Source organism: Mesocricetus auratus, unplaced genomic scaffold, assembly GCF_017639785.1.
Source record: "Mesocricetus auratus isolate SY011 unplaced genomic scaffold, BCM_Maur_2.0 Super-Scaffold_100003, whole genome shotgun sequence".
Classification (NCBI taxonomy): domain Eukaryota; kingdom Metazoa; phylum Chordata; class Mammalia; order Rodentia; family Cricetidae; genus Mesocricetus; species Mesocricetus auratus.
Genome location: NW_024429188.1, coordinates 101,526,406 through 101,654,373, shown reverse-complemented (window position 1 = coordinate 101,654,373; position 127,968 = coordinate 101,526,406). Strand labels below are relative to the sequence as shown.

General features: G+C 40.8%; 2 protein-coding genes across 2 annotated transcripts; both read right to left on the bottom strand.

Annotated features, from left to right (window-relative positions):
* Positions 1–10,159: 10,159 nt before the first annotated feature.
* On the bottom strand, positions 10,160–43,415 carry Hprt1 (hypoxanthine phosphoribosyltransferase 1). Its single transcript, XM_005085546.4, has 9 exons — positions 43,252–43,415; positions 28,283–28,389; positions 25,325–25,508; positions 21,950–22,015; positions 20,203–20,220; positions 15,516–15,598; positions 11,974–12,020; positions 11,727–11,803; positions 10,160–10,780 (listed from the first exon to the last, which is right to left on the bottom strand). The coding sequence occupies exons 1-9, from the start codon at positions 43,276–43,278 to the stop codon at positions 10,733–10,735; spliced, it is 657 nt and encodes a 218-aa protein (XP_005085603.1). The 5' UTR covers positions 43,279–43,415; the 3' UTR covers positions 10,160–10,732.
* Positions 43,416–66,488: 23,073 nt separating this feature from the next.
* Positions 66,489–104,676, bottom strand: Phf6 (PHD finger protein 6). The gene is made up of 11 exons (XM_040744628.1): positions 104,486–104,676; positions 100,327–100,510; positions 99,997–100,098; positions 85,968–86,101; positions 85,663–85,706; positions 81,333–81,499; positions 81,046–81,189; positions 79,023–79,127; positions 75,306–75,439; positions 69,856–69,982; positions 66,489–69,534 (listed from the first exon to the last, which is right to left on the bottom strand). The coding sequence occupies exons 2-10, from the start codon at positions 100,462–100,464 to the stop codon at positions 69,856–69,858; spliced, it is 1,095 nt and encodes a 364-aa protein (XP_040600562.1). The 5' UTR covers positions 100,465–100,510; positions 104,486–104,676; the 3' UTR covers positions 66,489–69,534.
* Positions 104,677–127,968: the final 23,292 nt, after the last annotated feature.

The following is a 127,968-nucleotide window of genomic DNA, read 5'->3' as shown; positions in this document are numbered from 1 at the left end:
CTTTCCTGGACACACAATTGCCAATGACTACTTCAAAACAAGATATAAGGATTCAAAGTGGGGGGGGGTTGTTAGGAGCAAAAGGAGTCCTTTTCATTTCATTCATCCATCCATTCAGTGTTTGTAGTGTGTACGTGTCAGAGGACAACTTTTCAGAATCAATTATTTCCTTCCATCATGTCAGTCTCAGAGATCGGACTTAGGTCATTAGGGTTGGCAGCAAGTGCCTCTACCAGCTAAGCAACCTCAGCAGATCAACAGGAAGGCTTTCAGAAGGAAGGGGACACAAAAGTGTTAAACTCTTTGCATATGTGTATGGAAGCTGTCCAACAATGAAAAAATTAATTTTAAGACTGGGAATGGAGGCAGAGGAAGATGGATCCCTAGGTGTTTGAGGCTAGTTCCAAGCTACAAATTCCAGGCTAGCCAGGACAACATAGTGAGACTTTGTCTCAAAATAAACAAATACTAAGAATTATAATATATATATATTAAAATACAGGCATGAACATCTATTTTAGCCAGTGTGACCAGGGTGTTTACTCCTTTGAAGACAATGAACACAGAAGTCCCATTTTTACTTTTTTTAAAATTTAAATTAGAAACAAGCTTGCTTTACATGTCAATCCCAGCTCCCTCACCCTACCCTTCTCCCCCGCCCCCCACCAATTCCCTCAACTCCAGACCCCATCCCTCCTCCACTCCCCAGGGACAGTGAGGCCCTCCAAGGGGAGTCTTCAAATTCTGTCATATCATCCCGGGCAGGGCCTAGGTCATGTGTCCAGACTGAGAGAGCATCCCTCCATGTGGAATGGGCTCCCAAAGTCCATTTGTATGCCAGGGATAAATACTGATCTACTACCCAAGGCCACATAGATTGCCAAGGCCTCCTCACTGACACCCACATTCAGGGGGTCTGGATCAGTCCCATGCTGGATTCCCAGCCATCAGTCTGGAGTCCATGAGCTCCCCCTTGTTCAGGTCAGCTGTTTCTGTGGGTTTCACCAGCCAGGTCTTGACTCCTTTGCTCATCACTCCTTCCTCTCTGCAACTGGGTTCCAGGAGTTCATTTCAGTGTTTAGCTGTGGGTGTCTGCCCCTGCTTCCTTCAGCCACTGGATGAAGGCTCTAGGATGGCACATAGGGTAGTCATTAATCTCATTATCAGGGGAGGGCATTTAAGGTAGCCTCTCCACTATCGCTTAGATTGCCAGTTGGTGTCATCCTTGTAGATCTCTGGAAATCTCCCTAGTGCCAGATCTCAGAAGTCCCATTTTGAGGAAACTTGTACCCAGATTTCTACTAGCAGCCCTCGGGTGACCACAAGGACGGACAATGGTTGGTGTCCTTTTTGTCTTTTCCTTCTCCCCTCCTTCCCACTTACCTTCTTCTCCCTTCCTCTGCCTCTGTTCCTTGGCCTCTTAATTAGGATCTTGAATAACACAGGCTCTATCCTGAACTACACTCAGACCAGGAGTTTCCTTCTTTTTTTTTTTTTTTTTTTTGGTCTTTTGAGACAGGGTTTCTCTGTATTGTTTTGGAGGCTATCCTGGAACTCGCTCTGTAGACCAAGCTGGCCTTGAACTCACAGAGATCCACCTGCCTCTGCCTCCCGAGTGCTGGAATTAAAGGTGTGGGCCACCAATGCCCGGTCAGGAGTTTCCTTCTTAATGTGTCTTCTTCCTGAGAACTAAAATTCCCCCACAACACTAGCTGTGTCTTCCTTTGAATAGCATCTCTTTTCTTTGAGGCTGGGTCTTACTTTGTAGCTCTGGCTATGTCTGGAATTCATTATATAGACTAGACTAGTCTCAAAATCAGAGATACCTGCCTCTGCCTCTAGAGTACTGGGATTAAAGACACATGTCACTGTGGATATTTGACCTTAAGTCTTTCAAAGGACAGGAAGCATATACTCCTTACAAGCCCGAAGACAACTAGTGTCAAGTTCCAGATTCGGGAAGGCCTAGAATTATCTACTGAATTTGGTTGCTCTTTTGCTTACGTGGCATTAGACAAGTGCTTTCTGTGAAGGGTTAGTAACTCCAAGCTTAAGAAATGGATGCAGTGACCAACTGAAGAGACTATTCCCAAGTACTAACCAAAGACTTCCTGAGTAGTCTACATAAGTTTTCAACATGAGCTTTCAGCAGATGTCTGAATGCTTTCAGAAAGGTGATTTTGGAAATGCTGAGTTTTAGAAAGACCCAGAAAAAATGGGAAAACTATTAACTTGAAGTGTGGTCCAGTGATAAACTGAATTTAATATGCATAAGGGACTGGGCTCCAACACCAGCAAATGAAAGAAAGAGAGGGAAGAAGGAAGGGGGATGGACAGTCAGAAGGAAGGGAGGAAGGGAAAAGATAAGAAAGACAGGAAGAGAGGGAATGAGGGAAGGGGAAGGAAAGAGAAGAAGGAAAGGAGGGAGGAATAGAAGGAGGGAGGGAGGGAGGAAGGAAGGAAACCTTGTAGCATGGTGGCCCAAATATAATCCCAGCACCCACTCTGGAAGTGAGATGGGTTTCCAGAACAAACTAGGTAGCTAGACTACCCTAACCAGCAAGCTCCAGATTCAGTAAGAAACTCTAGCAAAGTGAAGAAGGATTGAAGAAAACATCCAATGACAACCTCTGGCCTCCACATGCACACACACACACACACACACACACACACACACACGCACTCACACGCACCCACGCATGTACCTGCATACACATGCCATGTATAGATACAAAGTAAACTTTCTAGGTAGAGGAAGCCATATGTGCTATAACTGAACCTTTTAATATGGGAAAAATGACGTCAGGAATGGAAGTTCTGCTGAAAAGCTACCAAGTTTGAAAGTCACATCAGCCAAGAATCAGAGTGAGGAAGACTGTTGGAAAGTGCACTCACATGGTATACAGCAAAAACTTGAAATTTAATTTGATGGTTTATCAGTAACACTTGAGGTTACAAATAATCATAAAAACCATTTAAAAAGCATTACTCTTTCAAGTGGCTGGGAGTGTCTATAAAATTCACATTTACAAATGGCAAAGAGCACCCATAATCCTTCATGCTGGAAAGTTATTTTGTCTGGAGCTGCCCACAAGATTGTAAAATAGGCCAGAAGCAAAATGTGAAGAGCACATTGGCGAGGTCTGCAAGCCTTTGAAAATGCTGCCCAGTGCCACGGGAAGTCAAGCGGCATGCTTAAAGTTCAGCAGGGACCTCCAAAAGTCATGTGAGATGTCGCAGTCATTTGTGATTATTACCTGCAATCAGCTTTAATGCGGTTTCTCTGCTGTTAGTGTATTCATTTCTGCAGAAAAGCTGCCTTAAGTGGCAGTGCATTACTCTGGAAGATTCTGGAATAAAAATTGCCTTTGCTTAAGTTCCTTATCTGATACTTACTGGCTGCGTGACCTGGGAAAATCTCACAACCCTCTCTGGACCCGCATTTCATTATCTGCAAAGTTGGGACGGGACAAAAAAACAAACCAACTTTCTTTCTTATCAGAAGATTTCAAAAGTGCTTAGAGCACTTCTATTGCCTAACAGACACATAATAATGCTAAAAATGTTAGCTATTCTTAAAAAACAACAATTAAGGTTTCTTACCCCTCAACCCTCCCAAATGTTTTCCCTCTGTACATGCGGGTTCTGCATATTTGAATTCTACAAGACTCAAATGATAAATTTTTGAAAAACAAAATCACACCCACATTGAAGTGCATTTTTGTGTCTCAATCTATCAACAACACAGTATAATAACTATTTATATAGCTTTCATATTGTGCTATATATTGCCCGTAATCTCAAGGTGATTTCAAGTATAACAGAAGATGGTGTCATGAACTTCACCACACACACAGACTTATTGACAATGTCATCTGTAGCCTGCTCTGTCTTGAAGGAATGTCCTCAAATATTTTCCTGGACAGTTTTGTGAGCTGTCCCAAGGCTGTTTGTCACCCATCTCCCTATCTTGTTGATGATGTTTACCAGGTTCTGGCAAGGCATGGGACTTTTGACTTTGCTGCCCCAATAAGGGTACAGCTGCAGGCCATAAAATCATTAGGCTGGCGCCTGGAACTGACCCGCATGACAGAGCAAGCCACAGTTTGAGTCATCCTGTGAGACCAGGGATGTGGGGAGCTGCCTCCATACTGCTTTCCACGGTCTTTCTAAGTAAAAAACTATCTATATGCACTTGAGCTCATTCCTTTGTCAGCCAAATCTATTCCGGGGTGATGAGTTCATCCTCTGTAGGTGTTACTGTATAAGGACTGCTTGGCTCTGACAATGCTGAGAACAATGAGGAAAATCACCGAAGTAATGAATGAAAAGTGATATTGAGGTAATTACAAAGTGAACTGTGAAGCAGCCATTTTTGCTGAGTGGCAGGGAAGGACGTAAGAGAGAAGGGCAAGAGAACAGGGATCCTGAGGCAAAGAGGACACAGCTATGAGGACTGGTAGAATGGTGGTGACATGGTGGAAGTGACGGGAATAATGGTAAGATGGGGACAAAGTAGAGAAGTGAGCAAGGCTAATTTATACATGGCTTTGTAGATCACACAGCAGTTGGTTTTCTGAGGTGCTGAGGAAGTGACATGATCAGATTTATATTTTGCAAAGATCTCTTCCTCAAAAAAGTAAACTAAATAAATAAAAATAAGACAATAGTAAAAATCAACAAAAAGGAGAGCTGGTAAGATGACTCAGTGGGCAAAGATACTTGCCACCAAGCCTAAAAACCTGGGCACCATTCCAGGACCCACCCACAGGGCCGAAGAGCAGCAACTTCCACAGACTGTCCTCTGACCCCTACATGAACACGTTATATTCTCTCATATTCTCTCTCTGTCTCTCAATGTGAAATATGGCAGAGAGATCTCTTCAAGTTCAGGGAGACTTAATGGGATGAGGAGGGGGAGGTCAGTTGGAACACAGTTATGGCAATCCCAGTGCTTGAACTAAGTTGGAGGCCAGCTGATAGATGTCAGCCTGCTTAGAAGTGGCCAGGTTGTCGTGAAGGGGAATAGATTCTCCACCACTGAAAGGAGGTGACTTTTTCTGTAAAACAGAATCCCACAAAGGATTCCAGCAGAGGAGAAACTCACTATGACTAACGCTTTTTTTTTTTTTTGGCCTTTTCATTTCTTTCTTCTCTTTGAGATGGGGTCTTGCTATATTGCTCAGGCTGGTTTCAAACTTTTGAGGTCAAGTGACCCTCCTAGCTGAAATTAACAGTATTCACCATCAGTCCTAGCTCCAACTAAAGGATTTTGTTTGTCTATTTCCTTGGTTTCTTGAGACAGCATCTCAAACAGGCCATCTTGTCTTGAACTCTCTATGTAGCTGGGGATAACTTTGAACTTCTGGTCCTCCTGTCTCCACCTTTCCAGTGCTGTGATTCATTACAAGAGTATGCTAGCCCCCCCCCCAGGCATCTTTATGAGAGTTTGCCTGCATAACTGGTACCCACAGAGACCAGAAGAGAGCACTGATCCCCTGAAACTGGAATTATGGGTGGTTGTGAACCATGTAGTTGATGGGAACTGAACGAAGGTACTCTACAAGGACAAGTGCCCTTAACTGCTGAGCAATCATTCTAGCCCCTTACATTTTTAAAAAGATTTATTTTAGAATGTACTAGTTCTTGTGCTGGCCTTTACAAAAAAAGAGAGAGGGGTATGAGGGCAGATGGGCCCAGGTGGAAGCACATCAGGACATAGGCTACTACACCAATCCAGACGGGGAATCATGCCCATACCTGAGATGGCCTTCCCTCTGTGAAATGTGCTGTGCACAAAGCACTTGGAATAGGAGCTGACACTGGAAAACAGTAGCTAGCTGCCATGGCCACTAGTACTTCTGAAGCCTGCCAGACTGCCTTTCAGAGGGCTCTTAAGAGGTTCTTGTGTCCTTAAAAATGCAAATGAAATCTTCTCATTTCTGGCATTAAAACCCTCAAGGGCCTTCCCATTGTGGAATGCAGAAACTTCATACTTCTTGCCACAACCTTCAAGGTCATTCATGGCCCAGCTCTGGCTCTTTTCTGATCTTAGTTCCTACCACTCTTCCCTCAAGCAACTCCGATGGCTTGTCACCATCTCATTTTCTTCTGCTTTTTTAGCCCTAGATTTTCCCTAATGTAGATTTATTCCATTTCAGCTCAACCATCACCTTTCCTAATCACCCTATCTAAGTAAGAGGGCCTGACTCTTATGTCCAGCATACCAATTTTACTTCCTTCATAGCACCGGGTGTCTTGGGGCTGGGTATAACTCAGTGGCAGAGAACTTGGATAGCATGTTGAGGCCCAGTCTAATATTTTTTGTTGTTTGTTTTGTTTTTTTGAGACAACGTTTTTTTTGTGTGTGTGTGTAACCCTGGCTATCCTGGAACTTATTCTGTAAGTCAGGCTGGCCTTGAACTCACAGAGATCCTCCCTGACTCTACCTCCTGAGTGCTGGGATTAAAGGCACAAACCTCCATTGCCCAGCTCTCCCAGTCTAACTTTTAAGCCTGGTGTGGTATTTTAGGTAAACACCTGTAATATCAGTCTAGCCTAAAACAGACTTGTTGCAAAAATAAAACAAAATAATACAAATGAAATAAAAAATGTCTTGTTTACTATTTCTCTCTCCAACAAGAACGAATCTAGCTTGTGTTCTCCAACACTTGGGACAGAGAATACTGTTTCTAGAATCTCAAATTTAGGGAAGGACATCAATTAATTAACCTTACAAGCCCAATGTAGAGAATTAAAATAGGAACATACCAATATATAGACATGATTGCATCTGCAATGGAAGACTACAAAAGCTTTTATATAACAAACCAACACTTTCTTGGGCACCAATATTCCTTTAGATGTTTATCCAAATACATTGACTCCTCACTCCTCACTTGGACCCAACCAAGATAACTAAAAGCAGTATAAAAGCTTGGCATCTCTGCCTTCATTTTCTGTCTCATATACTTCAGATGAAAAGACACAGGTAAGTCAGCCTTAACCTTTCCTCGAGTTACCTAGGAATCATGGGACAGCAGAATCTTGTAGGACAGGTGGGAGCAATTATCCATGAGGGCATACCCCTGCAGCAGAATGATACCTGTAGGAACCAAGATAACTCCGGCAAGAGAGGGAAGATGACAGGGATAAGGGCTTGGGCTCATCTTGCAAAACCAAAACTGAGACAACTATCAACTAGATAATGTCCTTATCAGAACTACTTAATTATGGCTCTTACATTCTTTCCCCAGCTCCTCTGTTGCAACCTAAACTTCATGCTGGTACTCTGGAAGGATTATCTTGGACTCACTGGACCCCTTTATCCTTTTCAACATTACAACATCAAATAAATCTCCTTTTCTGGTTTTCACAAAGACTTGTCTTTTTAGTGTATATTGGGGATGGGTGGCTGGGTCTACCTTACTTGGGTTGCTAGGGCCCAGGCTTCTGCAACGCCCCCCAAACTTGGTATAGTTCCTAAAATGGATATATGCTTCCCTGTCTCGCTAAACAACTTCAATGCAATTTTGTGTCCTTTAATCAGCATAATTTTACAGGACTGTAAAGAGAAGCCCCAGAGAATTGATAGGACAGTTATTACCATTTGTTCCTACACTAACTAGCCACAGGAAAGTTCAACGTCCTTTCCAATTTTACATTTCCTATATCTTTAACTGTTGCCCTGAAAATGACTGCTGCTCTTCTCAGTAACTCCCCTTACAAACTGACTATATTTGAAAGTTGCTTTTAAAAAACGACATAATTAGGGGTGGTGGTGATGTAGGTCAGGAAGCAGACTGTCTAACCCCTAAGCACTACATAAACAGGATGTAATTCCAGAACTCTGGAGGTAGAGACAAGAGGATCAAAAGTACAAGGTCATCCTCAGCTAGAGTGCAGTTCAAAACCAGCCTAGGCCACATGAGACCTCTGGCACAACAAAATTATTAGAAGTACATACCCTCAGAATTGGGTTAAATAAATGCAAAGAGGGATTTCTTTCCCGGCTGTTTAGGTTGGGTTAGGCAATGAGCTATAACGTACTAAAAACTGAAACTACTTCATGATGAACTGCATCAAGTTCAGGCAGGTCTGGGTTAAATCTGGCTGTCCTGCTTTAACAGTAACTTCTTGAACCATTCATTCGTTTTCCTGTAACAACTAATTCTGCAGGAGCATTTGCTATTTTTCAGGTTACTGTCCTGTCTCACCTTCACAGTAGCTAATTAATCCTTCAGATAAATCCATGAAGACAGCACCAGGCTGGCAAAATAGCTCAGCAGGTGGTACTTCACTGCCAAGCCTGATGGAATTCTGACACCCACAGTGGAAAGAAGATAACCTACTCCCAAAAGCTGTCCTCTGATCTCCACATGCCTTCTGTGGCATGAGTGGACCCCCTCCAAAAAATGTAAAAAGAGAGGAAAAAATACAGCACTACCCCACTACCAGGTTCTAAAGGTAAATAATTTGATACCAAGTCACTATTAAGGACTAGACAATCTGGCAGCTACCTACTCATTCAACAACCATGTGAGCCCCTCCTATTCTAGGCATTGATGCACACCAGTGAATAAGACAGATGGCAGCTCAGCTGTAACTCACATTCTTGGGAGGCAGAGGCAGAAGTTTAGTGAGTTTGAAGCCAGTCTGGGTTAAGAGAGCCCTGCCTCAGTACAGACAAAGACGATCAGTGTTTGCGCCTGCTGGGCATGGTGGCAAACAACTTTAATCCCAGCATTTTTTTTTTTGGTTTTTCGAGACAGGGTTTTCTGTATTGTTTTGGAGGCTGTCCTGGAACTCGCTGTGTAGACCAGGTTGGACTCGTACTCAGATCTGCCTGCCTCTGCCTCCCGAGTGCTTTGTCTAAAGGCGTGCGCCACCAACACCCGGCTTTAATCCCAGCATTCTTGAAGCAGAGACAAATCTCTGAGCTGGGACCAGCCTGGTCCATAGATCAAGTTCCAGGACAGTCAGATCTACATAATGCTGAGATCTTGTCTCAAACAAAGTGGTTTGTGTCCTATGGAACTTACATTCTAGCAGGGGGTTGGACAAACAGTAAAATATGAATGAACACAAATGTGGCATGCTATTCATTTACATTTCTTCAAACTAATAGCCAAGTAGGGATGTGTTGTTTTACCTATAAAAAGGGTCATCTCACACAGCACAACTCAACAGAGGTGATAGTGCAACTTAAAGTGAGTAAGAAGGCGCAGTGGGAGCTGGGTCAGTGTTAATTAGATAGAGTAGGCAGGAGGACCTCAATGGGCAACACCTTAGAGAAAAGGGCTCAGTTTTCTTTACACTGCATCACATATGGCAACATCAGGCTATGAAGAACGAGAAAACAGAAGTGAAATGTGAACTAGGAAGTTCTAGGTCTGTGGCTTCTGTTACTGAATTAATGTCAGCTTAGTACATGTGTGTATGCCCACACTTGCGAAGGTGGGAGAACAGCCTGCAGGAGTCCTCTCCTGGCACTACGCAGGTGGTCCTAGGCAGTTACCTGCTGATCCATCTCACCAGCATGACTGCGGCAAATTCTTACTTGGTATTACTTAAAGCTCCCTGCTTCATACCTCACTACAACAGAAAGGGAAACAGAACTTTTGGTTCAAAATATTTTTCTTGCTCCCAAAAAATAAAGCAATGTTTTATAGTCATTTTCTGTAGTTATTAAAGCTTTATCTACATAAAGGACATGTCTGAAAATTTGTAGGTCAAATTGCAGTCTGAACAACACCTCAGAAATCTAAGGGCCGTGTTTTTTTTAAATAGAAATGTAATAAATAGTACAGTCTCAAGTACACAGGAGCTTTCCTAGTTCTACCAAATCATTATACAAGATAACCATTACTTGCAATATTTGGTGAGGGTTACCAAGTTAATTTATAGGGAAATGATAGGCATGTAGAGTTCTATAAGAGACCATCGTTCGTTTAAGAAATTTTATGTTAAAGAACTTAAAAAGTAAGCCAGGCAATGGTGGTGAACACCTTTAATCCCAGCACTCAAGAAGCAGAGGCAGAGGCAGGTGGACCTCTGAGTTCAAGACCAGCCTGGCCTATACGAGCTAGTTCCAGGACAGTCAGGGCTAACAGAGAAACCCTGTCTCGAAAAAACCAAACAAAAAAGAACTCAAAAGTGGTAAATTTTTAGAATTTGTTTATTTGCATTTAAAAGGAACTGTTGACAATGACTCACTGAAATAATCCAAGTGGGAAGATATAGCTAACACTGCTGAAACATATGTTTATTCCACTGAGCAAAACTTCTTAGATGGTTACTGACATGAAACTGAGTGTTTCAGACTGTTCTAACACATGGTGGTAAAATTAACAATATTCAATCACATCTTTCTTTCCTGAATATATAAAAATTAAAATACCAATTAAAAAACTAATATATCTCCTCTTTAAATGCTTCTTACAGATACAATCTCGGCAATTTTAATAGTGATAATTCAAGAGATTTATTTTGCTCACAAGGTAAGCGACAATCTACCAAAGGGAACCAATAGTTGACCTATAGGCTCATAGTGCAAATAAAAAGTTCAAGAATGCAGCAACTGACATTTCTAAAAGTAAAAAACATAAAATTCTTAGAAGTTCATGCAAAAAGCTGTACTAAGCAGATGTCTGCAGAACTAGAATGCTTGCTAATTTTACTGCCAACATCAATGGGACTCCTCATGTTTGCAGATTCAACTTGAACTCTCGTCTTAGGCTTTGTATTTGGCTTTTCCAGTTTCACTAATGACACAGATATGCTATAAAAGAAAAGAAATTAACGTTAGAAAAGTATGTTCTGGAGAGGTAAGAACAACGTTAGAGAATTGTCTGGGTTCCTACCAAACAAGGTACTTTGGAACAGTAAATTGAAGAGAACACATTTTGAAAACAAAGCAGAAATATGTCCCATTAGTGCATTTTTTTCTTTCTCTTCTTATGTAACTTTGGAAAACATGTAAAGCCAGACATTGAAGGTACATCAAAATAAGGACCAGTGTGGTTAGGTGATGCCTTTGACCCCAGTAGAAACAGATGGATTCAAAGCCAGTCTGGTCTACAGAGTGGGTTTCAGGACAGCCACTACTACCCAGAGAAACCCTGTCTCAAAAAAATAATAGGGGTCGGGGTAAGTGATTTTAAAAAATGAAACAAAAACTATGCTTTACGCCTTTAATCCCAGCACTTGAGAGGCAGAGGCAGGCGGATCTCTGTGGTCTGGTGTACAAATTGAGTGCCAGGATAGCCAGGCGTTAAACAGAGAAACCCTGTCTTGAAAAACAAAACAAAACTGTGCTGTAGATAATGCTGTCCATGTAGTTTTCTTAATTATTCCTGGACCATGTTCATAAACTCACCTGAGGGATTCTTGCCTCCAGAGTGGGAGGCGGGTATCTGAAGTAGAGTCAGTTATAAGATTTAAATGGAATTGTTTATTTCTTACTCATGACTATATTTATCATGTGAAATAACAATGAGACAGTTATTGTAAATCAAAACTGTTCAACTATTTCAGCCAGCAAGAAGTGTCACCCTTGCCTGGCCAAATTCCAGTTCTAAGGACGTCTGTACTTGACTACAGCTTTATGTGACTAATGGGAAACATCAGTCTGGTCAAATGACGAGGTGCTGGAGAAAACAATTCTTTCTTTTCCTAAATTTTTATATAGGTTTTTTGAAAAATGAGAGAAAAAAAGCATTACTTACATTCAAATCCCTGAAGTACTCATTATAGTCAAGGGCATATCCAACAACAAACTTGTCTGGAATTTCAAATCCAACAACTGTAAAGAATCACAGTTTATTATTTAGATAGAGAAAATAGTACTTTCAAATCTAATATTTGCAAATATGTCTTCCTTACAAACGTTCTCTAAAGTAACTCTAAGCCATTTCAGTCACCTTTTTCAGCTATAAGATGGATAAAATGATCACCCAAAGGGCATCTACTTACAATCTGGCCTATATCCAACACTTCGAGAGGTCCTTTTCACCAGCAAGCTGTTAATTACAAAACATTACATGTGACATATGGAAAGACAACAGAGCATTATAAAAGAAAACATCAGTGTTCTTAAGTAGTATCATCTGCATTTAGAATGTGAGGTCAGTTTTGCATACCCATAGGAAGACAGAAATGGAGAACTACATCAGAATGCACATGAAGACAAGGCCCCTCACTGATCTCCACCTGGAACCTGGTAAGATGTTTCTGAGAGCGGAAACCTAACTACCTGTATAGCCTTTGAAGTGCAGCTACTGAGGATGATGAATGGGTCAAGGTGCCAACAAGGATGAAAAGGTAAGGGATCTAGATTCAGAATCCTTATGCGCTTTCATCAAGACTCTTAATAACGGGCTCACAAATGGGAACTTTAGCTTATAAAACAAGGGTGTTAAAAGAACCTTTAAAAAACATTGTTACTAGGTCATGTTAAAAATGTATTTTACCACTGAGCTACCTACTCCATTTTTTAGTTAATTATATTTTCAACTGTTTGACTCTTGCTTAAAACAATAGTTTTGAGAAGTTTTATTTTTTTAAATTGCACTGTTATTGAGTACTTATAGAAATCATGAATTTGTAAATGTAATTTGATTACAGAATTAATTATATACAACTACATAGTTAATTATCTGAATACTTGTGGAGTATGCATACAACCCTGAGTTGAATTCCTAATACCACCAAAATAGTTAATGGCTTTCAATTTTATTTTCACAGGAAGTTGCAAATGAAAAAAAATGTGCAAAAGGGAGGTCTCTAGTGTCCTTTCTCAGCAGATTATCAAACCAAGACATGGGCATTGATGAACTAAGTGACCGTGTACAGATTTCACCAATTTTATATAAACTCATCTCTTTCTGTGCAGTTCAGGCAATTTTAGTCACACGTGGAATTATCTAATCACTACCATAATCAAGATACTTTGAATCATGCAGAGCTCCCTCCTGCATTCCCTTAACCCCTGGCAACCCCTAATCTGTTCTCATCTGTATGACTTTGCCATTTCAAAGTAGTTAATTTAAGTACAATCATACAGTTTTATTGCTTTGCTTTGAGGGGGGCTTATTATATATAATAGCCTTGGGGGGAAAAACGGGGTAGGTAAGCAGTTAAAACGAGCAAAACACCTGCTTTATGTACTGCTAAAAGTATCATAATTGGTACAGTTACAGTAAGACTCAGCTGAATTGTTGTATATCAATCAATAGTTGCTCCTGTTTACTGCTGATTTGATGGTATAGTTAGCTGTACTACAGTTTTGTTCAAATTTTGTTGCTTTTAATTCTGGGCCATCACAAATGGTGTTGTGAACACTCTTGTACAGATTTGAGTAGGAAGGTATGAAAACTCAGGATGCTTGTCTTAAATTCAATGTAACAACCTGCCTCTACTTTGCAAATGCTGAGGTCATGGGTGAACCACCACAGCCGGTTTATTATAACAATGTGCACTTTCGCTTCTCAGGTAAGTACCCACTATAATTTGTAAGGCCTTCTGGTAGTTACATGTACAGTTTTCAAAGAAACTGTTTTCTAGAGTGTCCATAATATCATATATTCACATCAAATAGCTTTTTAATTTTTATTTTGGGGAAAAACACATGTGTATAGGACAATTACATTATCAAAAAATTACCCAAGTATTCTCTGAGCACATAGCACCTCCAGCAAGACAAAAACTCACTGAGGTACACTTACACCATCTATTAGAAGAGTCCATGAGGACGAACTGCTCAAATAGGGTTTATTAAAATTACAGATACATTGATCCTTTAAAAAGGGTTTATGAAAGTCAGTTAATTGGTCAGCAGAGATGGTTCAGTGGGTAAGACTTATTGCTGCCAAGTCTACCAAGCCGTATTCCACCCCCACCCAAGACCAACAAATTAGAGAGAACCAACTCCCCCAGGCTATCCTGTGACCTACACAAGTACATGTGGCACATGCCCACATCCCTGCCACAATAAATAAGTGTAATTAAAAAATTAAGAACCAGTTAATCATTCAGGGAAAAAGAAAAAAAGACCTGAACTTTCCTCTACACAAAAACCACAGATTAGTCAAAGATTTTAAAATAAAAATGAAATTGTAATGTAAAAACAAAGCAAAATTCAACAACAAAGAAACAAACAAACAAAAAAAACCCAATGTTACTTTTAACAATAAAAAATCCAACTTAGAATAACAGAAGCATCAACTGAGCCAGGTTCCCTGTATTCAAATCATCTCTCTACAGCTTATTAGCTTTGACTGTGGGCAATTCCCTATGCTTCAACACTCTCATCTCTAAGGTGGAGATAACAAATGCTGTAGGATCAAACTATATATAACTAAGGATAAAAACAGAAAGAACTATGAAAGCAAAGCCAAACATCCAGGTACAGCAAGGAAGATGTGGGATTGCTTCAGAAAAAGGAAGCAGGTATTGTAAAATTTCAATGATGACACAAAATAGGATGCCTTATCCACCACTCAACTTCAGGAGATCCAGATGTTCAGGGCCCGACCCTATGGGTATCACCTTTGGTATCACTGGTTTCCGTTTCACAAGGGGACTCTAGATCCATCCTTGCATGCTACTCAGGACAAGTCTGATATAAATAGCATGCTGCAAAACCAATTGTTACTTGACTCTACATATGTGTGAGAGTTCCATATCTAAAAACTTGTGTATCAAGTTGGTCTGAAAGCACAGGTACCTGAGTTTGCCTCTTCAGTATTCACATAAAAAGCTGGTCATGACATTATGTGTTTGTGACCACAGCACTGTGAAGTTAGTGATGGATTCAAAAGCTCACCCACCAAATGCCTGCAAGGCTAAAACCTTGAACTTATAGCTCAGTTAGAGACCCTGACTCAGGCAATAGAGGAAGATATCCAATCCTGCTCTGGCCTTTGCATATGTGCCTATGTGCATTCACTTGTATGTAACACACACACACAAAGAATAAGAAAATCACTTGTATGTAGCACACACACACACAAAATGAATAAGACAATATACTAAAACTATGCATATTTCCCTAAATGATTCAGCATAATTATTTATATGACATTGTAATAGGCATTAATGTATATGGGAGAATATGCATAGGTTCTGTGTAAACACTCTTGACATTAAAAAATTAAATTACATTTACTTTATTTGTATGTGGATTGGGGGACATGTGTCGTGGTACACTCATGTCAGAGGGAAATTTCCAGGATTCAGTTCTCTCCTTCTACCATGTGGGTCCCAGGGTTTGAACTCAGGTAGTCAGGCTTGGCAGCAGGTGATGTTACACACTGAGCCATCTTGCCAGCCCTTCTAACATTTTTTATGAAAGACTTGAATATCTAGGGAGCTTAGTGTCTGAGGTGGTTCTGAATCCAAGGCCCTGTATATACTCTATTAGACAAGTAGTTGACTATAATGAAGGGTTTTATTAACACACAATATAATTAACAAAGCAAATAAGAAAACATTCTGCTTTAAAATGTCATACATACCTTGCAACCTTAACCATTTTGGGGTTGTACCGCTTGACTAAGGAAAGCAAAGTCTGCATTGTTTTGCCAGTGTCAATTATATCCTTTTAAAAAGAAAAGAGGCATCTAATGGTAAGTGGTAAGTAAAACCAGCATGATTTTAAAAATCAGTCTATCCATACACAGAATATACAAAACCCCAGTGTTCTGGTATTCCATGGCACAAAGTCATTACTTTTCAGCGCACACACACACACACACACACACACACACACACACACACACACACACAAAATCTCACCACAATTCACACACAGAGATTCTAGAACCTGTAACCCATCTAGCTGTCAGTAAGTAGTGGGATTGTCAGTTCTCAGAACTAGACTGCACAGGTATGTGAGGTCATAAACAATGAACTGAAATGGGTACATGTAAGCACTGTACACACACGCAAATCTTTTTTTTTCCACACAGGGTCTAGCTAAATAGCTCAGGCTAGTGTCCTTAAACTCAAGGTCCTACTGCTTTATAATCCTGACAGGATGGCAGACATAAACTACCATGTTTAATTCTATAAAAGTATTTTAGATTTTTCTTCATAATTTCAAATTAGGGACTCTTTCATCCCAAACTCTAAGACTGTGAGAAATGGTGCTTAGGATTATTTTTAAGGCCTTCAAATGGCTAAGTATTACTATATAAAATGAATTTCTCAGGGGTAAAGGACCTGCGTAAGATCCACTGGGCCACAGATCTCCAGTACTATCAAAACCAATATCAGAAAACACATAAAAATCAGTAAGACAATGTGGACCATTAGAAATACCAGGACTAGAGACTTGTGAAAAAACAAGATTCTAGGGTGTGGCAGGCAGAATATTGATGACACCAAAATTATTGCCCCCTAGAGTACACATTTGAAGTAAGCAGGCAAGCTATGAGGGCTATGTAGGACATGAGGATGATTTCTGTAAATGAAAGCAATACCTGACCAGTCAGAGAGAAAACTATGCCTAGTTTGGATAATCACACAAGTAACTACACGGTGCTATCATCTGAGCACCGTGAATGTTTATTTATTTGTGGGGTGTGTATATACATGTGTATATACATGGTCTACATAGCTAATCTCATGACAGCCAGGGCTACATAGTGAGATCCTATCTTAAGATAATTGAAAAAAGCCAGACACAAAGTACAATTACTATGTAATTCCATTTATGGTATGTCCTCAATAGACAAATCTTAGAAAGTAGAGAAGGGGAAAGAAGAAATAAGAAATGAAAGCTGGCCGGGCATTGGTGATACTCATCTTTAATCCCAGCACTCGGGAGGCAGAGGCAGGAGGATCTCTGTGAGCTCGTGGCCAGCCTGGTCTACAGAGCTAGTTCCAGGATAGCTAAGGGGACTGATTTCTCTGTAAGGAAATGAAGATGTTTTCATAATGTTACTTAAAAAAAACATAAGGGGGCTGGAGAGATGGCTCAGTGGTTAAGAGCACTGGCTATTCTTCCTGAGATCCTGAGTTCATTCCCAGAAACCATAGGATTGCTCATAACCATCTATAATGAGATCTGGTGCCCTCTTCTGGACTACAGGCATACATGCAGGCAGAACACTGTATACATGATAAATAAATCTCTTAAAAATAAACAAACAAATAAGGGCCACCAAGATGGCTTCGTGGGTAAAGCCGTTCGTCATGTAAGCCTAGTGACCTAAATTCAATCCCCAGATTCCATGCAAAAGGTAGAAGAACCAATTTTACAAAGTTCTCTTCTGACCTCCATGTGCATACTGTGGCGTGTTTACATATGCAAACAAAGACAAGCTACTTTTTTTAGTTAGGATTTCTCCGTGTAGGTTTTTCTGTCCTGGAACTCTCTCTGTAGACCAGGCTGTCCTCAAACTCACAGATATCTGCCCGCCTCTGCCTCCCAAGTACTGAGATTAAAGGTATGTACCACCATCAACTGGCAACAAATGTTTTTAATTAAAGAAGGAGCCAAAAAGTGGTAGATAACTTCAAGGAAACTGTTTTTGGACACAGTACTGCAGTTGCAATTATGAACTGACATCAGTTGAGAAAGCATGTACGAAGCCTGTTCAGGGCCAGGCCAGACAAAACTCCAGCATGGAGGGGGAAGTGGGCATCATGTCCTGTCCCTAGTGAAGGATTTATTAGCAATTGGTAGGTGCTGCAAGAGGAGTCAGTTTTCTTTAATAATGTGGCTCCTGTTGGGGTGACTATTCTCTAGTGAAGGCCACACATCCAGGAGTAATGGACAGCACTAACTGTATTGTTGGATTTAAAGAAAAGAAGATACAATGTTGGGTAGACAGGGAAGTGAAAACAGATTTGGGAGGAGTGGAGAGAAGAAGTCAACATAACCAAAATGCAAAATACTAAATTCTCAAAGAACTAAAAAAAAATTAAAAAGGTACTAACTGAACAATGGTGGTGTACACCTGTAATTCCATCATGTGAGAAAAGCTGAGGCAGAAGAATTATGAGTTCAAAGTCAGCATAAGTTACACAGTGGGTTCAAAGCCAGCTTGGAGGCCAGGTATGGTATCACCCAACTATAATGGTAGCATTCTGAAGGTATCATTCTGGCCCACACTGTGAAACTCAGGCCAGATGGGGCTGCACTAAGACCTGGTCTCACAGAAGAGAAAAACAAGATCCTGCTGGGGGTTTGGAGAGATGCTTCAGAGGTTCAGAGCAGTGGCTGTTCTTCCAGAGGTCCTGAGTTCAATTCCCAGCTACATCATGATGGCTCACAACCATCTGTAATGGGATGTGATGCCCTCTTCTGACGTGCAGACAGAACACTGTATACATAATAAAAATAAAATAAATCTTTTAAAAAAAAGATACAGCGGGAGGGAGGGAGGGATTCCTAGCACCCCACTTGAAAAAAATAAAATTTCCTTTGTTAAAAAACAAAATAAGGACTGGAGAGGCTGCTCAATAGTTACGTATACTAACTGTGTAACCATGAGGACTGGAGTTTGGATCTCAGTACTCACATTGAAATTAGGCATCTTGATCCCACCTGCAGCCCATGTCTGAGAAGGCAAGATTTCTGGGGTTCCAGACTACATAAAAATATGAGTCCCTGGTTCAGAGAGAGACCCTGTCTCAAATGAATAGACAGTGCAATAGAGGAGGGTACACATACTCTTCTGGCCTCTAGTTATGCACAGGCATGCATACTTGCACACACATGCATATACACTCAGACATACAAAACACATGCACAAAAATAAATATCACAAAAAGCAGAAAGGAAACAAAGAGATTACAAAATTGAATAAGCAATTAGGGGCAGAAAAAATGATAGAAAAACAATGTTCTAGAAAACAGGGAAAGTATAGAGACAATGAAAAATAACGGAGAACGAGGTTTTTGAAGCCACATTTAAAATGTATTAAAATGTTTACTCAAGAATTGAATAGTGTCAAGGTAGGAGGATCACAGACAGGTGAGTAAGTTCAGTAAGGCAGACAGATATGAAATAGGGGGACCACAAAAAATTACACAGGTGTATGTATAGGCTGTTAGACAGTGGCAAGTGAAAAAAATAAAAGGGATAGGAAGTTGACATGGAATTATAAGTTTTTATGTAGCATGGTCAAAGAAGGCCTTAATGAGAAAGTTTCTGAGTAAATTAATGGTTCTTAAAACTTAGCTCAAGATTTGCTCAAGAAAAGCTCACTGGTTTTCATCATAAAGATTGTGAGTCACGCCGGGCATTGGTGGTGCACACCTTTAATCCCAGCCAAAAAAAAAGTGTGTACTATCATTGTTAGTCGTAGGTGCTTGGCTGATCCTTTTGGTTCTTAGGGATCACATTGAAAAAGCAACAGGCTACAGACAGTGATAATTTGAGTCTTTACTCCTCTCTGGTGACTTTGGGAATCTATTTACCCTTCTTGTTTCTATATCATTTACAGTAGTAGCTGGCCAAGTAAGCACTGGATAAACTTTACTGGTATCACATACAAAGCACTCAAGGACATAATAGCAAATGGAAAATAACACATGAAACTATAAAATAGTTTTTCTTGTATAAGAATACTTGATATTCATATTAAGATGAAATAATAAGAATCTTATGATGTCCATAAAATAAAATTTAGTACAGTAAGTCACATACTCATACATACCCCTCCATATAGTTATAGCTAGTTTCAAAAGAAAAATAAAAAATCAGCTGGGTGGTGGCAGCACATGCCTTTAGTCCCAGCACTCGGGAGGCAGAGGTAGGAGGATCTCTGAGTTTGAGACCAGTCTAGTCTACAAGAGCTAGTTCCAGGATAGTCTTCAAAGCCACAGAGAAACCATGCCTTGAACCCCCCCCCAAAAGTGAAAAAAATCAAAATAAGAGAAAGTGTAACTTTTTTCATGAGCATACATCACTTATCCTTTTTTGCTTGTGTTTTGTTTGTTTTATTTTAAAAAACAAGAACTGTCTGGTTTCAAACTCATTATGTAACCCAGGTTAACCTAAATGGAATTCAAGAGCTTCCTGAGTGTCTGGGATTTCAGGCACACCCTACTGTATGGCTTCTCTTAGTATTTAGAAAACACAAGCACGCCTCCCCCAATTAAAACAAAGATTTCCCCCCCGGCTTACCTTTAGTATAATACACACTAAGCTAGAAAATTTAACAGTATATTAAAAATAAATGCAGCACTTACTTCAACAATCAAGACATTCTAGAAGAAAAAAGAGAAATGAAAATTAGAATATGAATATATTTCCAATTATCAGTGAAATCATATAACTCTAAGAAATTACCCAAACTCTTGCTTGTATTTGATTATATTGAGTCCTGCTTGAAACAAGTATACTATTAGAAAGAATATTTGACCCATATGTTCATTTTTTAGAAAAAAGCTTTTAATCCTTAACACAAGATCATAAGCAACTTGTGAAATTTCTCTGGATCTGTGTCCCATATGTAAACTGAGAAACCTGAACCAGCTGGCCTTTTATGTATCTTGACTCTAATATTCTAAGAACTGTAACCTGTACAGATACCTCCAAAATCATGTATTTAACATAACAGAGATGCATTAAAATTCTATGTTCCCATCAAGCTAAAGCTAGTATACTGGTTGTGCACATATCTGGGGGACTACACTAAGGCAAAATACTAATCCTTCCTCTTAACCATAAACCCCTAAACCCATTCCAATCTACTCTTCTATTTTTATTCTGTAGCTCAGGCTGGCCTAGAACTCATTATGTAGCCAAAGCACTGCAAACTGATTATACATAGAAGTACAGGTTTTGAATGGTTTCTAAATATGGACAAAGCATGATGAAAGGGAACGAGTTCTGGCAGTTGTACACCAAATGGAAGGAGAGAATGAACAGACAGATTACAAGTTGTATGAAGTTTCCAAACACCACTGATAGCAACATTAGTTTGCCATGAGCCCAATACAGGACTATAGAATTTCACAGGTGTTTTATGTTAAAGTTCTCCTACAGATTTTCAGCGAAGTAAACAATGAGCACTAAAATGTAAAAGCAAGACAAAGAGTTTTGGTGTCATGATTCAAGCTCTTCTGCTTCCTAATTGTGTTCACAGTCTCATAATCCCATGTAACTATATCACTTAATTTCCTGATCGGCAGAATGAGAATATAACTTGCCTTCCCAGATTACTATGAAATTTACCAGAGTAATACACATTATCTGAGGTAAACAATAACTAGCAGCTTAGAAAACATATTCAGTCCAGTATAGTGGCTCATGCTTGCAATCCTACCACTTGGGAGACTGAGGCAGGAGGGCCACAATGAGTTCAAGGTCAGCCTAATTTACCTATGAAATGCCGGGATGATACGGGCTACAAAGTGATAGTCTCAAAAAACAAAACAATGCTGGTAAGCTAGGCAGTGGTGGCGGCGCACGCCTGTAATCCCAACACTAGGGAATCAGAGGCAGTAGGATCTCTGGGAGTTCGAGGCCAACCTGGTCTACAGAGTGAGTTCCAGGACAGGCTCTAAACTCACAGAGAAACCCTGTCTCAAAAAATCAAAAAAACAAAAAACAAAAAAATTTTTGGAAATGCAGTCAGTTTTTCTGTTTTGTAAAAAAAAAACTATGCTGGTGAGTTAACTGAGGGATTAAAGGCACTTGGTGCCACCGCCTCCCTGCATGAATCTTTTTATTAAAGACTCCCTTTATCCCCATTTGTATTTTCTGAAGGATCCCAAGTTAGATTTTCAAAGAGGTATTACTGGTAGATTCTGCTGTCATTTGGTTATACAGTTTAGGGGATAATATTTAAACTATATAAAGTACTTTGCAAGCGTTAAACAATACTTGCTTATTTATACTAATAAAGTACCTCTGAGTGAGTGACTGAAAGCACAATTACTAATTGATTCTTGGTATAAAAGTGATACTTTCCTTCCCCTTCAAGATACATACCTTTCCAGTTAAAGTTGAGAGATCGTCTCCACCAATAACTTTTATGTCCCCTGTTGACTGATCATTCTAGTTAAAAAAAATATCATTTACATGCATATTCTTGAATATCCAAACATCAAATTATTAGATGTAAGCTACAAGTTTTAAGAAGTTAGCTATCTAATGGCCACAACATTATGGTATTCTAAATTATGAATTATAAGAATTAGGTTTCTAGAAATTAATGACTATGGTAAATAGAGATTAGTAAAATTTAAAAATCATAATTAGACATTACTGGTTTTTAATGTTCTGAAGAGTCCCCAAAATAGAGTTCATCCATTTCTGAGTGGGCATATTATAGATACTCATCATCAATCAGGCACTTCTTAACCACAAAGGACAATTTATTAGCATGGCAGGTATCTGCTTCTGGCCCTGTAACATTCCTGAGTCACAAGTTGAAGGAGCTGGTATGTATCATTCAGCCCTGAGGATATGCCCCCTGAAAGTCTAGCCCATATCAAAGTCATCTTCAGAACTGAGAAACCAGGTCTGGTTACTCTTCTGTTACAACAGGCTTCTTTTGGTTCTCACTCTGCTCTCACAGAAATTAGCAGAAACCCTTATAGGAATTTCAAAGGAGAGCACTTAAAATTAACTGTAGTTGGTGGGAATAACTATAATTTGGATGTACTGGAATCAAGACAGAAAAAATTGAATTGAAAACAGATGAATAAAAGAGCCTGGACTTGCTCTACTGGGAAAATGACAAGGACTACAGGAATTACCTTGTGTCAATCAGCACAGTGATTGACAAAAAGTTAACGGAACAAAGTAAAATCCAGAAACAAACCCAAAAACATGACAATTTAGTATATGACAAAGATGGCATTTTGAGTCAGTAATTAAAAGATGAATTATTCAACAAATGGCATTTGGTCAATTACTTATCCATTTGAGAAAAAATAAAGCATGGTCCCTACCTCTCACCATGCACAAAAATAAATTCCAGATGGATTAAAATCTAAATGTAAAAAATAAAACTATAAGTGAATTGGAAGAAAATGTTGGAAGATATTGTTTTCTTTGTATTATTAGAAAGGGCAAAAAACTAATCATGAACCCCAATTGAAAAGATCTATAATTAATATTCTTTTTTTTTTTTTTTTTTTTTTTTTTGGTTTTTCGAGACAGGGTTTCTCTGTGGCTTTGGAGGCTGTTCTGGAACTCACTTGGTAGTCCAGGCTGGTCTCGAACTCACAGAGATCCGCCTGCCTCTGCCTCCCGAGTGCTGGGATTAAAGGCGTGCGCCACCAACGCCCGGCTATAATTAATATTCTTAATGCATGTTATACTTCAAAATAAGAACCCACCAGATGGGACTGGAGAGATAGCTCATCAGTTAAGAACACGTGCTGATCTTGCAATGGACCTGGGCTCAGTTCCCAGCACCCACATGGCAGCTTGCAACTGCTTGTAACTCCAGTTTCAAGGGATCTAATTCCCTCTTCTAGCCTCAAAAGCATCAATCATGCACACGGTACATATATATGCATACTGTCAGTCATACATATACATAAAGTATATACAAAAACAAACTACTAGAACCCAGTGGTAGTGGCTCAACCTTTAATTCCAGCACTCTAAGAGGCAGAGGCGGGTAGACTCTATGAGTTCAGGCCAGCCTGGTTTACAGGGAACAAGTTCTAGGACAGCCAGAGCAGTTTTATACAGAGAGATGCTGTCTTGAAAAACAAAAAAAGGAACTACTGGAAAAATGTGTTTCTAGTGTTCATTCATTCACAGTTCAAAACTTAATCCTAGTAATACATTGAAGGGAAACAAATACTCAAGTCATTGGCTGGAGTACAGAAACCAATATGACCTCTTTTGAAAAGAATGCAATAACATGTGTTAAAATTGTAAACATGCGCCGGGCGTTGGTGGCGCACGCCTTTAATCCCAGCACTCGGGAGGCGGAGGCAGAGGCAGGCGGATCTCTGTGAGTTCGAGACCAGCCTGGACTACCAAGCGAGTTCCAGGACAGCCTCCAAAGCCACAGAGAAACCCTGTCTCGAAAAACCAAAAAGAAAAAAAAAGGAATACCCACTGTATCTGTTTTTTCATGAAAAAGAATCAACATGTCTTTTAACAGGGAATTAACTAAATTAATCAATTTACTGTATACAACAATAATACTATGGAACTATTAAAAAGAAACATGAAAACTAATGTATACTTATATGGATTAACATTAACTAATAAAACCAAGTAGCAGACCAATATGGTACCTATAAAACTGTTTTTGTTCTGTATTTAAAAGTATGTTGGGCTGGACGCCTTTAATCCTAGCACTCAGTGAGTTCGTGGCCAGCCTGGTCTACAAAGTTTCAGGATGGCAAGGGCTGTCACACAGAGAGACCATGTCTCAGTGGCGGTGGTGGTGGTGCAGCACACCTTTAATCTCAGCACTCTTGGGAGGCAGAAGAAGGCAGATCTCTGTTAGTTCAAGGTTAGTCTGGCCTACAGAATGTGTTCCAGGATGGAGGCTATGGCAGGATTGAGAGTTTGAGATCACTCTGGGCTACCTAACAAGACCCTATCTCAAAATATCATTTAAAAAAAGGTAGCTGGGTGGTGGTGGCATATGCCTTATTAATCCCAGCACTGAGGAGTCAGAGGCAGGTAGATCTCTGAGTTCTAGGCCAGCCTGGTCTACAGCACCAGTTCCAGGACAGCCAAGATTACACAGAGAAACTCTACTTCAAAAAAAAGAAAAACAAATGATAATTCAATTAGTAAAATGTTTGCCTAGTATGTGTAAGGGGAAGTAGGAAGAAAGAAACAAAATAAATAAAAGCATACTACTAGTAATGCTGTAAACTTAGTGTCTGGCTTTTTAATGTAATTTTGCATACATTTCTCATATTACTCTAAAGCCCATAAGTTCAAACACACAGAACTTATTAAATGACAAAAAGAAAAATAACTGTAGAAAACCTGAAACTAGTTTAGAGGGAATTATGCTGAGTGCTACATAGTAAAAACAAACCTTGGTAAATACTGACATCTTGTGTAGAAACATGGTATTACAGCCCAACACCAATTAATTCCCTTTTCAAGGAAAGAACAAAAGGAATAAATACCTAAAAAACAAAACAAATGGGATGAGCCCCAGTTGATGGGGCTCACGTGCTGGTGCACCATTTAATCTCAGCACTCGGGAGGCAAAGGCAGGTAGATCTCTGTAGGTCAGCCTGGTCTACAAGAGAGTTCCAGGACAGGCTCCAAAGCTACACAGAGAAATCCTGTCTCAAAATAAAAACAAAAAAAAATACATACAAAACTGGGATTGCCATATATTTTTTAAAATTATGAATTAATTATACTTACACAGTAGCTCTTCAGTCTGATAAAATCTACAGTCATGGGAATGGATCTATCACTATTTCTATTCAGTGATTTAATGTAATCCAGCAGGTCAGCAAAGAATTTATAACCCCCCTTCAGCACACAGAGGGCCACAATGTGATGGCCTCCCATCTCTTTCATGACATCTCGAGCAAGTCTTTCAGTCCTGCAAAAATAAAATCAGAAATAGAAAAGAAGGTTCCAAATATTTGTATTATATAACAAACACTTTTTAAGCACTTCTTAAAACTTTCACAGGACACATCCTTTGTCCCCATCTTGCTTCATAAATCTAACTTAAATACATAGCCCAGGCTGGATTTTAACTCATATAGTTATATACCAACACACAACACAACCAAAATTAAAACTTGATACCTTTAAAAACCAGATACATGCTAGGCATGGTGGTACGTGCCTATATTTCCAGCACTCTAGAAGCTGAGGCAGGAGGATGGGTATGGGTTGAAGGACATACTGGACAGCAGAGTAAGTACTAAGTCACTTAGGGCTACATAATAAGATCCTGTCTCAAAGAAAAAGTAGGTACACTGTATCATCTATAATGAAATTTAAAAATACAAATAAAAAGATACAGTGTTCAAAGCTTACTAGATTGGCAAATTTTGGTTAAATTGCATTTCTCTAATACAAAATATTAGAAGACATTGTGAGGCAAAATGAACTCACATACCATTGGTAGTATAAAATGATATAACTTTTTAGAGATTAATTTGGCAGTATGAAAATATTCAATAAACATTCCTTGACCCAGAATTTCTACTTGCCTAAAGCTGAGCAAGTGCCAAAACATATATATATATATATATATATATATATATATATATATGATATTCCCTCTAATATACTCTTGCTAACTGCAAAATAATGGAGATCTTAATTAAATCTACCAACAGTACAAAGTTAAATCAGTTATGGTACGTCCATGAATAGAATAGCATATTACCTTTAAATTAAACCTGGGGGACATGGGAATGTAGTTTAACTGGTAGAGTCCATGCCTAGTATGCACAGGAACGAGGCCCTAGGTTCTGTCCTCAGAATTGGGCAAACTGGGCATGATGGCACACCAGGAGTAGAAGCAACAGTATCAGAACTTCAAGTCATCCTCAGCTACATGGTGAATTAGAAGCCAGTCTAAGCTATTTATGACCCTTTTGCAAAAACAATATAACAGTCCTCCAGATGGGGAGGACTACTGAGTTGAGTCCAGTCTGGGCTATACAGAAAGTTCCAAGCCAGACTGAACTAAAGAGCAAGACCCTATCCAAAAGCTGGGCGTTGGTGGCGCACGCCTTTAATCCCAGCACATGGGAGGCAGAGGCAGGCAGATCTCTGTGAGTTTGAGACCAGCCTGGTGTACAGAGTGAGTTCCAAGACAGCCTCCAAAGCCACAGAGAAACCCTGTCTCGAAAAACAAAAATAAATAAATAGATAGATAAATAGATAAAAGATAAAAAATGTGACAGCTATAGTATACTAATATTTAAAGTCCCAAAAATTTAGTACTGTATGATATGTAATTAGTGTGTGTATATATACTTTACATACAGAGATACAGTGTACGCGCATAGGTAGATATCTAGTTAATAAACATGGGCTGGAGAGATGGCTCAGTGGTAAAGAACACCCAAGTCAGCTCACAACTGTCTAATTCCAGTTCCAGAGGACCCGTGGCAAAACACCAATGCACATAAAATAAAAATAAATAAATTTAAACAAAAAAATATGTACAACAGGGGAAGAACTAGACCCTGTCCCAAAAGCTTTGACAGATTTTAATGATCCCTCATAGAAGGCCTCATCCTCCCTGGAGAGTGGATGGAGGGATGGGATGGGGGGGTGTTGATAGGGGTCATGGGAGAATGAGAAGGAGAGGGAACTGGGATTGATATGTAAAATAAGACTGTTTCTAATTTAAATAAAATTTATATAAAAATAAATGTGTATAGTAAATCGACAGAATTATAATCTCATTTACAGACAGATGAGGGTCTTCCAACCTCGTTTCAATGTTTGTTAGACTCATAACTATGGAGTCCTACTATTTATGTCTCATACTGGATAATTAATAAGACTTCCTGATGTTTTTCTTTTTGTGAAAAGAATTTTTAAAAAAGAAATACTGGGGCTGGAGATATAGTTCAGCAGTTAAGAGCACTTGCTGTTTTTGCAGAGGATCTAAGTTCAGTTCCCAGCATCCACACAGTGGCTCACTATGGTCTGTAACTCCAGTTCCAGATGATCCATCACACTTTTCTGGCCCCCTGGAATGCATATGCTGCACATACATGCATGTAGGTACTCACACATTTCAAATAAAATAACAAAGGTTGTTCACTAATAAATTGACCTAGATGCTGGGTGATAGTGGCACATGACTTTAATCCCAGCACTCAGGAGGCAGAGGCAGGCGGATGTCTTCTGAGTTCAAGGTCGGCAGTCAGGTCTACATAGTAAGTACCAGGACAGGCTCTAAAGCTATAGAAAAACCCCGTCTCAAAAAACCTCACCCCAAAACACAAGTTGGCCTAGCTTATATTCAAATATCAACTACTCAACAGTTGCTAAATTGGAATTAATACAAGGGAAAAACCCTTCAGCTTAGGCTGGGGAGGAGGTGCAAGCATCAGAACCTAAATTCAGATCCCCAGTACCTATATAACAACCAGGTGTGGCTGTATCTGCTTGAAACTTTAGCAACAGGGGACAGAGCCTAACCGAATCTGCATATACCAGGCTCAGTGAGAGATGGCAACTCAAGGGAATACATAAGACAGAGAACAATAACAGAGTAGGGACCCAATGTCCTTCTCTAGCTTTTATATAAATACATACACTATACATATACAATCACATACACGCATATAACACAGATCTAAAATACATCCATAAAACTTCAATTAAGATCTTACTTACCTGTCCATAATCACTCCATGAGGAATAAACACCTTTTCCAAATCCTCGACATAATGATTGGGTATACAAAATAAATCTAGGTCATAGCCTGGTTCATTATCACTAATCTGAAAAAGAAAGATAGCTGTTTCAAATCAGAGCACTATTTTGTTAGATATCCATATTTAACAAAATTTAGAAAATAAGCCTTAGTTCGCCCTGGAACTAGACCAGGATGGTCTGAACTCACAGAGATCTGCATGCCTTTAATCCCAGCACTGGGGTGGCAGAAAGGATGACAGACTGCTAAATTTTATAATATAAATATTCCTACCAGACTCATCAAAACGTTTGCACAATAATCTGACAAAAATGAAGTTGGATCGTACCTCAGAATCAAGATTATAATACCACAATGACTTCCTTGAGGCATAATCAGCCCCTCCACCCACTCACTCTGTTTCTGGCATAAGTTTAAACCACATCACATCCAAGATTTGTCAAACTACTGCCTGGTTACAGGTTCTACAGGTAACTTAACTAACTTCAAGGACTGTTTGTTTCAAAGACAAATTCAATGTGAATTCTGCCAAGTTCATCCCAGTCTTTTTATGTGTTTGAGACAGGGTCTTCTATGTAACTTCAGCTGTCCTGGAACTAGATATATAGATCAGGCTGCCTCAAACTTGTTATGATCCTCCTGTCTGCTTCCTGAGTGCTGAGACAACAGGTGTATACCAACGCACCCTGCTCCCAGTCGTGTTTTCAAAGAATCCAAACAGAACACCAGGAAGTACTCCAAATTAGGAATTCTATTTCTGTCAAAACACCAAACTGGTTTCTAATCCAAAAGTTTTGATTTCTAATTAAAACAGATTAATATGTGAGAGAATATTTATGTTCTTTTGATAATATTTATAGTTATTTTAAGAGTAAATATCTTGTTTCTGATGATTTCAGATGATCTCAGCTCTATAGCTCAGGATAATCTGAATCTTGCAACACAGCCCAAAGTATCTATATACCTAGGGAAATCTCCCTCAGCTTCCCAAATGATAGAGTTTACAGGTATGAGCCATCATATCTACTTTGTTAAGACCATATTGATACAATTCTTCCCCAAAAGGCAAAAATAAAGTCTTATGACTCCTATCATCGAGACACTTGTGTTTGTATTCATGTGGGTGTATGCATGTGTGAATCAGGTTGCACATTTGTGGAGGCCACACCTAACAATTTTGGTCCATTATAGAAGTTTGAACATGTTGATTATTAGTTATAAAATTAGATGATTTTTCTATTTATCTATTATTTTCACCTCCTCCTGTCTCATCACTATGTAGTTTAGGATGGCTTAGAACTCCTGGTAATCTTCATGCCTTTGCCTTCCAAGTACTGGGATTACAAATGTGTTCCACTACAACTGGATTATTATACAAGTCTTAACTCACAATCGTTTACTCTTTTGAGACAGTTGCATGAGCCCAGGCTGGCTTTGAACTCATTATGTAGCTGAGGATGACTGTCCCCATTCTATTGCCTTTGCCTCCCAAGTGCTGTGATTACTGGCCTTTACTACCATGGTTTTTTTTTTTTTTTGGTTTTTACAAGACAGGGTTTCTCTGTATTGTTTCGGAGGCTATTGGTCCAGCCCGGGCTCGAACTCACAGAGATCCGCCTGCCTCTGCCTCCCGAGTGCTGGGATTAAGGCGTGAGCCATCAATGCCCGGCCTTTACTACCATGTTTAGCACACATAGCTCATTTTAGGACTCATGAACAATGCTACTTTTTTTTTTAATAAAGAGACTTAAACAATCCTAGTTATGGATGATGAATTGATGTTCCAAAGGTCAAGTTAGCTTAAGTTCATTTCCTTTTTTGATATCATTTTTGATAATATATCTGTTTAACAAGAAATTTAATGTGTAAACCACAAGAATTTTCATGTGACTTCCATTATTATAAATGTGTACATAACAGAGATTTTGCTGAGCATGGTGGCACATACCTATAATCTCAGCATTCAGAGACTCAATCAGAAAAGTCCCAAGTTTGAGGCCAGCCTTAGCTACATAATGAGACACAGCTTAGTCGAAATATATTAAAATTCTCAAAAACATTAAAGTAAAAGATATGTTATCCTCTTGAGATAATGTATATTCTCTGGATGATTAAACCAATTATAATAATTTATTGACAGATACTGGGTTTATCTTCCAAATTTTTTTAAGTTTACAAATAGTATATTGGAGCGAGTCCAGCTTCAGGTGAGATTGGGTCTCCGGCAGGACCCCCTGCCCAACACCCATCCCCTTGATCTTCCCGGCCGCTCCTGGCATCCAGAAGACCCGCCCACACAGGAAAGACATCAGCCCTTCCAAGACCCCAACCCCAGCAAGTCCAGCTTCAGGTGAGATTGGGTCTCTGGCGGGGACCACCTGCCCAACACCCATCCCCTTGATCTTCCGGGGCCGCTCCTGGCATCCAGAAGACCCGCCCACACAGGAAAGACATCAGCCCTTCCAAGACCCCAACCCCAGCGAGTCCAGCTTCAGGTGAGATTGGGTCTCTGGCGGGGACCACCTGCCCAACACCCATCCCCTTGTTCTTCCGGGGCCGCTCCTGGCATCCAGAAGACCCGCCCACACAGGAAAGACATCAGCCCTTCCAGGCCCCAAACTCCGTGTCAGCATTCCCAGCTTCAGCTGCAGGAAGGAAGGAGACCAGTGGAGACGGAAAGACCCCACCAGCACCCACTGGAAGAAGAGATGGGAAGAAGACAGAATAAGAGCTCACTCAGCAATAGAAACACCAACATGACCCCACCAGAATCTAGGGATCCAACACCAGCAAGACCCGAAAAGCACTACATAGACGAAGAAGAGGAGACAGACCTTAAAAATTATTTCATGAAGATGATGGAGACCCTCAAAGAAGAAACGAGGAAATCCCTTAAATAGAAGAAAAAACAAAAAAATCCATGAAATGGGGGAAAAATTCAAGAAATAAACAAATCTCTCAAAGAATCTAAAGAGCACCAAGAAAAAACAACCAAAAAAATTAAGGAAACAACTCAAACAGTTGAAGGATTGAAAGCTGAAATAGAAACGATAAAGAAAACACAGAATGAAGGGATGCTGGAAATAGAAAAGCTGGGTAAACGATCAGGAGCTACAGATGCAAGTATCACCAATAGAATACAAGAGATAGAAGAGAGAATCTCAGGTGTTGAAGACTCATTAGAGGATATAGAGTCGTCAACCAAAGAAAATCTCAAAACCAACAAATCCTTAACACAAAATATCCAGGAAATATGGGACACCATGAAGAAGCCAAACCTGAGAATAATAGGTATAGAAGAAGGTGAAGAACTTCAACTTAAAGGTACAGAAAACATATTCAACAAAATCATAGAAGAAAACTTCCCTAACCTAAAGAAAGATATGCCTATGAAAATACAAGAATCTTACAGAACACCAAATAGGCTGGACCAGAAAAAGAAGTCACCTCACCATATAATAATCAAAACATCAAACCTACAGAGTAAAGAGAAAATATTAAGAGCAGCTAAAGAAAAAGGCCAAGTAACATACAAAGGCAGACCTATCCGAATTACACCTGACTTCTCAATGGAAACGATGAAAGCCAGAAGATCCTGGACAGATGTCCTACAAACGGTAAGGGAACAAGGATGCCAACCCAGACTACTATATCCAGCAAAGCTCTCAATTACCATAGATGGAGAAAACAAAATATTCCATGACAAAGCCAGATTTAAACAATACGTATCCATGAATCCAGCTCTACAGAAAATGCTAGAAGGAAAACCTAGATCCAAGGAAGATAACTACATTCACAAAGACACAGGCAATATATAATCCCACTTTACAAAACACCAAAAGAAAAAGGGAGGAGAAACTACACAAAATAACTTCACTAACAATAAATCAAGCACAAACAAGGATCATCAATCAATGGTCATTAATATCCCTCAATGTCAACGGCCTCAACTTGCCTATAAAAAGACACAGACTAGCAGAATGGATACGAAGACAGAACCCTTCCTTCTGCTGCATACAAGAAACACATCTCAACATCAAAGACAGACGTTATCTCAGAGTAAAGGGTTGGGAAAAGATCTTCCAATCAAACGGCCCCAAGAAACAAGCGGGTGTAGCAATCCTAATATCTAACAAATTAGACTTCAAATTAAAATCAAAAGAGATGAAGAAGGACACTTCATATTCAAAGGAAAAATACATCAAGACAAAGTCTCAATTTTAAACATCTACGCCCCAAATACGAAGGCACCTACATTCGTGAAACATTACTAAGCTCAAAATGCACATAAAATCTCACACACTAGTAGTAGGAGACTTCAACACTCCGCTCTCACCGCTAGACAGGACCTCCAGACAGAAACTTAACAAAGAAACAAAAGAACTAATAGAAGTTATGGCCCAATTGGGTTTAACAGACATCTATAGAACATTCCACCCAAATACAAAGGGATATACCTTCACGGCACCACATGGAACCTTCTCTAAAATCGACCACATACTTGGCAACATATCAAACCTCAGCAGCTACAAAAAAAAGTGGAATAACTCCATGCATCTTATCTGACCACCATGCTTTAAAATTAGAATTCAACAACAACACAAATTGCAGAAACCTACAAACTCATGGAAATTGAATAATGCTCAACTGCACCATCCCTGGGTCAAAGAAGAAATAAAAAAAGAAATTAAAGACTTCCTCGATGCCAACGAGAATGAAGACACAACATACCCAAACCTATGGGGACACTTTGAAAGCAGTGCTACGGGAGAAGTTCATAGCACTAAGTGCCCAAATGAAAAAAACTGGAGAACAGTCATACTAGAGATTTAATAGCACAGCTGAATGTTCTAGAACAAAAAGAAGCAAACTCCCCCAGGAGGAGCAGACGCCAGGAAATAATCAAATTGAGGGCTGAAATCAATCAAGTAGAAACCAGGAAAATACTGAGAAGAATCAATGAAACAAAGAGATGGTTCTTTGAGAAAATCAACAAAATAGATAAACCCGTGTCCAAACTAACCAAAAGACAGAGAGAGAGCATGCTAATTAACAAAATCAGGGATGAAAAAGGGGACATAACAACGGACTCTGAAGAAATCCAGAGAATCATCAGGGCATACTTTGAAAATCTGTACTCCACAAAATTTGAAAATTTAAAGGAAATGGACAATTTCCTGGATAGATATCACTTGACAAAACTAAATCAAGAACAGATAAACAATCTAAACAGACCTATAAACCCTAATGAAATAGAAGCAGTCATCAAAAGTCTCCCAAACAAAAAAAGCCCAGGCCCAGATGGCTTCAGTGCAGAATTCTACCAGAAATTCAAAGAGCTAATTCCAATACTCCTCAAAGTATTCCACACAATAGAAGCAGGAGGCTCACTGCCAAACTCTTTCTACGAGGCTACAAGTACCTTGGATACCCAAGCCACACAAAGACACAACTAAGAAAGAGAACTATAGACCAATTTCCCTCATGAACATCGATGCAAAAATACTCAATAAAATACTCGCAAACCGGATTCAAGAACACATCAGAAAAATCATCCACCATGATCAAGTAGGCTTCATCCCAGGAATGCAGGGATGGTTCAACATTAGAAAATCTATCAATGTAATCCATCATATTAACAAACTGCGAAAGAAAAACCACATGATCATCTCACTAGATGCTGAAAAAGCCTTTGACAAAATCCAGCACCCCTTCATGATAAAGGTCCTAAAGAGATCAGGGATAACAGGGACGTACCTGAATATAATAAAAGCAATATACAGTAAACCAACAGCTAACATCAAAATAAATGGAGAGAAACTCAAAGCAATTCCTCTAAAATCAGGAACAAGACAAGGCTGTCCACTCTCTCCATATCTCTCCAATATTGTACTTGAAGTTCTAGCTACAGCAATAAGACAACAAAAGGAGATAAAGGGGATACAGATAGGAAAAGAAGAAGTCAAACTTTCACTATTTGCAGATGATATGATAGTTTACATAAGTGACCCAAAAAACTCCGCAAGGTTACTCCTAGAGCTGATAAACACCTTCAGCAATGTGGCAGGATACAAGGTAAACTCAAAAAAAAATCAGTGGCCCTATTATATACAGATGAAGTGACTAAGAAATCAGAGAAACATCACCCTTTACAATAGCCAAAAACAGCATCAGATATCTGGGGATAATGTTAACCAAGGAAGTGAAAGACCTGTATATCAAGAACTTTGTGTCTTTGAAGAAAGAAATCAAAAAAGATACCAGAAAATGGAAAGATCTCCCATGCTCTTGGATTGGTAGGATCAACATAATAAAAATGGCAATCTTGCCAAAAGCAGTCTACAGATTCAATGCAATCCCTATCAAACTTCCATCACAATTCTTCAAGGACCTGGAAAGAACATTAATCAACTTTATATGGAAAAACAAAAGGCCCAGGATAGCCAAAACAACCCTATACAATAAAGGAACTTCAGGAGGCATCACCATACCTGACTTCAAGCTCTATTATAGAGCTATAGTCCTGAAAACAGCTTGGTATTGGCACAAAAATAGGCAGGTAGACCAATGGAACCGAATCGAAAGCCCTAATTTTAACCCAGACACCTATGAACACTTGATTTTTGACAAAGAAGCTAAAACTGTACAATGGAAAAAAGAAAGCATCTTCAACAAATGGTGCTGGCATAACTGGGTACTGGTTTGCAGAAGACTGCAGATAGATCCATGTTTATCGCCTTGTACAAAACTTAAGTCCAAATGGATCAAAGATCTCAAAATTAATCCAGCCACACTGAAACTTTTAGAAGAGAAAGTGGGAGATACTCTTCAACGAGTTGGTACAGGAGACCACTTCCTAAACATAACACCAGTGGCACAGGCACTGAGATCGACAATTAACAAATGGGACCTTCTGAAACTAAAAAGCTTCTGTAAGGCAAAGGACACAGTCAAAAAGACAGAAAGGCAGGCCACAGAATGGGAAAAGATATTCACTAACCCTACATCTGACAGAGGGCTAGTCTCCAAAATTTACAAAGAACTCAAGAGGCAAGTCTCCAAAACACCAAAGGATCCAATTAAAAGGTGGGGTACAGAACTAAATAGAGAATTCTCAATAGAGGAGGCTAAAATGGCCAAGAGACACTTAAGAGAGTGCTCAACATCCTTAGCCATCAGGGAAATGCAAATCAAAACAACTCTGAGATACCATCTTACTCCTGTCAGAATGGCTAAAATCAAAAACACGGAAGACAATTTATGCTGGAGAGGAGGTGGAGAGAGGGGAACACTCCTCCACTGCTGGTGGGAGTGCCGACTCATACAGCCTCTTTGGAAATCAGTATGGAGATTCCTCAGGAAAATGGGAATTAATCTACCACTAGACCCAGCAATTCCACTCTTAGGCATATATCCAAATGAGGCAAATTCATACAACAAGGGCATCTGCTCCACTATGTTCATAGCAGCATTATTTGTAATAGCCAGAACCTGGAAGCAACCTAGATGCCCCTCAACTCAAGAGTGGATAGAGAAAATGTGGTACATTTACATAATGGAGTATTACTCAGCAGAAAAAAGCAATGGAATCTTGAAATTCGCAGCTAAATGGATAGCGCTGGAAGAAACCATCCTGAGTGAGGTAACCCAGTCGCAAAAAGACAAACATGGTATGTACTCACTCATATATGGATTTTAGACATGGATCAGGATAGTGCCAGTCTGCACTTCCACTGATAGAGAGTCTGGGAAACAGAAAAGAACCTAAAAGATATGCATATATGCATAGTACCCAAGAGAAGAGGATTGAGACAAGATCCTCTGAATGGATGGGGAACACGGCGAGGGGTGGGGGGGTGGGAGCTGGGAAGAAGAGAGGGGGTGAAGAGGAAGAGAGTAGGTCATGGGGGAACAGGAAGTTGAGTGGGGGGTAGAATAGGGGGAAGAGGGAATCATAGGTTAGAAGACAGATCAGGCACCAGAGTGACCTCGAGTGATCTAAAGGTATAACATCAATTGGCAAGCTAAGCAATAGTGGAGAGACCACCTCGAATGCCCATTCCTGATAATGAACTTGATGTCTATAACCATCCGGGAGCCTTCATCCTGTGACTGATGGAAGCAGAGGCAAACACACAATTAATCACTGAACTGAACCCAAGGAACCCAGTGACAGAGAGAGAGGAGTGATGAGCAAATTGGCAAAGATTGGGCTGGCAAAACCAGCAGAGACAGCTGATCTGAACAGGGGAGAGGTCTTGGACCCCAGAACGACAGTGGGGAGGCCAGCATGGGACTGTCTGGACCCCCCAAATGTGAGTGTCAGCGAGAAGGCCTGGGCAACCTATGGGGCCCTGAGCTGTGGATCAGTGTCTATCCCTGGAATACAAACAGTCATCGTGTGCCTATAGCACAAAGAGGGATGCTCTCTCAGCCTGGACTCTTAGGGGAGTGCCTGGACCCTACCCAGAGTGAAATGACAGACTCTAGATATCCCCTATGTGGAAGGATTTGGCGATAGGGTGGGAGGGTGGGGGGGAAGGGGAGTGTGGGATGAGGGGAGGGAGAGGGAACTGGGATTAACATGTAAAACAAGCTATTTAAAATTTAAAAAAAATAGTATATTGTTTGTTTCCTTTACCCTTATAAGGGCTAAAATTGTAAGAAAAATTAAAATAAGGTAGTGGACTATTCAGTTCAGGAATACATTATAACCATTCTAGGCAAGTGGGTCCTCTAACTACCATATCTGTAAGGACATGAATTAATACCTTAATTATTCCTTTAACTAATGTGCATAGTAGAATAGATATGTTCACACTTTTTTTATAAATATAATCTCTGGTACATTTTATTTTATTTTTTAAAGATTTATTTATTTATTTATTTATTTATTATGTATACAATGTTCAGTCTGAATATATCCCTCCAGGCCAGGGGAGGGCACCAGACTTCATTAAGATGGTTGCAAGCCACCATGTGGTTTCTGGGAATTGAACTCAGGACCTTTGGAAGACCAGGCAGTGTTCTTAAACCCCTGAGCCATCTCTCCAGCCCCGATATGTTCACACTTAACAACAACAGAAAACCTAAAGGTGGTTTCTCAGCAATTTGAAGTGTCTGAATTCATGTTAGCAGATTAAAAATTAGTAATTTGGGGCTGGAGAGATGGCTCAGGTTAAGAGCACTGACTGCTCTTCCAGGGGTCCTGAGTTCAATTCCCAGCAACCATATGGTGGCTCACAACCATCTACAATTCAATCTGGTGTCCTCTTCTGGCATACAGGCAGAACACTGTATATGTAATAAATGAATAAATCTTTTTAAAAATTAGTAACTTGGTATTCACCAACAGGAAATTTTTTTTTTGGTTTTTCGAGACAGGGTTTCTCTGTGGCTTTGGAGGCTGTCCTGGAACTCACTCTGTAGAACCAGGCTGGCCTCGAACTCACAGAGATCCGCCTGCCTCTGCCTCCCGAGTGCTGGGATTAAAGGCGTGCGCCACCAACGCCCGGCTCACCAACAGGAAATTAACAACTGAGTCTCAATGTTACTATTATTGGTAGTAATTAACACTTTTATGTGATCTATCAATGTTAGTGAATCCACATAACTTAAAATTACAGACTGAACAAGCATATTTTTAGTATCCCTTTACTATAAGAGAGAAAAATAACATGGATCTTTGACTAATTAATTATGGAAAAATAAAAAACATTCCACTGGGTATATGGAGATCCTAACTACACAGAAAATTAAGGCAGGGCTAACCTGGGCAACAGTCAGATCCAAGATCTTAAAAATTAATATTTAAAGCTTGGTGGTGGTGTGTTGGTACATACTTTTAATCCCAGTACTTGGGAGGCAGAGGCAGGTGGATCTCTGTGAGTTTGAGATAAGCCTGGTCTACAGGAGGAGCTCCACGACAGCCTCCAAAACAATACAGAGAAACCCTGTCTCGAAAAAAACCAAAGAGAGAGAGAGACAGAGACAGAGACAGAGAGAGAGACAGAGGGGGGAGAGAGAGAGAGAGAGAGAGAGAGAGAGAGAGAGAGAGAGAGAGAGAGAGAGAGAGAGAGAGAGAGAGAGAGAGAGAGAGAGAGAGAGAGAGAGAGAGAGAGAGAGAGAGAGGAAAACTAAGGCAGGAGGAGTCTACGTTTTGGAAATTTCTCTGGGCCCCACCCCTACACAAAGAAGTAACTAATAACTACTGGGTGAGGAATAGCTGCTTCCAGGAAGAGTCCCCTTATTGGATGTTCAGAAAAAGGAAGAGGAAGTGATATGATTCTTAACATTTTTAAAAAGTGGAAATTTTCCAAATGTAATGACAAATGATGCATCTTTAATCCCTGTACTAGGGAAACTAAGGCAGGCAGATCTCTTTGAATTCAACGCCAGCTGGTCTGCAGAGTGAGCTCCAGGACATCCAGGGCTATGTAGAGACCCTGTCTCATAAAATAAAACAAATAAAATTAAAGTGAAAATTTTAACAAACAAAATGAATGTAATTTCAAAAACCTTGTAAAGGTGTCTGAATTACTAACTCTGCACAAAAATAAAAATAAAGAAAATGAAAATTCAATTCATGACAGACAAGCCATTGTAATAAACACATTAGTTTTTTTCCCCTTACATCTAAAAAAAGTTCAAAATAAAAAAAATGGCTGGGCAGTAGTGGCATACACCTTTAATCCCAGTACCAAGAGACAGGTGGATCTCTGTGAGCTCAAAGCTAGCCTGGTCTACAGAGAAAGTTCCAGGACAGCCAAGGCCACACAAAATAAAATAACCCAGAAAGCTGGGCGTTGGTGGCACACACCAATAATCCCAGCACTCGGGAGTCAGAGTCAGGCAGATTTCTGTGAGTTCGGGGCCAGCCTGGTCTACAAAGCGAATTCCAGGACAGCCTCCAAAACAATACAGAGAAACCCTGTCTCAAAAAAAGATAGTATAGGCCTGGCGGTGGTGGCTCACGCCTTTAATCCCAGCACTCGGGAGGCAGATCTCTGTGAATCCGAGACCAGCCTGGTCTACAAGAACTAGTTCCAGGACAGTCTCCAAAGCCACAGAGAAACCCTGTCTCGAAAAACCAAAAAAGAAAAAAAAAGATGTATAGGTAACACAGTACAAAATTTACAGAAAGAAACCTCTAAGAGGAACTGTTTTCATTTTTCATCTTACTTATAAATGAATGTTATTTTAAATACTGTTGATAACAATAAGTGATAGGCAAAAATACATATTTTAACCAATTCTAGGAGGAGGGAGACAGGCTAGATGGAGATGGCTCAGTATTTAAGTGTAATTGTTGCTCTTACAGAGGATTTGATTCCCAGTACCCACATGGATGATCACAACTGTCTGTAACTCCAGTCCTACATCAAGTGATCTCTTCTGACCTCCACATGTATGCTAATCATACATACATATATACACACACACACGCACACACACACACACACACATACATACATACATACAGGCAAAACACTCAGACACAAAATAGAAATAAATCTTTTTTTTTTTTTTTTGGTTTTTCGAGACAGGATTTCTCTGTATTATTTTGGAGGCTGTCCTGGAACTTGGTCTGTAGACCAGGCTGGCCTCTGCCTCCCGAGTGTCGGGATTAAAGGTGTGCAGCACCAACGCCCGGCTAGAAATAAACATTATCAAATGAAAAATGGATCAGATAGCCGGGTTGTGGTAGCTAGTTCTAGGACAGCTTCCAAAGCCACAGAGAAACCCTGTCTCGAAAAAAAAAGTATCAGATGGATAGAGGTATAGCTCAGTGGTAAAACATATGCTTAATATATGTAAGATCCTGAGTTAGATCACCAAAACTCACTCCAATAAAATACCTTTAGGGCCGGGTGGTGGTACATGCCTTTAATCCTAGCATTCCAGGCAGATATCTGTAAGTTCAAGGCCAGCCTGGTCTACAGAGCTAGTTCTGGAGCAGCTAGGGCTATTACACAGATAACTGCTGTGTCCAAAAAAAACAAAAACAAAAAACTAAACTTTGAAGCCAAGTGTGATAGATCATGATGGTAATCCTAAAACATGGAAGACTATAGCAGGAGGGTTATGTTAGTTTAAGGCCAGTCTAGGCTACATAGTCAATTTCTGGCCACTTTAAATCTAGAGTGAGCCTTTCTCTTTTTCAAAAAAAAAACTAAAATAAAAAAATTATCTAGCAAGTAAAAGTTCAGTTAGTAAACCGGGCGTTGGTGGCGCATGCCTTTAATCCCAGCACTCGGGAGGCAGAGGCAGGCGGATATCTGTGAGTTCGATGCCAGCCTGGTCTACATAGTGAGTTCCAGGACAGCCTCCAAAGCCACAGAGAAACCCTGTCTCGAAAAACCAAAAAAATAAACAAATAAAGTTCAGTTAGTAAATCACACTTTTATCTGGGCCATTTTGAAATTCAAGGATATGCTTTATAAAACATCTGATGTTTCACAGTAGTTTGCAAAAGCCAGACGCTTTTTTCGAAATGATAGTTATAACACCTAGGGGCCAATTTCATGAAGGTGATCTAGTGCATAATCACTTGGTCTACCTGTGTCACCACAGTCATGTTAGTCTACACAACAGGGTACATTATGTAACTTAGGGTATTGACATTAGATAAAGTCTGCAAAAACATCTGTCAATGCCTAACACAGAGAACGTTATCTAATAAACATCTACTATAGCTCCTAACTTAAATTTACTGGTTAAGGTTAGAATCTGGGGCCAGAGAACAGGTTCAAATGTAAAAGCACTGAATGATTTAGGGAAAGTTACTTAACTCCTCTGTGTAATTTTTTCTAAAGATTATGTCAGGTAGGATTTGGAAGATGGTTCAGTGGTTAAGAACACTTATTGCTCTTCCAGAGTACCTGGGTTCACTTCCAGCACCCCCATGGCAGTACGATGCTGAAAATGAACACATATACATGCAGGCAAAACAGCCATATACAGAAAAAGTAGAAAAAAATCAAGTCAGTAAAAGGGCTTAGAATAGCAACTAGCACACAGTAAGCACTATTTAAGTGTTTGTGTTTGTTATTACTAACATCATACAATTTAGGGGAAGGAAACTTAAAAACAAGGAACAGGAATTTGCAATCTATAAATACAGTGAATTTCTTGATGTTCAAACAAAACTAAGAATAGTCACTTCTAAGAGTAAGAACTAATTAACTCTACACTCTACAAAGTACCATATCTCAAAACTTAAAAGCATCTGTAGAACTCCTCAGTAACTGAATAAAAATAACAGCAGACTGTTGCCCATAGTCTCTAGAGATAAACCTATGTTTAAGGCAGAGCTCCACCTTCTAAAATTTTTGCTTGCTTCTGGTGCTAATCTAAACCAGGGCTTAGTACTTAATTGAGGGGATCTCTTCCTTCTTAATAACTATTATGTCTGATAATGTGAACACACCATTGTTACAGGGTCATTTTGAAAACTAATTAGGATCATCTATGTAAAGACAATGGTTGTTATTATTCCTGTTCCCACCCAGGGACTGTGAAATGCTTGTTTATTTGCATATTGTTTTACAGTTCTTTGAACACCAGCAGCCAGCACCTCAAGCCAGAAGATGGCACAAGCTTGCATGTAATCCCCTCACTGAGGTAGAAGATGGCTGTAAATCCAAGGCCTGGTTTACTTGGGGAATCAAGAACTAAACAGCAAGAAACTTTAAAAAAAAAAAGCTTGAGCCTAGAGGTTAAGATACAGAAGGCCAGCTGGGCTGGGGTGGCACATGCCTTTAATCCCAGCACTCGGGAGGCAGGCGCAGGTGGATCTCTGAGTTGGAGACCAGCTTGGTCTACAAGAGCTAGATCCAGGACAGCCTCCAAAGCCACGGAGAAACCCTGTCTCGAAAAACCCAAAAAAAAATATCAAAATAAAGTTTGTGTTAAGTGGGAGAGACAAGAAGTAACCAGGTAGCTGTTAAATCTACAACACTGACATTAATAAAGAGTAATGACATTTAACTAGTAGTAGGGAAAATAATCAAACTAAAGCAGGCTAAAATATTAATTAATCAGGCTAAAATATTTAATCGGAGGCAGGAGCTTTAAGTTATTTTAGCAAGGAAGGTTGTGGAGCAGGGTGGGGGAGCAGCTTGGCGGGTTACAAAAAATAGAGCCAATTGGAGAAGAGGCAAAATACAGAGGCTGACTGGGTAAAAAATGTCCTTTAGCCTAACTAAATCTATATTTAAAAAAAAATCCTCGCACCATCAAGGGCATGGACTATCGAGTCAAATGTGTATCAACCCATAACCCAAGCCGTGGAAAACGAGCAGCCTTTTTAGTAGTCCCTTCAGGTGGGAAAATAGACATGATTTTTCACTACCAGGGCCGCAACGCGGATTCAATGGAGCAATTGCGCATTCACAAATATGAATTATGACATCTGCAGAATTAGAGGCAAAGCCCAGGCCTGAACATGCTCTCCCATGCTGTCGTCTAGGGTGCTGGAGCTCCTTCCAGAGGTGCCCCGAAGCTCTCCCTGGCCGCCAAGCCCCAAACTTCAAGAGCTGGGTCTCCCCCAAGGAGCCCCCCACCCCAGCCCTCTCCCCTCCGGATCATTCTCGAAGGCGCCCTCCGCCCCTCCCTGCCTCACCCCCGCTGGCTGCACATGTCAAGCCCAACGCCATTTCCACCTTCCTGGCCCACACGCAGCCAACCCTCTGGGGGCTCACTGGACGAGCGACCTGCTCCCGAACCCCGTCATCCCAGCCTGCCCGCCGCCCTCTTGGAACATCCAGTCAGATTCCGGGAACCTGCGAGCGCCCCCGCCCCGGGCTTCCCCTCGGGCCCCAAGGCCCACGGCCGGCCTCAGCGCCTCAAGGCCCCCATGGGCGTCAGTAAGCAGCCAGCCGCGTAGGCCCGGCTGTGTGGCTCTCTGCTTTAGAGGCCCGTGGCTCACCACGACGCTGGGACTGCGGGTCGCCATGACGGAATCGGTCGGAGCGAAAAGCGGATTGAGGAGGAAGCCGGCGGAGGAGGCGACGCCGTGAGGGAAGTAAGCCCAACAGGCTTCTTCGCCGCCTCGGTAACGGCTCAGAGATGCCGCCGCCGAGGCCCCGCCCCTCGTCCCGCCCCGGCCCCGCCCCCAGCAGCGTGTCTGGGCGTTCTCCCGAGCACCTCCATGGGCAGAGCAGCTACTGGTGGCTGTTTTGGCCAGGTACGCCTGGGAATTTTCTTCTGGAAAATTCCAGCCCTGTTCACCCAGCAACTTCCAGGCCACTTCCAGGATCCCAGAGGACTCCCAAACAATCAAACCTACCTCAGTTCGCATTTTTTCCTCTCCCCGTGACTATTAAACTGGTGGATACTTCTTCAGGTTCTAGTCATCACGTGGTTCCTCAAACCAGACAGATGTCCCCTTCCCAAGACCTACATGGTGGCTGGTTTCCATTTTCCTGATTTAGAATCAATTCTTTCAAAAAAAACACCTTGCGTAGTTTTAAGACTTGAGACCTACAAAACTAGAATAGCCAGATCAGGGAACAAAACCAAGAGGAAAAAACTGCTTTGTAACCTTGTAAAATCGACCCCAAACTGCTTTTTGCCTTTACTTAGAATAAGCATTTTTAAGGCAGGCCTGGTTTAAAAAAAAAAGGGTGTGGGAGGCGGGGTATATGCCCAGCTACCAAGAAAGGATCGTATATTCTACCTTCCTGGGCAATTTAGTAAGAAATTGTTTCAAATTAAAATTTGATAAAGTGAAATAGGGATTGAGAAAGATATCTTGCCCTCATCTTCTGGCCTCCTGAAGCTGCTGCACAGGTGAGCACACCTGCACATGACTACTATACACACACGCAAAGGAAAAAATGCTCATAGAGATTCATATGCTACAAAGTAAGGTGTTGTCATCGTTTATATGTTGAATTTTAGCCATGTGTTGTGAAATGCTTGTAATTCCAGTAATCTGGAGGCAGAGGTGGGAGAGTCACAATTGTGAATCCCAGACCAGCCTGGGTTACAATGTGAGACCCTGACTAAAAAAACAACTGACTAACTAGCTAATGTTTGAAAAAGTGAAAGGGCCAAGAGTATAGTGCAGCCCGAGTGTGTGGAAGGCTCTAAGTTCAATATTCTATGCCACAATAAAGAAGCAACAGGCAGGCAGTGGTGGTGCACACCTTTAATCCCAGCACTCAGGAGGCAGAGGCAGGAGAATGTCTGAGTTTGAGGCCAACCTGGTCTACAGAGAGAGTTCCAGGACAGCTATGGCTGTTATTCAGGGAAACCCTGTCTTGAAGAAAGAAAAATAAAGAACAAATGAACAAATAATTAAGTAAAATAGCATATTAACAGAATATTTGTGGTGATTAAAGGATTACACATGCATTGGTGTAGGCATACATATAATACACAATATGTGGGATCAGTGACTTACTGAAATTTATTTTTGTCTCCACAGTTTCCTACGTGGAATTTGTTTTATATTTTGTTTGTTTATTAGATAGTTTGTTTTTGAGACAGGTCGTCCTCCTATAGTCCAGGCTGGCCACAAACTTACTGTGTAGCTGAGTATGACTTGGAACCCCTGTTCCACTTGCCTCTGTCTCCCAAATCCTGGGATTGCAGGCAGCTGTCTTTCTGTGGAATCAGAAAACAAAATCTGCCTCTATTTCTTTTCAAATGCAGCCATCAATTGCTTCCCTTAACGCTCCTTCTGATGTCACTGTTTTTGTTATCTCTAGCACCCATCACAATTAGTAGCCTCCCTGTTACTAAGGATACTGACATGAGAGATGTGATGGTATACTTTTAAAACTAGACAAGTCATTGTACTTCTCATAACCTAAGTCTCTCTCTCTCTCTCTCCCTCTCCCCCTCTCCTTTATTCTTTTTGGTTTTTCGATGCAGGGTTTCTCTGTGTAGCTTTAGAGGCTGTCCTGGAACTAACTCTGGTAGATCAGCCTGGTCTCGAACTCACAGAGATCCACCTGCCTCTGCCTCCCAAGTGCTGGGACTAAAGGCGTGCGCCACCAATGCCCGGCTGAACCTGAGTCTGTTTCTTCTGCAAATAAATGGCTGAAAAGATGGCTCACTGGGTGTAGAGTTTGCTGTGCAAGCACAAAGGTCTAAGTTTGGGTCACCAACATCCATGTAAAAGCCTGGCATGGTGTTTCTCTTTAAGTCCAGCCCTGGTGGGACAGAAGCAGGCAGACCTACAGGCTTGCTGGCCAGGCAATCTAGCTGAAGAGGTGAGCTTTTCAATTCAGTGAGAGAATCTCTCTTCAAAAATAAGGTGGAGGGCAAGAGAGGAAGATGCCAGCCATCAACCTCTGGCCTCAGCTCATGCATACAAACATGCACGAGTGAAACACTCTCCCCCATGCATATACAATACATATGCACAAATGAAAATTTAAGATCTTTTAACTGTAAATAAGCTGGGCCTGCTGACTTGTGCCTAGAGTCCCAGCTCCTATGCGGTGGAGATAGGAAGCTCAGTACACTTCTGCCAGCAGACTGCCTTTGGATTAGAATGCCAGCAAGTTTCCAACTAGGCCTTCACAGTCACGTAAGTCAAATATTAAAAATTCTCTAACCCCCCACCTCCTCTCTCTCCAAATAAATACCCGGAGAGATACAGGTGTAGAGACTGACTGTTCCTGTGGAAAGCCTCAACTAATAGAACTGATTTCTAGTTGAAATGTTCAGTACCTACCCTGCATTCGTGAGATACCTATGAAGTTCAGTGTCTAATTAATGGTACTCATTACTTTTCATTATGTGTCAATGAAGTGTGATATGGAAACTGAGCAAGAATTGACTAAGCAAATGTAATTGACAGGGTGATGTACAGGGCAGTAGCACCCTTGTAAATCATTGTCTTTGGGTACACCGATGTGCAAAGGTCCTGAGGCACAAGCGACTTTAGGTCTTGAGGCATTTGCTGATACAGTCCCATTTCTCTGAAGAGTCCTTTTTCTGGTGTTTATGTGGTTGGCTATATTGTGTCCAAAAGGCAGATGATAATATTGACAAATGTTACTTGAGTGCTGCACAGTTATCAACCATGATGAAAAACAAATTCAGTGGTTAACCTTTCATCATTTAGGTGCTTTTCACCTTCTTTTTTGTTTTTTCAGGACAGGGTTTCTTGCCTCTGCCTCCAAGTGCTGGGATTAAAGGTCTGCACCACCACCACCCAGGTTGCTAACAACTTTTTTCTTCTTTATTTTGTATTTTGTATTTTGTATTTCTTTCCTCTGTCTTTTTGTCTTCTTTTTCATTTTCTTTTTGTTTTTTTGAGATAGTGTTTCTCTGTGTAGCCCTGGCTCTTCTGGAACTTGCTGTGTAGATCAGATTGGCCTCAAACTCAAGGATCCGCCTGCCTCTGCCTCCAGAGTGCTGGGATTGAAGGCGTGCGCCACCACCGCCCAGTTGCTTTTGAACTTCTGTACTAAAATGCTCTACCGCAATTTTGAAAATTACCAATCAACCAAATAATGAGTTTTAGATGTGTACACTATGATGCATGGAGTAACCATTGGATCAAGGACGTTCAGACTGCCAGCTGCATACATGTTCTCTGACAAGACTCTCTTTGTTTGCTGAATGTATTTTATGAACATGTACATATGCGGTATCCTCTGTGGACCAGTCTCAAGGCGAACAGTGTAGCAGCTTCCTTTATCTTTCAGGCTTTGGCTTATCTAAAATTGACTGGCACAGCAGACATCCAACAAGACTCACAATGGCCTTTAGTCTTCTCAGACCTTCCTGGGAATGGAATGAGTTTCATAGCCTCCTTCTCTGCATGCTGTCCTTGAGAGAGGAATCTTAGTTATATTGTATTTGGAAAACATTAGGGAAAGAGGGAAGTGTTGTTCCTGTTTTTCTTTGTTTAGCTCTCTGATGGAATAAGAACTATGTTCTCTGTGAATTTAACACAGCAGCACTTATGGCCAAAGCAGGAGCTACAATTAAAAAGCTGCAATCCGCTGGGCATTGGTGGCACACGCTTTTAATCCCAACACTCGAGAGGCAGGCAGATCTCTGTGTGTTTGAGGCCAGCCTGGTCTACAGAGCTAGTTCCAAAGCAATACAGGGAAACTCTGTCTCGAAAAACAAAAAAGAAAAAAAACAAACAAAAACAAAGGTAAGGTGGAACATGATAGAGGAGCACATGTGATACCGATCTCTGGCCTACTGTGTGGTCTGCATCATAATCCCAGCACAAGGATGTAGAAGAATCGGGAAGTCACGGGAATCCTTAGCTACACAGTAAGTTTGATGGTAGCCTGGATTTCCTTCCTCTCACAAGGGAAAGGTCTGGGGTAAAATCTAAATTGAACAAAATTCTAGGAATGTGTAAACCAGGACCAGGCCAAATAGGATGTGTAGTCCTCTTCTGCTGGAGTAAGCGTGGGACCTGAGGTAACCTTGGGGTTTGTCACAAGAAGACTGTGACCAGAGGTTTGGAACTTGAGTTCCACATATGACATCTGGAATGTGGGGAAATCCAGCTATATAAATACTCTTTAACAATCGGGGTAGGGTAGTTGCTGTAAGATTATTGTTGTGCCCAGGTTGTAAAGTCCCCAGAGACCACCAGGAAGACAGATCCACCAAGCTGCAAAAGCAAGGTTTAATGATTGTTCATCCAACCATAACAGGGACCCCATCTAGCAAGCTGTCACAGCAGCCTCCAGAGAGAATGAAGTTCCCTGTCTACTGCTAGGTTTTAAAGACAGAAGGATTACATCAGTAGGTACGGGTTGGTTTTTGATTGGTTGACATTTGTGTACAATTAGGGAATTTCTCAAAGTCATATTTTGGCATGAAATACCCGTGTACCAATTATTTTCATTGGTCAGTGCTGAGAGGGAACACTCTGGTTTCTATGGCTTTGTCTTGTTACTTTGCAGGTGGCCTGTTATACATAGATACCACTAGTTTTCAGAACTATATCCTGGAGACTACAGGGGAGGTTTTGTTCCCCCTCTGGAGTTTCTTTTGTGGCCAAACAGTTCCCAGGAACCAAACATCTAGGAGGCTGGGGGGGGGAGGGTCTGGAGTTTCTTTGTGTTCAGTTTTGGCCCTAGACTCTGAGAGGCCAGAGGATCTGGAGTTTCCTTGTGTCAGAGGCCTACGTGTCTCTTCTGTAGCCTGTCATGGCTGCTAAAGCAGGGGCTGAGTGAGGGTCTGCTCCCTTTATTTCTAAATTATTAGAAGTGAAGCTTTGAGTTTATTTTATCCATTTCAAATACATCTTCTAGTAATGCCATGGCTAGATTCATAAAGTCTCACAAGCATGGCTGCTTCTACATGAGTTAAACAAGGACAGCACCAGTGGGCATGCCAAAGTGGATGGGAAAAGCTCCTGAAGCCTTAACCCTGCACAAAGGAGTATAGGAAACTAAGGAAAGCTGGGGGCAAGAGAGGTGGTCCTCCCCAGGGCAGAACACACCAATCATTTGCCCAGTGCTAAACTGGTCAGCCCTGAAAACAGATATACAAGTAATGTTAGATACAGACAGAGCAGGTGATATGTATTCTCTCTCTGTGTGTCTCTCTGTCTCTCTATCTCTTTGTCTCTCTCTTTCTCTCTCTCTCTCTCTCTCTCACACACACACACACACACATACACACACACACACACAATCAACAACAATTTGTGAAAAAGAAGCCATGATTTTGAAGGAGAGTGGGGGAGTATATGGGAGGGTTTGGAGGAAGAAATAAAGACTATAAAAAAATAAGATTGAACCGGGCGTTGGTGGCACACGCCTTTAATCCCAGCACTCGGGAGGCAGAGGCAGGCGGTCTACAGAGGGAGTTCCAGGACAGCCTCCAAAACAATACAGAGAAACCCTGTCTTGAAAAAAACCAAACAAAAAAAAAAAATAAGATTGAGCCGGGCGTTGGTGGCGCACGCCTTTAATCCCAGAACTCGGAAGGCAGAGGCAGGCGGATCTCTGTGAGTCGAGGCCAGCCTGGTCTACAAAGCGAGTTCAAGGACAGCCTCCAAAACAATACAGAGAAACCCTATCTTGGAGAAAAGAAAGAAAGAAAGAAAGAAAGAAAGAAAGAAAGAAAGAAAGAAAGAAAGAAAGAAAGAAAGAAAAAAAGAAGATTGTCATGACTTTCTGGGATGCTGAACACATGGTCATGCTAGGGGAATACTGTGACCAGAGAAAGCATGATCATTCCATGGCCCAACCCATACGCCACCCTATTTCTCATCCATCTGGATTTTTACCTGCATCTTTTGTAATAGCCTTTGGACTATACTGCTAAGTGTGTTTCCCTGAACTATGTGAACTGTCATAGCAATAGCTGAATCGGAGGAGGGTATCGTGAGAACATCTGCTTAATTGCTGGTTGGTCAGAAGTACAGGTCACAGCCTGGGACTTGGAATTGGCACCTGAAGTGGGAAGGAGTCTTGGAAGGCAGAGCTCTCAACCTGTATGTAGGCTTTGATGCTATCACCAACCAGTAGTTACTGACATTATCTCTACCCACTGAGACCCGAGAGGCCAGTTGCTTTTTCCAGATACAGGACATCCAGATGCTATCTTTTGCAGACTCTCTAGGTGTGCGGGAATCTCCCCCAATCTGGCCACAAAAGCATGCTATGCAATGTGGAGAACACAGACTATGGGGCTGGAGAGATTGCTCACTGGTTAAGAACACTGGCTGCTCTTACACGGGACCTAGGTTTGATTCCCAACATGTATATTGTGGCTCAGAATCATCTGTAACTTCAGTTCCAGGGGATCCAATGCCCTCTTCTGACCTCCAAGAGCACATAATGAACATGTTACACAGACAAACATACAGATAAAACACCCATATACATTTTTAAACATATATTTTTGAAAGAGTGTAGACTACGATAAACACCAATCATGGTATCTCATGCTCCTCTTATCTTTGCAGCTATCCTTATTACTATTACCAAAAGTGTTGTTCTTTTGTTTAAATTACAGACGCGATGAAACACAAACCAAGAGATTCATTAACCAGAGATTCATTAACCATGTGGAGTGTATTGAAGGAGAAGGGAAGAAGAGAGGGCAGAAGCGGAGAAGAGGAGCAGAGAAAGGACAGCGAGAGGAGAGAGAGGACAGAGAGAGAGAGAGAGAGAGAGAGAGAGAGAGAGAGAGAGAGAGAGAGAGAGAGAGAGAGAGAGGGAGGGAGAGAGAGGGAGAGAGAGGGAGGGAGAGAGAGAGAGAGAGTGAGGTGACGGGAGAGAGCAAGCGTTCAAGACCGAGACCAGTCTGGTCTACAAGAGCTAGTTCCAGGACTGTCTCAAAAGCCACAAAGAAACCCTGTCTTGAAAAACAAATAAGCAAACAAAAGCAAACAAAATTGTAGAACCAATGTGATAGCTCAGTTGGTAAATGTACATGCCACACAAGTCTAAGGATCTAATTTCTTTTCTTTTTCTTTCTTTCTTTTTTCTTTGGTTTTCAAGACAGAGTTTCTCTGTATTGTTTTGGAGGCTGTCCTGGAACTCACTCTGTAGACCAGGCTGGCCTCGAACTCACAGAGATCCGCCTGCCTCTGCCTCCGGAGTGCTGGGTTTAAAGACATGCGCCACCAATGCCCGGCTTGAGGATCTAATTTCAATGCCCAGGATCCATAGTAAAAAGAGAGAACTAGCTCCTAAAAGGTGTTCTCTGACTTCCATAGGTGTCATGGCATACACAGGCACACATGCACACTCACACACAGAAACACACACACACACACAGTCATAATAATAAATACATTTCATTTAGATTCAGTTATTTATTTATGAGTGTTTTACCTACATGTATGTCTATTTACCATGTACATGCCTATAGATGGTTGTGAGCCATGATGTGGATGCTAGGAACTGAACCTGGGTCCTTTATAAGGACAGTAAAGATACTATCCTATATCTCCAGTGCCATGAATACAAATTTTTTTTAATTAAACAAGTACAAATTTGGTTCCTTGTTAGGGCCCATAGGAGTGACTCTGTTCCATATTGAGTTAAGGTCAGAGAGTTCAAAACTATCCTTGCTCTTTCAAGGTTAAAGGTCTAAGACCTAAAGGTGTGGCTACTAAGAATTTTGGGCCTAAGGTGTGGTCACTGGATGTCTTGCCTAGATAAACAGAATACTTGATCTAAAATGTGGGTACTAGATGTCTTAATTCTCAAGGTCAGCTAACAAGACTTTTGATTTAAGGTGTGGTTACTAGATTTTTTTTATCCTCAAGAGTAAATAACAGGAGGTTTGATCTAAGGTGTGGTTACCAGATGCTTTGAGTATTAAGGAAGTAATTATGTTTGTTTGCTCCTTGTATCACTGGTAATGAGGTTCTTTTGACTCCCTTCCTTTTGGCTGGGGTAGATAAAATCTTTGAGCTACAAACTTAGGGTGGATCCCAGTATTCAATGGATGCCCTCCCAACTCTATCTTCTGTTTCTAGCCTGTTTCTTTCCTCAATCCACATCTCCCTTTTCAGGTATGAGTCAGACTAGTCAGCTGGACCCAACAGTTCGTCAGTTTGTTACAGGAGATTGGAATGCCTCTATAGCATTCAGTCATACATACCAAAAGAAAAAGAGAACTGGTAAAGGAAAAACGTTTATTTATAGTTTGGGCAGTACTGACAACAATTGTATGGAAGAGATGAAAACAGTCAAGAAATACACACGTGTAGACTGAGCTGTGAGACAAGTCATCATCAGAACACCGGGGGACTTTTTATAAAAGGTGGCACTAGGAAAGAGGAGCCTCCATTCCCAGCAGGAGACTCCAGGGAAAATTCACTTTTGGCAGCATTTCAAGTGTTGTTAGTGGTTCTACACTGAACTGTGCATGTGCAGAACATTTCTATCATTGTGTAGTATTTTTGGTTATTACATAGTTTTTATATTAGTTCACTTGTTTCACATAAGGTCTGACTAGGTTATACAGGCTAGACTCAAACTCACAATCCTCCTGCATCAGCTTCTGGAGTGCTGGGATTACAGGTATGCACCACCACACTTGGCTATATTAAATTTTGTTCAACCTGGGCTAGAGAGTGGGTCTTCTAGAAGGAATGACAGAACAGACTTGCTGGAGGAAGGTAGTGGAAACAGCCTTCTCAGGGTAAGTTGACACTGCTATCAGTTGCATAAAACTGACAAGATGATTTCAGGGCCTCAGGACTAGGGATTTCCAGGACTATATTAGCTCAGAGGCAGGTGGCTTCATGAAGGCAGACTGCAATGTATATAAAAAACAAAATACAAACCAATAAAATGGACTAGAAGAATCTAGTGCATATTTCTTTGATAATCTTAATGGAAATTTTTTTCAAGTGGGGATAGACAAGCTATTTTTTCCCTCCAACCCTGAGTTTAATATTATCTGTCAAGGTTATTATTGCTCACATTTCACTTTCATACTGTTGGGGATGAGGGCAGAATGTTGTACGTGCCACAGAAGCTTTCTACTCATGAGCTACAGCCCTAGTCTCTCAATACCATTGTGATGACCACATTCTCTCAAAAAATCATCCCCAATGGACCACTCACCTAAACTGAAATCTCTAAACCAAAGCATTACTTGCCCCTTGGTTGGTATGTTATTAGTTACCTGACTTGTGGGTGGGTGCTCTTAAAGAAAACTTTCTTGTTTCATTTCATTTTTGTGTCAGGCTCTTGTGCAGTTCAGGATAGCCTAAAACCCAAGATCCCTTTGTCTTTGGTTCCTCAATGCCAGGATTACTGACAACATGTGCACCCATGCACATATTAAAAATTATTATTTTCGGTTTGCTTTTCACTTGTGAAAAGTAATTTTAAATACATGCATTATGTGTGTGCACATGTATGTTCGGGTACATGTGTGCCATGGCCTGCTTATGGAAGTCAGAACAAGTTGCAGGAGCTGCTTCCTTCCTTCCACATGGCTCCGAAACTCAAGTTGTGAGGCTTGACAGCAGGCAGCTTTACTCTCTGCACTGTGTTGCTGGCCCCAAAAGTAATGAATGTTTTGGAAAACAACCTCACTGTAGTCCAGGAGGGTTTGGAACTGAGCAGCTTGCTAAGGCTGGCCTCGACCTTGTGATAATACTTCTGCCTTAGGCTTCTCAAGTGCTGGCATTACAGATGCGGTTCACTGTTGTAATTCGCTCTGCATTGCTACGATAAAATACTTTGGCCTTCACTCCCATGCTACAATTGAGGGAAGTCAGAGCAGGAATTTAAGGGAGGGACCTGCTCATTGGCTTGCTGTCTTTTAGTTTTTTGTTTGTTTTTAGAAAGCTACTATTTTTTCTTTTGGAATTTTATTTATTTTTTAAATCCAGAATGCCTGGGTGTTGGTGGCGCACGCCTTTAATCCCAGCACTCGGGAGGCAGAGGCAGGCGGATCTCTGTGAGTTCAAGGCCAGCCTGGTCTACACAGCGAGTTCCAGGACAGCCTCCAAATCAATACAGAGAAACTATGTCTGGAAAAAACAAAAAAAATCTAGAATGAGAGCCGGGCGTTGGTGGTGCACACCTTTAATCCCAGCACTTGGGAGGCAGAGGCAGGCGGATCTCTGTGAGTTCAAGGCCAGCCTGGTCTACACAGCGAGTTCCAGGACAGCCTCCAAATCAATACAGAGAAACTATGTCTGGAAAAAACAAAAAAAATCTAGAATGAGAGCCGGGCGTTGGTGGTGCACGCCTTTAATCCCAGCACTTGGGAGGCAGAGGCAGGCGGATCTCTGTGAGTTCAAGGCCAGCCTGGTCTACACAGCGAGTTCCAGGACAGCCTCCAAATCAATACAGAGAAACTATGTCTGGAAAAACCAAAAAAATCCAGAATGAGAGCCGGGCGTTGGTGGTGCACACCTTTAATCCCAGCACTTGGGAGGCAGAGGCAGGCGGATCTCTGTGAGTTTGAGGCCAGCCTGGTCTACAAAGTGAGTTCCAGGACACCTCCAAAGGCACAGAGAAACCCTGTCTCGAAAAACCAAAAAAAAAATCCAGAATGAATGAAAAGAACAATTATCAAGGATACAGGTGCCAGATACAGACCAACCAAGATGGTAGCTAGAAAAATATGTCTTAGGACCAAGAGAGACTTCATCACTCTCCTGTCTCTTTAAAGCTACTATCTTATTTGAAACTTTGGTTTTTAAATGTGCAGGAATGTTTTGCCTGCATGTATGTCTGTATACCACATGTCCATGGAAGCCTGATGAGGGTATTGGACCCTCTGGAAGTGGAGCTGCCATGTGCTGGAATTAAAACCCGTATCCTCTGGAAATGCAGCCCGTAGGCTTAACCACTCAGTCACTTATCCATTCCCAATGCTAGCCATAGAAACCACAGAATGCTCCCTCCCAACACCAACCAATGAGAAAATGCTACCAGCAAGTAACAGACAAAGCCATAGAACCACCAATGCTCCCATCTGTAGCCAACCAATCCAAAGTGTTAATAAATCAGTTGCCCTGACTCTAGGAAATTCCCCTAATTGTTCCGCAAATGTCAACTAATCGGGATCCAACCCATACCTGCTGATGTAATTTTGCTTTTTTTCCCCTTTAAAACCTAGCAGTAGACAGGGAACTCCACCCTCTCTGGAGTTTGCTAGTCCCAACGGTAGGATTAAACAGTAAAGTCTTGTGTTTGTAGTTTGGCGAGTCTGTCTCCTTGGTGGTCTCTGGGGTCTTTGAGACTTGGGCACAACAGGAACCTGTCCTGGAACTAGCTCTTGTACACCAGGTTGTCCTCAAACTCACAGAGATCCACCTGCCTCTGCCTCCTGCGTGCTGGGATTGAACAGCATTACAGACATGCACCACCACCACCTGTTTTCTTTTTTCTTTTCTTTTTTTCAAACAGGGTCTCTCTGTATTGTTTTGGAGCCTGTCCTGGAACTCGCTCTGTAGACCAGGCTGGCCTGGAACTCACAGAGATCCTCGTGCCTCTGCCTCCTGAGTACTGGGATTAAAGGCATGTGCCACCAACGCCCGGCTCAGATATGTGTTTTCTAAGGACAATATTCTTTCATAAATTTTTCTACACCCCACTCCTTGTGTGGATGTGTGTGTGTGTGTGTGTGTGTGTGTGTGTGTGTGTGTAAGAGAGCATGCACCTTTAATCCCAGCACTTGGAAGGCAGAGGAATCTCTGTCAGTTCAAGGTCAGCCTGGTCTACAGAGCTATTCCCCAGACAGCCAGAGATAGACAGAGAAATCTGCCTCAAAAACATCAACAAAAAAGAGACAGAGAGCAAGAACACGAGAGAGAGAGAGAGAGAGAGAGAGAGAGAGAGAGAGAGAGAGAGAGAGAGAGAGAGAGAGAGAGAGAGAGAGAGCACCACAATACATGTGTGGAGGTCAGAGGACAACTACTGTGTCAGCTTTCTCCTTCCACTGGGTTTTAAGAATCAAACTCAGGCCAGGCATCGGTGGTGTTGGTGGTGCACGCTTTTAATCCCAGCTCGGGGGGGGGGGGCAGAGGCAGGCGGATCTCTGAGTTTGAAATCAGCCTGGTCTACAGAGTGAGTTCCAGGACGGGCTCCAAAGGTACACAGAGAAACCCTGTCTCAAAAAACAAAACAAAACAAAACAAAACAAAACAAAAAAAATCAAACTCGGGTAGTTAGGCTTGTCAGCAAGCCCCTTTACCTGCTGAACAATCTCGATAACCCAAATATTTTTAATTTTTGCAGTTGTAATCCCCATATTTTAAAATTTGTAGTGCTAAAGATGGAACGTAGGGCATTTCCATGCTAGGCAAGAGTTCTAGTACTGAGCTACATCTCCAGACCAATGATATTCTCTTACATATTCTCTCAATGACTCCAATTGAGATGATACAATATTTATAATATGCAGTCCACATTTACCTTCAGCCTATACTTCCTTAAAATGCGTTTATAGTGAACAGGTTATTTTTAAATTGGGGTGTACTTCAGGATTGAGCATTTCTTTTAGTTATCATGCCCCTTTAGTCACCATTTATTTAGCCTTCCTTTGTCAAGACTTTTCTGAGGTGTTCAGGCTAGTGACTATATAGAATAACTTTTAGTTTGGGGTCTCTGCTATTTCCTTGTTATTTGATAAGGTCTGCTTGAAATAGTGAAATAGCAACAATGAAATCTGAAAAGTATTCAAATGTTTCGTGATACAAATTGTGATTTAGTCACAAAATAGAAGTTTTAGGCAGCAGTTAGAATATGAGTATATTGCCGGGTGTTGGTGGAGCACGCCTTTAATCCCAGCACTTGGGAGGCAGAGGCAGGCGGATCTCTGTGAGTTCGGGGCCAGTCTGGTCTACAAAGCGAATTCCAGGACAGCCTCCAAAGGCACAGAGAAACCCTGTCTCGAAAAACCAAAAAAAAAAAAAAAAAGAATATGAGTATATTTTCTGACCTAGGAAATTATTTGTGATTTCTTTTTTCTCAATACATGTTTTTATCTAAATTAGAAACATGCATGTTTCACATGTCAATCCCAGCTCCCTCTCCCACCCTCCTCCCTTGTCCCTCCACCAGCCCCCCAGTCCCCCACCCAATCCCCACATCATTCCCAGGGAGGGTGAGGCCCTCCTTGGGGGGATCTCCAGAGTCTGTCATTTCATCCAGGGCAGGACTTAGGCCCTCCCCCATGTGTCCAGGCTGAGAGAGCATCTCTCCATGTGGAATGGGCTCCCCAAGTTCATTCGTACACCAAGGGTAAATAAACACTGATCTACTACCCAAGGCCCCAGAGATTTCTGAGGCCTCCTCACTGACACTACATTCATGGAGTCTGGATGGATGAGTCCCCTGTTGGCCTCTCAGCCATCAGTCTGGGGTCCAAGAGCTCCCCTTTTTTAAGGTCAGCTGTCTTTGTGGGTTTCACCATCATGGTCTTGACCCCTTTGCTCATCACTCCTCCATCTCTGTCACTGGGTCCCAGGAGTTCAGTTCAGTGTTTAGCTGTGGGTATTTGTCTCTGCTTCCATCAGTCACTAGATGAAGTTTCTAGGTTTCCTCACTGGCACCCACATTTATATTTGTGATTTCTAAGTAAAAAAAAATACTTAATAGGTATAAGAGACCATTTGTATAAAGTTGTAGACTTAGCTGGCCTGTAACTCACTATGTAGACCTTGAACTCACAGAGATTCAGGAGGCTGTGAGCAGGGGAAACATAATACTATCAAGATTCTAATTAGCAACATTTAAATTCAGTCACAGGCCTTTTGAACCATAAAGCCATATTTTTTTACCCTACTGTTATTGTTTCTTTGCCAGGTTATTGTCTGGGTCTTTCCTTTATGGGATGGAGGAAGAAGAGGAGGTGGTATTTGGTTGCTAAGGGGTATACCACAGGCGGTTCTCTGTTTTGTTTGACAGGCTTGGATTATATAATCCTTTTATCCCAGTATATGACTGTTCCAATAATGCACATGACTTTAATCATATGCACACCCAATTATGCATAGGTACAGGCTGGTAAAACAGTGTTTTTCCCTAAGCACTCTAGGACAGTTTACCTAACTTTGCATGTGTCTCAAAAATAGTTCAGACCAGCCCTCTGCCTATCAATCTCACATAAACCAGAGAACATGCTTGCATAGAAACTGACCACAAGAGGGCTATGTTAGAAGAGAAACTTACTCCATCGTTTGGAGTATGGTGTACCTGCAGCTTGATGAAGGTGGGTATCTTAGGTTGCCAGGCGCATTGTTAATGGAGGGGTACATGTATAGGCCGAGTCAAGTGGAGCCTTGGGTCGATAAGTTATCTCTATGCTTGCCTATCTCACAAAGGCTTTGATTTTGGTGTTTGCTTCCTTTTGAGTCAGAGTTTCACACTGCAGCCCAGAATGGGCTGGAATGAGCTATGTAGACCAGGCTGACCTCAGACTCAGGGCAATCCTCCTTTCTCAGTCTCTTAAGTGTTGGGATTGTGGGTAGGAGCCACCTCACCAGGCGTGTGCTTCAAGTTCTGAGCTGTCTTTACCATGCAGCATTTTCACAAGCAAATCACTTAAAAGCCAAACAAACGAACCTCCATTTCTCCTGACACACCTTGCTTCAGCTTCCATTACTCTCATTTCTCTGCTGTCCTCAGTGCCTACAGTTTGCCCACCCTTTATCAGGTCAGAACTGCCTTTCCTTTGCCAACGAAGCACTGGCTTTGGGGTGGGTTCCTATTAAATCTCTGCCAGCAAGTAAGAGTCTGTGTAGAGTCCCGGGCTTGTCAATCTTGGTCCTAGCATCTAACATAGACTTCTATTAGCAAAAGCACATTAGCTGAGGACCCTGTGACATTATTTGAAGTATTGGGAATATAATTTAGAGGCAATACGTGAATTAGAAAGGGTCACTGGCTTTTGCAACAGGCACTGCAAACTTTGCTGGAGTGGGTAAGAGTAAAAGGAAGAACGTGAACAGGTGAATTGTGAGTGAGCTTTAGAGAGAACCACATAGAGAGAGAGTGGGCACAAATGGGCATGTAGTATATAGGAGTAGAAGAAAACTGGGGGACGTGGAAGTGAGGTCGGCCCCATCACAAAGTAACAACTTTCACTTGAGTTCATGGAGAGCCCCCACCAAAGGACTAACATCTAATAAACATGGACAAACTAGAAGGGAGGAAACTCTGCAAATGGTTTAAAGAAAATGGACCAGGAGGTGGTGGCGCACGCCTTTAATCCCAGCAGAGACTGGTGGCAGAGACAGGTGGATCTCTGTGAGTTCAAGGTCAGCCTGGTCTACAGACCAAGTTCCAGCACAACCAGGACTGTTACACAGAGAAACCCTGTCTTGAAAAACAATGGAATGGACAGTAGGTGTCAGCAGTAAGAACAGAGAGGGTGTGACTGGTGAAATGGCCCAGTCAGTCAAGGTGTTTGTCACCAAGCTGATGAACTGAATTCTAGTCCCAGGATCCCATGTTTGAAGAAGAGAACCGACTCCTGAAAGTTGTCTTTTGACCTCTGTACACATGACACAGCACATACTGCTTGGCGGCCTAGCAGTCTTGTAGAAGCTTGTTCACCAGGTAATGCTATTAGGAAGCTGTGGAGCCTTTGGGAAGTGTGGTTATTGGAGTGTGTCAGTGGATGAGATTGTGGTGCTGGTCTTGTCGGTATTGCTTCCTGGATGAGAGGATCAGTTCTACGAAGCAGTCCTGTGTGCTCCTGTCCGGGAAGGTCTCATTAGAGACCCAAAGGAATGGGCCACTTATCTTGCCCTGGGTCTTCCAAATCTGAGAGCACAAGTAACTCCTTTTGCTTTGTGTGTGTTGGGGGGAGGAGTACACGCATGAACACATGTTTATGTGTGTGCATGTGCACATGGAATCCAGGGGTCAATGTTTGCTGCATTCCTCTAGCATTTTGCAGCTTGTTTCTTGAGACAGGGTCTCTTGCTGAACCTGGAACTTCCCAATTTAACCAGACTTCCTGGCCAGTGAGCCCTACAGATGCTCCTGTCTTGCTTCCCTCGAGCTGAGATTATAAGCACAAATCGAGGCCAGCCTGGTCTACAGAGCGAGTTCCAGGTCAGCCTTCAAAACAATATAGAGAAACCCTGTTTCAAAAAACAACAAAAAAGTGTGTACTATCATGCCCAGCTAAGTAGTGTCTTAAGACTAAACAACACACCAGGGGACATTGGGATATTAGGTTAGGCATAAGGGAAAGTCAGAAAAGGAGTGGAATGCTCTTAAAGGAATAAAAATCAAAGTGAAAGTTTCCAGGAAAGACTCATATAAATGAATAAAGGAGGACTCACCCTCCTACCTACCTCTTCCTAAGGGAGAAATGAAATCTGTTGAGTCTTCTTCCTAAGCAACATGCTTTTAAAATAAGATTTAGTTTTATTTTATGCGTGCACATGCCTGCTTTGTCTGTATGTCACCATGTGTGTGTGGGTGCCCGCAGTGGTCAGCAGAGTGGGGACAGCTCCTCTGGAACCCATAGCAGGTGGTTCTGAGCTGCCTGATGTGACATTCGGAACTGAACCCAGGTCCTCTATAAGAATACCAAGTGTTTTTTAACATCTCTCCAGCCTCTAGCATCCTGTTTTGTTTAAAAAAACAACGACTTTAGTTCCAGGACAGCCAGGAACAAACTGAGTAACCCTGTCTCAAAAGAACAATAAATAAATAATAAAGCACTCTGTGTCAGCTTGGCATCTCTATCACAGTCACAGAGCTGTAGCAGAGGATAGCCTTGAACTTATGATCCTCCTGCATATACCTCCTCAGGGCTGAGATTAGAGGACGCAGTATTATGCCTGGTTTACTAAGTGCTGGGAATGAAACCCGAGACGTTATGCATGTATTCTACCTATCGAGCTGTATCGTGATCAGCTGTAAGCACAGACTTTGTTCACTATTTTATCCTTACACCTCCAACATTCTGGCTAGCTCTCCCAAGTCATCAGGGTATATAGAATGGGCTGAAATGCTTACCAACAATTATTTTAAGACAAGCCTACAAAGAACGTTGTACTTAAAAATAACATTAAGACTAGTATAGGGAGGCACACCTTTAATCTCAGCAGAAGCAAGCAGATCCCTATGAGTTTAAGGCCAAGCATGGTCTACATAGCAAGTTACTGGACAGCCATGACTACATAGTGAGACACCGTCTCAAAAAAAAAGCCGGGCGTTGGTGGCGCATGCCTTTAATCCCAGCACTCGGGAGGCAGAGGCAGGCGGATCTCTGTGAGTTCGAGACCAGCCTGGACTACCAAGCGAATTCCAGGACAGCCTCTAAAGCCACAGAGAAACCCTGTCTCGAAAAACCAAAAAAAAAAAAAATTCCAGCGTTGAAGGCCTGGGGGATGGCTCAGTGGATAATTCACTTGCATACAAGCACAAGAACCAAAGGTTAAGCCTGGTGGTGGTGCACACCTTTAATTCCAGCACGCAGGAGGCAGAGGCAGAGGGGCAGAGGGGCAGAGAGGCAGAGGGGCAGAGGAGCAGAGGCAGAGAGGCAGAGGGGCAGAGAGGCAGAGGGGCAGAGGGGCAGAGGCAGAGAGGCAGAGGGGCAGAGAGGCAGAGGCAGAGGGGCAGAGGGGCAGAGGGGCAGAGGGGCAGAGGGGCAGAGGGGCAGAGGGGCAGAGAGGCAGAGGCAGAGGGGCAGAGGCAGAGGGGCAGAGGGGCAGAGAGGCAGAGGCAGAGGGGCAGAGGGGCAGAGGCAATGGATTATTCCTTCCAGGTGCTACTAAATCAATATTAAATACAGAACATAAGCCGATTGGCCTTAAGGATCAGGAACATTTGAAAATAAGCCCTTGTATTCAGTTGCCTAGCTTACCTCGGAAAGGTAAATGGCTGCAGGCCCAACTACTGACGTTCTAAGTTACATAAAGTGCTCTCATTAATTCACCTTATTTTGTTGCCCCATACTTATTTAATAAACTGATAAAGATCAACTAAATGGAAACATGATCAAAGGCTGGGTTACTAATAAAACATCAAATCTTATTTTTATAATACTTTAACATTTGAAAAAAATTGAAATGTTTTACTAATGTTATAGTACCAAAGAGCATAAAATATAATTTGGAGAATTGAAAAAAATTCTGTGTTGATTCACCCTTGACTGTATTCATTTAGATACTTTCATGCTGGCTAGCTAGCATAATGAGTCCATGTTTGTTTAGATGTTTTAACTAATAATTTCTTTCCAGACATGTAGACATTGCTAAATTGAAATTTCTTGAAACTGCTACATGAAGAATCATTTTCAGCAAATGAAACAAAAGCTCATTTTCTGGTTAGTCTTAGACTGTATTATGCAAAGCCAAAACAAGCAGCTGAAAAGTTACAAGTTCAAATTTTGCTTTCCTTTTCCATAAAATGGACCAGCTGGTAGACATAGTCATAACTGTGGGATAAGAGCCATCAAACAACAGGAAAAAGGCTATGGGAGTTCTTTAATAAATGACTATGGCCTTTTCAAGCCCATGAAATGGAAGCAATCTGACCTTGAGTGGAGAAGCAGGCCTAACTGGACACTAGGCAGTGATGCAAAATCTGTTACTCTTCAGACATCAAGCAAAAGGGAAATGACCCACCACATGAAACACTGTGTGTTAGGGTTGGGCAGGGGGAGTGAGGACAAGGTCTCACAGTAGCCCAGGCTGGTCTTGAACAAGCTATATAGCTGAGGATGAATTTGAACTCCTGATTCTCCTTGGTTTAGCCTCCCAAATGCTGGAATTTAAATGAAAAACAGTACCAGGTTTCCCAAAGACTATTCATATATAACCAAGATATAGTCTCTTTGGACTTCATGGCAAAATCCAAAACCCACATAATGCATTTTTGAAAAAAGAACTATAATACACTCCCCCACTTAATTTTAGCATCCCCCCTTTTTTTGCTTTTTGAGATAGGGTTTCTCTGTATAACAGCCCTGGCTGTCCTGGAACTTGTTCTGTAGACCAGGCTGGCCTCTAGCTCACTGAGATCCTCCTGCCTCTGCCTCCCAAGTGCTGGGATTAAAGGCGTGCGTGTGTCTGTTTTTTTTAAGCATGTTTTCCTGGTTAATCACCACTATGCATACATGGAGAATTTACTCCACTTAAAGGCTATAGATTACTTTGTTTTCCATTTTTAATTTCGTGTGTGCACGCGTGCATGTGTTTGTGGGTGCCTGCAGAGGCCAGAAGAGTCCATCAGAGCTGGATTTACAGAACTGTGTGAGTCATATGATGTGGAATTCTCAGAACTGATCCCAGTCCCTCTGCAAGCTATCTCTCCAGACCCTAGATAACTTTTTAAAAATTATGTATCTCTCTGTATGTGCATGTGGGTGTAAGTCCCCGAGGTCACCAGAAGAGGAGTGGAATTCCTTGGAGATGAGACTTAACAGGTGGTTGTCTGCTGCCTAACATGGGCTCTAGGACCTGAACCTGGTCCTCTGTAAGGGTAGCAAGCATTAAAGCATTAAGTCCTGAGCCATCTCTCCAGCCCTACAGATAATTTCTATAAAATATTTATTTCTGCCCTGGTGGCACACACCTTTAATCCCAGCACCCAGCAGGCAGGTGGATCACTGCTGCGTTTGAGGCCAACATGGTTTACAGAGTGAGTTCCAGGACAGCCAGGACTCTTACACAAAGAAACCCTGTCTTGAAAAACAAACAAAAAAGATTTTTATTGTTGGTTGTTCTTATTACTCTTTTTTCATTTGGGGATCTACCACTCAGCTCCCAAATAAATGCACAGGTGTCTTATTCTTACTTAAGAATGCCCAGTCTTAGCTTGGCCTATTTCTTTTTCTTTAAGATTTATTTCTTATGTATAGTGTTCTGTCTGCATGTATCCCTGCAGGCCAGAATAGGGCACCAGATTGCATTACAGATGGTTGTGAGCCACCATGTGGTTGCTGGGAATTGAACTTAGGACCTCTGGAAGAACAGTCAGTGCTCTTACCTCTGAGCCATCTCTTCAGCCCATGCTTGGCTTATTTCTTGTCAGCTTTTCTTATCTTGCCCACCTTTTGCTTCTGGGCTTTTACCCTTTTTTATTTCTGTATATCTTTTCTTTCCTTCTTAATTTTCCCATATTTGCCTTATTTATTCTGTCTGCCAGTCCTGCCTATTCCTCTCCTGCCTAGCTATTGACTGTTCAGCTCTTTATTAGACCAATCAGGTGTTTGAGACAGGCGAAGTAACACAGCTTCAGAGTCAAACAAATGCAACACATCTTCAAATAATATTCCACAAGATTTCTATTTTAGTTATATGTATATTTGTATATCTATATGTGGGTATGTGTGCATGAGTACAGGTGCCCAAAGACCCCAGAAGATTGGATCTCCTAGAACTAGAATTAAGCCAGGCGTTGGTGGTGCACACCTTTAATCCCAGCACTCGGGAGAAACCCTGTCTCAAAAAAACAAAACAAAACAACAACAAAAAAACTAGAATTAGAGGTGGTTGAGTTACTCAATGTATAAATTCAACTGCTGAGCCATCTCTCCAGCCCCTAGATTACCATAAGTGGTTTTGATTTCTAAAACACACAGAAGCACTTCACCCTTCTGTACAGATCACTTCATAGAAGCCCAAAGAGAATATCTTGAAACACAGCATCCACATTACAACACTATTTTGGCACTGTTTTTAAAAGATTATGTATAGTGTTGTCTGCATGTATCCCTGCAGGCCAGAAGAGGGCAGCAGATATCATTTTATGAGCTATCACGTGGTTGCTGGGAATTAAACTCAGGACCTCTGGAAGACCAGCTAGTGTTCTTAACCACTGAGCCATCTCCCCAGCCCCATTCCTAACACTCTTAATATCTAGTAAGAGATCTTGTTTCCAAGATTACCCACCACACCAGTTCTTTCCTTCAAAACAGGTTCTAATAGGCTCCTTAAACAGTTCTTTTGTTTTCACATCACTTTATTCAAGTATTATCATTCATATAATGCACCTTGTTAGGTCCTTGTCCATCTGTCTTTTATTTTCCCTATCTCCCCACTAACATCATAAAAGAAACAGCCAGATAAATGCAAAAGCATAAGTTGGAAATTCATGATCTGTCCTCTTTTCTGAGACAAAGTCTTGGGTAGCCCAGGTTAGGCTTGAACTCGCTAGGTAGATGAGGGTGGTCTTAAATTCCTGATTCCCCAAGTGCTGAAATTACAGGTGTGCACTACTGTTTATTTTTGACTCTCCCTCTGTACAGGTGGCACATCTCACTATGTAGCTTGGCAGACCAGGTTGGCCTTGAACTCAGAGGTCCACATGTCTCTGCCTCAAAACTGCTGGGATCAAAGTTGTGTACCACCATTCCTGGCTATCTGCTGTCTTTTCAAAACATGTTAGGTCTGACTGGCTTCACCACGCTGACCACATGGACAACATGTCTCCCATAGTAACATTTTCAAATGGTTACTTCAGAGTTTCCATCTTCTAGGCTGGGCATTGGTGGCACACGCCTTTATTCCCAGCACTCCGGAGGCGGAGGCAGAGGCAGGCGGATCTCTGTGAGTTCGAGGCCAACCTGATCTAAATAAAATCAACCATATAATTTTTCTTTAATGTCCACTTGAATTCTCATCCAAACAAGGCAAAGCTAGTTGATACATAAACCAGCACTTTGCCTTCATAACCGAACACGTGCGCGTGCGCGCGCACACACACACCCCACCCTTTTTCAAAAAGTTGGATCTGGTAGACCTGGTAGGTAAACTAAGCATGGCTGTGCACATCTGTAACACTAGCTACTTGAGAGGTGGAGCTAGAAGAATCAGGAGACCAGGGTCATCTTTAACAACAAAGCCTGTGTATATGATACCTTATCTTCAAATAAATACATACACTGGTCATTGAACTTTCCTAGGAAATAGTAGTAGGGATTTGCTATGACCTTTAGCAGCTGCTAGGTACTGAAGATGGAAACAACAACCAAGCTACCAATAGTTGTAATAGCAAGGAAAACCATATTACTCTTCATTTCCATTTTTTGTGACAGTCATTTAGATGAGACTTAATCATGGGTTTAAACACATGCATACACATGTGCCAGGCAGCAGTAGGTAGCATTTGTAGGAAAGCATACAATTTTATGTTCCAGCCACCCCTCCATAAGATTACAGTGTTGGAAACTATGTATGGGAAACATACAGTCCATGAGTCAACCCTTGAATTCTGACCTGGGTAGGATCAAGCTCAGCACATGAGGTAAGTTCCAGTAGCAAACAGGTAGAATGACTGAATGATGTGTTACAGGTCTAATAATCAGTACTAGGTGTTCAGATGTGTTCATTTATGGAGTTACATACTGACTTGGTGGCAGCAGACTTGATTTAAGCATTGGGGATCTGAACCATGTATTAGAAGGACTAGGACAATGCAACTCCATTGTCTTTAAAAGGTGCTGCCCCTCTCCATGATGACATCTTTATATTGTGAAACTCTGAACTGATCACATTCATTTTTTTTGTTTAACCACACTCCTGCCTTTTGAAGTATGTACTTTGTTTTGTCATACCAGGGGACTGAACTCAGGGCCAAGCGTATGCTAGTCAGTCCCTACCACTGAGCTACCTCCCTAGCCCTTCTCCTTTATTTGTTTATCTTCAAGTCATTAGACATACCGGATATTTATTCATATTTCACCTTGAAGTAAAGCAAGAGTGAAAGTAACAGAGCACTACTATTACCAAGCAACCCTGGATACAGGTTTCTACAAAAAGACACACAGATCTGAAATTCAAAACTCATTTATTGAACGAATAGTATATGCAAGAATACCAATAAAAGGAAACTAATACTACAAACTACAATTTTGAAAGTAAAGCCAATATAACAGGAACAAAATATACATAACACGTGAGGAATGTTTGATTTTTGACCCATGACGCATTCCTTGTCTTTACAATGAACTTAGATGTCTGTTAAAACAAAACTGTGCCTTGGTCTAACTTCAGTGACTCTTCAAAAAGCAACAGCAGTCTACACCACTTCTGCTTTGAGATATTCGAGAATCACACATTTGTTCAAGTACATAGATTCGATTCAATAGCACATCTCTAGATCATGTTACTCTGTTAGTATCTTGAGTAGTGTATACCGAACAAGTACCACCTCAGGTTGGAGACTGCTGATCCCGGAAATGAAATTTACTTCAGGTGTGGGTTTTTAAACAATGAGATGAAAGTAAAACTCCCCCCTCCCCCCAGGAATTTATTAAAGTATAGAAACGCAAGTCTACCCTTCTACTCTAAAGAACATTTCCTACTAACATTTCTGGTAAGGCAATAAATGCTCCAGAATAATCTTCAATATACGCTTGCAAAGATTACACGTTTTAATATTAATAATGAAAAAAGAATAAAACAAAGAAAAACGAGAAAAAAGACACATCAAAAATTCAGGCTAAAATACGCATTAGACAGCAATGGCAGTATTTTTGGGATTGATGTAAATGCCATATATTTACCAAAGAATGTCATGCTTATTAAAACTACAGTTAAGGACTTAAGAGATGTACAGTAAATACACTGCTGAGGTCCATTTATCTAAATAGTAATACCACAATGTAATTGCTAGCCAGGTGATGAAGATGCTACTTGGGAACATAAGTACTGTACAATTTTTACATTGTAAGGCACTTTTACTCAGCATAGAAGGAAAACAGGAACAAAGAATCAAAATATTGGAAGTTGACACCCAAACATGAGTTTTAAATGTGACTTCAGTTTTAAATGAAGGTTATTTAGCCAATCACACCACAGTGAGAAAAACAGGTAGTCAGCCACCTATGTAACCAACCAAAAGGTAAAGTGCTTTTCTGGTTGCTAGTGGCAGAGAAAGGGCTGAAGAAACTTATACAAAGTCAAACAGTTACTACATATCAAATCCATCAGCTGACAGCTAGAGTATTTGAAGTCCTGTATATAATTATTGACTGGCCAGAATTACCCCTGGCACCTTCCATTTTTCTTTAAAAAATCATTACAGTAGTTGTCCAAAAATGAAGGAGCTCTATTTCTCCATGGGCAAGTTCTATGGCACACAATGTAAAAATTACCTAGACACAGTGATTTAAAGATTTAAAAAATAATGTTTTCAAGCTGTTGTAAGGAAATAAAGTACAGATCCTTTGGAAAAAGTCACATCGATTGGTAAACAAACTGAGATCTGTCCTTGCACTTCAAGTCATGATGAACCTTGAAAGTAATCACATACACATCATGGCATATTAAGAGCGAAAGGAGAAGACGTACAAGGCAATCCACTACTAAAGCTAGTTTCCTTCTAAAGTTAACAATAAAACATGGTTAAAATAAAGCAAGCATTGAGTCCCTTGATTTAAGGAAATGTGTAAATACACACTTCAACAAACATGATCTTAAGGGACTAGCAGTTTAAAAATTCAGTCAATAAGCACAGTGTAATTTTCCACCTGTTACATTTAAAAATGCTGTTCAACCAGCTGCAGAATAGATCAATGTATAGTCAAGTTAGTATGTTGTTTCTTATTTGCAAATCTGGTTCATTGTGGTAGGTTAACTAATTAATTCAGAACTCAGAATCCCTACCTTTCATACTGAGGTGCTATGGTAATATTAGGCAGACCACAACTAGTTTTTTGGTTTTGCCATAAAGAAATATATAAATGTGCTTCAGCAGGTAAGTGGAAGAGTGCCACTAGCAAGAGACGCCAGTGGAGATTCTTTCTAGAAATCTGGTGATTAAGAAAACCCTTCCGAGCCCTAGAAGAAAGCAGGGCACAAACGCCTATTCAATATGTAAGCAAACCGATGGCTGAAAGCATTAAATAAAGTTTCTGAAATAGTGGTCACAAAATCAAAAATAAATATTGTTCTACTCGCAGATGGTTTTTTCTTTTCTCTCTTTTTGCTCTGTTAGCACATAATATCTCCTGATACACTAATATCTCCTGATATTGTGTGAAGCATTCCACACAACAGGGCACTTGAGAGGAACTGGCTTCAGACGTGATGTTCAAAGTCCTTAGCACACTGGTAACCTCTTTAACCTCAAAGAGGTTCAGTCTGCTGCTGGCAGACATTATTTGGATCTTGATAGGATTCCATTATTTTGCCAGAAGCTCTCTGGGCAGCACAGAAAGGTGTACTGTCAAGAGAATTTGGGCAGATGCACTAGAGCTCAGAGCTTCTCATCACCAGTTGCCCAGAGTCCATGCTGGCCAGCGAGAACAACTCTAAAAAGGACCATAGGAAGGCTTCAGCATGGTTCCCAGAAGAAACGTTTAACATGTGCTGTCAAAGTCAAGACAAAAATAAGGTTCTTTCCATTTGTAGTTTCCATTGCTTGAGTGTGGAAAAAAAAAGTTCACAAGTTACCAGGTACTGCCACCGGAGGCGTGTTTGCATCTTGAAGTACAACTTGCTTCCGGTTTCCTTTGAGCATGGATCCACTACAAACTTAAACACTCTAAATAGTAGAACTCTGTTCAGTCCAGAAATACAGTTTACTTTATTCAAGGTCTGCTTTAACTGCTGACAGTACACACAGGGTTAATAGTGTTTCCATTGCTTCCCAGAAACTGCAGACTACAGCTACGTAATATCAAGAATGTCAAATTGGGCCGTCTAGTGAAGGTCAGATAACAAACAAGGTGTTTTTAGGCAGTTCCATGAAGAATCTAAGAGTCGGGCAGTAAAAAGTTACAAACCCTTTAATATTTTAGAAAAGAGTGAAAAAAGCATAGGAGTTACAGATGTCTTATTCTCAGTTTTCTAACTCTCTCCTGTGCCACGAACCTGTTTAAAAGATGATAAAACATGTAAAAGATGGTGTTTAAGGTGATAAAGTCAACATAACATTATTGAGGAATAGGGATATCTTATTGATTTCACACTCTGACTGTATTTACTGATAAAGTAGATAGGTTGTTTTTACAGTTCTAAAACTGACCAGCTAAAGAAAAAAATACAACTGTGCAGTCTATCCAGTCCTATTTACTGGCACCATACTCGAAACTCAATACAACAGGATTAAAATTCGTGGTGCACGCACGTCATCGTTCTGTTTCAGTGCGCATGGTATTCAGACAACAGAGAGCATCAAATCTACTTCCATACCTAGTTTCCATTAAGCTGCTGCTGGGTTAGTTGCTGATCAATCGCTACTCTTCCCCGGCTTTTACTTTCTCGTTCCTCATCTTCTTCATCTCGCTCATCATTTCCGCTATGATTTTTACAATAGAGTCTACAATGATGAAAGACAAACATCTCAAAATTCTCGGTCTAATGTTGATGAGAATATAATTCAATCGTCATTAGCAGAGGCTGGTTCCCTTATAAAATATGGGTTCCCTCATTCCCACTTAGCATTATGAGATACCCCACCAGGTAAAGGTACCTGATCATGAGTCCACACCGTGGACAAAGACAATGGCCTCCCAAAAGTTGTTCTCAGATCTGCATGTGTACACCATGCCACAATGTGTCCCCCAACAAAGAAACACATGCAACAAATTTCTTTTAAAAACCACTTTTATAGACAGGAGGGCTATTCAAGTTCAAGGCCAGCCTGGGTTCCAGAGTGACACCCTGTCTTAAAACAATCCAAAACAAAATTCAAAAATTAACTTTTGGGTAAACAAATGAACTAACTAAATACAAGTTTATTTCATTTACATAGTTTACAATCACATCTTGAGTAACAGTTTTAAAAATATTTATTGTATTTTTCTTTGTGTGTATGTGCACCCAGAAGCCAGAAAATGACACTGGATTCCCTCCCTGAAAGAGCAAAATGTGCTCTTAACTACTGAGTCATCTTTCTGGTCAAAGAATGTATTAAAGGCGCTTACACTGGGTGTTGGTGGCGCACATGTTTAATCCCAGCAATTGGGAGGCAGAGGCAGGTGGATCTCTGTGAGTTTGAAGAGCAAGTTCCAGAACAGCCTCCAAAACAATGCAGAGAAACCCTGTCTCGGAAAAGAAAAAAAAAAAAGATGCTTGCCACCAACTCTAATGGCCTGTGCTTAATTCCAGGACTCACATGGCGAAAGAACACAAATGAACAAACAAATGAACACACACACACACACACACACACACACACACACACACACAGAGAGAGAGACAGACAGACAGATAGAGATCTATTCTCTATTATACAGTTACTTTCTGCTTGTATTTCATGACAGTCTCCCTTAAGCTCATCCAGTGACTTCGCATCATGAACTTCTTGCCTTCCCTAGAACATCTGTACGAATCAGCTGTTTCTCCTGCATTGTACTTGTCTGTGTATCTTCATCTACACTGGCCCTTCCAACATCTTTTCATTTCATCATACTGACCTGTTTAAGACAGGACTGGACCAGACAGCTTGTCAGCTGCCCGAACTAGATTTGTCTAGTACCATTTTATTTGGCTCTCTTTCACCTGGTATCATACAAACCAGGAATAAAATCATGTTTTGTCAGTTTCTGGTCCAGCTTTAGTCTATCAATCAGGAGGCTCATCTATAACTGATCCTGCCCACTTCTAGAGGCAAGTGATTTGCAATTGTCCCCCATCAATGATGCTATACTTAAATAATATGATTAATGGAGCAGTAACCAAGGCAAAGTTAGTCCTTGTATATATAAGTTCCCCCCTAAAAACAAGCAAGTGGTTGCCGGAGTGATTTTTTTCATAACACTGTGTTTGGGCAGATACACTTTATATTTGAAATTCATGAAGCTTTTTTTTGTTTTTTTGTTTTTTTGAGACAGGGTTTCTCTGTATTGGGGACTGTTCTGGAACTCGCTCTGTAGACCAGGCTGGCCTCGAACTCACAGAGATCCACCTGCCTCTGCCTCCCGAGTGCTGGGAATAAAGGAGTGCACCACCAACGTCCAGCTAATTCATGAAGTTTTAAGAGAAAATCATTTAGGTGGCTTTTGATAATTAGCTGAGGAAGGAGGGATGCAAGCTCAAGGCCTGACTAGACACCCTAATGAACCCTGGCTCAAAAAAGGGAAACAAGGGAAGAAAAGAGTTAGGAATATAGCTCTAGCATGTAGTATTCAATCCCCAGAAAAACGCACACAGTCACAGAAAAGGTGGTCTACAGAAAGTATGGTACATGCGCTCAATAAACATTTGCTTATCCAGAAAGACTGTACTGGCATTGGTGCAGGAACATGGATGGAAGTGGAGATCATTCTGTCCACAACGACAAGTGTGTGGAAGCTAGGGGGCAGAAAGATCATAAAACTAAAAAGCAGACTACTAAGGATGGGGATTGGGGAGGGGCAGAATAAAGTAGCACGGCTGAATGTGACTGAACTATGCTACATGCATGCTTAACAAAACCCTTTATATAGCTAGTATATGGTAACCAAAAAAGAAGGGAGGAAAAGAAAAGAAAGGAAGAGAAAAGAAAAGGAAGGAGGAGGAGGAGAAGAAGATGGCAGCGGTGGGCTGAATCAAATCCAGTTTTAGGTGATTTTCATACCGGGCAAAGATGGAACAGTGCCCTCTTGTGGTCATTAGTGGATAGAGGGCCCAGCAGAAGCCAGAGGCCTGGAACTAGACCAATGACTCATTGCAGTAAATACTTGCAAGTAAAGATGTAGGACTAAAGGGTACACTGTGACTCAATGTATCATACTGCGGCTTCTATGATGAGAACTCCCCGCTTTTTCCTTTAAATTCTGTTGGGGGGGGGAGTTCCAAGGACGGAACAGGAAGGAACAGGGAGGTAAATGAGATCAGGATGCGTGATGTGAAATCCATGAAGAATCAATAAAAAGTTTTAAAAATGGTTATGTCTCACAAGGTTTAAACTAACATTTGAATAGAACAGAAGGTAAAGATGGGCTTGGAGTACTGCAACTGAATACAAGCTACATGTATTTTGTTTTTTTTTTTTCTTTTTTCTTTTTTTGAGATAGGGTCTCATTATGTAGTCAATGAGAACAATCAGCCCTAGAGGCAGATTGAGAACTCATATATAGCCTAAATGAGCCTCAAGCTTACAGTACAATACCACCAATTTACGAATTTTGGTTTTGTTTTTGTTTTTGCGAGACAGGGTTTCTCTGTATTGTTTTGGAGGCTGTCCTGGAACTCGCTCTGTAGACCAGGCTGGTCTTGAACTCACAGAGATCAGCTTGGCTCTCCTCCAGAGTGCTGGGACTAAAGGCGTGCGCCACCACCGCCCAGCTCAACTGAGGGTTATATAACCCAAGCAAGCCTCACGCTCACCGTAGCTGCAGCTGCCTTACAGGCATGCACCACTCTTGCACAGCTTTTCAATCTAGTTGTGTTCTTATTTCCCTTCATGTAAAGCAGTTCACAGCTTTAGGAAGAATTTGTCCTTTTCAAATACTGTGCGTTGGAACTGCATCATGTATTCTAAGTAGTTTCCAACCATGAGTCGGACATCAAGAGTGAGGACTCTAAGTAGTACTACCACCCATTAAGCATCTTCCTCCAAATAGCCTCAATCTAACTTAAACCTCTGAACCAACTTAAAGTTTACAGGAAATGTAGAGAGGGAAAAAGAAACACGGCAATGAGAATCAGGACAGTAAACAGACAGGTATAAGAATTAGGGATTTTTACAACACAGCTTACAGAGGTCCTTCGAGTGGAAGAGGAGGCGAAAATGAAGTCACGTGGGGATTGCCCTTACTGTTTATTGTTCTAAATAAAAACCATAATTTCCCTTCATTGGGGTGGGATACTCTCCCTCCCCCCCTCCCCCCAATGTCCAGGTTCCCTTGCCTTTTAAACTATAAAGTCACGGTTCAAAATGGCTGTTAAGGAAGAAAAGCCACATTCAAGTGGTACAGATATTTAAGTGGTACACTTCATTCAGAAATACTCCTTGGCTTTGCACCTGTTTGGCTATTTCTCTCTGTAAGCTACGTGCACAGAGACACTTGAATGCAACAGTCTATCTGCAACTGATATTGCAGGGATTTAAGTATATTTCACTGTGAAATGAACAACAAAAAACAACGTAAATTATTATGGCCAAATACTTTTAGAGGTGGCCACTGAAACATAATTTTCTTTCTTTGCTTTTTTTGAGACAACAGGCTCTTGTGTAGCCTCATATGACTTTGAATTTGCTATGTAACACAGCATGCATGACCTTGAACATGCCTCCATATCCCGAGTACTATATATACACCTGTTTTATGCTATGATAGGGACTGAATTCTGCTTCATGCATGCTAGGCAAGGTCTCCACCAGCTAAGCCAACCCAGCATTGAAGTACGATTTTTCTGATGGCTAAAAAGTATGTAAATGTCTAAAACAGGAACCAAAAAAACCAATAAATCCGTACAATGGAAAAGCACACAACCATTAAAACTGCTGTAGAATTGTTAATGTATCATATACGACAAACAGAACACAGATCGTAACCAGCTGCCTCCCACATCTGGCGCCCTTCCTCTGTGTGCCTTATATGTGAAGAACAACTCATTCTTGTTATAGCTAAGATGCTTCCTGTTACATAGGACACACCAATTTACCATAGACACAAATTATGCTCATTATTACTAAGATAAAATTGTTAACATTATACTGGTTTCTAGATTAATTTGTTGACTATATTTAATGCTAAGTCCTTCTATTGAGAAATGTAATATGCTTCACCTGAGTGCTTAGCAAAATGCAATTGTTTTTAAAATTGGTTAAAGGTGAGGGTGGGGAGACATTTTTTTCTTCACATTTTCAAAACCAATTATTAGTGGACTTGCCTTATTGAAGGCATCTCATTCTGCAATCTTACTGTACTTCCATTAATTCTCCTGAGTTTGGACTTGACTCCTTTGCATTTTCTTGGTAGACAATTATCAGTAACAAGAACTCATCGCTATTTATTGTATATTTTTCTTCTTTTTTTTTTGGTTTTTCGAGACAGGGTTTTTCTGTATTGTTTTGGAGGCTGTCCTGGAACTCGCTCGGTAGACCAGGCTGGTCTCGAACTCACAGAGATCCGCCTGCCTCTGCCTCCCGAGTGCTGGGATTAAAGGTGTGTACCACCAACGCCCAGCTTATTGTACATTTTTCTTGTGGTGCTGGCAATGAATGTTCTAGTCAACTGTGCGATCACTGAGCTAAGCTCCATGCCCTCTTTCTTTCATTGTTGCAAGAGCGAACACTCCAGAGCACTTGAATTCGTCTCAGTGCTAGAATACTTACTTGGCGTGTGCACACCAGGCCACCTGTGCCATGTCTACCTTTGTCTTTCACACCTCCGCTCCAGCTGTTTCGTTGTCTTTAGCAAACTCTAAAAGACTTCTTTCCACAGGTTGCTTAGTTCTTTCATCTAGATGCTGGAGCTTGTCTGGTCATTTAATCAAATGGTAGGTAGAGGTGTTGGGAGAGCCCAACAAACTGTTAAGTTTCCTGAGGGCAGTCTTGAGCCTGACTGATTACTAGACAATGGCCAGCACATACAGTCAGAGAAAAATGGTAACTGCAAGTTTTCATTCCTGACACAATAGTGTCAGTATTCTTAAGAAAACTAGTGTTGTCTTTCTCACATGTTAAAGAAAATAGACAATTGTCATCTTACTTGTAAATTCCTCGTGACATATTTTCAATGTATTTTGCTTTGTCTTGTACACCACAGTGGTAATGGTAGGTTTTAACACAGGCTTTTATTTCACATCCAATAGTAGCACCAGGCTGACTGCAAAGTGTACATTTCTGTTAAGAAAAAAACAATCATTAGAAGCAGCACTGCAAGGTTTAGGCAATTCTATTTACTCTATTGTAAGCATATTTTAGTCAAGTACATCAGTGTATATAGAAACAGCAGCCAGGAGCTGGTGAAATGACTCAGTGGTTATGAGTAGCATGGCTATGAGTACTTGCTACTTTTGCAGAGGACTAGAGTCCAGTTCCCGGCAACCATGTTGCACAGCTCATACATGCCTGTAACTCCAGCTACCTGGTACTCACAGGTTTAAGTCTAGGTACCCAATGCCTTCTTCTGGCCTCCATGGGCACCCACATACATGTGTACATATAGGCAGACACACATACACACAAACTAAATACTAAAAAAAATTAAGAAAACAGCAGTTATTTCCTACTAAAAAATAGACCTACAAAGCAAAATTATATAGTATATAATCAAAGCTGTGACACCATATATGGTTGGATTGTAAATACAGCTGACACACCTTAATTTTGCCAAGTACAGAAAGAATAATATTATGTATTTTAGTGGTTTGACTCCTTTTCCTTCCTGAAATCAGATCCTTTCCTATGATTGGGGAAAAAATGAGAAAAACAGGAAAACAACCCTTCATTAGGAGGCTCACTACTAAGTTTCCAGAATGACAAAGGGAGACTGGATAGGGCTGAAACTTTTCAAAACTTCTTGGCTTTTCCTAAATAATAATGAGATTAACTGATGCCCACTGCAAAAGAGGTTTCACCATGCAGTAAGTCTGACAAGCAGCTTACAAGTTTATTCAACTGCAGCTGGCCTTTTATTTTTAGAGTGTTGGGGGAAGATTATGATGGACTAATTTCTGTTAGAGTTAGGAGAGTACTTAGCATTTACCTTACCCTTTAACAGAGCCATACAATAAATTCACCAAGAGAACTGAATGTTTGCCCCACTCACTTATTTAGACTTATAAACACAGCACTGCTGCATAAGAGGGTAAGGTGACTTTCCTGTATGTTTAGCACTAAAGATTTCAGCTTCAAAGTAATCAAATTTAATAACCCAACGACCTGAATCTAAAGAACAGACAATTGTCACATTTTTTTGTGTTTTTTTGAGACAGGGTTTCTCTGTGGCTTTGGAGGCTTCCTGGAACTAGTTCTTGTAGACCAGACTGTTCTCGCACTCAGAGATCTGCCTGCCTCTGCCTTTCGAGTGCTGGAATTAAAGACGCATACCACCATCGCCCAGCAATTGTCACATTTTAAAATAGGAAGTTCCACGAAGAGAAGGTCATTGCTAGAGAAACTGGCCAAGGATCATAAATATCCGAAGCTACCACATGAAAGACTACCCCAGCCATGACGTATCTGAGAGGTAAACCATGGGATGATATACTCCTTCTTGTGTAATATTATTATGGCTCCAAGAGTTGAAACTGAATCTATTCATGCCCTTGTGTATAATTCCCGGTTTATTTCTTTTTAAAAATTATTTTGTGCTCTGAGTGTTTTGCCTGTATGTATCATAATATGTATGTGCACCACATGCATGCCTAGATCCCTTGAAACTGGAGTTAGACAGTTTTGTGGGTGCTGTGACTTAAGCTGGGTCCTCTGTAAGAGCAGCCAGTACTCTGCTGAGCCAATGCTTTAGTCCCTTATTTAATTTTAAAAAAAATTTACTTTTTTTTTGGTTTTTCAAGACAGGGTTTCTCTGTGGCTTTGGAGCCTGTCTTGTAACTAGCTCTTGTAGACCAGGATGGTCTTGAACTCAGAGATCCGACTGCCTTTGCCTCCTGAGTCCTGGGATTAAAGGCGCACGCCACTACCACCCGATGTATTTTTTAAAAATATTTTTAGTATTTATTTATTTTTTTGAGACAGGGTTTCTCTGTGTAGCTTTGGCTGTCCTGGAATTCAATTTGTAGACCAGGCTGGCCTCAAATTAGAGATCCACCTGCCTCTTCCTCCTGAGTGCTGGGATTAAAGGGGTGTGTCACCATGGCCCAGCCTTATTTTATTTTATGTGTATGGGTGTTTTGTCTGCATGTCTATGTACCACAAACTCGCTGCGCCTGGGGGCCAGAAGAGCTGGTGAAGGGCCCCTGTAAAACACCATGTGGGCGTGAAGCATTGGAAGAGTGGTAAGGACTCAACCACTGAGTCATCTCCCCACCCCTTAGTTGATGTTTCATAAGACTTCTTTTATTTTTAACCATGTATACATGGTGTATCTGTGTGTGGAAATGCACACATGTGAGTAAAGATACCTGTGGGAATCAGAAGATGGTGTTGGATTCCCCTGCAGCTAGAGTTACAGGGAGTTGTGATCTGGGTGCTGGGAACCTAACTCAGGTCCACTTAAAGACTAGTGCATTCTCTTAACTCGAGCCATCTCTCCAGTCTCTGTATTTGCCATTTTAGATAGAAATAGAGGAAGAACAAACAAGTTTACAAAGCAAAGCCAGGTGTTGGTGGCGCACGCCTTTAATCCCAGCACTCGAGAGGCAGAGGCAGGCGGATCTCTGTGAGTTCGAGGCCAGCCTGGAACATAGCAAGTTCCAGGACAGCCTCCAAAACAATACAGAGAAATCCTGTCTTGAAAAAAAAGAGCAAACAAATTTAGTGTGTGCTCTTCAACAAGTCAGAGAAAGTGAGACAGAGTAGGTTGGAGAGAGAGCAATGCAGTTAAGAGTGCTAGCTGTTCTTCCAGATGACCCAGGTTCAATTCCCAGCAACTACATGGTGGTTCACAACTGTCTTTAGCACCAACACCATTTTCTGACCTCCATGGACAAGGATGCACATGAATACATGTAGACAAAACACACATACACATAAAATTAAAAGACAAAAGAGACAGAGATTGGGAAGATGAGGCACAGGCATGTGTGTGGATGTATGCATGTGTGTGTATATATGAGGTAGCTCGTGCAGAGGATCTGTGTTTGATTCTAGCATCCACACTGTGACTCACACCCTCCTGTAAGAAACATGCAGAACACACAGACACGCGCAGAACACACAGACATGCACAGACACAGACACACACACACACACACACACACACACACACACACACACACACACACACACACACACCTAAAGATAAAAGGTAAAAAAGGGAGAGAACCAGATATGACATTTCACAGGAAGACCACTGGTGCCTGCTGTCCACCAGCCTAGCTTAAGGGTCAGAGAAATACTGTATCACAGAGGCACACGGTGGAGAGGAGCAGGGTAGGACACATGACATCCGACTCTTGTTTCCAAATGCATTTACATAGGCACAAGCAACGCAAACACACACACACACGCACACACACACACTCACCCACAAATGGAAGACTTCAAGGCTGTGTGAAATATTTCACAACAAAACATGAAACAGGTTTGCATTTCACTGGCCCTCCACATTCATCAGCTCCAAGGTTGCACTTCTTAAAGCTACTGACCAGTGGTATGTTATATTTAAAACTATGAAGCACTTCATATTAAATTTCTGTATAACTGGATAAATATGGGATGTGCCCTAAATTTAAACAGAATCAAGAGTATCATGGCATAATGCAAACATATATATATATGTATACACATAAAAATCACAGACCATCCTTTTTCCTCGCTTAATCTCCTGAAGTACAGTTTTAATATCAAAATCTCCAAATTCTGCTCTTGATGTTGTTGTGAGCTGAACAGTACCAGAAGAAAACAACTACAAAAGAAAAATGTAGAAGATAATCAATTAAAAGTTTAAACAGTGCAGTAACAAACTGTTACAGTTCTGTAACTCCCAGAGCAAGACTATTCCCAAATAATCAATATCAACTCAGGAATTTTAAATATTCATTGTCTCATTACAATATAAACCAAAATAGAAATAATTAAAAACCCAACTAAGAGTGCCAATTGGAGCTAAGATTAAATAGCCTGCCTTAAATACCAAAGGTTTCAATAATACCATCGCCCTGTTTGCCCTACTATTTAATATTCCCAGAAAGTTTTGATAAATAACTTCAACTGGTAAACTTCAACTAGCAATAGAGTAGGCTCCTTTTTGATTTTTTATTTTCAAATGGGATGTATATCTAAAAGCTACTCTATGGGGGGTCCTTGGAGGAAACACATTTTGAAAAACAAAATTCTGGGTAAATATATGCACTCTAGATCAGACTTCTGTTTATTTGGGGTAGTGTTGTCTTAAATTTTTTTTTGTTTTGTTTTTCGAGACAGGGTTTCTCTGTGGCTTTGGAGGCTGTCCTGGAACTCGCTTGATAGTCCAGGCTAGTTTCGAACTCACAGAGATCCGCCTGCCTCTGCCTCCCGAGTGCTGGGATTAAAGGCGTGCACCACCAACGCCCGGCCTTGTCTTAAATTTTTTATTATGCTATATATTTCTGCCATACAAGGTCTGGGAACAGCAAGCGCCTTAACCTGCTCAGCCATTTCACAGGCCCAGTTATTTGGATTTTGAAACAGTGTCTCACTATGTATTCTAGGCTGGCCTTCAACTAAAACTTGAGATGCTCTTTCCCAAGTGCTAGGTTCACAGGCTTGTGACTTCACATCTCGCAACAACTTCTTATATGAATAACTTTTCAAAATTAATTTTAAGTGAGATGAGTAATTCAATACAATCTAGCTCAGGATATAATGACGTAAAGTTAGAATCTCTCCAAGGAATTTTAGAGTCTATTAGAGGAAATATATACTCATAAACAACTGCAATACAGTGATATTTATTAGGTTATAAGTTGAAGCCCATTTATAATTATAAATGTTCTTATGATTATAAAGATGAAATTCTTATAGAGCATTTCAATATGGTACCTATAATTAGTATTACTTCAAATTCTGTTTTAAAAAAATCTTAAGTATATGAAGATTTGGGGCTAGGTAGTGGCGGTATACATTTTTAATCCCAGCACTCAGGAGGCAGAGGCAGATGGATCTCTAAATTCAAGGTCAAAATGGTCTACAGAGCAAGTTCCAAGAAATCTGGGGCTATACAGAGAAACCCTATCTCAAAAAACCAAGATTTGAGACCGTAACATATTACTTGTGATGGTTTATATTAATTGTCAACTTGACACAACCTATAATCACCTTGTAGACAAATCTCTGGGCCTGTCTGTGAGGCAATTTCTAGATTAGGCTGAGGTAGGGAGACATACCCTAAGTGTGGGTAGCATCATTTCATGGGCTGGGGTTCCAAACTGAATAAATGAGAAGCAAACATTTACTGTTCTCTGCTTCTTGACTGTGGACACAATGTGACCAGATGACTCATGCTCCTGCCACACCCCCACTTCCCTGTCACAATGGACCTTCCCCTTGAAGTAAAATCTAAACTGTACAAACCCTTCCTCTCTTCTTTTTACCGTCTTTCTTTCCATCTTTTGAGACACGGTCTCACTATGTAGCTCTTTGTCTGGAATTAAAGGTGTGTGCCACTGCACCCAGCCTAAGCCCTTCCTGGCTTAAATTGTTTTGGTCAGGTATTTTGTCAGAGCAATCAGGAAAGGAACTAATACTTCATTATGCAAAGCTCTAAAGCAATGTTGACAAGAAAAGTACTCTATTAGATTACCAGCTAAGTGATCTTTAAAAAACACATTAAGAACCATGCCTACCATGCACTTATAATGTGCGGCTGCCTTCTTGGCATTAAATATATGCAACTTCCCTCTCGCTTCATTTTCTTCCTCGCCTACATGGCAAAATCCGCATTTAGGTCTGGTGTCATTAGGACTGCTCCTGTGTGGAGACCTATCTCGCTGTGAATATAAAAGGGAAAGAAAATATTTAAAATGGATTCAAAGTTTATTTAACACTTCAAATAAAACGTACCTACAGCCACAGCTTAAATGAAACTACTCATGTTCCAACAAACGGGAGGAATCCACTGTTTTCTACTTACGTAGGAACTACTCTCCATTTCGTCTGTTCCATGGGAGGATGTAGATCTGGTATCTTCCGCCAGCCCTTTAAAATTAGTTTTTCTTGGTCTTCCTTTGCGACCTTTCTTCTTAGTCTTTGGAGATGATGGCTCCAGCTCATGTTCATTAAAAGTTTCTTCTAAATCAGCTGCTCAAAAAGAAACAAAAGTTGTACATGCATTAACATTAACGATCAGTACTACTTCCATGAGTCTCTGGGAGCTGTGCTTCTCATTTGCATGGAATGGCCCCTAGAAACAAAGAGGGCTGGTCTGTGGTATATTAAAAAGAGCACAATCTAATGTTGCCCATGCTTAATGTATAAACTTCCCACTAAGAGTAGACAAGCATGATATGAGTTCAAGAACACTAGTCAATACCACACATAGCTACCACTCTAGATGATGCAAAGAAGAAACATCAAGGACAACTCTATCAGTGTTAGCAACTCACGGGCTCTGTAAAAAGCCAGGTACCCACACCGCTTCGTTAAACCATATCTTCTCCAGCTTGATCTTGTTCAAAGATCCTTTTTAGAAAGTCAGTATAGGCTTAAGATTAGATACTGTTAATAAACTCCTAGATGTTGTTCATCCTGCCAATCTACAGACTACATTGTGTGTAGAAAGGATCTATAACAGTCACTTCCTTTCCCAGTTGCTAATAACTACAAACTCCAGATAACGTTAGCTCACACAGCAGGCGTTCTTCAGCACACAGCTCTTCTCTGTTCCAACCTGTATTCATCCTGGCAAATTTCAACTGACCATATGGGCAATCCAAGGGATACCTAGTCACTCAGTTCCCTTACCTTCAATGATGCCCTCCATCCATCAAGCACCCAATTCCCCAAGTCACACCCAGATACCTCATTATCACCTAAAATGCTTCTACCTCTGAAATTCCTTGATGTAGCTATGGGAAATATACATTTGCTTTCCCTGCACCCATGTGGTGCCTTGCAACTATCCAGAACGCCAGTGCAAGGGGATCCAGAGCCGCCTTCTGGCCTTCTGCATGGACACTAGGCAGGCATATGGTACACAGGTACACAAAATACATGTATAAAACACTGTATATGAGACTATGCCTCAAGTTTCTAGAATATAAGGATAAACATACACTATATACCAAGGGAACATGACATTCTATACAAGCATACCATGAACCCAAAAATTCAAGCCAATTTGAAGTTGTTCATGAAGTATGAAATAGAATTAGGACTGTCTCACTCAGCAAAAGGAACTCAAAATCACTCTAGGTGGGTCTTTGAGAGAATTCAGGCAGTAAGGGTTACATATGAAAAAAGGAGAAAACCAACTCCCACAAGTTGGTCTCTCTCCCTCCCTTGCCCCCCCCTTACAACCACACAGGCTTGTACTAAATACATATATGTAAAATAAAAACAACTTTTAATCACCCTTCTTATTATAGTCTGCATTGCAGTGACTGTTCTCTACCACTAGATGGTACTATTGGCTTCAGAAGACCAGAAAATAAAATGGGAGCCAGCTATGTTAATCAGTATGTATTAATCATCTTTAAGTATCTCAAGTATCCTGTCCCAGTATATTCACATACTTGTATTAATCAGATCATGAATCTTAATCCTCAGCTCTAAACATAGATGGCTACTCTCATCATAAAAGGGCACTGCATAGATGCACTGTTAAAATCTGAAGGAGCAGAATAGGAAAGCTTCCTTACAATGGTTCTTTCGTCCTTCTTCATACAGTGTTTAGGATAGAACCCAGAGCACCATGCATGTGAAGCCAGTCACCTACCACTGAGACACACTGCCAGTCCCTACTCATAACCCTTCTCAAAATACTTTCTAAAATTGAGTAAAGAAAAATAGAAAAATAGTTGTTGGGATTTTCATTCTATCAAACCAAAAGTATTTTGTTCTTATGTTCTTATGTTTTGGTTTTTCGAGACAGGGTTTCTCTGTGGCTTTGGAGACTGTCCTGAAACTAGCTCTTGTAGACCTGGCTGGTCTCAAACTCAGAGAAATCCGCCTGCCTCTGCCTCCCAAGTGCTGGGATTAAAGGTGTGTGCCACTACCACGGTGTTTTATCCAGTCTATTTCCAATGAGGCCAGAAGAGGGCACTGGATCCCTGGAGCTGGAGTCACAGGCAGATGTTAGCTGCCTAATATATATGCTGGAAATCAAACTTTGGTCCTCTGGGATAGCATCAAATCCTCTTACCCTTCAGGTCTACACTCTCCTTTCTAAAAAAGCAGAAATCAGATTTTTATTTATGTATATGTATGTGCCTGCTTATCTATATTCAATTTGAATTTATATTTAGCTACTATTTTATTTAGTATTTGTGTAATATAGCATAGTAACTCAATATATGGATACAATGTGTGATGACCAAATCAAAGTCAGTATGTGTATATATTAAATCATTTGTTTCAAAATTTTAATTAACATTAACTATGATGCATATGTCAATGCATGTATCTGATGTCTGTATTTTTAAATGGAAATTTAAAGTATTTGTATTAATGTGGACGTCAGATGTGAAAACAGTATGGTTTTCTACTATAAAAACCAAGTAGAAGAGATCAGAAAGGGCAACTGACTTTAATATTTATACCAGTAATTAGGTAAGTTGATTTTTCTGAAGATTTACTTTCATTATGCATGTGGGTATGTGGGTGTGGTTAGGTGCACATTGAGTGCAGGTGTACATGGAGGCCAGAGGCATCAGAACCTAGGAGCTGCCCCACACGGCAGTTTGGAATCCATCTCAGATCCTTTAAAAGAAGGCTTTCTAATCTCTCCAGCCCCTAGCTAAATCTTTAAAAAGATCAACTTCCGCCGGGCATTGGTGGTGCATGACTTGAATCCTAGCACTCTGGAGGCAGAGGCAGGAGGATCTCTATGAGTTGGAGACCAGCCTGGTCTACAAGAGCGAGTTCCAGGTCAGCCTCCAAAACCAGAGAAACCCTGTCTCGAAATACAAAAAAAAAAAAAAAAAAAAAACCTTCCCAAGCCCAGAATGGTGGCACACACCTTAAATCCCAGCACTTTTGGGTCGAAGGCGCAGGCAGATCTGGCTATATACTAGAGACCCTGTCTCAAGAGGATCGGCTTCCTAAAATGTCAGTATGTGATCCATTTTAATTTTGAACAGAACAGTCTAAGTAAGAAGCTAACAAAAAATTTAAAGATCGAGTCCAAGCTAGACTCAATTAACTTAACATGAGTTAATTTGAGGTTGAATCTAATCCATTTTATACTGCTAGTAAATATATCAAAAGCATCGTTTTGAGAAAGTTTGACCCAGGGCTAGAGAGGTGGCTCAACACTTAAAACAATAGCTGCTCTTCCACAGGACCGAGGTTCGATTCCCAGCACCCATACAGCAGCTCACAAGAGTTTGTAACTCCAGTTCCAGGATATCTGACACCCTCTTCTAGCCTCCATGGGCATCATACATGCACATGGTGTACAGGCAGACCTGCAGGCAAAACACCTACACACCTAGAAAAGAAGGGCTTGACCCAAGTCAGAATCCAACTTAAGAACTAAGTTCCCACATTTTTAAAAACCAAATGCAAATTGGCTAACAATATATAAACATGACTAAACTAGTTCTGTCAATTTAAGTGGAAACAAAATGATAAGCTTCTATTTTAAAATTTAATTACTAATAAAAATGTCTATTTTTTTCTGGAAAAAAGCATAGTACATAGCTACTTATTTCTCAGTGAGGGATGTGTTCTTAAATTCCCAGTCAATACACAAAATCATGGATAATTCTAAATGTGTTTTTTTCTTTACAAATACCTACTTATGATAAAGTCTGACTTATAAACTGGACACAGTAGGGCATTGACAGTAACTATTAATAAAACATAAATATATTGTAACCAAAGGTAATTTAAAACTTGTTTATTTTTGGAAATTTCTACTTAATACTTATAGACTATGACAACCCAGAAGTAACTGAAATCATGGAAAGCAAAATCATAAATAAGGCTACCATAATGTGTTGAAATTTTCCCAAAATGTATGCTGATCCAAAGTACATTAGTATTCCTAATTGTCCATAATAGCTGATGAAAGCAAGAATTCCAATTATCACCCTTACAGAAACATGTCATCCCTACCTACATATACTTTTTAAGATCTCTGGGGTAAAAAATTTCTTTAAAAAATTAGTTCTTATTTACATTGGTCTGTTCTAGCGATGTCCAATTATAAAAATATTTAATAATAAGACCTATCTTAAGGAAAACCAAGATAATTCACTCATATTTTATTTGAATTTCTTCTTGAAATCAATGAGACATACCTTCAGAATTATGTGCAGTTTTCTTGTGTTTTCGGCAATAAACCCTGAGGGAGGAAAATACAAATTATGAACTCAATTAAATTAACTTTTCTAATTACAAAAATGAGCAGCACAGGCCACCCCATTGGTAAACTGAATTTATTTCTCTTTAAATATCACTGTTACAGTTCTAAATCGTTTCTTTCACTATTACATATCAAAATAGCCTTTTCAGTGACAATAAAATGTTCTAGATGAGGAAAAAAATGATAAAAGCCTGAAGGAAAGCGTGATTGCTTTAAAACAAAGCAAAAGGAACCAGTTACATGTAAATGCCTTGCGAAGGTTTCTCTCGGATCTGAGCTTTATCATGGAGTGCGCAGTGGTAGTGGTATGTCCTGTGGCATGTTTTCACATCACAGCCGATTGTTGCTCCAGGACAATGGCACAAAGAACACATCTAAAGAAAAACAACAAAACAATATTCAAATGTGAATCTGGTAATACTGTCACAAACAGGTGAGGGGAATTCCAACTTCTGTCCAGAAAAACAAACTGGTTATTGAGAAAAAGTCTAATTTGTTATTTTTCTTATTTGGTCTCCTAAAAATAATTTGAATAAAATTATCTGGTGGTACTTTTTTCACTGATAAAAAATATATTTCTCTATGGTCAAGAGAACACCTGAAATACTGCAAATCATGAATCTGAGTTACATAAAAATACCAGTATAAAAAAGATAGACCTCTTTTACAATCCAGAACTTGATGGATAGAATTAATTAGGAAAAATATCTCATGAGAATTTTTTCCTTAAAACTTCTACTTAAATCAGCGAGAGAACCAATGACACAGCTCAGTGATATACTGCTTCCCAGCCACAAACCTACCACCAGTCCCTAGTACCACCGCCAAAAAAAAAAAGATTCTTAATGAAGATTCAGAAAAATTTAAATGAAAATCTTTGAGAATAACTCCCCTATACTCCTTGGGAACCTGGTAAAATCAACCAGAAGTTAAGCCAGTAGAGAGGATAGAAGAATTATAACGTAGTTTTAATACCTTGAGCAGAGGCTATTTTGTGATATCTAATTGATTATACTGTGAAAATAGGCCTGCCTGCTTCAATTTACTCTTACTTACCTTCTGCATTATGAATTCAAGTCAACAGAAAGAAAAGATTCGTTCAACGCAATATATCTTACATTCTGAACTTATTAGATAGTAATTAACTAGCTCAGGCACTATGTTTAGAAACAATTTTTTAAAGGTACATAACAATCATTATTAATGGTTTCAGTTCACAAAACACTGTGTACTGTACCCAGTGGACTTTTAATGTGCCATCTCCTAAGCTAAAAATGTCATATCAAAATGAATCACAGTAAGTTAAAAACAAAACCTCCTCTGTTTCCTGGTTGTCAGATACCTTGTTCTAAACTCTGATCTCAGTACTCAGGAGACCAAGGCTGGAGTTTCAGGCCAGTCTTGGATACATTTACTGAGACTCTGTCTCCAAAAGCCAAACCCAAGATCAAACAAGCAAACAAACAAAAAACACTGATAATTCTAACATTTAGACATGGTCCCTAAGCAATACTGATATACTAAGAGGCTAATACAAATTCCAATAAAATTTCTCACATTTCTCTAAGGAAATCAAACACTCAAACTCATACATGATATCATTTCTTAAAATATTCATGTAAGTAAAAAATAAATACTCTCAGTGTAGGTACTTTCCAGAAAACACAAGGGCTACTATCCACTATTAACACACAAGAAATAACCCACTTCTTCAAATGAGTACCGAAACTCCCAAGTAATTACCATAAAAAGAACAGCGTGCTGATGGGGGTATAGCAAGATCACAGACCAATTGCCCAGCATGTGTGAAGCCCTAGACTCAACCTCCAGCACCACCCAAACGAAGTTGGATTAGAAATACCACCTTTACCAAGTTTAGATCCTTTGTTCTAATAATTGCACTTCCATATATTTACTGGAAGTATTATCAGGCATAGAAAATTTATGTTCAAGTAGATCTACTGCAGAATTGTTTTGAACAGTCCCAATTATAAAACAACTGGAACACGCTTAAATAAATCACAATACATTCATATCAAGGAATATTCTACTGCTGTTCCTTTTTCTTTCAGAGATCATCTCATGTTGTAACCTAAGTTGTACTCAGATTTGTGATCTGCAGCCTCAAACTACCAAGTGCTGGAATGATAAGCATGTCTAGCATACCAAGCTTCAAAGTAATGGCTCTATATATGTTAAGTGAAAAAGTCTTTGAAATGGGTAGAAGCCAGGCAGTGGTGGTTCATGGTTAATCCCAGTAATTGGCAGGCGGAGGCAGGTGGATTTTTTTAATTTCAGGCCAGCCTGGTCTACAGAGTGAGTTCCAGGACAGTCAGGGTTACACAGAGAAACCCTGTCTCAAAAAAAAAAAAGAAAGAAAGAAAGAAAGGAGGGGAGGGGAAGAAGAGTTTAGTAGTAAATTTAGCAAAATGCTTGGTTGCTATCTGTGAATAGTTTTAATTCTCTGTATTTTCTACAATATTCAAAGTATTTTCTTACACAAAAAGTATTTTTAAAAAGTATCAGTAATAGTGTAGCGAATACATTCAGTGCTTGTTTATCACCTGAGAATGCAAAGAGCTGGGCGTGGTGACGCACACCTTTAATCCCAGCACTCGGGAGTAAGAGGCAGGAGGAGCTCTGAGAATTCGAGGACAGCCTGGTCTGCAGAGTAAGTTCCAGGACAGCTGAGGGGTGCCAAAGCCACAGAGAAACCCTGTCTCAAAACAAGCAAGCAAACAAAAAAAATGCAAAGGAAACCAAGATATGCCAGTATTGTAGGGATTATAAATTCAGCTAATGACCAAAGTAAGTAGTGTTAACTGCTATGGTAACAGAAACCAATTTGATAAATAACCAACTACAGCAACATAGGAAGCTTATGTTTTAAAGCAATCAAAAGCTTATTTTGTTATCAGTTTCATTCAATGAAGAATAGGATACAATATCAACAAAAATATCTTAGAGTATAACCTACTTGTCAGGATAAGGAATAAAATTTCTTTGAGGTTTTGGATTTGGGGGAGAGAGCATTTGCTTAACTGTTTAAACAATTATTTTTCCTTATTTTGTACGTGTATGGGTGTTTGTGTGCTCATGAAGGCCAGAAAAGGGCATCAGATACCTTGTGAGCCTCCATGTGGGTGCTGGGAATTAAATCCTGGTCCTCTGGAAGAACAGTGTTCTTTACCACTGAGACATCTCTCCATTGACTTGTTTTACGTTTTGAGATAAGTTAAGGTCCCACTACGTAGCCCAGTCTAGCCTCCAACTGGAAACCTCCCCAGTGTCAGATCTTAGGTATGCACTCTTATGCCTGTCACTGTGTTGTCCTAATCATGAATGCTATAGTCCAACACCTGCAACAATTCTTTTCCCTAAACTCTTACACGACAGGATACATACCAGATTCGTCTTAGTTCTTACAATTTGGTTCCCTATTTAGCTATTTTTATCAATGGATAGATTTTCCCTAACCACCCCTTCTATGGTATTTTTGTAACTCTAGAGAAGGCAAGCACTCTCCCACTGAAAACTAAGAGTGCTCAATACATTTGCTGATTTTGTTAATTCTGCTATCGAAGATTGGAACATCTTATACACACACACACACACCTTAAAAATGGAAGACTTTACCTATTTATCTTCAGGTTCTCCTAAAATAATAATCAACTGGGTGTAAGCACGTATCATGATAGCAGAACTCTGGAAACTGAGGCAGTTTAAAGTTTGATGGCAACTTGAGCTCAGTATTAGTCTGGGCTACACTAGTTGAGACCCTTACTCAGAAACAGTAGCTAGAGAGATTGTTCCCTGGATAAGAACACTTGTTGCTCTTGCAGAGGACACAGGTTCAGTTCTCAGGACCCATAAAGTGGGTCACAACAATCTGTAACTCCACTTCTAGGAGATCCAACACTCTCTTCTGACCTATGAGGGCACTGCACGACACATGTATAGCACTCATACACATTAAAACAAAACACACATAAAACAACTTACAAACTGTATGATCTAGGACTGGAAAAAGTGAAATTGAGGACAATTCAGTTGAAAGAACACGGAATGTAGGAAGGAACAAGATTGAGAGCTCAGAGATATATATCATAATTAAAGAAGCTAGGAAAGAAGGAAAATAGGCGGGTAGAACCATTTCTGAAAGCCTATGACAAATAGAAACAAAAGAAAGGCCTTTTCTTTAAAAAGAAGAATTAGGAAGGAAGAGAGAGCCACTGTCCGTTTGGGGGACTTGGCTGGTGGTAGGTTTCCCCATAGTCTGGTGGCTGTCCTCAAACACATGCACATACAGACTGCAATAATTGGATTCCAGGCAGCTAGCAATAAAAGAAAAAGGACATGACGTTAGCAGGGTGACGAGGTGAGGGACCTTATGAGGAGTTGGAGGGAGGTAATGGTCAATGGATATGATAGAAAATAAATTTCATAAATTTATGAAATGTTCAAAGATAGAAGAAAAAATAACTTTAAAGAGGGATGGGCATGGTAGAAGAAGGGGCAGGCAGGTGTCTTTGATTGAGTTCCAAACCAACTAGGGCTACAAAGTGAGACCCTGTCTCAACAAACAAACAAGACCCCACCATCAACACCATCAGCATCACCATCACAGCAAGGTATGTCAGATGGACCCTAGCACTGGTACCCAGTATCTGCCTTATTACAGAAAACATTTGCTCTGCAATTTGCCATAGTCTTTCCCACTATTTGTCCTCCAGAAAAAGACTGTCAGCTGTCATATTCCTCAAGCTCTCACTGTATCCCTGGCACCTTCAAATGTGGAAAACGAAAACTAATGTGACAGGAACATGTTTTTCAGAATAACTGTGTCCTTTACCTGCTCAAAAAAAGGGAGGCTGACCTACGTACCAAATATTCTCTTGAGAGCTGATTTTGTCCCCTAATGCAGGTATAAACATTAATTCTCACCTTACTCTGCTTGGATCCTATTCTATGCTCTTGTTTTAAAAAGGCAAACACAATGTCAATGGATATTGCTTCTCTTTTACCCGTCTCTTCAGCTTGCTTCTGGAAAACCAGATAAACCTCAACTATGAATCTCCAGATTCAAAGCTGCAGAGTTTGGGAAAGAAGGCCCTGTCCTTTCCACAGTATGGTCAAAAGCCATGGTAACAGCCAAAAGTTACATTATGCTAACATGGGTTAAGCTGTACCACAGAAACAAGTCTCAAGGAGCTGACCCAGAGATAAAAGAGGAACCAAGTCATGCATGAGAGGACGCACAGAGAGCTCAAAGACTAAGACTTAGCTGGACTACCATAGGAAGCACACAGTGGAGCATACCTGCGCTTCAGTCAACTGAACAAGGCCAAGAACGAAACTGAGTCTCCACAAAGTCTTAAGGGTCAAGAGGAAAAATACTGTTTTCTCGGCAGCTGCGGGGAGGAAAATGAAAATGAAGTCTCCAACTTCATGGATAGGCAGAAGAAGAAAGTGCGGAAAAGCTAGACTCCTGTGGCTACATAGAAACCCTTATAGCACAGTTCCATACAGCTCAACTGTAGCAGAGGAACTCCCAGCACAGACACACATTCACAGTAGAGCAGTAAGGTCCACAGCACTGGAGACACTCGCTTCAGAAAACTGCTTGGAATACAGAAAATGCAAAAGAAGATGTGAAAAGAAGCCATGGTCCTGGGCCTGTAAGGCAAAGACAAAAACTGCCAAAAGCACCTAAAGAAAGAACACTGTATCTAGAATATTTTCACAAGAGACCAACTCACCTTACAGTGGCCTGGCTCCCTTTTACCGTAATAACACTAACTCCTCTAAAAAACAGGAAGCAGGACAGTACAGTTGGGGCAAATAGTCAGAAATGTCTCAATAATGACACATATCTCCAGGGTCATAGTCTAGAATAATACCTCACACATCCAATATAGACAACAGTAGCCTCTGTCTTACCTAGCTTGTTGACAGTGACCAAATTACTTGTTAAAATTTTTTTAAATAAAAAAGTTAAAAAAATTTAAGAACGCCACCACCAGGGATTACACAGAAACAGTTTTGAGTTCAGGCTACACCCTCCAGAATCTCTGATTGGAGCATTTAAAGTTTCTTCTCTCCCTCTCCACTGAAAAGTGCAGACCTTTTTGTTTCGATTCTTCTCAGCTACGGATCTTCGCAGCCGAGAATGCTGTGAACTACCAGGCTGCTTGCTATATTTAATCTGTGAAGAATGCCAAAAACATAGCCACACTCAAGTAAGCACCAAGACAGTCCGCTAAAGCCCAGGGAAATTAGTTGACATTACTGCTCATTTGTTTTTGCGGTTCTGAGGATAGAACCCAGGGCCTTGAACATGCTGTGCAAACATTCAACCACTGAGCCATACCTCCTCAAGTCTGGTGTTCTATTGTTGGTTTCGGTTCTCCTCCAAACAAATGAGAATTAAATGATATAAAGTTACAGTGTTCCCAATTACAAAAAATACTTAAATGAAGGCAAAGAAAGACTACATTCCAATAAATGCATTTCCATAATAGCCAAAGACAGTTTTCCCCATCATTGCTTATTCCACTTAATCACCCCAAATGTAAAGTTCACTTTAATATAAATTTCTGGTAAAATATCTACAGACATTAAAACTAACCTGCACACCATAATTGGCTTTTAAAAAAGAATTCTCACTAGTACGAATACATTCATAATGCATATACATATAGTTACAGAGATGAAGTGAAAAATATTCATGATGAAAATTTACCTCTTTTCCTTTTCAAATACTCTTAAGGCAGATATCCTGGGAGCCAAGCATGGCGTGCTTCTTGCTTTTGTAGCTGATGTTTAATTGGGTACTGCCATAGCTATTTTTTTCTGTATTGTCTTTTGTTACAATTAAGGCCACTGCTGGGGGGAAGCTTCACACATTTATTATCTGGTCTTTTATAGAAAAAGTCTGCCTTGTGGCAGACACCTGTGCTCCTAGCACTCAGGAGGTTGGGACAGGAGAACTGGAAGTTCAAAGCCAGACTGGACTCTACAGTAAGACCCCTATTATCTAATAAGTCAAAGTGTGCCTGCCTGAAAACCACCCCTTGTGTGATTTACTGAAGTTGGTGAGAGGTCACTGTTATGAGAACTTAGGTAGCATCAACAGTCACCCCAATACCTGCTGCTTCTCTATGCAAAAACCAAGTGGGTGCATCTTGCCTACATTCGGCCCTTACTAAATGCTAATCAAGCGGCACACACTACTTAAAGAGCACTGGCAAGCTGCTACACTCATTTAATATTTTCAAACACGAATTCCATGAAATTCTCCCTTCCCTCCACCTTTGATTTTCATAGCATCATTCTCCTGGTGAACACGTTTCAAAAGACCACCTTTTTGTGGGAAAAGATTTTACTCTGTAGCCAAGCTCTCCTGGAACTCACATCCTCCTCCTGCCTCAGCTTCCTGAGCGCTAGAATTACAGATAGAGACACAGTTTCTCCGTACTGGAACTTGCTCTGTAGACTAGGCTAGCCTCGAACTCAGAGATCTGCCTGCCTTTGCCTCCCGAGTGCTGGGGTTAAAGGTGTGTGCCACCACCACCCAGTGCATTCTTTACTTCTAAGGGTTATTTATTTCATATCTATGTCCAAAGTATCTAGGTTTTAGTAGGCTCTTGACTATTTGATAAACACATACAAAGATAAAATCTAAGGTTTACCTGACAAATATAATATCCAAGAATACAACAATAACAACACACTAGGTGAGTAAAGGTTGAAGAGATATGAAAATCATCACATTTGACTTATATACATAGTTTCCACTACAGTGAAGAAATAAGCAGGCTAATTTTTTTTCACCCAGTTCGTTCTACTCCCCTTCCAAACTGCCAAAGTGTCAAACAACACAACAATGATTAACCAAATCGGAATTTTTATGTTATGCCAGGACTTCCAGTTTAAACCTAGCCCCTTATTAAAGGCTTCCCACTTTCTCCAATCCAAACCCATTCATTCATCTTTGAGAATGCAAGGACTGATCAGTGCCCACTTCCTTATTAGAATAGCAGAGAGCACAAAGACTTAAAGCACTGTGCCAAATATTTCCACGTGCTAGGACCATGTGATACTATGCTAGGCAAAGAGAACACATTCTCAACTCTCTTGGAGCCCACAGTTCACCAAGGAAGAAAAGTTTGCCCAGGTGTTGTGACTACAAAGCATGCAGTGCTGTACTATACGGCAGAGACAGGCATGAGTTTGAGCTGGGCCACACAAACTTTTATGAAGCAGCAGTGAAGGAAAGCATAGAGATGTCTGAAAACCCAAGAAAGGAAAGAAGAAGCCGGGAAAGGTACATTAAGACAGGATTTCCCCATGTCATGCTAATGTCTCTGGATAGCATTGAGAGTAATGTTAGCTTTTTAAAAACTTAAATGTGGGCTGGGCAGTAGTGGCACATGCCTTTAATCCCAGCACTCACTCCGGAGGCAGAGGCAGGCAGATCTCTGTGAGTTCTAGGCCAGGCTGGTATAAAGAATAAGATCCAGGACAGCCAAGGCTACACAAAGAAACCCTGTCTTGAAAACCTAAATAAATAAATAAACAAACAAATAAATAAATAAATGTGTGTGTTGTGTGATGGGTGTGTATGCATGCATGCAGGTAAATGCACACACATACAGGTCAATGTCAGTGGACAACTTGCAGGACTGCACCTTTACCAGAGCAGAAATGTCTCACGAGCCTGGAAGTAGCTGTTCAAAGCAGTTAAGCAAGTACCAGTGGTATGTTTACTAGAAAATGCGAAGATGAAAGTTTGATGGAGGGTAGCATTGAGAAAGAAAAGACAAAGTCTACTCAGAAATAGAATCCACACAACAGATATGGAAGGAAGGCTTGAAGAGGGATTCAGAAAGAGAATCAGATTTCAGGGTGGAAGGTTATAAACACTGGCTTGGACAGGTTGAGTTTAAGATGCCTGCAGGACATCTACATAGAGCAGGCAAGTAAACTGCAATCATTATGCTTCATTCTCCACAGTGCCTTGTCTCCAGAAAAAACCCTGTTTGCCTGTCCTCATTCTGAGTTGAAATTCTTGTCTGATATTAAAAAAACTCTTACTCAACTCTGATCTGGTAAAGCTCATAGCATTTCCTACGTTCATTCTTATACCTTACTGGCTATCTCTAGAAAAGTCTTAATCTTTTAAATAGCGAAGAGCCCTCCCCCCAAAGGAGCACACACACTAGGAGGTATCTATTTAGATCATAAATACAGACACCCTACCTCTGTAGTGCCACACGCTCGCTTGTTACTGAGTATAGATTATGTAGAATGACTTGTCTTACAGTCAGACCCTACAAAACTATCTCCAATGTAAGAACAGACCATTTTTACCTAGAAGGTGTATAAGGTTCTGTCCTAACAGCAAAATAATGCTACTGATAGGATATATTAAGCAATAGGAGTCTGAGTGTGTCTTAAAATCAGCAATCTCTACTAGAAAACCACCATACGTTATTAAAATGTGATTTGAGATGAAATAGCTTAAAAGGTCAGCTGGCGTTACCTGCTGATTAGGAGTGCTGGTCCCTGCATTCAGATGTGAGGCCTGCCATATACTAGCTATATGACCACAGACGCTCAGGTTACTTTACTCCTCGGAGCCGGTTTCCTTTTGTCCAAGGCAATAATGAATACTTTCGCCAAGTATGATTGTGAGGATTAATTAGTATTTAAGACTTAGCCTAGTTCTCAGCACACACTGAGCAATCATTAAGTGTCAGCTAGTTCTACTACTAGCAAAAGTGTAAAACATTCAGGGGTGTTCATAAGGTGTGGCAGAAAATTCCCATTTGAAAATAGGCTGGTTTGGGAATCATGTGAGAATGGCCATTGTGTATAGGAAGGCTTCTTTTTAGGTAAAGGGAGAAAAAAACACCTAAATACTTCTTTAATAGAGATAGACTTAGAAATTGAGATACACTTGAATTAAAGAGGGATGAGTTTCTAAATATATTGCTATTCTTATTTCGTGTGAGTCGAGTAGACTCACTATTTCCTAACAGCAGACCAGAGCAGAGGAGCTCTGGTGACTTAGGTAATCTTGCCTGGGGCTAAGGAAGGTGAACTACATGACCTCCTGGATTCTTTTGACATCTGGGATCTATCCAACACAGGTACCAATTAGTAAAATTAACTATCAGTGTAGATCTTAGTGATCTCACCAAGTAGCATCACAAAGAATACATTCTTCAAATACCACGCTCAAGTTTCAAGAGAAATTCAAAAAAGCAATAATTATGAACTTTACTTGAACATTACATTTTTTCTATATGGCTGGACAATTAAGGATAAATTTTACAGGTGGGTGTAACATATACCTATAATATCCCAATAACCTGGGAAGAGGAGTCAGGATTACGAATCAAGGTCATCCTCTTAAACCCACCTGGGACACAGGAGACCCTAACTCAGAAACAACATACCTAGCACAGGGGACAGGTGTATCTTTACACATCTTCAATAAGAACTGGAAGCTGATGGGCGGTGGTGGCACACACCTTTAATCCCAGCACTCAGGAGGCAGAGGCAAGGAGATTTTTGTGAGTTCGAGGTAAGCCTGGTTTCCAGGACAGGTTCCAAAGCTACGCAGAGAAACCCTGTCTCAAAAAACCAAAACCAAACAAACAAAACAAGGAACTGGAAGTCATTGTGGAAAAATAACTAACTACAAAGAGCAGTTTTCTTTTTCTCTTCATCCATCTTGGCCTATATATTTAAGATAATGGAAAAGAGATAAACATGTTCATACAAAATAGCTTTCCTTTCTGATCCTTGAAGCTGATATGAAAATCATGAAAAACTGCCTGTGGCTGCAAGGATCATATGCCTGCAGGAATCACATACCTCTACTTCTTGCTCCCTCGAGCATCCCCACCTTTGTGAGACTCCCATACAGTCACCTGCACCTGTTCGTCTCAAAGCCTGAGTTTGCCCCACGTCCATGGAGCAAATGAACACCTTCAGAAGTAGCACCAGGTACTGATTGAAACATGCTGTGAATGCACTCAGGAACCTGGGCTCCTGCGTTTGATTGTTTTCAGTGGGTATTCCCAACCCTTTCCATCTCAGAGTGCATATTAACTGCAGCCAGGGCAAAAAGCCGACAGGATCAAGTGCCTTCAAAAGCTGACCACCGATGCTTGCTACTTGCTTTATACGTAGTTTAGATGTATAGAACTCTTTATTTTTTATTCTTCCCTATTTTATTTGTGGTCCTTTTATTGCTTAGACAAATCTACACCAGGAAGTAAAGAAAATTTAAATGGAGAATTTTGGTTACTTGGCAGTACCTCATTAAAAAGAAAACAATGTAAGTAAGGGAGAACACTCAAAGCTAACTTATTTCAGGGCCTGAAGAGACAGTTCAGCAGTTCAGAGCATATATTGCTTTTGCAGAAGACCCAAGTTCTGTTCCAGTCATGCATATCAGGCAACTCAATAACTCTATAATTCCTGCTCCAAGGAATCCAATGTCTTCTTATGGCTTTGCATGGGCAACTGCACTCATATGAACATACCCCTACACAGATGCAAACATACACATATTTAAAAATAAAAATAAGTACTGGGGGAAACTTTATGGGGTTATCAAGGTGGCTCAGTAGTTAAGGGCACTTTCAGAGGATCCAGGTTCTCAGCACCTACATGGCAATTCCAATATTGGGGGAATCTGACACCCTCTTCTAGACTCCATGGGCCCTAGGCATGCACACAGTACACATACATACATACAAACACTCATGCACATAGAATAAAAACATTTTTAAGGGGGCTGGAGAGATGGCTCAGAGGTTAAGAGCACTGACTGCTCTTCCAGAGGACCTGAGTTCAATTCCCAGCAACCACATGGTGGCTCACAACCATCTACAATTCAATCTGGTGCCCTCTTCTGGCATGTAGGCAGAACACTGTATATGTAATAAATAAATAAATCTCTAAATAAAAAAAAGACCGTATAAAAACATTTTTTAAGTTTTAAAAAGTTATTTCAAAGTGAAACATAAATGCTGCTCTCCAATTCACTATATAAGTAATTTAAATTCTAACACTTTGGGTGAAGGAAGAAGAAAACAGTCTAGGCTCCGATATACTCCTCTTTTGTAATTATTCCACAATTCAAGATGCCCATGGTGTCTTTTGAAACAAGTCATAGCTCTCAGTGAGTTAGTGCTTGGCAATAGTATGCGAGCTTGAGAAGTGTTCTATCAGTGAGTCATCCCACTAGACTATGGGAAATCTTTCTATTGTTTATAACAATTTTTGTCATTTAGCATGTGATGATGAGACAGTATCTACTGATGGGTGGCAAAAAGACAAGTAAGTTCATGCTTGTCTAAGGTAACATTAATGTGTCTCTGGTAATTACTCAGAAGAGAAGGCTGCAGGGCTGGAGAAGTAGCTCAGTAGTAAAGCATATGCTTTACATCTTTGAGGCCATGGGGTCAATCTCAAGAACTGAAAAATATTTGATCTCATGACTTGTTTTGCCTACCAGGCTTTCATAAGTCTTCAATGACATTAGCAGGATCTTCTTTTATCTATAAGGAATACTACAGAGGTAGCTACCATTTATCAAGTCTTAACTATGTCCTAAGCACCATACTTAGTCCTATATATTCTCTTTTAATCCTAATAATAACTCTGTGGGGCAAGTATGCTCATTATCCCTTGAGCAAGAATACATGGTTTGCCAGGTGGTAGTGGCACATCTCTGCGAGTTCGAGGCCAGCCTGGTCTACAGAGCAAATTCCAGGACAGGTTCCAAAGCTACAGAGAAACCCTGTATCAAAAGACCAAAAATACCAAGCTAGGGAAGTAAATAACATATTCAGGGTCACCCAGTTAGTGACAGAGCTGGGATTCAAGCCCAAGCCTATTACTATTTCGGGGATCTTAAACATCAATATTATTCCACTCATTAGATCAAGGAACAAGTTTATTTACAGCACACTATACCTGGGGGGATTAACACCCCACTTTGTAACATTCAAAACCAAATAATTCCTAATAGTAAAACTTTTATCAAGTTTTGGTATTTTCTTTACAAACAGGCTCAAATGCATTGAATCTTGACTGACTACAGCAACACTGACAGATGTGTACCTCTGCTTCATTTAACATGCAAAAAGAAGGCACTGAGTTTCTTTATTATTGTTTCAGTATCAGGGCAAATACCATACCTGGTCTGACTATAGGAGGCATGTTAAGTTTTGCATTCTCTTGTTGCATCTCAATTTGTTTTAAGGACCAGGAACTAAAAACACAAGTGTTCTGTTTCTTACAAAATCAGCAGACTGAAGTTATGAAGTAATGTAAAACCACCAAAGAAAAATCACATTAAAATTTTTTTTTGGTTTTTACGAGACAGGGTTTCTCTGTATTGTTTTGGAGGCTGTTGGTCCAGCCTGGCCTCAAACTCGCAGAGATCTGCCTGCCTCTGCCTCCCAAGTGCTGGGATTAAAGGTGTGCGCCACCCTATTACATACAGTTTAAGGCTGGAATGATAAGATACATTCACAATTAAGATCTTACTACAAAAAAATGGATGTAATTACAATAAAGATCTCAAGCAAGAGAAGCAGCCAAATGAAAAGTTTTTCAATCAATTAAATGTTTCATGGTAAGTCATGTGTTGTAAATACCAATGGAGATGATGCTACTTCTCCCAAGGAGCAATATAACATCTTGCCAATCTGGTTACTGGTGGTGAAGATAACTACAGGAACATAACTCTAGCGCAGCTTCAGAAAAACTCCTGGAAAATTCATCAAAAGTTATCCAAAGTCATAAATGCTGTGTCATACAGCCAAACCACAGAACAATATTTTGTTAGCAATAGTTATCATTTTCCTACCGACGAGGCACTGTCTTCTTAGTTTGTGATGAGCCACACTAATTTTATAATGAAAAGGGAAGATATACCAGAATTATGAAAAATATCTTTGAATGAAGATTCTAAACATAATACATGCAAATTAAGCATGTAAGTGATCACAGCCTTTAAGAAGAATTTCCTTGAGAAGAAATATTTTAATAGTATAGATACTGACTCATTCCTTTTGTTAAGTTGTAAACAAATCAAGCTTTGGATTTTACTGGCTAGAAAATAAAAAGAACCTATGATTTTAAATTATATAAAGTAATTTGCAAAGTAATACACTTTAAGTAATTTCCTTCTTTGTGAGTTTAAAATAATTTTTATGCTCAAGAGGCAGAAATACCAACTTACCAGCTTTGTGCCCCTTTTAATTTCCTTTTGGACATCTTCAATAGAAAATCCACCAAGACTCTCATTATCGGAATGTGATGACACCAAAGCAGATGAAAAAAGCTATGAATGACATGTGAAAACATTAGGGTTGTGTATAATTACATCAAGACAATGAATAAGATGTTAAACATAAAAGTGAACTTTCTATTAAAATGACATCGCATAGCGTTTTACTATTTCTTAAAATTTTAACAGCATTTTTGCTTTAGTATTCAGTAATACTATTGTGTTAGAGATTCTCTCTCAGGAATGGTTTTGAGGTGTCTTGATTGCTGCCAACATACTCACCATGCACTTATGATGTGCTGCCACCTTCTGGTTTTCAGATATTAGTAACTGTCCACACTCCTTGTCTCTATTTGACTTACAAAAGCCACATTTGCGCTGTCTTGTAGACCCTTTTTTCTGTTCAACTGAGCTTGACATGATTTTTAAACTGCTTATAGAATGCGACTTTAAGCCTCAAGAAATGCTACAGAGAATAAGAATGGCAACAAAATGGTTAACTTCATTTAAAAATTATACATTTTCATGCAAGTAGTTTAATGTCTGACCTAGATTTTAATATAGTTCTTCAAATATTGGTATGGATAAATGTTAAAACCCAAGATGTCTTCCATATATAATACATATTAAGAGAGGGAAGGAGATAATGAAATCAAGTCTAGAGTGAGAGAAATCAAAATGAATTCAAATTAGGAGATACATGAATAAAACTACTTTTGTTTGGATAAGAATGTATAGCATAGTTACTATAAACATTGGTATATGGCTATAATCTCAGCACTTAGGAGTTTCATGCATAAGATCAGGAGTATGAGGCCTGCCTGGGCCACAAGGTGAGTTTGAGGCCCCTCTGGGTTACAAAGTGAGAGCCCATCTCAAAAAGCATACAGAAAATCAAAACCATCCACTAGTAATTAATAATAAAAAATATTTTTCAAGAGTAGGTAAATGGCCATCAAGGAAACAATGCTAAAGATCTAAGAACAATCTAAAACTACAGAGTAGAACTGAATTCTTTAATTGCTTGATTTCTTCCAGTTCACATACTAATAAAGTATTAAAAGTACAATTAAGTATAACTTTGAAACAACTGTTTTTAAAACCTGAAAGAGTTCAAATTTAAGAAAATCATGGTTATGACCTCAGATTCTTGCTATTCTGTTCCTTTTCCATGTAATGAAATAAGAAAGCTTCAATATTGTACCATAAAACGCAGTCGTTAGGACCCTAATATTTACTAAACCATTTTATGTGGATGAGATTTATCCTGTTTACTAAAATAAAAGCCAAACTGACAGTGGTCTTCTACATGCAGAGACTTCTATACATAAGTTAGCAATACTGTACAGTGGAAGGAGAATTCTTCTGAATGAGCCTTGCATTTGATCAGATTATAATTATAGGTTGTACAGTCAAACCAAAAAAGGGAAGAAAAACTGTAACCCAGAAGTCTACAGATTTGCATCATCCTCAACACAGATCGTTCAATGCCATCACTCAACAAATTTCAAATCAGTGTTTTGATTTGTATAATTCACCCAATTCATGGGAGTAAGCAGCTCAGGCCCAGGTTGCCATAACATACATCACAATCAATAGAATCTCAAACTTCTGTCTTCAAATTAGCTTATTAAATTGCCACTTCTATAGATTTTAACATTTTCATGACATCGTGTTTAGAGACTTGGCTCACTAACAAGACAGTTGTTAGCTCTCTGAGAAGCATCTGGGCAGCAGCAATAGTAGCAGCAAGGTGGTGGGCTATCTTCAACCACTCAGCTATTCAATGTGGATCGTCTTGATGTAATGGGAAACCACAAAGAAAACATTCCTTCTCATTAATTTACATCCACTATTCTCTTTTGAACAGGACTTCAAAGGTCTTACCGTATCTGCTTTGATGGTTTAACAAACTCTTAATGCTATCTATAATTTTAAATACCTCACACTCCAAGTGTCTCAATACTACTGATTTTAGAATACTGGTTAGAAACTGTGAAACTGGTTGAAAATAGGTAGCAAATCTTTTAGCATCAAAAAAAGGGGACAACAGAAACAAAAGAAACAAAAGGGGAAGTGTGTTTGCATTTGCTCAGGCAAGTATGTGTCCAGTTGCTTTATGAAAAATATAGCTGCTCCAGTTTTTAGAGCTATGCAAAAACACCAAGATTCATAAATAGCGCCCAGATATGCTACCGGAGTTCTAAATGAGTTTTTTTTAATACCATGCAATGAATAATAGGCACTGTGAAGTCACCATGATGTATTCAGCATTTCTCCAGGTCATCCAGGCCAGCTGAAAGGGTGGTACATTATAAATCTAATCTTCATAGACATCTTCAATGTGCTGTCTGTATACAACCCTAGCACTGGCTTAAAATAAGAAAAATTTCTAGAGGGAAAAATCACTTTCTCCCCTAAAATGATTCTGAAATGGTATCCCATCAAATTCTATCCTTATCAAATATTGCCTCTTTTCACTAATAAACAGGTACATTGTTCATCTTCATTTTCAGAAGCTGTTTCTCTAGACAGTAAAGATTCCAAAATCTAAGAGAACAAAAAAATACTTAATTTTGTATTTTAAAATATTCATGTATTTCTTGGTAGTTCATATTTTATTTGTAAAGTGAACAGAAACACACAAACGTGCAACAAACGATTACATTTTTGCCCTGCTATGCAATGACTAATTGGATTTTTCCACTAAAATTCAAATAATGCATATGTGCATAGCTTGCTGATTTTTTACATCTGCCTTATAAAACATGCAGCAGCAGAGACCATCATGGAAACAATGACGCCTTGCAAAACTGTCTATCATAAAAATACAGATTTTTATCTACCGCTGCCACATTTGTGGTCTTGGGTTAAGAGGAATAAGGACATTCAAGCATCATTACTATAGGGTCCATTATCATCCACAGCTATTTAGCACTTTGATTTTAATTTAAAGACTTTCAAGAGCAGGCAAAGCTCAAAGTTTAATACTTTACCCCGACAATGAGACATTTAACAATGAGACCTTTCCCTTTAAAGAAACATAGTGTCTAAAGAAGAAAGAGGCAACAACTTCTTTACGGGAAATAGTGTTAAACATCGGGAAAACATACACAGCTGAAACAATGAATGCATTTCTGGTTTTTCAAGATGCTGTGAAGCACCGACGTAGAAAATCGCCTGGACAACCAAGGAGGACATTCGAGAACCAACTCGAGAACTCATTCAATGGCTGGTATCTGAAAAGAATATTTTTCACAGAAAAACAAACAAACCAAAACAAAACAAAAACTGCAGTTCCGGAAGATGAAAACCCTTCCGCATGCAAGCCAGTTGAAATATACAGATAGAAGCGTGATCCTCCTAAGATAACACGGCCCTTCTATCAGGAAAGTTACAGTGGAGAGAAAAAATGAATAAGAGATGTACCGGAAGGGCACCTGAATTTGGTTGCACGATATTATTACATGCTTCGTACTGCTTTTTGCGGTTATTGAAAAGGAAACTAAAGGAATTTTCCAGTTGTTTCAAGCCAAAGGGTAGTGAAACAATTTGAACTGTATGAATAAGACCTGATATTACGTAGGAAGCAGAGGAAAATTAAAGGCTTTTCAAAGATCAAAAGATTGGTTTTTCACTTTCACGGAGAATATCGAAACGAATAGAAATTGCAAGAGAACGCCGTGCAAACAGCTCATGTAATAAAGGACCAGACACGAGACAGAACGGACTCTCTCCGTTATTTATTCCCCAATCACACTCTAGACTCTTAGATCTCCCTCTAAGCAAGACGCTGGATAAACTCGCAAAACTATCTGCCTTGCACTTCGGCAGGTTCCTTTCAGCCAGAAAGTCGGGGATCCCCCCACCGATTGTCCTTGGCCAAGTCTCTGGAATTCAATAAAATATCACCATATCACTTTCTTTCCATCCCTCCCTTCCCCAGGAGTTCGTCCTCTAAGGATCTGACTCCAAAGCATCTCCTTAGCCATTACTTCCACCCGATTCCCCTAGCCCGGGAGTTTTTCTTTTTCTTCCCCTCATTCCGTAGGGCTCATCCTTATACCATCCTAACCTTTTTTTTTTTCTCTTAGACTTCGAAACTAGGAGTCACCCTCTTTACCCCTAAAATGATCTAAGCAACAGCAGAGTTTTTTTCAACCCCCATCCCAGTTTTTCCCTCCTCTGATGTGAAGCCCCCTCCCCGAAGTCCAGGCTGCCGCCTAGCGTGTCCCTCAACGCCCCCGAGGCACGAGGTCGCCAGCCTCGGCAGCGGACACCGACAAAGCGCGGCGCCTCTGGGGGTCCCTGACAATGAAGGAGACCACCGCGAGTCCCCCCGAAACAACGGGCAGGGGCGGCGGCCTGGCCACCGCCATCCTCCTCGTCTTCTCCCGCCAGACAGAGAATGGGGGGCCCTTAGTTCCCGCGGGGAACTCACCAGCGTGGCCCACGGGCGAGCGACGGGAGGACAGCGCCCACGAGGGGAGAAGAGGAAGGCGGGCGTCGGTTCTCCGGCACTGCCGAAGAGCGGAGCTCAGCCGCCGGGGGTTGTTTCCTTTCATTCGAGGAGAGACGGGCTCGCCGAGCGCCCTTACGTTGCCTCCCTCCGTACGCACACGACCCACAGGACGTTAAGACGTCTCGAGCGCGCCGGGGACTCTGATTGGCCACCGAGCCGGGGCGGTTGAAGCCGCCGAAATACAGCGCAAGCGCGCAGACCAGCCCCTCGAAAAGCTTGGGGCGACGGCCCCGCCTCCTGCTCGCGCGCGTACCTTCTATTCTCCGTTCTGCCGCTCGGCTGAGGCTTTGGGGGCAGGATCAGAGGAGACGGAGAAAGAGATTTGAAGAGAAAGCTGGGCACTGGGAGGAGAAGACGCTGGGTTGGGGCCAGAAAGCCTGAGACCAGGTCTTGGGGAACCGGTTTTCCAGTGACTCAAATGCACAGGCCTTAGCCCTTGGACTTATTCATCGAGGCCTTTTTAACATCCATTATTTCATTGTACTCTTCTGGCATCCCTGTGGGGTCCTCCTTTTGCCTGATTTCACTGCTAGCAAAGATCAGAGCTTTCATGCAATTTGCCCGTTTGCATGGACCAATGGTTTTAACAACTCAACCTTAATTTTTTGGTTTGTTTTTGGTCTTGGAAATGGGGATGAAATACCTCCCAAGTTTATTGTGAGGAAGAATAAGGATGCAACTGAAGAATGTATTACCACCCGGGTGTATAGCTGTTTCTCTGTAAGTGCTGGAGTTGTCATAATAATCATTAAAAAAAAAAGATGAGACGTGATTTTTTAATAACTCACACAGATGAAACAAATAGCTATGCCAGCGCTGTTTTTAGCATAAACGAGCCATACTCTTGATTGAATCTCAGCTCCCTCTCTTCTAGCCCCATGACCTTGATCACCTCTGGTCCCTCAGGCTTGTCAGTTCTAAAATGGAGAACGTAATGGTATACCTTTCAAAAGATTGTGAGAAATGAGTTAACATATGCAAATCACAGGAGAATAATGCCTGAGGACATAGTATGCCTTATATGAGGGTACACTTTCGTTATTTTCTGCTGGCCTCCGCGATGGAAAACCATTTTTTAAAAAAGAAAGAAAAAATATCACTAACAAACCAGTGAGCATTTAAAGATGTCTATCATGTAGCTATTTTTCCTGCAATGGGAGTGGATTTACATTCCCAATCCAATGCTTTTTAGTGTTTCATCAATCTTTAAATTTTTTCCTTTCAAGGTCAACCTTAAATTTCAATTCTCAAAAAACAGTAACCATAGTGGTCTGAAATTGATTCGTCCAAATGGAACACAGTGAGGGCCTACAAATCAATCATTTAGTTACATAGTTACAAGGAACCTTCCTCGGCAACTAGAACTGTGCTTTTTATCACATTCCTCTTGTGCTCTGGAACTCTGTTTCACTGGCTCTGCTCTGGGACATCAGTTGCTTTGCTCTAGCTTGCCTCACTCTTTAAAAAAAAAAAGAAATCCATCTACTTTCACTGCCCTTTGCCTCCAGGGAGTGAGTGGATATTTGCATAAGAAGATCCACAATGCGTATTCCATTTAAACTGTATGTAAATCATAGGTACTCCACCACCATTTCCCAAGTTTTACAGGCTGATTGATGCCACAATGACACGGATGAATATGTAAGAGAAAATGCAGCGCCTAAACAGCGTGTGGTCTTTATTTGACCCCCCAGCCCATATTTTACTGCCTTTAATTCATTCTTTCATTCATATGCTTATTTGAACACAATTTAATTCAATAAAAGCTTGCAAAACTAAGTTCCAAACCGAGAGGAAGCAAAGATGAAGGCCACACAAGCTCATTGAGTTCAAGATGAAAATACTGAGACCATCAAGTAAACCATACAGTAGGATGTGATAAAGGCACATGCCTGAGGCCGTCATGCACTGCCTGATGTGTACAAATCACTGTGGCAAGGTACAGCCCAATAACGAATAAGACACAGCTTTTCCTCCCAACTGATTCTAGTCCAGTAAGGAAAAGACAAATGGCTACATCAGGAGATGTTAGCAGCGAGTACCTTAGACAGAAGGAAATGCAGAGTTCCAAAGACAGTTATCAGTGGTTTCAGTTATTTTCTGGCTCAGGTAGCCAATCCTAGTTAACATGACTGACAGATGCAGCCTGTTAGTTCATGAGTAGTGCCGGGGGATGTAGCATATTGATTCACCAGCGCACTCCCACCAATACTCCTCTGGTCTTCTTCAGACTCCGGCACAACTTCATGACTTACTTTAAAAAGGACTGTCTGAGCTAAGATCTTGTACACCAATCCTCTTCTGCTTCTGTGAAGACAGACAGCTGCCTGTCCTGGATTTCACCTCTCCCGTGCTCTGTAACTCCAATCTCCTGGCTCTGTTCTGGAGCAGCAGTTGCTTTGCTTTAACTCTTTTTTTTTTTTTTTTTTTTTTTATTAATATTTTTTTATTTTCCATTTTAAATTTAGATAAGAAACAAGGTTGCTTCACAAGTCAGTACGAGGTCCCTCTCCCTTTCCCTCCCCTCCTCCCGTGCCCTCCCCCATCCCCCCCCGTTATCCCTCATTCCCCCAGGGAGGGTGAGGCCCTCCATGGGGGTGTCCATAGTCTGTCATTTCATATAGGGCAGGGCCTAGACCCTTCCCCAAGAGTTCAGGGTGAGAGTGCACCTCACATTGTTCTATGGGAGTCCTGCTTTAACTCTTAAGAAATCCTTCTAGCCAGGCATTGGTGGCACATGCCTTTAATCCCAGCACCCGGGAGGCAGAGGCAGGCAGATCTCTGTGAGTTTGAGGCCAGTCTGGTCTACAGAGTGAGTTTCAGGACAGCCTCCAAAGCTACACAGAGAAACCCTGTCTCAAAGCGCACCCCGTCCCCCCAAAAAAGAGAGAGATCCTTCAACTTTCACTTCCCCTTGCCTCCAGTTACTCTCCAGTCATTTATTCAATAGGCATCACAGATCGCTTCTGAATGGCAAGTCAGATGCTGGAGATTTGAAAGGAGCATGGCATAGCTCCTGATTAAAACGGCAAGCAGAGGCTGGGTATGATGGTACTCACCTGCAACCCCTGCTCACAAGAGATCAAGGCAGGAGGACCTTGAGATTTCCAAGCTAGCCTTGACTATGCAGCAAGACCCTGACTCAAAAATAAATAATGTACAGCTGGAGAGAGGGCTCAGAGGTTGAGAGAACTTGCTGCTCTGTCAGAGGACATGGGTTCAGTTCCGAGCACACACAGACTGCTGGGTTGGTTTCTTCTAAGGTTTCCACTTTATGACTCAAGGCAGAATTTTCCTGAGACACAGTCACAGCCTGTGCTGGTCTATTGTGTTCTTCCATGCCCAGTCATTACTAAAACATGGAAATGAGACCTTGGGAGCCTGCTAAAAATGCAGTGGCTTTTGTTTATTTGTTTTCATGTCTGTGTTGTGCCCTTTCCTCCGGGTACTGAATGAAAGTCTGGGTCTAAATACATGCCTCCTTAAATTCCTCAGTTCTTTTGCCTTACATGTGCTGAGGCTCACAAGGAAGAAACTCACAGTTGAGAAACCTTTCCATTTTTGTGGGGGGAGAATTGATACCATGTTTTGACTGTAATCTAAATTTGCCCATGTACCTATGAGCTTCTGGCTATAATCAACACGGGTGGATCATTAATTTGTTCACCAAAGACACACCAATTGCTTCCTACTTGTTAGATTACAAAAGGACTGGGAAGGTATATTCTGGTGCAGTGGGGGAGGCAACATTGACGAGGCACATAAACAAATGTGAACTCTCATCCATGACAGAAGTGTCACCTCTCTTATTTAGGGTTAATTTAAATAGAACTTGAAATAAAACTGAAAATTGAGGTAAAACTAACATCTATTGCATTTCTTGCAGTGCCAGGGATTGAAGCTATGCCCTTGTTTGTTCTCCCATCAAGCCACACTCCCTGGTCCTAGTTATGGCTTTATATCAAACATTTTTATATTTCTCAGTTTTTAACTTTAAAGTGCCTGGGTTAAATACGGTTGATGTGCCTGTGAGCAAACATGCGATTTCTCTGTATGAGATGTGGTGTCAGAGAAAAGGAGCCCGTGAAATTAATTTCCAAAGAATGCTTGGACAAGTTTTGACCATTCTGAGCTTAATTTCTACATCAGTCGAAAACGAAATAGCTTTTGCAAGGTTTCTGTGGGGGGTACATAGACAGATAGTAATTTCGATGGTGTTCCTTCTCCAAATATTCCAGTTTCTAGTGTTCACTGGCTGTCACAGCAGCTAGTTCATCTCCCCAGTAGTGTTAGCGCCCAAGCATTCTGGGATTCCCTTAGCTTCTCTTGCTCATCTTTAATCTCCCATCGAGTTTATCATCAAGGCTTTGCAACATTCCTAATTCTGACCTGCCTATGGGGCTCTTCAGGTACCTGATTGGAAGCTAGGTTTTCTAGTGGACATAGTTGTTGATACACACTCATTGCTTGGCAATTTGAGGCTTAGTGTTGTATAATCCACTGCCCAGAAGACTAGTGACTATGGACAGAGGAATGATTTGGAGACCCATGGACACCTATAAAGCTCTATTGAATAAATGCAGAAACTGAAATTAATGTAGTATATTGACGATGGTACTGCAGAAGTCACTGAAAAGCACAGTACTGCTTTCAGCAAAATCATGGGTTAACTGCCAGTGACAGTGTAACAGACACCCGCTACCCGCTACATAGTATCAGCCCATATCTCCTTTCTTCTTTCCCACAGCCCTGCGGGGGTATCGAGGGATTGTTGTTTGTCCCATTTTACTGAGGAAGAGATTGCTTAGCAATTAAATAACTCAGCTCAAGGTTACATAGACAAGAAAAGGATGAAGCTGCTTCAAAGGCTACAAAATTTATCTTCAGGGCCAAGCTTCTACTAGGAGGGATCCAATTTCTACCAGTTATTCTCTGACTCCTGCAAAGTACCCAAACACACACACACACACACACACACACACACACACACACACACACACACACACACACACACACACACAGAGTTTTCTTTATGGTTGCTGTTTTACAAGTTTTGTTGTTGTTCTTAATTTGAGTACAAATAACTGTCTCCAGCTTTTCTGATAAGTAAAAGAGACAGAAGCTTTGGTTTCATCACACATCATTTCTTGCTTCCTAAAGCTCCTTCCTACAATTTTCTTTTAAAATGTTATTGTTTTCTTTTACACATATGAGTGCTTTGTCTACATACTAGGTTTGTGCACCACAAGCATGTCTGGTACCCAAGGTAACCAGAAGTGGGTAATGGATTCTCTAGAACTGGAGTTACAGCTGTTTGTAAGCTGCCATGTGGGTGCTGAGACTCAACCCCAGGTCTTCTGGGGCAGTGTTCTTAACTCCTGAGCCATTTCTACAGCCCCTGGGGCTATGCATGTGTCTTGTAAGGCTGTGATGTGCAAAGAACATAAAAGTGAGAGTCATTGACATATAAAATCTCAGATATCTAGATATCTCATGTTTGTAATATTGGAAGACCCAAGGAACTTAACTTAGTAGTGTTAACATCATCCCTAAACACATATTTTAGTGAGGATATGCACTAATAAATGTTTCTATCACTGGCTTGGGGCCTATTTTGATTGTTGGTTATATAACATGACCAGGCTGATAGATCTACACTACTTGAATAATGACAAAACTAGAATATTGAGAATCTGCATGCGGATAACATTTATTAGGGATTTGATATTCCCAGTGAATCATAATCAAGACTTGGAGGCAAAGAACAGAATGAACTGAACACAAATAATGATTTCAGGTCAATTTCACAGTGATTATCATTTTTCTATCTATAAATTAAGGATTATGGGAATAGGTTTCTTAACACTTTTTTTATAAGACTCTTGTGAGATTATATTCACAAAACCTTTGGGGTTGGAGAGATGGTTCAACAGTTAATAGTGCATATTGCTCTTGCACAGGACCTGAGTTCAGTTCCCAGCACTCATGTTAGGTGGCTCACAATTGCTTGTGAATCCAGCTGTGGGAGACCTGATGCCCTTTTACCATCTCTGAGAGCACTGCTTTCACTTGCACACGCTCGAGCATGCACTTATGCACACACATACTTAACATTTAAAATTTCAGCTGGGCATTGGTGGAGCACGCCTTTAATCCCAGTACGCAGGAGGCACAGGCAAGCAGATCTCTGTGAGTTTGAGGCCAGCCTGGTCTGCAGAGCTAGTTTCAGAACAGACAGGACTGTTACATAGAGAAACCCTGTGCCAAAAATTTTTTTAAAAAGTCTTTGCAACAACAACAACAAAAACCTTTGACGCATTTTCTGGCCCGTATAACTCCGTAAATACTAACTGCAAGAGTTATCTTTAGGAGCCAACAAGATGCCAAAACACATTTATCTCCAAGCCTGTTGAACTGAGTTCAATTCCTAGGACTCAATCAGTAAAAGGAGGGTACTGTATAAACTGAGGGCACGACCACTCCATGGTAAGAGAGAGGGGAAGATTTTTACTGCAGATATGAGAGAGAGGACAGTCAGAGGTATCCGGAAGTGTCCAGAGAAGAGAGAGAAGAAATAGACTGAACATGACCAGCAGACTGACATGCCCAAGGCTATCTGCAAGAGAGGGGAGAATAGCAGGGTAGAGAGAAGGGACAAAACATGACAGGAACAAGAACAGAGCAAGGAGAGAGAACATAGCAAGGATAGCAGGGTTATAAGGAGAATGAGTAGCTGGAGGGAGGGAGGGAAGCTGGAGGGAATTTAGGGTAGAGGTGCAGGTGAGAAGGACTAGGATGCTAGCGTGGATTTTGCAATATGTAACAGGTAATTGTGATGCCAGTATGAACTTTGGTATGCTGATAGGTGCCACAGGCAGCCATATGTCCCTTCTGCTAGAAATAGAGTAAATAATTCCTTTTGGCAGATGGGACCAAAAGTTCCTGAGGAATGCTGGCTTTTATCTAACCTCCAGAAACTCTCCTATAGCCCAGGCTGAGCTTATTTCTGGATATTTAAACTGGGTATTTAAATTTAGATATTTAGATATTTAGGTATTTAGGTATTTGGGAAATTGAAGTTTCCTTCAGATCGTCCTGGCAAGTACTAATTCCTACAAGTTGTTTTCCAATTTTCATGTAGGAGAATATGCCTATACAATGTGATCACACACACTAAATCAATTTTTTTAAAGTTAGTTTTGGAGCTGGGCAGTGGGGGCACATGCCTTTAATCCCAACACCCGGGAGGCAGAGGCTGGTGGATCTCTGTGAGTTCGAGACCAGCCTGGTCTACAAGAGCTACTTCCAGGACAACCTCCAAAGCCACAGATAAACCCTGTCTGGAAAAACCAAAAGAAAAAGAAAGTTAGTTTTGTAGCTGCTGATATGGAGTCATTTTTTCTTATTCTATATACAAGTAACTGAGTGTCCCTAGCTTTTCTAGGCAGCAAAATAAAGAGACAAAGTCTTTGTTTCATCACTTCTTACTTCCTAAAGCTCCTTTCTACAAATTTCTTGCACTAATTAAAACCTAGAAGTCTTCAAGATTCATTTTAATTGTCAGACCTGTGTGTCCCTGGAGCCATCCCTTACCCCTCGACTAAATGAGGTTTCCTTCCAGTTTGTTCCCAACCCAGGTCTCTCTCTTCTTTTTTTTGCAATTGTTCATGTTCTACTGAATTTATGTTTCCTTATGCTCCTCCCACTAGACAGTGGGCCGTTTGAGAAAAGGGACAACATCTTACTGTTTTTTTTTATATATACCAAGAACCTATCACAGTGCTGGCATGATAAATGTCCACTGTTTTCAAATAAATATGTGACAGCCATTGTGTTCGAAAAGCTTTCTCCTATCTAAGACTGCTGCCTTATACTCTGGGCTTTGCATGCTGTACCTCCATTGTACTTACAGTCATGCAAAGCAATTTAGCACTTAATTTATACAGCATGCATACTGCATGCTATTTTCTAGTTGCTTCATATGTTAATCCACTACTTATATTGTCTTCCTTTAGACCCTAAGAGAAGAAATTAATATAAATGGAAAGTAGATAATCCACATGTAAACTACACCCAACTGTCAATCAACTCTGCCTACTGAATGAATACCCAGGGTATTGTGAATGCAACAAAAAGTACTAATACAGTACTGTTCCACTTTGAGAACTAAAAGCCCTGTGTCCCAGGAAACCCTTTCTCAGGTACAAAAAGTCTCATTTTTCAAAAAGTGTTTAAATTTTAAAGGACAGGGAGAAAATTCATATTGTGTCCACCTAAATAGAATCTTAAATCAATTGGGCAATGGAGATATGCTTGGGTCATCCAGACTTGACCACTAATGTTGGCATTCAGGGTTTGTTGAGTGTAATACTAAGGCATCCATTCTTGCATCACTCCCACAGTTGCAACTTAAGTGTTCAGTTAAAGTGTCTCTCAATCATGAACTTGAACTTTCTGGCTTTGACTTTGCCTATAGATAAACTACTGTGCTTTGTGTAAAGATGGTGCTATTTTATTTTGTTTTGTGGTACTGGGAATTAAAACCAGGATTTCATACATGCTAGGCAAAGGCTCTACCACTGAGCTACCCTCTGCTGTGGAATATTTTTTTTTTTGGTTTTTACGAGACAGGGTTTCTCTGTATTGTTTCGGAGGCTATTGGTCCAGCCTGGCCTCGAACGCACAAAGGTCCGCCTGCCTCTGCCTCCCGAGTGCTGGGATTAAAGGCGTGCGCCACCACCGCCCGGCTTGCTGTGGAATATTGATTGAAGATTGTTACATTCGTGTATGCTGTGAAATATTTGTTTAATGATGCAAAGATGTGCTGTATTCTTTTATGTTGCATTTGTTTAACTCTGTGAAGCTGTGTTACTTTGCCTGTCTAAAACACCTGATTGGTCTAATAAAGCACTAAACAGTCAATAGGCAGGAGAGGAATAGAGAGGGCTGTCAGACACAGAGAATAAATAGAAGGAAAAAAAGAGAAGATCAAGGAGCAAGCAAAGGAGGAGGGGAGGATGGTGTGAGTCAGTCACACAGCCAGACATGGAATAGGAAGAAAAGAAAAGCTATACAGAAATAGAGAAAGGTAAAAGCCCAGAGGCAAAAGGCAGATGGGATAATTTAAGGGAAAAGCTGACTACCCTGCATTACCACTGTTGGACATATACCCAAAGGAGGCACATTCACACCACAAGGAAATTTGCTCAACTATGTTCATAGCAGCATTATTTATAATAGCCAGATCTTGAAAACAACCTAGATGCCCCTCAACCAAAGAATGGATAAAGAAAATGTGGTACATTTACACAATGGAGTACTATTCAGTGGTAAGAAACAATGACATCCTAAAATTTGTAGGCAAATGGGCAGAACTAGAAAAAGACATCCTGAGTGACGTAACCCAGACCCCAAAAGACAAATATAGTATGAACTCACTTATAAGCGGATACAAGACATAAATCAAAAGATACCCAGCTTACAATCCACAACCTCAGAGAAGCTAGAATCCTCTTCCAGAAATAGATGGAAGCAGATGCAGAAATCCACAACTAACTATTGGGCCAAGCTCCTGGAGTACAACTGAAGTGAGGGAGGGGTGATAATATGAACAAAGGAGTCAAGACCATGATGGGGAAACCCACAGAATCAGCTGACCAGAGCTAGTGAGTGATCCCTGACTCGGGTCTGGCAAATGAGGAACCTGCATAAGACTGAACCAGACTCCCTTAATATAGGTGGCAATGGTGTGACTGGGACAATATATGAGGCCACTGGCAGTGGGTCCAAGATCTAACTCTAATGTGCAAACTGACTTAGTGGAGCCCATTCTATATGGAGAGATACCTTGCTCAACCTAGACACAGGGGTGTGGGGGGGTGGAGAGGTGCCTTGGTCCTGCCTCAACGAGATGATGACTTAGTAGACTTCCTAGGGGAGGCCTTACCTTCTCTGAGGAGCAGATGGGAGGTGGTGGTGGTGAAGTGGGGGGGAGCAGTAAGGAGAGGAGGGAGGGGGAACTGGGATTGCAATGAAAAACATAAATTAATTTTTAAAAAGTTTAAAAAAAGAAAAGCTGGCTAGAAACAAGCCAAGCTAAGGACTGGCATTCATAAATAAGATTAAGTTTTCATGTGATTATTTGGGAGCTGGGTGTTGGGCCCCCCCAAAAATAAAGAGTAAAAAGTAAAAAACAATTAACTACAATCCCTTCCAACCCCTTAATTTTTGTTTTGAGACAGCGACTCTCTCTGTGTACTCCTGCCTGACCTAGAGCTCTCTATATAGACAAGGCTGGCCTCAAGCTCACAGAGATCCACCTGCCTCTGCTCTCTAGTAGCAGGATTAAAGGTGTGTGTCACCACACCCAGCTCTTTTATTTTTATTTATTTATTTATTTATTTATTTATTTATTTATTTATTTATTTTGGTTTTTACGAGACAGGGTTTCTCTGTGTTGTTTCGGAGGCTATCGGTCCAGCCCGGCCTCCAACTCACAGAGATCCGCCTGCCTCTTTTATTTTTTTAACACTACGAATCTCATGACCATGTGGTCCATGTGCTCAGTTAAAGGAAAAGAATATAATTGTCATATTAGCCCTAAAATGTCAGAGAAATCATTTAGAAAAGGAAATGACCAGCTGTGCAGTGATGGTGCATGCCTTTAATCCCAGCACTTGGGAGGCAGAGGAAAGTGGATCTCTGTGAGTTCGAGGCCAGCCTGGTCTACAGAGTGAGTTCTAGGTCAGGCTCTAAAGCTACACAGAGAAACCCTGTCTCAAAAAACAAAATGAAACAAAAACTGAAATTACCACAATTTAATAGCGGATGAGAGGACATGGTGGTTGACAAATACTTGCAAATCAATTAAATGTCTGTTATTTTTCAAAAACCACCAATGTTCAATAGAAATTGGTGGCCACTAATTCAGTCAAAGCACATCACATAAACAAACATGCCTTGTTATACTGTTCCCTCGGTTACTTATGAAATGGAATAAAGTTACCTTTCCTTATTTAAACTTCACAACCAAAATTTCTCGTGGATGAACAAAGGGAAGTTAGAGGATATTAGATGTGTTGGTCTATTCCAGTGTAGAGCTGGTTCTGTGAAATCTTAGTAATGCTCAGGCTTTCAGCTGTATGAAAAGTTATGTGTCAAATTACTGCTTCTCTGACCTTTTAGGTACTTTTAAAATTTGAAAAATCAAGTTCCAAATCATCCTGCTTTCTATGAAGATCACAAAGAACCTGCCAAATATATAATGCCAAAAAAGATTGTTGACATCTTGTCCAAGTACAAACTAAACTTTGCTCCTCTATTTGCATATTCAGCAGACAGTGAAAAATGTAAATTTTGGAAATCAGACAGCTTTAGAACTGAAGATAAAATGTCACCAGAAAAGGGCAGTCAAGTTAAACAGGACTTTCAAAAATTCTTTACTACAACTCTAAATTAATTGAAATATACTTTTGACTTTACAATTTCATGTTAGTTCTGTACTTTAACATGGTTTTGTCTAATTTAAAGAGAAAGTTCACTTATGTTTCCATCCAAAGAAATCTGTGATCTTTAAAGATGATGGGATTCTATACATGAATAAAAAGTATTTTGGGTCCCGCCTCAATGAGATGATGGGACAGACTTAGCAGACTTCCTAAGGGAGCCTTACCCTCTCTGAGGAGCAGATGGGAGGTGGGGAAGAGTAGGGGGAGCAGTAGGAGAGGAGGGAGGGGGAACTGGAACTGGAATGCAAAAAATAAATTTATAAAAAGGATGAACAGTGGAGGTAAGAGAAATGGCAGAACCAAAAATAATAAAATTTAAAAAACAGTATGATGAATTTATAGATGCAGAGGAGCTATTGAACAAATAACTGATCTATCAAAAGTAATGTGAAGGTACATAAACACAGACTTTTCTAGCTTTGTAGATCAGGCTGGCCTTGAACTCACAGAGATCTGCCTGTCTCTGCCTCCCAAGTGCTGGGACTAAAGGTGTGTGCCACTACCGCCCAGCCTAAGCACAGTTTTTTTTTCAAAATTCCTATAAACCTGAGAACCTGTTTGTTGTGATAGTCAATACTGATGGTCAGCTTGACAGGATCTAGAACCACTGAGGACATGAACCTTTTGGCAAGCTATGAGGATGTTTCCAGATGGAGGTGGGAAGACCTCCATAACTGTGGGCAGCTTTATTCTGTGAGCTGAGGTCCTGGACTGAATTAAAATAAGAAAGTAAGTTGGGTTTGATGCCATATGCTTTTTTGTTTTGTTTTGTTTTTTGAGGCAGGGTTTCTCTGTGAGTCTGTCCTGAAAGTAGCTCTTGTTGACCAGGCTGGTCTCGATCTCACAGAGATCTGCCTTACTCTGTCTCATGAGTGCTGGGATTAAAGGCATTCGCCACCACTGCTCAGCCACATGCTTTTAATTTCACTCCTGGGGAGGCAGAGGCAGGCATATCTCTGTGATTACAAGCCTGATCTGATCTGCATAGTGAATTTCACAGTGAAATCTGTGAGAGAGAGAGACAGAGACAGAGACAGAGACAATGAATTAGTATTTATCTTGCTTCCCTTACTCCCTGACTGTGGAGCAGTATGAGCATCCTGACACAATGCCTTCCCTGCTAGGATAAATGGTACTCTCAAACTGAACCAAAATATATTCTTCCTTAAGTTGTGTTGTTGGGTATTATGTCACAGCAGTGGCAAAACTAACACTTTTAGTGCTGGGCATCAAACCCAGGAACCCTGAATATACTAGGCGCAAGTATTATCACTGAGTTACACCTAAGCATTCCAGCCTCTGATGGCTTTACTTTGTAAAACATTTTTATTCCATATTCAAATACTTTTCAAATACTGGTCGACTTTGGGTGAATTTCGAACACACGGGAAGGCAGGGGTCCACTTATACTCTTTCACATGGGTACTTCCAGTTGACCCAGCACCACTTGATGAAAAGACCATTTTGTTTTCATTCTCTGAATTGATTTGGCAACATTTGTAAAAATCAATTGTTCATAAATGTGAGAGTTGATTTCTGGACTCCCAGTGCTATTATATTGATTCATGTATGAAACTTATGCCAGTATGATTAAATATAATGCATATATTTCTGAGGCAGGCTTTCATACAGCACATGATGGCTTCAAACTAATTATGTAGCTCAGGACGACCTTAAACTTCTGCCTCCACTTCCACAGGCCTGGGATTACAAACACGTATACACACTTGGCTTTTATTCTTCAGAGGCTATGATAAATGAGGTAATTCTTTTACATTCATTCATTCATTCATTCATTCACTCATTCATGCATATGTCAGAGAGCAATGTGTGGTCGATCCATTCTCTCCTTCCATCATGTGGGTTCTGGGGATCCACCTTGGTTTGCAGGGAAGCGCCTTTGACCTGCCAGCCCAGTAGTGGTCCACAGCTAGTTACTTATAGGCCTTCCAAGGTTACATAGTGAGACTCTGACTCAAAAGCAGTCTAGAAATCCTCGTTTGTTTTATGTTTCCCTATCCATTGGTCTTTGTATGTCAAACAACCTGGTAATCCTGGGACAAATTCCACTTGGTTATGTGTATTCCCTTTAACAGGTTCCTGGGCTCAGTTTGAAGATTATCTTGTTGAAGGTTATTTTTTTCTATTTTCTTAGGGTTATTGGTCTTTAGTCTTCACTTCCTCATATGTCATTGTCTGGTTTTGTAAGAATGTGTGAGGTTGTCTCTCAACTGCTGATAACACTTACCTATGCATCTTTCTTTGAACTAACTTTTGAACGGATTTGATCTCTAGTCATTGTGTGTATTTAGATTTGTTTCTGTTCTCTCTTCTATCAATTATGGTTCATGACTTTCTATTAAATTTTCTATTTCATCTAAGTCTTCAAATTTGTTGGCAGTTTGGTTGTCCAAATTACATCCTTAGATTTCTTTGTATATCTGCAAAATTTGTACTGATTGCATCTCTCTTGTTTTTGTTTGGGTATATTGAGTTCTCACTTTTTTTTCAGTGTTTTCATTTGTTCTTGAACTTTGCAAAAAACTTTTTTTGTCTCCATTGATTTTTCTCAATTCTTTTTCTAGTCTCAATTTTATTAGTTTCTTCTCTTTTTCTTTTCCCAATTTCATTATTTCTAGTCTACATTACTCATTTCTTCTTGCTTTGTGTTTGGTCTGTTCATGTTTCTGGTTAATAATTGAAAACTAGATTATTTATTTTGAATTTTCAGTTTTTGTTTTTACTGGTTTTAGTTTGGGCTGTAGCTCAAACCAAGGGCATCCCAGATGCTAGGTAAAACCCTCTATTACTGAGTTGTATCATCACTTGAAACCTTTTTTAAAATTACAGCTAGTTTTTTCATTTTAGTGTGCACACATGGTGCACATGTGCCAAGGCAGTATTGGACTTGGTCGTTTCCATATACAGTGTGTTTCTGGGAACCAAACACAGGGCATTAGATTTGGAGATGAATAACTTCATCCCCTGAGCCACCTCGCCAACACTGAATCTTGTTTTTTTGTTGTTGTGTGGTTTTTATTGATTTTTATTTGCATTGGTGTTTTGCTTGCATGTATGTCTATGTGAGGATGTCGGATCACTTGGAACAGGAGTTACAGACAGTTATGAGCTGCCCTGTGGGTGCTTGAAATTGAACCCAGGTCCTCTGGGAGAGCAGTCAGTACTCTTAACTGCTGAGCTATCTCCCCAGAACCTGTTGTTGTGTTTTTATTTTGTTTACAGATAGTCTCAATGTATATCCCTGGCTGTTCTGGAACTCACTATATAGACTAGGCTGGCCTCAAACACATAGAGATCCACCTACCTCTGCTTCCTGAGTGCTGGAATTAAAGGTAAGCATCTGGCCCCTGAATCTTTTATTCTTTGTAAAGCAAAGCCTTTTCCTAGAGAGAAGCCTTCCCGCCAGCCTGGTTCTAGAGCTGCATTAGTCCCAAATAAACACACAGGAGACTATATTAATTATGAAGCTGTTGGCCTTGCTTGTTTCTTTCTTTTCTTTTTTTTTTTTTTGGTTTTTCAAGACAGGGTTTCTCTGTGGCTTTGGAGGCTGTCCTGGAACTCACTTTGTAGACTAGGCTGGCCTCGAACTCAGAGAGATCCGCCTGTCTCTGCCTCCCAAGTGCTGGGATTAAAGGCATGCGCCACGAACGCCCGGCCCTTGCTTGTTTCTTACTGGATAGCTCTGACTTAAGTAATTACCCCATAATTGTTAACCTAAGTATGTCTCTTATCAGAGAAGTTTCCGGGCTTCCTACCCCATGGCGTTACATCTCGACTCTCTGTGTTTCTCCTACCCAGAGTTCTTCTGGACTCCTAGTCCCACCTATCTTGGTTCTCTATTGGCCAACAGTGCTTTATTGACATATACACAGGACTTCCCCCATCAATTCTTTCTTTCTTTTTTTGTTTGTTTTGTTTTGTTTTTCGAGACAGGATTTCTCTGTGGCTTTGGAGTCTGTCCTGTAACTAACTCTTGTAGACCTGGCTGGTCTCGAACTCACAGAGATCCGCCTGCCTCTGCCTTCGCAGTGCTGGGATTAAAAGCATGTGCCACCACGGCCCGGCGAATCTTCTTTCTTTTTAAACTTATTTTAGATGTACTTATTTTATATTTATAAGTGTGTTTTGCTTTTATACGTATGTGTGCACCTGATGCCCACTGAGGTCAGAACTGGTGTCATAGCCCCTGGAACTGGAGGGACAGATGGTTGTGAATCACCACATGACTTCTGTGAACTGAATCCAAGTCCTCTACAAGAGCATCAAGTACTCTTAACCACTGAGCCATCTCTCCAGCCCTGAATCTTGTTTAGTTTTGTTTTGTTTTAAATGCAAAAGTGTATACCTATAAAGTTGCCTGTAAGTCTTTCTTTAGCCGTATCCCATAAATTTTAATAGGTTGTGACTTCTTTTCCATTCATCTGAAAGTATTTTACAATTTCCTTTGTGCCTTCTTCTTTGTCCCATTGCTTACTTAGAAATATGTTGTTTAATGTCTACATATTTGTGTCTTTTCCAATTTCCTTATGTTATTAATTTCTAACTGCATTTCCTTGTGATCAAAGAACATACTCCGCATGGTTTCAAGACTCTTAAACATATTTAAAGTGCAGCTTATTTCAAGACTTAACATATGGTATGTCTTGGAGAACACTCCATCTGTACTTCAAAAAATTTGTGTTTTGCTTTTTTGCAATAACTGGTAGTTTATTTGTTACATTATTTAGGATTCTATTTCACCTGGATATAGTGGCACACACTTTTGATTCTAGCACTTAGGAATCAGAGGCAGGAGTATTGTCAGTTCAAGGCCAGTCTGATCTATATAGCTACAGAAAAAGACCCTGTTTTGAAAAACTGAGGACTAAGGGCTGGAGAGATGATCTAGTAGTTAAGAGCACTTGCTGTTTTTGCAGAGCTCCTGACCTTGATTCCCAGCACCTATATCAGGATGTTTACAACCATCTGTAACTACAATTCCAAGGGATCTGACAATGTCTCCTAGCCTCTGAGGGCATCAGGTACACATAAAGCGCTTATATACATGCAGGCAAAGTGTTCACACATATAAAGTAAATCTTTTTAAAAAACACAACAAAGGTGTAGCTTAGTGGCAAAGTACACGCCTAGCATGTGTAAGGTCTTGTATTTGGTCCCAAGCATTGAAAAAATTAAAAAAAAAATAAAATTTTTATTTCCTTGACCCATTCTCTAATTTGACACATCATTGAAACTTATGTACCAAAGTCTCTGACTCTTGAATTTTTACATCTCTCCCATTGCTGTTGTTAGTTTTCTAAAAGTATTTAATCTTTTAAAAATGTTTATTTAATTTTATGTCTATGTGTGTGCTTGACTGAGTGTACGTATGTGTACCAAGTTCATGCAGAAGCCCTCTGAGGTCAGAGGAGGCATCGGATTCCCTGGGACAGGAGCTCTGGGTGTTTGTGAGCTGCCATGTGGGTGCTGGGAATAGAACCTGGGTCAGCTACAGGAACAAGGGCTCCTAACTGCTAAGCCATCTCTGCAGCACACATCTCGTCTTTTTTGTTTTGTTTATCAAGACAGGGTTTCTCTGTGTAACAGCCCTGGCTGTCCTGGAACTCACTCTGTAGACAGAGATCTGCCTTTCTCTGCCTCCTTAGTGCAGGGATGTTTTTTGAAAAGGTATACCCCACCACCACTCAACTCATCTTATTTTTTAACTAGCATATATTGGTTATAAGTATCAAAGTTGTTAATGCATCATGTCTGTTGGGTTTTATTTCACATATTTTGGTACCTTTTAGTGGATGTACACATGTTTATATTCAGTAGAGGTTTTTGGTGGATAGACTTTTTAATTAACATGTTACTGGAATTAACAGGGTCAGATCCTGTGTCCTAGCGGCCCTAACAAGCCAGACTCAGCCATTCATCCTCAGTAAGTCTATTTAGGAGACAAATTAATAGTGAAAAGGAATAAAAGGAGATTTATTCTATGTGGTCACACTGGGAAGAGGAACAAAGAGAACCAATTCCATGTCTGGGGACCTTAAATGAGGTTTATGTAGAGAGTCACGGGTCTGCACAACTAGGAATTCTTGGGCATAGTTTAGTTTCACCCAACATTAATCCATCATTGTCCTGGTTCTTTCTCTCCTGCAGGGTGGTCTGACAAGTTATCAGAACTGTGTGGCAACTTTTACTGGAAGACAAGTTCCTCCTCTACCTGGAACCTGGCTCCCAATTCTTTCCTTCTCTCTGTTTGAGACTCCTAAGGAAATTCCAATTTCTTGAGGTCCATTGTTCAATAGTTTGATAGCCAAAGGGAGGGGCACAAGTGTCTCTTTAGAACATTCTCCTTCCTGCCAGCCTGGTTAAAAGTATACAACATTCTTGACTTTTGATATTGTTGTTGTTTGAGATGAGGGGGTCTTCTTTTGTTGCCCAACCTGACCCTAAATACCTGCACTCAGCAATGGTGCTGCCTTAGGCTCCCTAGCTGGCATCATAGGCACCAGCCCTTATGATTCCCATGGTGTTCTATCCATCTGATGTTAGCATCTCCATGACAGCTTTCTCCTGGCTGCCAGGTACAGGATGCATCTTTTCCCATCCATACTTATGTGAATCCATTTCTGGCCCTGTTCTGCTTTGTTAATCTATTTGCCTTTCTGTGCACAAATCCCACACCATATTCTAAATGGTTATCAACAGTGTTCTTAATTATCTGTGGGAATTCTTTCTGTATCTCAGATACAAGCAGGCCCTTTGCCAGCTCCTCAGTGACAGTATAGTTTCTCACTTTCTGAGCTGTTTTGTATTCTCTCCATAGACTTTTTTAATAAATGGAAATTTTCAATTTAATGGAGTTTCATTTATCAGCTTTTTCTGATGCCTCTGTTTTTTCTAAGCAACTGCCCTTTGTCCGTGCTGCCCACAAAGGTGGCCACCATCAGCTTGGCATTGTCACGCCATCAGCTTGGCATCGTCACTACTCTCAGACCTTTCGTGAGGCTGAGGACAATCAAAAAAGAAGAGCAAGAGGATCATCCATCACCAGTTAGAATGGTTTGTCAAAATGAAGTGCAACTCATGAAAACCCAAAGGCACTGGCAGTAAGAAGCATTGATGCTTCAAAAGCCAGATCCTGGTGTCAAACACCAGTTCCTAGAGCAACAAGAATGCCGGCCAGTGGCTTCTGGGAGCTTTCAGTCCTTTGTATCAAGGAGCTGAAAGGCTGCTTCTGTACTGTAGATCTTACCATGCTGAGATTACTCATGTTTCCTCCAAGAACTACAAAGCCATCAGGGAATGAGCAGGAGAGTCGGCCCCTAAATTAACCCATCCCAATGCCAGGCTGTGCAGTAGAGGCAAAAAGAGCTCATGCGTGTGTTTTATTTGTGCTTAAATGAAACTACAAAACCTGCTGTCTAGAGAAAGAAAGAATGCATCCCTTTTGCCCAGACCATGAAGGTATTGTCTTTGGCTTTCTTATAGAAGCTTTATTGATTTATCATTCTTGTTTAGATCCACAATACATTTGAAATTGATATTTGTGTATGATGTGAGGTAAGAGATAACTATCCATTTATTTAAAATTATAAGGCCGGGCGTTGGTGGCGCACGCCTTTAATCCCAGCACTCGGGAGGCAGAGGCAGGCGGATCACTGTGAGTTCGAGACCAGCCTGGTCTACCGAGCGAGTTCCAGGACAGCCTCCAAAGCCACAGGGAAACCCTGTCTCGAAAAACCAAAAAAAAAAAATTATAAGATTACCATCTATGGAATTGATTTCCCCACATTTTACTTTATCAACACCTTTATTATAAACCAAATGGCTGTGTACATGTGTGTGAGAGTGTCTGTGTGTGGCAAGCATGTGTGTAAGCGCATGTGTTTTGCCTGCGCTCTTAATCTGTTCATCTTTCTGTGCTACCTGGTTTAATTGCTCCAGATTTATAATTACCCTCAATGTATTGCAATGTGATCTCTTCAATATAACTTTGTGATGTCACACAGATTTGTTTGATTGAAGAAGAGAGTTAGAGTTGACAGTTTGTGGACAGCTGTGGCCCTGGGTTGGGATGGGCACTTTCTCTGTGCCTAAGTCTCCAAATACACAATAACCAGCTGTGAGGGAGCAGCCAAGACAGTGATGAGGGGACAGAGGAAGGAGACAGAGTCAGAGCAACAGTGAAGAGACAATTGTGTGGCCAGTGCCCAGGACAGTGGCCGAATGAGTTTGCCTTCCCCCCTGGGCCTGGATAAATTCTAGAGATGAGCCATTCTTGCCTGGAGATATAGTCCAGGGTAGAAGCCATTCTTTCTGCTCTATCCCAGAGCATTTACATCCATCCCTGCTTTCTTTCACCTTATGGGATAAGGGAATAGTTGCTTTCCTGAATTGCAATCAGGCCCAGGGGCATCAAATTCTAGATCCCCTGTGCTATTCTGGGATTCCATTTAAATTTAAATTTAACTTTTAATATCTACTTATTTGTTTTATGTATGGGGGGGTGGATATTGCATACCACAGCAAAGGTATGGGTTTTTTTCTTTCCTTTGGAACATGTAACATGTAAGTTCCAGGGTTTGAACTCAAGTCATCAGGCTTAGCAAGCACTTTACTGCTGAGTCATCTTGCTAGCCCTATCATGGGATTCTTTAAGTCATTTCTGGATGCCTCTTTCTCTGAAGACATCTTTCTAGAGCTACTTCAGTGGGGGCTTCATGACCTAGCAATTCATTACCAGTCACAACTTAGGTTGGCCATGGCCATTGTCTTCACATTTCTAGGGCTGTCGTATCGGTTTGTGCTGTAACATCACGCAGTGCTGGTAGCCATCTGCCCCCTCTTTACAGCTGCAGCCCAGGGCCAGTGCCTACTGGTACATACCCATGGCTGGTGTACACTCCTACATATATTTTTTAAGGTTTTTAAGACAGGGTTTCTCTGTGTAACAGCCCTGGCTGTCCTGGAACTCAATCTGCCCACTGCTCCTCCATGTCTTCTTCTGAGGCAGCTGTTTTCCATGTGTAACTTGAGAAGAAGGTCAGCTCCAGATGGATCCATTCTTCAGAGTGTGACGAGACAACCAGGAGCTTGCTGGAGCAGACACCTCTAAGTACAGTTTGGCATCTCAAGGTTCTGGCTCATGGCTTCCATATAGTACTTTGTGGCTTGGAGTTAGCTCCTTCCTGAAAGTATGGGCTACCACTGTTCTTTTCCAAAGCAAATGAGAGTTTATGTTCTTGCTTCTTCAGTTTTTTCCTGCCTGATGCCATTTCTTTAAATTTACTTTTTTTTTGGTTTTTCGAGACAAGGTTTCTCTGTATTGCTTTGGAGTCTGTCCTGGAACTCACTCTGTAGACTGGCCTCAAACTCACAGAGATCTCCTGCCTCTGCCTCTCCAGTGCTGGGATTAAAGGTGTGTACCACCAACACCAGGATAAATGTACTTATTTTTATTTTATGCTTATGAGTGTTTTGCCTCCATGTGCACCATGTGTATGCAGAGGCTGGAAGAGTGTTCAGGTCCCCTGGAACTGGAGTTACAACGTGGTGTGAGCACCATGTGGGTGATAGGAATTAAACCTAGGTCTTCTGGAAGAGTAGCTAATAATGCTCTTAACCTCTGACCCATCTCGTAGATTCCTGTGGCCATTTCTTGAAAACATCTGGGGTTCGGAGCCAGAGACTTGTGGCAGAAGTGAATGACATCCTTGTACTTTGCTTCTTTGATCTAGGAACTGCCAGTCTGAGCATAAGCCTTGACAATCTATCCATAGTCTTCTCTGCACACCAATGACCTTCTCATATAGCACTAGGAATTTTCTATAGTCTTCGTTCTTAAAGCACAGTGCTGCTTCATTGGTAATGCAAGCCATCTTGGTTGAACCTAGTTCTCAACTCCATTCTAATGTTTCAAGGCAGTGAGTGGCCTTGGATGTAATTTAGTAGAGGGCTTGACTATCAAGTCTTTAATCAGTTCTCAAATCTCTTTTTTTGTTTGTTTGTTTTTCAAGACAGGGTTTCTCTGTGTAACAGCCCTAGTGTCCTGGAACTATCTCTTTAGACAAGGCTGGCCTCAAATTCACAGAGATCCGCCTGCCCCTGCCTCCAGAGTGCTGGGATTAAAGGCATGCACCACCACCACTCAGGCCGAATCTCTTTCAATACCTGCTTCTTGTTCTCTGGTGGAACATCGTCTCTCAGCCCTAATTTGGTCTCCTTTCTTGGGAGGAGAAGAAAGCAGCAGCGATAGTTCAGTGTCTTTCTCCTCGTCTCTGCTGTCCAGATCAACCTGGAGGAAGCCACCAAGAATGCTCTTGAGTCCAGGACCTTGTACTCTCATGCCTGGCTTTGATGGCCTGTTTTGTTTTCTTTTGCTTTGTTACAAAATTCTTTACTGAATTTCACATCACACACCTCAGTACTATTTACCTCCAAGTCCCTCCATATCCTCCCCTCAACCTTACAGCATCCCTCCAAAGAAACACTCCCTAAAATCAATTAAAAACTAAACACAGGCAGGTGGATCTCTGTGAGTTCGAGGTCAGCCTGGTCTACAGAGCTAGTTCCAGGACAGCCTCCAAAGCTACACAGGGAAACCCTGTCTCGAAAAACCAAAAAAAAAAAAAAAAAAAAACAAAAAAAACGAAACACACACAAAAAGCCAACCTGATCCTGTGTCTTTCCAACACCTCTTCATTCATCCTATGGCACTGGGTGTTGCGGTGTGTCATGCAGTATACCCTTTTGTGCAATCAGCCCCACCCATAAAATGTTCATTGCAATGAGTCATTGACCTGGTTCAAGGCCTCTGACACACCATCATCACTGGACACTGACCAAAACTCTTCTAGGATACCCTGCTGTTGCCCCAAATCATGGAGATCCTTGCAGTTGTCATTTTGCATTTCACAAACTCCAGAAGGTCATAGATGGGGTAGATGTTAGGGTGGGTCAATCGAAGACCCATATGTCGGTTTGGTGGTACCTGAGCTGGTCGTTCTGTGCCACTATGTGGTGAGGAAGTAGGGCTTCAATGGCCTGTTTTTAATAGCTCTATCATTTCCAGGTAGGTCGATTAGCAAGAAGCATCCTGATCCCAAGGGTCACTTTCTACCCAGTCATATAAATCAGGCATGTTCTACAATTCATGTTCAAGAATTTTCCCTCTGCCAACTGGGCGTCAATATTCTAAAGAGTCTCTTTAGCCTGAGGCTGGTGCCTGAAAGTTGTGTCATGCTTTAAACTCTCCTAAATTCACTCAGCTTCTTCATATTAGGTTAAGAACTCAAGAGTTGGACTGCTTGTAGTGGTGTTTGTGTTTAATTTCAGCACTGGGGAGGCAGATGCAGGCAGATCTCTGGGTTGCCGTGAAGTCAAGATTAATCTGGTGTATATATCGAGTTTCAGGCCAGCTAAGGCTACATAATGAGACCCTGTGTCAAAGAAGAAAAAGAGGAGAGTAAAACTGGATGCAATATGTACATCTGTAATTGCAGTAAACCTAGAGCAAGATGAGAGTATGAGATTGGAGACTCCCTAGAGGCTTTCAGGGATGGAGCAAGATAAGAGTCTGAGATAGGAGACTCCCTAGAGGCTTTCAGGGATGGAGCAAGATAAGAGTCTGAGATAGGAGACTTGAGAAACTTGCAGGTCAACTACACTGGCTCACACAACTACGAACAAGAGACTGTTTCTTAAACAAAGTGGAAGGTGAGGGAAGCACCTCACCTTTGTCCTTTGATCTCCACATATGCATCATGACATGAATGAACGCAAGCATGCACACGTAAGACATACACACATACATCATAGGAAAAGACAAAAAGAACTCAGGAGTTGCTTCTGATCACCGAGTTTGTTGACACTCCCATGACC

Bases quoted from the DNA above. Each gene is read 5' to 3' on its own strand.
- Hprt1 (XM_005085546.4), bottom strand. From the start codon at position 43,278: ATGGCGACCCGCAGTCCCAGCGTCGTG. The intron at 12,021-15,515 runs GTATGTATGACA...TGTAATTAACAG, and splicing joins AAAATGGTTAAGGTTGCAAG to CTTGCTGGTGAAAAGGACCT. The intron at 10,781-11,726 runs GTAAGTAATGCT...TTTCTTTTATAG, and splicing joins AGTACTTCAGGGATTTGAAT to CATATCTGTGTCATTAGTGA.
- Phf6 (XM_040744628.1), bottom strand. From the start codon at position 100,464: ATGTCAAGCTCAGTTGAACAGAAAAAAGGGTCTACAAGACAGCGCAAA. The intron at 100,099-100,326 runs GTGAGTATGTTG...TGTCATTCATAG, and splicing joins CAGCACATCATAAGTGCATG to CTTTTTTCATCTGCTTTGGT. The intron at 85,707-85,967 runs GTAACTGGTTCC...TTCCTCCCTCAG, and splicing joins CCTTCGCAAGGCATTTACAT to GGTTTATTGCCGAAAACACA.